The following is a 144,179-nucleotide window of genomic DNA, read 5'->3' on the forward strand; positions in this document are numbered from 1 at the left end:
TGAATTCTGAGATTTTAAAATCAGAATACTTAATTGGGTTTGAATGAGTATGGTTGTTTTGATTTCTATGAAAGAATGTATATTATTGTGAAAGTAGGAAGTATAATTGATAATTTGCTTAATTTGATTCGAAGAATGTAACATATTAATTGTGAATTTATATATATCTCTCGGGTATTACCTACCCGTTAAAAAAATTTTCACAATTAATATTTTGTACATAAGAATTTTATTACAGTCTTTATGAAAATATATATGTGTATATTCTCCTCAGATGTAACATAGATTTTAATGAGTTAATACTAAATTAAACTCATTCGATTTACGGTTGGAACTAGAATTGAATAATTCCTTGAAGGTTTAGAGGTTACATAAGTATTTCTTCAATAATATTGAAATTATGAATCAATACTTCGTTATTTGCTGAGATGTGATGTTGGTTTTCGTTAAATTCTTGTGAACTTCGCAAAGTACGAATGGTGTTATCTGAAAAGTTTCGGTTACATCAATGATGAAGTGTAAAATCAAATATATACTTGATTTATTAGGAATTGGAATTTGTTGAATTGAGACAGAGATTGTAGTTAACGATGGTTAAGTTGCGGGTGAGGGACGTACATTATTGCATATTTGTAATATGAATTAACTGAGTAGTTAAGATTCACACACAATAGCTTAGCACGGAAAGATTTATTTTTTATTTCAAAATATATATATATATATATATATATATATATATATATATATATATAAAATATATATATATAATTTCTTCAGAGGGAATGAGTTAATTCTTCATAACTTGTTGATACAATATACACGTTATTGATTCATAATGATGTCCACAGTGATTCTTGAACTGACGGAGTTTGTGATGTTATAGGTGTTGTTGATTCTGATGTTGACTGTACTGACGATGCTGGTGACGTTGACGGTACTGTTGATGCTGTTGGTAAAACAAGTTTAACTTGTTAATCACACACCATTTTTGTCAGGGTTTCTACTCTTTCTTCTATCATTTTGGTTCGCTTAACTGATTTATGGTTAGGGCTAGATTAGATAATCTCTAAGACTTTAGAGATTATATAATCGCCGCGGAATGTTTCTCCAATGAAGTTATGAATTAATACTTCATCAGTTATTGTTGTTGGTACTCCTTGGTATCTATGGTGCGTATGACGTTGATGCTCGTGGGACAGATTATGAAGTTGAGGTTTACAAAGCGGTTGTGGTTGGAGGTGGTAATGGTACTGTTGGCGTTGATGATGGTGGTACTGGTTATGCTGCTGGTGCTGCTGCTGGTGTTTGTAATCTCTGCACCATATTTTCCAAAGCCACTACCCGAGCGCGAAGTTCGTTGACTTCTTCTATTATTCCAGGATGATTGTCGGTCGGAACGAGTGGATAAATAAAATCTAGAATTTGATGTAGTATATAATCGTGACGAGATACCCTGGAAATGAGAGAGAAAATGGTGTCTCGAACAGGTTCGCCGGTAAGTGCTTCAGGTTCTTCGCCAAGAGGGCAATGTGGTGGATGGAAAGGATCGTCTTCTTCTTTTTTCCAATGATTGAGGAGGCTACGAACCCATCCCCAATTCATCCAGAATAGGTGATGACTGATTGGTTGATCCATTCCGGTCACACTGCTTTCGGAGCTTGAGTGAGATTCCATTTCGGAATCTGAGTGACTTGAACTGATGACAAATTTCATTTCGTACGATTGGATAAAGGATTTTCGATATAAAAATGATTTTTCGGCTATCGGGTGGTATTCTATTTACATAGGATATCTATATATAGAGATCAAAAGATTTCATAGATTATGGAGGAATTTGCGGGGTATGTCAGGTAAAGTTTAAAGTAACAGATACGATAAGATATGATTTAGCAGATACGCTAAGATATGAAGTTTGTCTATACACTACTCATGCAATTAATGTAGTAAGACGTGTCTAGACTAATAATGATAAGCAGGTAATTTCCTATGGATGATAAGCAGATGATTTCCGACTGGAAATGATAAGCAAAACTTTTGACATGCAAGCACGGTCGAAGTCCAGACTCACTAATGCATCCTAACGACTTATCAGTTAGACACACTAATGCAGACCTGGTTCGCTAAGACCACGACTCTGATACCAACTGAAAGGACCCGTTCATATATATTATAAACGATTCACAATAGTTGATTACATTGCGAGGTATTTGACCTCTATATGATACATTTTACAAACATTGCATTCGTTTTTAAAAGACAATCTTTCTTTACATCAAAAATTGACAGGCATGCATACCATTTCATAATATCCACTATCCAACTATAAATTGATTTAATAATAATCTTTGATGAACTCAATGACTCGAATGCAACGTTCTTCGAAATATGCTATGAAAGACTCCAAGTAATATCTTTAAAATGAGCAAATGCACAGCGGAAGATTTCTTTAACACCTGAGAATAAACATGCTTTAAAGTGTCAACCAAAAGGTTGGTGAGTTCATTAGTTTATCATAATCATTTATTTCCATCATTTTAATAGACCACAAGAATTTCATTTCCAGTTCTCATAAATATACGTCCCATGCATAGAGACAAAAAATAATCATTCATATGGTGAACACCTGGTAACCGACATTAACTAGATACATATAAGAATATCCCCTATCATTCCGGGATCCTCCTTCGGACATGATATAATTTCGAAGTACTAAAGCATCCGGTACTTTGGATGGGGTTTGTTAGGCCCAATAGATCTATCTTTAGGATTCGCGTCAATTAGGGTGTCTGTTCCCTAATTCTTAGATTACCAGACTTTAATAAAAAGGGGCATATTCAATTTCGATAATTCAACCATAGAATGTAGTTTCAATTACTTGTGTCTATTTCGTCAAACATTTATAAAAGCGCATGTATTCTCAGTCCCAAAAATATAAAGGGTAAAAAGGCAAATGAAACTCACCATACTGTATTTCGTAGTAAAAATACATATAACGTCATTGAACAAGTGCAAGGTTGGCCTCGGATTCACGAACCTAAATTAATTATATATATTTATGTGTTGGTCAATATTTGTCTAACAAATTAGGTCAAGTCATAGTGTACCACAATCCTAATGCTCGAGACTAATATGCAAAAGTCAACAAAAGTAAATTTGACTCAAAATAATTTCCAAAAATCTATACATGATTAATATATAGTTTAAATATCGTCGTTTTATATTTTTAAATATTTTTAAAAGATTTATTAGAGTAAATAATATAATTTATTTATTAATAAATAAAATTTTATATTAAATTTATATAATAAAATATACTTTTATATATATTAAGTAATAAAATTTATAGGGTTCATTTAATATCATAAAGATAATATGATACGTATTATTAAAGTAAGTTATTACACGTAGTAAAATATGTTTGTTTCACATATTTATTTGATAAAGTAATATCTATAATGATAGTAAGTAAAAGTTGTATTATTTTGTAATAATAATTATTATTATAAAAATATCAATATTTATAATTACTAAGATGACATTATGATAAAACGATAATTCTAATTATGATAACTTTAATATTTACGATAATTTTTAATATTATCTTTAATATAATAATTCTATTTAAAATAATAATAATAATGATATTTTATAGTAACAATGACATTTCTATTAAAATGATAATTTTTGTTAAAATGATAGTTTTAATACTAACGATAATTTTAATAATAATAGTAATGATAAAAATAATAAGAACGATAATTTTATCTAAATCAATATCTTATAATATTTTAATTTCATCATGATACTCTTACCTATTATTTCCTAATCGTTTCGTTTAATAGCTTTTAATCATCTTTTATATCGTGTTCGTAATAATGATAATAATAGTAATCAAAATAATTAGGTGTTACAAATATTTGTTTTAATTACACTAATATTAATAATGATAGTTACTATAACATTATTAACGATAATACTAATAATTATCTTAATGATAATATAGTAATAATAATAATAACAATAACAATAACCATTTTTAAATAATGATATATATATATTAATAATGATAATAACAATAATAATACCAATAATAATAATAATAATAATAATAATAATAATAATAATGATAATAATAATAATAATAATAATAATTGGATAATAATAATAATACTAATTATAACTTTAACGATAATAACGATAGTAATAATAAAAAAATAACAATTTTTAATGATAAATCCTTTTATTGATAAAGATAATAATAATAATAATAATAATAAGATAAAACTAGAACGACGATAATAACGACGATAATAATAATCATTTTTAATAATAATACAAAAATTCGATGGACTATAACTTCAAATCCGTTCATCGAAATCATTCGATATCTAAATGAAAAGTTCTTAATTTTTCGCTAGCTTTCCAACGACATGCATATCTTATACCTTATCTCAGTCACATATATAACTAATTCAGGATTCAACATAACCTAACTAAAGGCAATATCAAAAGTACAAACATGCATAATCCTATATACTCGAGCACTAGTCAGGGATACACTATTAGTATGTAAAAGTTAAATTATGAGTACTCGCGTATCAATATTGAGATTCAATATTGCAGGAAAGGTACGTAGACGCAACGGAGATGATAAACACTATATTGACCTCACGAGCATACCCATGAACCATACCAATCACCTCCATAGCTATAACCCATAATTTCCTTAATCCAATCCCACTCGAAAAAACAATTTCGCAATCACTCGGACGGCACTCTGACGTAATATTTTATGTATACTAATAATATCTTGAAATAATACGGAGTAAATATATATATGTAAATCGATTGAGAGAGTTTAGAGAAAAATATTTTCAAGTTTCTATGAAATAATGAAACCTATTGAATTCTATTTATAATAGATTTTTGAATTATTAAAGTGAATTATTAAAGTATAAATTATTAAAGTGAATTATTAAAGTATGAATTATTAAAGTGAATTATTAAAGTATGAATTATTAAAGTGAATTATTAAAGTATGAATTATTAAAGTGAATTATTAAAGTATGAATTATTAAAGTGAATTATTAAAGTTAAAGTAAAGTAAAAATAAAGTAAAGGTAAAGTTTAAGTATAGTAAAAGTATAAAACTATGTACGTATAATACGCATATAAATATATATAATATTAATTTAAATCGTTATATATATTTAATAAAATAAAATATAAATATCGTTATCTATATCATACTGGTTAAGTAATGAGTTGTCAAAAGTGGTTCTAGATATTTATAAAAGTTATATACGTTTTAATAATAAAGTTCTTTTTGAACTGAAAACGTTTTTGTACGTTTGAAACTAAATCAAATAAATATAATAATTTTGTTTTCCAAAACCAAATATATTTTTAAGAATCATTTTGTTTAAAGGTTAAAATAATGAAAATCGTTATATCATAAAATGTTTTAAAAAAGTAGAATCATATATATTCATAATAGGTTTCAAGTTTTTAAATTACAGTTTGTTGGTGAAGCATGGGATAAAGTTCAAAGGTTAAATAAACGTATGAAATCATCTTAATGAAAAATGTCGAGTTACTTAACTTGTCGATATCCAACATCTAAGTTATTTACACTTCACGTTCTTACTTATAAATCACTTTACCATTTTCCGAATGTTGTCAAAAAGAATAGATTTCTTAAATCACAGTGGACCTCATAACATAGACCCGTAATCATATCATAATGTATCTGATAAATCAACAATTTGATATTATCTTCTAATTCCATCGATAAACATATTGAAACAAATACGATCATGTAAAGTATTATACGTTTAATACTTTAATAATATTCTCAAGTTATAATATATATATATATACATATTTATTTATATATAACGGTTCGTGAATCGTCTGAATTTGGTCGAGGTTATAATGAATGTATGAACACAATTTAAAATTCTTGAGATTTAACTTAACAAACTTTGCTTATCGTGTCGGAATAATATAAAGATAAATTTTAAATTTGATTGGAAATTTCCGGGTTGTCACAAATATGAAGAAAGAGCTTTTATAAATAAGTTCATATTACGCTACGAAATACTATTGACTACTCTTGATATTCTATATGATTAACTCGTTTCATTTGACTATTTTGAAGGAAATGGCACCAACTACTCGACACACCTTGAATATGAGCGAAGAGGAATTTCGTGCATTTCTTGCTTCAAATATAGCCGCAGTACAGGCTGCGCTACATACCAACAATAACTCCGAATCTAGCAATGCAGCTAACAGCGCAAGAAATCGTGTAAGATGCACCTACAAAGAATTCACTGCCTGCAAACCTTTGGAATTTGATGGAACCGAAGGACCGATCGGATTGAAACGGTGGACCGAGAAGGTCGAATCGGTGTTTGCTATAAGTAAGTGTACTGAAGAGGACAAAGTGAAGTACGCTACGCATACCTTCACAGGTACTGCGTTAACATGGTGGAATACCTATCTAGAGCAAGTGGGACAAGATGATGCTTACGCACTACCGTGGTCAGCATTCAAGCACTTGATGAACGAGAAGTACCGTCCCAGAATCGAGGTCAATAAGCTCAAGACAGAACTTAGAGGGTTACGAACCCAAGGATTTGATATTACCACGTACGAAAGACGATTCACAGAATTGTGCCTATTGTGTCCGAGAGCGTTCAAAGATGAGGAAGAGAAGATCGACGCATTTGTGAAAGGATTACCGGAAAGAATCCAAGAAGATATAAGTTCACACGAGCCCGCCTTCATACAACAGGCATGTAGAATGGCTCACAAACTAGTGACCAGATTGAGGAAAGAATTAAAGAACAGGCGGCTGAAGAGGCCAATGTGAAGCAAGTCAAAAGAAAGTGGGAGGAAAACTGAAAGGACTCGTTCATATACATTATAAACGATTCACAATAGTTGATTACATCGCGAGGTATTTGACCTCTATATGATACATTTTACAAACATTGCATTCGTTTTTAAAAGATAAACTTTATTTACAACGAAAGTTGACGGCATGCACACCATTTCATAATACATCCAACTATAATTGGCTTAATAATAATCTTGATGAACTCAATGACTCGAATGCAACGTCTTTCAAAATATGCCATAAATGACTCCAAGTAATATCCTTAAAATGAGCTAATGCACAGCGGAAGATTTCTTTAATACCTGAGAATAAACATGCTTTAAAGTGTCAACCAAAAGGTTGGTGAGTTCATAGGTTTATCATAACAATCATCTCAATATATTAATAGACCACAAGATTTCCGTTTATAAATATATGTACACTCGCAAGTGTATAAAAGTATTCTATAAGTTGTAGGCACCCGGTAACAAGCCTTAACGTTCATGTTTTACCCTCTGAAGTACACCAGATCAGGTGTGTTTAAAATAACCTCGAAGTACTAAAGCATCCCATAGTCAGGATGGGGTTTGTCAGGCCCAATAGATCTATCTTTAGGATTCGCGCCTACCGTACATAGACAAGTAGTTTAATGTTACCAAGCTAAGGGTATATTTCTGGTTTAAACCCACGTAGAATTAGTTTTAGTACTTGTGCCTATTTCGTAAAACATTTATAAAAACAGCGCATGTATTCTCAGTCCCAAAAATATATATAAAAGGGAGCAAATGAAACTCACAATACTGTATTTAGTAGTAAAAATACATATAACGTCATTTAATAAGTGCAAGGTTAGCCTCGGATTCACGAACGTATCAATATTGAGATTCAATATTGCAGGAAAGTACGTAGACGCAACGGAGATGATAAACACTAGATTGACCTCACGAGCATACCCATGAACCATACCCATCACCTCCATAGCTATAACCCATAATTTCCTTAGCTTCGACTCATTCAAAAAAAATATTTTGAAATCACTCGGACAGCACTTCGTCGTAATATTTTATGTATACTAATAATATCTTGAAATAATACAGAGCAAATATATATATATATATATATATATATATATATATATATATATATATATATATATATATATATATATATATATATATATATATATATATATATATCAATTGAGAGAGTTTAGAGAAATATATTTTCAAGTTTCTATGAAATAATGAAACCTATTGAATTCTATTTATAATAGATTTTTGAATTAAAAAAAGTGAATTATTAAAGTATGAATTATTAAAGTATGAATTATTAAAGTGAATTATTAAAGTATGAATTATTAAAGTGAATTATTAAAGTTAAAGTAAAGTAAAAGTAAAGTAAAGGTAAAGTTAAAGTATAGTAAAAGTATAAAAAACTATGTATGTATAATACGCGTATAAATATATATAATATTAATTTAAATCGTTATATATATTTAATGAAATAAAATATAAATATCGTTATATTTATTATACTGGTTAAGTAATGAGTTGTCAAAAGTGATTCTAGATATCTATAAAAGTTATATACGTTTTAATAATAAAGTTCTTTTTAAACTGAAAACGTCTTTGTATGTTTGAAAATAGATTAATAGAATATTATGAAAACCAATTCTCCACTAACTTTTGTCTAACTTTCGTAAATGACACTTTTTGTTTTTATTTATAAATAGCTTTACAAATTATTCTGAATATCGTTAAGAGGAATAGATTTTCTCAAATCATAGTGGACCTCTCAACAGAGACTTGTAATCATAATTCAATGTTTCTGATAATTCAATCATTTAATATATTTTTTTCGTCGAAAATCATATTGAAACAAATACGTTCGTGTAAAGTATTATACGTTTAATACTTTGTTAATATTCTCAAGTTATAATATATATATATACATACATATACATATCTATTTATATATAACGGTTCGTGAATCGTCGGAATTTGGTCGAGGTTATAATGAATGTATGAACACAGTTTAAAATTCTTGAGATTTAACTTAACAAACTTTGCTTATCGTGTCGGAATAATATAAAGATTAAAGTTTAAATTTGGTCGGAAATTTCCGGGTCGTCACAGTACCTACCCGGTAAAGAAATTTCGTCCCCGAAATTTGATAGAGGTCGTCATGACTAACAATGAGAATGTTATTATAACGATTATAGAGTTTTATCATGTTCAAGAAGAATGGATAAAATAATTCGATTACTCGAAGCGTGTGAGTGAAGTTATCGTAAATGAATGAAATAAGATAATAGTGATTCGTCGTATCTTTTGACGTCATCACGATTGATCTCCGAAAAGAAAATCTTTGTAATCTATATTGGATTTGATTATTCGGCGATTAAGGAAATTATGATCCTCTTCGAATTAATGCGATAATCCATTTTGATTTCTCTATCGGATATTTCACTATAAATCCACCTCATTTGTTTTCTTACAACTCACACCTTCTCAACTCATATTTTAAAGTATTTGTCAATATGTTTCATCCAGTGCTGATTCTTGATATACTCCTCACTTTCATATCTGTCGCTCTTCTTTTTCATCTGCCTCCGGAAGAATCTATTTACTTCTAATATACTCTTGGTTTTATAGTGTTTTTAGTTCTCCCGTGTCTTTATATTGCTATATGCATTGATATATACGGTTTGTGATTTCTGGGTTGTTGTTGGGTTTTATATCTTCCCTTATATTTCAAAGTCCTTGCTTCTTCTATAATCATTGTCATCCACAGTTAATGCTCTCTTCTATTTGCTATGATTTATACTCCCATTTCTAGTTCGGAGCTTTGTCCTTTCGTTTCTTCTTCTTGCGATTAAGCACCGCTTGTAATGGTCCAGAATTCGTAGATATAAATTTCGGAATGTATTATACTAACTCATGCTTCAGCTCCCAACAATTCTTCAAGAATATTCCTATTTTAAACTCGAATATTTCAGAATTTAGAAACTAAAATAGTTTCTTTTATGATATAATATAGATAGCGCGAAGAGGTAAATGATTTTAGATAAGAATAATTATAAAAATATCTTCAGAAGTATGGATGATATTTGTAATGAAAGATACGATGATATCTTAGAATGTCTAATATCAGAGGATGATGAAGGATATTGTCCGCAGGGGTTTAGAGTCAGGAGCAAGGTATTCGTTAATGACTTCAGCAAGTACTGAATCATTTAGATTCTTTGAAGGCAGGTTCAGCCTTTGTGATTTGTCCACAGCCTCCTTCATACTTTGCCCAATCCGTTTTCCAGTTCCAAAGCTTCTCTTTTTCTGAGCTTTGCCAATATACTATCCTTTATCATCCAACTTTTTACTGTTAAGGTCGTTTACAGTTTTTGCTGCTTCATCAGCATTTTTCAAAATTTCGAGAACTGGTTCGCAGTTTAGGGTGTTTTTCAGAAATTTCTCATTCAAAGAATGTAAGTCTTGGAGGTAGACGTTGTGTGTATATGTAATTGTTGATGTAGACATGCTGCGAGGTTTCAAAATACTGATTGCTGATTCTCAATAATTGGTATGGCAATTCTTGTTATAAGGTACGAATGAGTATATGATAGGGTTTCGATAATTATAATGATTTTTTTTTTTTGGAAAGTTAAAGATCAATGAAGTTGTTGGTAAGTTTATTGCTAATGTGATGAATATAAACGATTCCCCGATAACGTTGGCTAAAGGGCAACGTATCTATCGAGGTTATAATAAGACTGTTTTGATTGAGAAGTTGAAGATGACTTGCTGGAGCTGTGACAAAACTGTCTATTTTGAAACGGAATTGAAAAGTTATTTTAGCTAGTAAATGCCAAAGGGTCTAACATGGATACGTGTCGAACTATGACTTGGGTTTTGAGAGTTTTTCAGGTGTATAACTGTGGGTAACATGTGGTTGGATCATCATCTCGATTGTTCCTTAGTTGAAGTGTCTTCAGGAATTTCGAAGGGTTTGAGCACATATTGTAATCGTTAATACATATGATGTTCTAACACAGTTTTGAAGTCAAAGTATAGCTTTAAAAGATATAGGAATCTAAGAGTGATGATACTGGTTATATTTCGAATTGAATTATGCGATTTCAAAATCAGAATATGTAATTGAATTTGAATGAGTATGATTGTTTTGATTTATATGAAAGAATGGATATTGTTGTGAAAGTAGGGATTATAGTTGATGATTGCTGAATCAGTTTCGAAAAATGTAATGTATTAATTATGAATTTATATATCTCTCGGGTATTACCTACCCGTTAAAAAAAATTTCACAATTAATATTTTGTACAAAAGAAGTTTATTACAATCTTTATGAAAATATATGTGTATATTTTCTTTAGATGTAATATAGATTTAATGAGTTAATATTAAATTAAACTCATTTGTTTTATGGTTGGAACTAGAATTGAGTAATCCCTAAAACTTTATAAATTGTATAAGTATTTCTTCAATAATATTGAAATTATGAATCATTACTTTGTTATTTGTTGGTTTTCGTGAAATTCTTGTGAACTTCGCAAGGTACGAATGATGTTATTTGAAAAGTTTCGAGTTCATCGATGATGAAAGTGTAAAATTAAACATATATTCGAATAATACACTTGATTTATTATGAATTGGATTTTTTATTGAATTGAGATAGAGATTGTAATTAACGATGGTTAAGTTGCGGACGAAGGACGTACATCATTGCATATTTGTAATATGAATTAACTGAGTAGTTAAGATTCACACATAATAGCTTAGTACGGGAAGATTTATTATGGTTTAAAAATTTATACATATAAAAATATACATATAAATCTTTCGATTGGAAATAAGTTAATACTTCATAACTCGTTGATACAATATATTTGTTGTTGATTCGTAATGATGTCCACAATGATTCTTGAACTGACAAAGTTTGTGATGTTACAGGTGCTGTTGATTCTGACGATACTGACGGCACTGACTGTGTTGATGATGCTACGGTCCTGTTGATGCTGTTGGTAAAACAATTCTAGCTTGTAAATCGTACACCATTTTTGATCAAAGTTTCTACTCTACCATCTCCGTTCACTCATCCGATTTACGGTCAGAATTAAATAATCTCTAAGATTTTGGAGATTACATAACTGCCGCAGAGATATCTCTTCAATGAAGTTTATGAATTAATACTTCATCGTTTGTTGTTGTTGATATTCCTGGATATTTACAGGGCGTATGACGTTGATGTTTGAGATACATATTGTGATGTTGCGGTGTGGGATGTGGATGTTGTTGTTGGTGGTGGTGATGGTACTGTTGGTGTTGCTGATGGTGGTACTGTTTATGCTGCTGCTGCTGGTGTTTGTAACCTTTGCACCATATTCTCCAAAGCCACTACCCGAGCGCGAAGCTCGTTGACTTCTTCTATTACACCGGGGTGATTGTCGGTTCAGACGAGCGGATAAATAAAATCTAGAATTTGGTGTAGTATGTAATCGTGATGAGATACTCTAGAAATAAGAGAGAAAATGGTGTTTCGGATAGGTTCGCCGGTAAGTGCTTCAGGTTCTTCGCCAAGAGGGCAATGTGGTGGATGGAAGGGATCACCTTCTTCTTGTCTCCAATGATTAAGGAGGCTATGAACCCATCCCCAATTCATCCAGAATAGATGATGACTAATTGGTTAATCCATTCCGGTCACACTACTTTCGGAACTTGAGTGGGATTCCATTTCGAAATCCGAGGGACTTGAACTAATGACGAATTCCATTTCGTACAATTGAATAAAAAATTTTTCGATATGAAATGATTTTCCGGCTATCGGGTGGTATTCTAATTATATAGAGCAAAAGGTTTCGTAGATTACGGAGGAATTTACGGAATATGTCAGGCAAAGTTTACAGTAACAGATGCGCTAAGATATGAATTAGCAGATACGCTAAGATATGAATTTTGTCTATACACTATTCATGCAATCAATGCAATAAGATGTGTCTAGACTAAGAATGATAAGCAGGTAATTTCCGAGCAAAACTTTTGAAATGCAGACACGGTCGAAGTCCAGACTCACTAATGCATCCTAATGACTATCAGTTAGACACACTAATGCAGACCTGGTTCGCTAAGCCCACCGCTCTGATACCAACTGAAAGGACCCGTTCATATACATTATAAACGATTCACAATAGTTGATTACATCTCGAGGTATTTGACCTCTATATGATACATTTTACAAACATTGCATTCGTTTTTAAAAGACAAACTTTCTTTACAACGAAAGTTGACAGCATGCACACCATTTCATAATACATCAAACTATAATTGGCTTAATAATAATCTTGATAACTCAATGACTCGAATGCAACGTCTTTCAAAATATGCCATAAATGATTCCAAGTAATATCCTTAAAATGAGCTAATGCACAGCGGAAGATTTCATTACTACCTGAGAATAAACATGCTTTAAAGTGTCAACCAAAAGGTTGGTGAGTTCATAGGTTTATCATAACAATCATTTCAATATATTAATAGACCACAAGATTTCCGTTTATAAATATATGTACACTCACAAGTGTATAAAAGTATTCTATAAGTTGTAGGCACCCGGTAACAAGCCTTAACGTTCATGTTTTACCCTCTGAAGTACACCAAATCAGGTGTGTTTAAAATAACCTCGAAGTACTAAAGCATCCCATAGTCAGGATGGGGTTTGTCAGGCCCAATAGATCTATCTTTAGGATTCGCACCTACCGTACATAGACAAGTAGTTTAATGTTACCAAGCTAAGGGTATATTTCTGGTTTAAACCCACGTAGAATTAGTTTTAGTACTTGTGCCTATTTCGTAAAACATTTATAAAAACAACGCATGTATTCTCAGTCCCAAAAATATATATAAAAGGGAGCAAATGAAACTCACAATACTGTATTTCGTAGTAAAAATACATATAACGTCATTTAATAAGTGCAAGGTTGGCCTCGGATTCACGAACGTATCAATATTGAGATTCAATATTGCAGGAAAGTACGTAGATGCAACGGAGATGATAAACACTAGATTGACCTCACGAGCATACCCATGAACCATACCCATCACCTCCATAGCTATAACCCATAATTTCCTTAGCTTCGACTCATTCAAAAAAACTATTTTGAAATCACTCGGACAGCACTCCGCCGTAATATTTTATGTATACTAATAATATCTTGAAATAATACAGAGCAAATATATATATATATATATATATGTATATATATATTTATATATATATATATATATATATATATATATATATATATATATATATATATATATATATATATATATATATAAATCAATTGAGAGAGTTTAGAGAAATATATTTTCAAGTTTCTATGAAATAATGAAACCTATTGAATTCTATTTATAATAGATTTTTGAATTAAAAAAATTAAATTATTAAAGTATGAATTATTAAAGTGAATTATTAAAGTATGAATTATTAAAGTATGAATTATTAAAGTGAATTATTAAAGTATGAATTATTAAAATGAATTATTAAAGTTAAAGTAAAGTAAAAGTAAAGTAAATGTAAAGTTAAAGTATAGTAAAAGTATAAAAAACTATGTATGTATAATATGCGTATAAATATATATAATATTAATTTAAATCGTTATATATATTTAATGAAATAAAATATAAATATCGTTATATTTATTATACTGGTTAAGTAATGAGTTATCAAAAGTGATTCTAGATATCTATAAAAGTTATATACGTTTTAATAATAAAGTTCTTTTTAAACTGAAAACGTCTTTGTACGTTTGAAAATAGATTAATAGAATATTATGGAAACCAATTCTCCACTAACTTTTGTCTAACTTTCGTAAATGACATTTTTTGTTTTTATTTATAAATAGCTTTACAAATTATTCTGAATATCGTTAAGAGGAATAGATTTTCTCAAATCATAGTGGACCTCTCAACAGAGACTTGTAATCATAATTCAATGTTTCTGATAATTCAATCATTTAATATATTTTTTTCGTCGAAAATCATATTGAAACAAATACGTTCGTGTAAAGTATTATACGTTTAATACTTTATTAATATTCTCAAGTTATAATATATATATACATACATATACATATCTATTTATATATAACGGTTCGTGAATCGTCAGAATTTGGTCGAGGTTATAATGAATGTATGAACACAGTTTAAAATTCTTGAGATTTAACTTAACAAACTTTGCTTATCGTGTCGGAATAATATAAAGATTAAAGTTTAAATTTGGTCGGAAATTTCCGGGTCGTCACAAAAACGGTGATAAGAATCACCAATACAACAACAATAGCAATTACAACAATAATCGCAACAACTATCCCAACAATCGCAACATCAATCGCAACTACAACAAACGGCCCAACAACAACAACAACATCAATAACAGCAACTACAACAATCATCCCAACAACAATAACAACCGCAACAACAATAACAATCAGAAGCAGCTATGCCAAAGGTGTGAAAAGTATCACTCGGGGTTCTGCACCAAATTTTGCAACAAGTGTAAAAGAAATGGTCATAGCGCGGTGAAGTGTGAGGTCTACGGATCAGGGGTTAACAGAACGAAAGGAACAAATGGTGTCAGAACGAGTAATGGCGGAGCAAGTAGTGTCAGAGCAAGTTATGCCAATGTAGTTTGTTATAAATGTGGAAAACCGGGCCACATTATTAGAAATTGCCCGAACCAGGAGAACACGAATGGACAAAGCCGCGGAAGAGTTTTCAATATTAATGCGGCAGAGGTACAGGAAGACCCGGAGCTTGTTACGGGTACGTTTCTTATTGACAATAAATCTGCTTACGTTTTATTTGATTCGGGTGCGGATAGAAGCTATATGAGTAGAGATTTTTGTGCTAAATTAAGTTGTCCATTGATGCCTTTGGATAGTAAATTTTTACTCGAATTAGCAAATGGTAAATTAATTTCAGCAGATAATATATGTCGGAATCGAGAAATTAAACTGGTTAGCAAAACATTTAAGATTGACTTGATACCAGTAGAGTTAGGGAGTTTTGATGTGATAATCGGTATGAACTGGTTGAAAGAAGTGAAAGCAGAGATCGTTTGTTACAAAAATGCAATTCGCATTATACGAGAAAAAGGAAAACCCTTAATGGTGTACGGAGAAAAGGGCAACACGAAGCTACATCTTATTAGTAATTTGAAGGCACAAAAACTAATAAGAAAAGGTTGCTATGCTGTTCTAGCACACGTTGAGAAAGTAAAAACTGAAGAAAAGAGCATCAATGATGTTCCCGTCGCAAAAGAATTTCCCGATGTATTTCCGAAAGAATTACCGGGATTACCCCCACATCGATCCGTTGAATTTCAAATAGATCTTGTACCAGGAGCTGCACCAATAGCTTGTGCTCCTTACAGACTCGCACCCAGCGAGATGAAAGAACTGCAATGCCAATTACAAGAACTTTTAGAATGTGGTTTCATTCGACCAAGCACATCACCATGGGGAGCTCCTGTTTTGTTTGTCAAAAAGAAAGATGGTACATTCAGGTTGTGTATCGACTACCGAGAGTTGAACAAACTTACCATCAAGAACCGCTACCCACTACTGAGAATCGACGACTTATTTGATCAACTACAAGGCTCATCTGTTTATTCAAAGATTGACTTACGTTCCGGGTATCATCAAATGCGGGTGAAAGAAGATGATATTCCAAAGACTGCTTTCAGAACACGTTACGGTCATTACGAGTTTATGGTCATGCCGTTTGGTTTAACTAATGCACCAGCTGTGTTCATGGACCTTATGAACCGAGTGTGTGGACCATACCTTGACAAGTTTGTCATTGTTTTCATTGATGACATACTTATTTACTCAAAGAATGACCAAGAACACAGTGAACATTTGAGAAAGGTGTTAGAAGTATTGAGGAAGGAAGAATTGTACGCTAAGTTTTTAAAGTGTGCATTTTGGTTGAAAGAAGTTCAATTTCTCGGTCACATAGTGAACAAAGAAGGTATTAAGGTGGATCCAGCAAAGATAGAAACTGTTGAAAAGTGGGAAACCCCGAAAACTCCGAAACACATACGCCAGTTTTTAGGACTAGCTGGTTACTACAGAAGGTTCATCCAAGACTTTTCCAGAATAGCAAAACCCTTGCCTGCATTAACGCATAAAGGGAAGAAATTTGAATGGAAGGATGAACAAGAAAAAGCGTTTCAGTTATTGAAGAAAAAGCTAACTACGGTACCTATATTGTCATTGCCTGAAGGGAATGATGATTTTGTGATTTATTGTGACGCATCAAAGCAAGGTCTCGGTTGTGTATTAATGCAACGAACGAAGGTGATTGCTTATGCGTCTAGACAATTGAAGATTCACGAACAAAATTATACGACGCATGATTTGGAATTAGGCGCGGTTGTTTTTGCATTAAAGACTTGGAGGCACTACTTATATGGGGTCAAAAGTATTATATATACCGACCACAAAAGTCTTCAACACATATTTAATCAGAAACAACTGAATATGAGGCAGCGTAGGTGGATTGAATTGTTGAATGATTACGACTTTGATATTCGTTACCACCCGGGGAAGGCAAATGTGGTAGCCGACGCCTTGAGCAGAAAGGACAGAGAACCCATTCGAGTAAAATCTATTAATATAATGATTTACACTAACCTTACTACTCAAATAAAGGAGGCGCAACAAGGAGTTTTAAAAGAGGGAAATTTAAAGGATGAAATACTTAAAGCATCGGAGAAGCATCTTAATATTCGGGAAGACGGAACTCGGTATAGGGATGAAAGAATTTGGGTACCAAAATTTGGAGATATGAGAGAAATGGTACTTAGAGAAGCTCATAAAACCAGATACTCAATACATCTTGGAACGGGGAAGATGTACAAGGATCTTAAGAAACATTTTTGGTGGCCAGGTATGAAAGCCGATATTGCTAAATATGTAGGAGAATGTTTGACGTGTTCTAAGGTCAAAGCGGAACATCAGAAACCATCAGGTCTACTACAACAACCTGAAATCCCAGAATGGAAATGGGAAAACATTACCATGGATTTCATTACTAAATTGCCAAGGACTGCAAGTGGTTATGATACTATTTGGGTAATAGTTGATCGTCTCACCAAGTCAGCACACTTCCTGCCAATAAGAGAAGATGACAAGATGAAGAAGTTAGCACGACTGTATTTGAAGGAAGTCGTCTCCAGACATGGAATACCAATCTCTATTATCTCTGATAGGGATGGCAGATTTATTTCAAGATTCTGGCAGACATTACAACAAGCATTAGGAACTCGTCTAGACATGAGTACTGCCTATCATCCACAAACTGATGGGCAGAGCAAAAGGACGATACAAACGCTTGAAGACATGCTACGAGCATGTGTTATTGATTTCGGAAACAGTTGGGATCGATATCTACCGTTAGCAGAATTTTCCTACAACAACAGCTACCATTCAAGCATTGAGATGTCGCCGTTTGAAACACTTTATGGTAGAAAGTGCAGGTCTCCGATTTGTTGAAGTGAAGTTGGGGATAGACAGATTACGGGTCCGGAGATAATACAAGACACTACCGAGAAGATCATCCAAATTCAACAACGGTTGAAACCGCCCAAAGTCGACAAAAGAGCTACGCCGACATTAAAAGAAAAGACATAGAATTTGAAATTGGAGAAATGGTCATGCTTAAGGTTGCACCTTGGAAAGGTGTTGTTCGATTTAGCAAACGGGGGAAATTAAATCCAAGGTATATTGGACCATTCAAGATTATTGATCGTGTCGGACCAGTAGCTTACCGACTTGAGTTACCTCAACAACTTGCGAATGTACATAACACTTTCCACGTCTCGAATTTGAAGAAATATTTTGCTAAAGAAGATCTCACTATTCCGTTGGACGAAATCCAAATCAATGAAAAACTTCAATTCATTGAAGAACCCGTCGAAATAATGGATCGTGAGGTTAAGAGACTTAAACAAAACAAGATACCGATTGTTAAGGTTCGATGGAATGCTTGTAGAGGACCCGAGTTCACCTGGGAGCGTGAAGATCAGATGAAGAAGAAATACCCGCATTTATTTCCAGAAGATACGTCAACACCTCCAACTGCTTAAAATTTCGGGACGAAATTTATTTAACGGGTAGGTACTGTAGTGACCCGAACTTTTCCATGTTTATATATATATTAAATGAAATTGTTATTTACATGATTAAGTGTTTACAACATGTTAATCGATCAAACTTGTTAAGACTTGATTAATTGAAATAGGTTTAATATAGACAATTGACCACCCAAGTTGACCGGCGATTCACGAACGTTAAAACTTGTAAAAACTATATGATGACATATATATGGATATATATATAGTTAACATGATATTATGATAAGTAAACATATCATTAATTATATTAGCAATGAACTACATATGTAAAAACAAGACTACTAACTTAATGATTTTTAAACGAGACATATATGTAACGATTATCGTTGTAACGACATTTAATGTATATATATCATATTAAGATATATTAATACATCATGATAATCTAATAATTTAACATATCATTTGATTTAATAAACAATGGATTAACAACATTTAATAAGATCGTTAACCTAAAGGTTTCAAAACAACACTTACATGTAACGACTAACGATGACTTAACGACTCAGTTAAAATGTATATACATGAAGTGTTTTAATATGTATTCATACACTTTTGAAAGACTTCAAGACACTTATCAAAATACTTCTACTTAACAAAAATGCTTACAATTACATCCTCGTTCAGTTTCATCAACAATTCTACTCGTATGCACCCGTATTCGTACTCGTACAATACACAGCTTTTAGATGTATGTACTATTGGTATATACACTCCAATGATCAGCTCTTAGCAGCCCATGTGAGTCACCTAACACATGTGGGAACCATCATTTGGCAACTAGCATAAAATATCTCATAAAATTACAAAAATATGAGTAATCATTCATGACTTATTTACATGTAAACAAAATTACACATCCTTTATATCTAATCCATATACCAACGATCAAAAATACCTACAAACAATTTCATTCTTCAATTTTCTTCATCTAATTAATCTCTCTCAAGTTCTATCTTCAAGTTCTAATTGTTCTTCATAAATTCTACAAGTTCTAGTTTCATAAAATCAAGAATACTTCCAAGTTTGCTAGCATACTTCCAATCTTGTAGAGTGATCATCCAACCTCAAGAAATCTTTCGTATTTACTGTAAGATATCTTTCTAATACAAGGTAATACTCATATTCAAACTTTGATTCAATTTCTATAACTATAACAATCTTATTTCGAGTGAAAATCTTACTTGAACTTGTTTTCGTGTCATGATTCTGCTTCAAGAACTTTCAAGCCATCCAAGGATCCTTTGAAGTTAGATCCATTTTTCTCATTTCCAGTAGCTTTATCCAGAAAACTTGAGGTGGTAATGATGTTCATAACATCATTCGATTCATACATATAAAGCTATCTTATTCGAAGGTTTAAACTTGTAATTACTAGAACATAGTTTAGTTAATTCTAAACATGTTCGCAAACAAAAGTTAATCCTTCTAACTTTACTTTTAAAATCAACTAAATACATGTTCTATATCTATATGATATGCTAACTTAATTATTTAAAACCTGGAAACACGAAGAACACTGTAAAACCGGACATACGCCGTCGTAGTAACACCGCGGGCTGTTTTGGGTTAGTTAATTAAAAACTATGATAAACTTTGATTTAAAAGTTGTTCTTCTGGGAAAATGATTTTTCTTATGAACATGAAACTATATCCAAAAATCATGGTTAAACTCAAAGTGGAAGTATGTTTTCTAAAATGGTCATCTAGACGTCGTTCTTTCGACTTAAATGACTACCTTTACAAAAACGACTTGTAACTTATATTTCTGACTATAAACCTATACTTTTTCTATTTAGATTCATAAAATAGAGTTCAATATGAAACCATAGCAATTTGATTCACTCAAAACGGATTTAAAATGAAGAATTATGGGTAAAACAAAATTTGATAATTTTTCTTGTTGTAGCAACGTGAAAATTGGTAACAAATCTATATTAATCATATCGTAGCTAACTTATATTGTATTATACATGTATTCTAATATATTATGTGTAGTGACCCGAACTTTTCCATGTTTATATATATTAATTGAGATTGATATTTACATGATTAAATGTTTCCAACATGTTAAGCAATCAAACTTGTTAAGACTTGATTAATTGAAATATGTTTCATATAGACAATTGACCACCCAAGTTGACCGGTGATTCACGAACGTTAAAACTTGTAAAAACTATATGATGACATATATATGGATATATATATATATATAGTTAACATGATACTATGATAAGTAAACATATCAATAAGTATATTAACAATAAACTACATATGTAAAAACAAGACTACTAACTTAATGATTTTTAAACGAGACATATATGTAACGATTATCGTTGCAAAGACATTTAATGTATATATATCATATTAAGAGATATTCATACATGATAATATCATGATAATATAATAATTTAAAATCTCATTTGATATTATAAACATTGGGTTAACAACATTTAACAAGATCGTTAACCTAAAGGTTTCAAAACAACACTTACATGTAACGACTAACGATGACTTAACGACTCAGTTAAAATGTATATACATGTAGTGTTTTAATATGTATTTATACACTTTTGAAAGACTTCAATACACTTATCAAAATACTTCTACTTAACAAAAATGCTTACAATTACATCCTCGTTCAGTTTCATCAACAATTCTACTCGTATGCACCCGTATTCGTACTCGTACAATACACAACTTTTAGATGTATGTACTATTGGTATATACACTCCAATGATCAGCTCTTAGCAGCCCATGTGAGTCACCTAACACATGTGGGAACCATCATTTGGCAACTAGCATGAAATATCTCATAAAATTACAAAAATATGAGTAATCATTCATGACTTATTTACATGAAAACAAAATTACATATCCTTTATATCTAATCCATACACCAACGACCAAAAACACCTACAAACACTTTCATTCTTCAATTTTCTTCATCTAATTGATCTCTCTCAAGTTCTATCTTCATGTTCTAAGTGTTCTTCATAAATTCTACAAGTTCTAGTTACATAAAATCAAGAATACTTTCAAGTTTGCTAGCTCACTTCCAATCTTGTAAGGTGATCATCCAACCTCAAGAAATCTTTGTTTCTTACAGTAGGTTATCATTCTAATACAAGGTAATAATCATATTCAAACTTTGGTTCAATTTCTATAACTATAACAATCTTATTTCAAGTGATGATCTTACTTGAACTTGTTTTCGTGTCATGATTCTGCTTCAAGAACTTCGAGCCATCCAAGGATCCGTTGAAGCTAGATCCATTTTTCTCTTTTCCAGTAGGTTTATCCAAGGAACTTAAGGTATTAATGATGTTCATAACATCATTCGATTCATACATATAAAGCTATCTTATTCGAAGGTTTAAACTTGTAATCACTAGAACATAGTTTAGTTAATTCTAAACTTGTTCGCAAATAAAAGTTAATCCTTCTAACTTGACTTTTAAAATCAACTAAACACATGTTCTATATCTATATGATATGCTAACTTAATGATTTAAAACCTGGAAACACGAAAAACACCGTAAAACCGGATTTACGCCGTCGTAGTAACACCGCGGGCTGTTTTGGGTTAGTTAATTAAAAACTATGATAAACTTTGATTTAAAAGTTATAATTCTGAGAAAATGATTTTTATTATGAACATGAAACTATATCCAAAAATTATGGTTAAACTCAAAGTGGAAGTATGTTTTCTAAAATGGTCATCTAGACGTCGTTCTTTCGACTGAAATGACTACCTTTACAAAAACGACTTGTAACTTATTTTTCCAACTATAAACCTATACTTTTCTGTTTAGATTCATAAAATAGAGTTCAATATGAAACCATAGCAATTTGATTCACTCAAAACGGATTTAAAATGAAGAAGTTATGGGTAAAACAAGATTGGATAATTTTTCTCATTTTAGCTACGTGAAAATTGGTAACAAATCTATTCCAACCATAACTTAATCAACTTGTATTGTATATTATGTAATCTTGAGATACCATAGACACGTATACAATGTTTCGACCTATCATGTCGACACATCTATATATATTTCGGAACAACCATAGACACTCTATATGTGAATGTTGGAGTTAGCTATACAGGGTTGAGGTTGATTCCAAAATATATATAGTTTGAGTTGTGATCAATACTGAGATACGTATACACTGGGTCGTGGATTGATTCAAGATAATATTTTTCGATTTATTTCTGTACATCTAACTGTGGACAACTAGTTATAGGTTACTAACGAGGACAGCTGACTTAATAAACTTAAAACATCAAAATATATTAAAAGTGTTGTAAATATATTTTGAACATACTTTAATATATATGTATATATTGTTATAGATTCGTGAATCAACAGTGGCCAAGTCTTACTTCCCGACGAAGTAAAAATCTGTGAAAGTGAGTTATAGTCCCACTTTTAAAATCTAATATTTTTGGGATGAGAATACATGCAGGTTTTATAAATGATTTACAAAATAGACACAAGTACGTGAAACTACATTCTATGGTTGAATTATCGAAATTGAATATGCCCCTTTTTATTAAGTCTGGTAATCTAAGAATTAGGGAACAGACACCCTAATTGACGCGAATCCTAAAGATAGATCTATTGGGCCTAACAAACCCCATCCAAAGTACCGGATGCTTTAGTACTTCGAAATTTATATCATATCCGAAGGGTGTCCCGGAATGATGGGGATATTCTTATATATGCATCTTGTTAATGTCGGTTACCAGGTGTTCACCATATGAATGATTTTTATCTCTATGTATGGGATGTGTATTGAAATATGAAATCTTGTGGTCTATTATTATGATTTGATATATATAGGTTAAACCTATAACTCACCAACATTTTTGTTGACGTTTTAAGCATGTTTATTCTCAGGTGATTATTAAGAGCTTCCGCTGTCGCATACTTAAATAACGACGAGATTTGGAGTCCATGCTTGTATGATATTGTGTAAAAACTGCATTCAAGAAACTTATTTTGTTGTAACATATTTGTATTGTAAACCATTATGTAATGGTCGTGTGTAAACAGGATAATTTAGATTATCATTATTTGATAATCTACGTAAAGCTTTTTAAACCTTTATTGATGAAATAAAGGTTATGGTTTGTTTTAAAATGAATGCAGTCTTTGAAAAACGTCTCATATAGAGGTCAAAACTGAAATGTCCCGTTCTTATTGATTAAAAACGTTCCATATTAATTGATTTCGTTGCGAGGTTTTGACCTCTATATGAGACGTTTTTCAAAGACTGCATTCATTTTAAAACAAACCATAACCTTTATTTCATCAATAAAGGTTTAAAAATCTTTACGTAGATTATCAAATAATGATAATCTAAAATATCTTGTTTACACACGACCATTACATAATGGTTTACAATACAAATATGTTACAACAAAATAAGTTTCTTGAATGCAGTTTTTACACAATATCATACAAGCATGGACTCCAAATCTCGTCCTTATTTAAGTATGCGACAGCGGAAGCTCTTAATAATCACCTGAGAATAAACATGCTTAAAACGTCAACAAAAATGTTGGTGAGTTATAGGTTTAACCTATATATATCAAATTAAAATAATAGACCACAAGATTTCATATTTCAATACACATCCCATACATAGAGATAAAAATCATTCATATGGTGAACACCTGGTAACCGACATTAACAAGATGCATATATAAGAATATCCCCATCATTCCGGGACACCCTTCGGATATGATATAAATTTCGAAGTACTAAAGCATCCGGTACTTTGGATGGGGTTTGTTAAGCCCAATAGATCTATCTTTAGGATTCGCGTCAATTAGGGTGTCTGTTCCCTAATTCTTAGATTACCAGACTTAATAAAAAGGGGCATATTCGATTTCGATAATTCAACCATAGAATGTAGTTTCACGTACTTGTGTCTATTTTGTAAATCATTTATAAAACCTGCATGTATTCTCATCCCAAAAATATTAGATTTTAAAAGTGGGACTATAACTCACTTTCACAGATTTTTACTTCGTCGGGAAGTAAGACTTGGCCACTGGTTGATTCACGAACCTATAACAATATATACATATATATCAAAGTATGTTCAAAATATATTTACAACACTTTTAATATATTTTGATGTTTTAAGTTTATTAAGTCAGCTGTCCTCGTTAGTAACCTACAACTAGTTGTCCACAGTTAGATGTACAGAAATAAATCGATAAATATTATCTTGAATCAATCCACGACCCAGTGTATACGTATCTCAGTATTGATCACAACTCAAACTATATATATTTTGGAATCAACCTCAACCCTGTATAGCTAACTCCAACATTCACATATAGAGTGTCTATGGTTGTTCCGAAATATATATAGATGTGTCGACATGATAGGTCGAAACATTGTATACGTGTCTATGGTATCTCAAGATTACATAATATATAATACAAGTTGATTAAGTTATGGTTGGAATAGATTTGTTACCAATTTTCACGTAGCTAAAATGAGAAAAATTATCCAATCTTGTTTTACCCATAACTTCTTCATTTTAAATCCGTTATGAGTGAATCAAATTGCTATGGTTTCATATTGAACTCTATTTTATGAATCTAAACAAAAAAAGTATAGGTTTCTAGTCGGAAAAATAAGTTACAAGTCGTTTTTGTAAAGGTAGTCATTTCAGTCGAAAGAACGACGTCTAGATGACCATTTTAGAAAACATACTTTCACTTTGAGTTTAACCATAATTTTTGGATATAGTTTCATGTTTATAATAAAAATCATTTTCTCAGAATAACAACTTTTAAATCAAAGTTTATCATAGTTTTTAATTAACTAACCCAAAACAGCCCGCGGTGTTACTACGACGGCGTAAATCCGGTTTTACGGTGTTTTTCGTGTTTCCAGGTTTTAAATCATTAAGTTAGCATATCATATAGATATAGAACATGTGTTTAGTTGATTTTAAAAGTCAAGTTAGAAGGATTAACTTTTGTTTGCGAACAAGTTTAGAATTAACTAAACTATGTTCTAGTGATTACAAGTTTAAACCTTCGAATAAGATAGCTTTATATGTATGAATCGAATGATGTTATGAACATCATTACTATCTTAAGTTCCTTGGATAAACCTACTGGAAAAGATAAAAATGGATCTAGCTTCAATGGATCCTTGGATGGCTCGAAGTTCTTGAAGCAGAATCATGACACGAAAACAAGTTCAAGTAAGATCATCACTTGAAATAAGATTGTTATAGTTATAGAAATTGAACCAAAGTTTGAATATGACTATTACCTTGTATTAGAATGATAACCTACTGTAAGAAACAAAGATTTCTTGAGGTTGGATGATCACCTTACAAGATTGGAAGTGAGCTAGCAAACTTGAAAGTATTCTTGATTTTATGAAACTAGAACTTTTAGAATTTATGAAGAACACTTAGAACTTGAAGATAGAACTTGAGAGAGATCAATTAGATGAAGAAAATTGAAGAATGAAAGTGTTTGTAGGTGTTTTTGGTCGTTGGTGTATGGATTAGATATAAAGGATATGTTATTTTGTTTTCATGTAAATAAGTCATGAATGATTACTCATATTTTTGTAATTTTATGAGATATTTCATGCTAGTTGCCAAATGATGGTTCCCACATGTGTTAGGTGACTCACATGGGCTGCTAAGAGCTGATCATTGGAGTGTATATACCAATAGTACATACATCTAAAAGCTGTGTATTGTACGAGTACGAATACGGGTGCATACGAGTAGAATTATTGATGAAACTGAACGAGGATCTAATTGTAAGCATTTTTGTTAAGTAGAAGTATTTTGATAAGTGTCTTGAAGTCTTTCAAAAGTGTATGAATACATATTAAAACACTACATGTATATACATTTTAACTGAGTCGTTAAGTCATCGTTAGTCGTTACATGTAAATGTTGTTTTGAAACCTTTAGGTTAACGATCTTGTTAAATGTTGTTAACCCAATGTTTATAATATCAAAAGAGATTTTAAATTATTATATTATCATGATATTATGATGTACGAATATCTCTTAATATGATATATATACATTAAATGTCGTTACAACGATAAACGTTACATATATGTCTCGTTTCAAAATCATTAAGTTAGTAGTCTTGTTTTTACATATGTAGTTCATTGTTAATATACTTAATGATATGTTTACTTATCATAATATAATGTTAACTATATATATAACCATATATATGTCATCATATAGTTTTTACAAGTTTTAACGTTCGTGAATCACCGGTCAACTTGGGTGGTCAATTGTCTATATGAAACCTATTTCAATTAATCAAGTCTTAACAAGTTTGATTGCTTAACATGTTGGAAACATTTAATCATGTAAATATCAATCTCAATTAATATATATAAACATGGAAAAGTTCGGGTCACTACAGTACCTACCCGTTAAATAAATTTCGTCCCGAAATTTTAAGCTGTTGAAGGTGTTGACGAATCTTCTGGAAATAGATGAGGGTATTTCTTCTTCATCTGATCTTCACGCTCCCAGGTGAACTCGGGTCCTCTACGAGCATTCCATCGAACCTTAACAATTGGTATCTTGTTTTGCTTAAGTCTTTTAACCTCACGATCCATTATTTCGACGGGTTCTTCGATGAATTGAAGTTTTTCGTTGATTTGGATTTCATCTAACGGAATAGTGAGATCTTCTTTAGCAAAACATTTCTTCAAATTCGAGACGTGGAAAGTGTTATGTACAGCCGCGAGTTGTTGAGGTAACTCAAGTCGGTAAGCTACTGGTCCGACACGATCAATAATCTTGAATGGTCCAATATACCTTGGATTTAATTTCCCTCGTTTACCAAATCGAACAACGCCTTTCCAAGGTGCAACTTTAAGCATGACCATCTCTCCAATTTCAAATTCTATATCTTTTCTTTTAATGTCAGCGTAGCTCTTTTGTCGACTTTGGGCGGTTTTCAACCGTTGTTGAATTTGGATGATCTTCTCGGTAGTTTCTTGTATAATCTCCGGACCCGTAATCTGTCTATCCCCCACTTCACTCCAACAAATCTGAGACATGCACTTTCTACCATAAAGTGCTTCAAACGGCGCCATCTCAATGCTTGAATGGTAGCTGTTGTTGTAGGAAAATTCTGCTAACGGTAGATGTCGATCCCAACTGTTTCTGAAATCAATAACACATGCTCGTAGCATGTCTTCAAGCGTTTGTATCATCCTTTCGCTCTGTCCATCAGTTTGTGGATGATAGGCAGTACTCATGTCTAGATGAGTTCCTAATGCTTGCTGTAATGTCTGCCAGAATCTTGAAATAAATCTGCCATCCCTATCAGAGATAATAGAGATTGGTATTCCATGTCTGGAGACGACTTACTTCAAATACAGTCGTGCTAACTTCTCCATCTTGTCATCTTCTCTTATTGGCAGGAAGTGTGCTGATTTGGTGAGACGGTCAACTATTACCCAAATAGTATCAAAACCACTTGCAGTCCTTAGCAATTTAGTGATGAAATCCATGGTAATGTTTTCCCATTTCCATTCCGGGATTTTGGGTTGTTGAAGTAGACCTGATGGTTTCTGATGCTCAGCTTTGACCTTAGAACACGTCAAACATTCTCCTATGTATTTAGCAACATCGGCTTTCATACCCGGCCACCAAAAATGTTTCTTGAGATCCTTGTACATCTTCCCCGTTCCAGGATGTATTGAGTATCTGGTTTTATGAGCTTCTCTAAGTACCATTTCTCTCATATCTCCAAATTTTGGTACCCAAATCCTTTCAGCCCTATACCGGGTTCCGTCTTCCCGAATATTAAGATGCTGCTCCGATCCTTTGGGTATTTCATCCTTTAAATTTCCCTCTTTTAAAACTCCTTGTTGCGCCTCCTTTATTTGAGTAGTAAGGTTATTATGAATCATTATATTCATAGATTTTACTCGAATGGGTTCTCTGTCCTTCCTGCTCAAGGCATCGGCTACCACATTTGCTTTCCCCGGGTGGTAACGAATCTCAAAGTCGTAATCATTTAATAATTCAATCCACCTACGCTGCCTCATATTCAGTTGTTTCTGATTAAATATGTGTTGAAGACTTTTGTGGTCGGTATATATAATACTTTTGACCCCATATAAGTAGTGCCTCCAAGTCTTTAATGCAAAAACAACCGCGCCTAATTCCAAATCATGCGTCGTATAATTTTGTTCGTGAATCTTCAATTGTCTAGACGCATAAGCAATCACCTTCGTTCGTTGCATTAATACACAACCGAGACCTTGCTTTGATGCGTCACAATAAATCACAAAATCATCATTCCCTTCAGGCAATGACAATATAGGTGCCGTAGTTAGCTTTTTCTTCAATAACTGAAACGCTTTCTCTTGTTCATCATTCCATTCAAATTTCTTCCCTTTATGCGTTAATGCAGTCAAGGGTTTTGCTATTCTGGAAAAGTCTTGGATGAACCTTCTGTAGTAACCAGCTAGTCCTAAAAACTGGCGTATGTGTTTCGGAGTTTTCGGGGTTTCCCACTTTTCAACAGTTTCTATCTTTGCCGGATCCACCTTAATACCTTCTTTGTTCACTATGTGACCGAGGAATTGAACTTCTTCCAACCAAAATGCACACTTTGAAAACTTACCGTACAATTTTTCCTTCCTCAATACTTCTAACACCTTTCTCAAATGTTCACCGTGTTCTTGGTCATTCTTTGAGTAAATAAGTATGTCATCAATGAAAACAATGACAAACTTGTCAAGGTATGGTCCACACACTCGGTTCATAAGGTCCATGAACACAGCTGGTGCATTAGTTAAACCAAACGGCATGACCATAAACTCATAATGACCGTAACGTGTTCTGAAAGCAGTCTTTGGAATATCATCTTCTTTCACCCGCATTTGATGATACCCGGAACGTAAGTCAATCTTTGAATAAACAGACGAGCCTTGTAGTTGATCAAATAAGTCGTCGATTCTCGGTAGTGGGTAGCGGTTCTTGATGGTAAGTTTGTTCAACTCTCGGTAGTCGATACACAACCTGAATGTACCATCTTTCTTCTTGACAAACAAAACAGGAGCTCCCCACGTGATGTGCTTGGTCGAATGAAACCACGCTCTAAAAGTTCTTGTAATTGGCTTTGCAGTTCTTTCATCTCGCTGGGTGCGAGTCTATAAGGAGCACGAGCTATTGGTGCAGCTCCTGGTACAAGATCTATTTGAAATTCAACTGATCGATGTGGGGGTAATCCCGGTAATTCTTTCGAAAATACATCGGAAAATTCTTTTGCAATGGGAACATCATTGATGCTCTTTTCTTCAGTTTGTACTTTCTCGACGTGTGCTAGAACAGCATAGCAACCTTTTCTTATTAGTTTTTGTGCCTTCAAATTACTAATAAGATGTAGCTTCGTGTTGCCCTTTTCTCCGTACACCATTAAGGGTTTTCCTTTTTCTCGTATAATGCGAATTGCATTTTTGTAACAAACGATCTCTGCTTTCACTTCTTTCAACCAGTCCATACCGATTATCACATCAAAACTCCCTAACTCTACTGGTATCAAATCAATCTTAAATGTTTCGCTAACCAGTTTAATTTCTCGATTCCGACATATATTATCTGCTGAAATTAATTTACCATTTGCTAATTCGAGTAAAAATTTACTATCCAAAGGCGTCAATGGACAACTTAATTTAGCACAAAAATCTCTACTCATATAGCTTCTATCCGCACCCGAATCAAATAAAACGTAAGCAGATTTATTGTCAATAAGAAACGTACCCGTAACAAGCTCCGGGTCTTCCTGTGCCTCTACCGCATTAATATTGAAAACTCTTCCGCGGCCTTGTCCATTCGTGTTCTCCTGGTTCGGGCAATTTATAATAATGTGTCCTGGTTTTCCACATTTATAACAAACTACATTGGCGTAACTTGCTCCGACACTACTTGCTCCGCCATTACTCGTTCCGACACCATTTGTTCCTTTCGTTCTATTAACCCCTGGTCCGTAAACCTCACACTTCGCCGCGCTATGACCATTTCTTTTACACTTGTTGCAAAATTTGGTGCAGAACCCCGAGTGATACTTTTCACACCTTTGGCATAGCTGCTTCTGATTGTTGTTGTTGTTGTTGCGGTTATTATTGTTGTTGGGATGATTGTTGTAGTTGCTGTTGTTGTTGTTGTTGTTGGGCCATTTGTTGTAGTTGCGATTGATGTTGCGATTGTTGGGATAATTGTTGCGATTATTGTTGTAATTGCTGTTGTTGTTGTATTGGTGATTCTTATCACCGTTTTCCTCCCACTTTCTTTTGAATTGCTTCACATTGGCCTCTTCAGCAGTCTGTTCTTTAATTCTTTCTTCAATCTGGTTCACTAGTTTGTGAGCCATTCTACATGCCTGTTGTATAGAGGCGGGCTCGTGTGAACTTATATCTTCTTGGATTCTTTCCGGTAATCCTTTCACAAACGCGTCGATCTTCTCTTCCTCATCTTCGAATGCTCCCGGACACAATAGGCACAATTCTGTGAATCGTCTTTCGTATGTGGTAATATCAAATCCTTGGATTCGTAACCCTCTAAGTTCTATCTTGAGCTTATTGACCTCGGTTCTGGGACGGTACTTTTCGTTCATCAAGTGCTTGAATGCTGACCACGGTAGTGCGTACGCATCGTCTTGTCCCACTTGCTCTAGATAGGTATTCCACCATGTTAACGCAGAACCTGTGAAGGTATGCGTAGCGTACTTCACTTTGTCCTCTTCAGTACACTTACTTATGGCAAACACCGATTCCACCTTCTCGGTCCACCGTTTCAATCCGATCGGTCCTTCGGTTCCATCAAATTCCAAAGGTTTGCAGGCAGTGAATTCTTTGTAGGTGCATCCTACACGATTTCCTGTACTGCTAGATCCAAGGTTATTGTTGGTATGTAGCGCAGCCTGTACTGCGGCTATGTTTGAAGCTAGAAAAGTACGGAATTCCTCTTCATTCATATTCACGGTGTGTCGAGTAGTCGGTGCCATTTCCTTCAAAATAGTCCAATGGAACAAGTTAATCATACAGAATATTAAGAGTAGTTAATAGTATTTCGTAGCATAATATGAACTCATTTATAAAAGCTTTTTCTTCATATTAGCGTTTTATAAGTTTAAATTCGGGTAGTACCTACCCGTTAAGTTCATACTTAGTAGCTAATATACAATTCAACTACTACAATTCTATATGAAAAACTTATTATAATAATATTTCGCTTTCAAACTTTTATACAATATTTTACAAACTTACAATACCGCTTATTTTACATAAAGCATGAAATATAGCACACAATAACTTTGATACAAGATAGTTGTGAAGATAATTCTAGCTAGTACACAAGTCGTTCAGCAAAGGCAATAAAGACACGTAATTCATACGTCCAGAAACAAGTCATGCATTCTGGTTTTACTAGGATTACTTCCCATCCTTGGTCTTGTGGAACATAACTGTTATGGCCGTTGATAAGACAGCGTGTTGTAACGTCGTCAAAAGGACGAGGGTTACGTAATGTCCAACAGTCCCGTAACAATCTAAAAACCTCATTTCTTACCCCAATTACCGACTCCGTCACTTGTGGAAACGTTTTGTTTAATAGTTGTAGCCCGATGTTCTTGTTCTCACTTTGGTGAGAAGCGAACATTACTAATCCGTAAGCATAACATGCTTCTTTATGTTGCATGTTAGCCGCTTTTTCTAAATCACGAAGTCCAATATTCGGATATATTGAGTCAAAATAATTTCTTAACCCATTGCGTAAAATAGCATTTGGGTTCCCCGCAATATATGCGTCAAAGTAAACACATCGTAACTTATGGGTTTCCCAATGTGATATCCCCCATCTTTCAAACGAAAGTCTCTTATAAACCAAGACATTCTTGGAATGTTCTTCGAATGTCTTACAAACTGATCTCGCCTTAAATAGTTGTGCCGAGGAATTCTGACCAACTCTAGACAAGATTTCATCAATCATGTCTCCGGGTAGGTCTCTTAAAATATTGGGTTGTCTATCCATTTTGTGTTTTTATACTGTAAAATAGACAAGAGTTAGATTCATAAAAAAATACTTATTAATACAAGAAATTTTTTTTTTACATATATCATAAAGCATAAGCACACTATATTACATATATTACACCACACGAATACAACTATCTTATTCCGACTCGCTCGTTTCTTCTTCTTCGGTTTTGGTTCGTTTTGCCAAGTTTCTAGGGATATATGATGTTCCCCTAATACGAGCCGTCGTTATCCACATTGGTTTAGAAAAACCTGGTGGTTTAGAGGTTCCCGGGTCATTGTTACAACTTAAGGACTTCGGGGGTTGACGATACATATAAAGTTCATCGGGGTTGGATTTAGATTTCTCTATTTTTATGCCCTTTCCCTTATTATTTTCTTTTGCCTTTTTAAATTCAGTTGGGGTAATTTCTATAACATCATCGGAATTCTCGTCGGAATCCGATTCATCGGAGAATTGGTAATCCTCCCAATATTTTGCTTCCTTGGCGGAAACACCATTGGCCATAATTAACCTTGGTCGGTTGGTTGAGGATTTTCTTTTACTTAACCGTTTTATTATTTCCCCCACCGGTTCTATTTCTTCATCCGGTTCCGATTCTTCTTCCGGTTCCGATTCTTCTTCCGGTTCTGACTCTTCTTCCGGTTCCTCTTCGGGAACTTGTGAATCAGTCCACGAATCATTCCAATTTACATTTGACTCTTCATTATTATTAGGTGAGTCAATGGGACTTGTTCTAGAGGTAGACATCTATCACATAATATCAAACACGATAAGAGATTAATATATCACATAATATTCATATGTTAAAAATATATAGTTTCCAACAAAAATGTTAAGCAATCATTTTTAAAGAAAACACGGTCGAAGTCCAGACTCACTAATGCATCCTAACAAACTCGATAAGACACACTAATGCAAATTTTCTGGTTCTCTAAGACCAACGCTCTGATACCAACTGAAATGTCCCGTTCTTATTGATTAAAAACGTTCCATATTAATTGATTTCGTTGCGAGGTTTTGACCTCTATATGAGACGTTTTTCAAAGACTGCATTCATTTTAAAACAAACCATAACCTTTATTTCATCAATAAAGGTTTAAAAAGCTTTACGTAGATTATCAAATAATGATAATCTAAAATATCTTGTTTACACACGACCATTACATAATGGTTTACAATACAAATATGTTACAACAAAATAAGTTTCTTGAATGCAGTTTTTACACAATATCATACAAGCATGGACTCCAAATCTCGTCCTTATTTAAGTATGCGACAGCGGAAGCTCTTAATAATCACCTGAGAATAAACATGCTTAAAACGTCAACAAAAATGTTGGTGAGTTATAGGTTTAACCTATATATATCAAATCATAATAATAGACCACAAGATTTCATATTTCAATACACATCCCATACATAGAGATAAAAATCATTCATATGGTGAACACCTGGTAACCGACATTAACAAGATGCATATATAAGAATATCCCCATCATTCCGGGACACCCTTCGGATATGATATAAATTTCGAAGTACTAAAGCATCCGGTACTTTGGATGGGGTTTGTTAAGCCCAATAGATCTATCTTTAGGATTCGCGTCAATTAGGGTGTCTGTTCCCTAATTCTTAGATTACCAGACTTAATAAAAAGGGGCATATTCGATTTCGATAATTCAACCATAGAATGTAGTTTCACGTACTTGTGTCTATTTTGTAAATCATTTATAAAACCTGCATGTATTCTCATCCCAAAAATATTAGATTTTAAAAGTGGGACTATAACTCACTTTCACAGATTTTTACTTCGTCGGGAAGTAAGACTTGGCCACTGGTTGATTCATGAACCTATAACAATATATACATATATATCAAAGTATGTTCAAAATATATTTACAACACTTTTAATATATTTTGATGTTTTAAGTTTATTAAGTCAGCTGTCCTTGTTAGTAACCTACAACTAGTTGTCCACAGTTAGATGTACAGAAATAAATCGATAAATATTATCTTGAATCAATCCACGACCCAGTGTATACGTATCTCAGTATTGATCACAACTCAAACTATATATATTTTGGAATCAACCTCAACCCTGTATAGCTAACTCCAACATTCACATATAGAGTGTCTATGGTTGTTCCGAAATATATATAGATGTGTCGACATGATAGGTCGAAACATTGTATACGTGTCTATGGTATCTCAAGATTACATATATATGATTAAGTTATGGTTGGAATAGATTTGTTACCAATTTTCACGTAGCTAAAATGAGAAAAATTATCCAATCTTGTTTTACCCATAACTTCTTCATTTTAAATCCGTTTTGAGTGAATCAAATTGCTATGGTTTCATATTGAACTATATTTTATGAATCTAAACAAAAAAAGTATAGGTTTCTAGTCGGAAAAATAAGTTACAAGTCGTTTTTGTAAAGGTAGTCATTTCAGTCGAAAGAACGACGTCTAGATGACCATTTTAGAAAACATACTTTCACTTTGAGTTTAACCATAATTTTTGGATATAGTTTCATGTTCATAATAAAAATCATTTTCTCAGAATAACAACTTTTAAATCAAAGTTTATCATAGTTTTTAATTAACTAACCCAAAACAGCCCGCGGTGTTACTACGACGGCGTAAATCCGGTTTTACGGTGTTTTTCGTGTTTCCAGGTTTTAAATCATTAAGTTAGCATATCATATAGATATAGAACATGTGTTTAGTTGATTTTAAAAGTCAAGTTAGAAGGATTAACTTTTGTTTGCGAACAAGATTAGAATTAACTAAACTATGTTCTAGTGATTATAAGTTTAAACCTTCGAATAAGATAGCTTTATATGTATGAATCGAATGATGTTATGAACATCATTACTATCTTAAGTTCCTTGGATAAACCTACTGGAAAATAGAAAAATGGATCTAGCTTCAATGGATCCTTGGATGGCTCGAAGTTCTTGAAGCAGAATCATGACACGAAAACAAGTTCAAGTAAGATCATCACTTGAAATAAGATTGTTATAGTTATAGAAATTGAACCAAAGTTTGAATATGATTATTACCTTGTATTAGAATGATAACCTACTGTAAGAAACAAAGATTTCTTGAGGTTGGATGATCACCTTACAAGATTGGAAGTGAGCTAGCAAACTTGAAAGTATTCTTGATTTTATGAAACTAGAACTTTTAGAATTTATGAAGAACACTTAGAACTTGAAGATAGAACTTGAGAGAGATCAATTAGATAAAGAAAATTGAAGAATGAAAGTGTTTGTAGGTGTTTTTGGTCGTTGGTGTATGGATTAGATATAAAGGATATGTTATTTTGTTTTCATGTAAATAAGTCATGAATGATTACTCATATTTTTGTAATTTTATGAGATATTTCATGCTAGTTGCCAAATGATGGTTCCCACATGTGTTAGGTGACTCACATGGGCTGCTAAGAGCTGATCATTGGAGTGTATATACCAATAGTACATACATCTAAAAGCTGTATATTGTACGAGTACGAATACGGGTGCATACGAGTAGAATTATTGATGAAACTGAACGAGGATCTAATTGTAAGAATTTTTGTTAAGTAGAAGTATTTTGATAAGTGTCTTGAAGTCTTTCAAAAGTGTATGAATACATATTAAAACACTACATGTATATACATTTTAACTGAGTCGTTAAGTCATCGTTAGTCGTTACATGTAAATGTTGTTTTGAAACCTTTAGGTTAACGATCTTGTTAAATGTTGTTAACCCAATGTTTATAATATCAAAAGAGATTTTAAATTATTATATTATCATGATATTATGATGTACGAATATCTCTTAATATGATATATATACATTAAATGTCGTTACAACGATAAACGTTACATATATGTCTCGTTTCAAAATCATTAAGTTAGTAGTCTTGTTTTTACATATGTAGTTCATTATTAATATACTTAATGATATGTTTACTTATCATAATATAATGTTAACTATATATATAACCATATATATGTCATCATATAGTTTTTACATGTTTTAACGTTCGTGAATCACCGGTCAACTTGGGTGGTCAATTGTCTATATGAAACCTATTTCAATTAATCAAGTCTTAACAAGTTTGATTGCTTAACATGTTGAAAACATTTAATCATGTAAATATCAATCTCAATTAATATATATAAACATGGAAAAGTTCGGGTCACTACAAAAACCTCGCAACGAAATCAATTAATATGGAACGTTTTTAATCAATAAGAACGGGACATTTCAGTTGGTATCCGAGCGTTGGTCTTAGAGAACCAGAATTTTGCATTAGTGTATCTTATCGAGTTTGTTAGGATGCATTAGTGAGTCTGGACTTTAACCGTGTTTACTTGAAAAATGATTGCTTAATAAATTTTGTTGGAAACTATATATTTTTAACATGTGAATATTATGTGATATATTAATCTCTTAACGCGTTTGATATTATGTGATAGATGTCTACCTCTAGAACAAGTCCTATTGACTCACCTAATAATAATGAAGAGTCAAATGTAAATTGGAATGATTCGTGGACTGATTCACAAGTTCCAGAAGAGGAACCGGAAGAAGAGTCGGAACCGGAAGAAGAATCGGAACCGGAAGAAGAATCGGAACCGGATGAAGAAGTAGAACCGGTGGGGGAAATAATAAAACGGTTAAGTAAAATAAAATCCTCAACCAACCGACCAAGGTTAATTATGGTCAATGGTGTTTCCGCCAAGGAAGCAAAATATTGGGAGGATTACCAATTCTCCGATGAATCGGATTCCGACGAGAATTCCGATGATGTTATAGAAATTACCCCAACTGAATTTAAAAAGGCAAAAGAAAATAATAAGGGAAAGGGCATAAAAATAGAGAAATCTAATTCCAACCCCGATGAACTTTATATGTATCGTCAACCCCCGAAGTCCTTAAGTTGTAACAATGACCCGGGAACCTCTAAACCACCAGGTTTTTCTAAACCGTTGTGGAAAACAACAGTTAGTATTAGGGGAACATCATATATCCCTAGAAACTTGGCAAAACTAACCAAAACCGAAGAAGAAGAAACGAGCGAGTCGGAATAAGATAGTTGTATTCGTGTGGTGTAATATATGTAATATAGTGTGCTTATGCTTTATGATATATGTAAAAATTGCTTGTATTAATAAGTATTTTTTTATGAATCTAACTCTTGTCTATTTTACAGTTTAAAAACACAAAATGGATAGACAACCCAATATTTTAAGAGACCTACCCGGAGACATGATTGATGAAATCTTGTCTAGAGTCGGTCAGAATTCCTCGACACAACTATTTAAGGCGAGATCAGTTTGTAAGACATTCGAAGAACGTTCCAAGAATGTCTTGGTTTATAAGAGACTTTCGTTTGAAAGATGGGGGATATCACATTGGGAAACCCATAAGTTACGATGTGTTTACTTTGACGCATATATTGCGGGGAACCCAAATGCTATTTTACGCAACGGGTTAAGAAATTATTTTGACTCAATATATCCGAATATTGGACTTCGTGATTTAGAAAAAGCGGCTAACATGCAACATAAAGAAGCATGTTATGATTACGGATTAGTAATGTTCGCTTCTCACCAAAGTGAGAACAAGAACATCGGGCTACAACTATTAAACAAAACGTTTCCACAAGTGACGGAGTCGGTAATTGGGGTAAGAAATGAGGTTTTTAGATTGTTACGGGACTGTTGGACATTACGTAACCCTCGTCCCTTTGACGACGTTACAACACGCTGTCTTATCAACGGCCATAACGGTTATGTTCCACAAGACCAAGGATGGGAAGTAGTCCTAGTAAAACCAGAATGCATGACTTGTTTCTGGACGTATGAATTACGTGTCTTTATTGCCTTTGCTGAACGACTTGTGTACTAGCTAGAATTATCTTCACAACTATCTTGTATCAAAGTTATTGTGTGCTATATTTCATGCTTTATGTAAAATAAGCGGTATTGTAAGTTTGTAAAATATTGTATAAAAGTTTGAACGCGAAATATTATTATAATCAGTTTTTCATATAGAATTGTAGTAGTTGAATTGTATATTAGCTACTAAGTATGAACTTAACGGGTAGGTACTACCCGAATTTAAACTTATAAAACGCTAATATGAAGAAAAAGCTTTTATAAATGAGTTCATATTATGCTACGAAATACTATTAACTACTCTTAATATTCTGTATGATTAACTTGTTCCATTTGACTATTTTGAAGGAAATGGCACCGACTACTCGACACACCGTGAATATGAATGAAGAGGAATTCCGTACTTTTCTAGCTTCAAACATAGCCGCAGTACAGGCTGCGCTACATACCAACAATAACCTTGGATCTAGCAGTACAGGAAATCGTGTAGGATGCACCTACAAAGAATTCACTGCCTGCAAACCTTTGGAATTTGATGGAACCGAAGGACCGATCGGATTGAAACGGTGGACCGAGAAGGTCGAATCGGTGTTTGCCATAAGTAAGTGTACAGAAGAGGACAAAGTGAAGTACGCTACGCATACCTTCACAGGTTATGCGTTAACATGGTGGAATACCTATCTAGAGCAAGTGGGACAAGACGATGCGTACGCACTACCGTGGTCAGCATTCAAGCACTTGATGAATGAGAAGTACCGTCCCAGAATCGAGGTCAATAAGCTCAAGACTGAACTTAGAGGGTTACGAACCCAAGGATTTGATATTACCACGTACGAAAGACGATTCACAGAATTGTGCCTATTGTGTCCGGGAGCATTCGAAGACGAGGAAGAGAAGATCGACGCGTTTGTGAAAGGATTACCGGAAAGAATCCAAGAATATATACGTTCACACGAGTCCGCCTCTATACAACAGGCATGTAGAATGGCTCACAAACTAGTGAACCAGATTGAAGAAAGAATTAAAGAACAGACTGCTGAAGAGGCCAATGTGAAGCAAGTCAAAAGAAAGTGGGAGGAAAACGGTGATAAGAATCACCAATACAACAACAACAGCAATTACAACAATAATCGCAACAATTATCCCAACAATCGCAACATCAATCGCAACTACAACAAACGGCCCAACAACAACAACAACAACAACAACAACAACAACAACAACAACAACAACAACAGCAACCACAACAATCATCTTAACAACAATAATAACCGCAACAACAACAACAACAACAATCAGAAGCAGCTATGCCAAAGGTGTGAAAAGTATCACTCGGGGTTCTGCACCAAATTTTGCAACAAATGTAAAAGAAATGGTCATAGCGCGGTGAAGTGTGATGTCTACGGACCAGGGGTTAACAGAACGAAAGGAACAAATGGTGTCGGAACGAGTAATGGCGGAGCAAGTAGTGTCGGAGCAAGTTATGCCAATGTAGTTTGTTATAAATGTGGAAAACCAGGCCACATTATTAGAAATTGCCCGAACCAGGAGAACACGAATGGATAAGGCCGCGGAAGAGTTTTCAATATTAATGCGGCAGAGGCACAGGAAGACCCGGAGCTTGTTACGGGTACGTTTCTTATTGACAATAAATCTGCTTACGTTTTATTTGATTCGGGTGCGGATAGAAGCTATACGAGTAGAGATTTTTGTGCTAAATTAAGTTGTCCATTGACGCCTTTGGATAGTAAATTTTTACTCGAATTAGCAAATGGTAAATTAATTTCAGCAGATAATATATGTCGGAATCGAGAAATTAAACTGGTTAGTGAAACATTTAAGATTGATTTGATACCAGTAGAGTTAGGGAGTTTTGATGTGATAATCGGTATGGACTGGTTGAAAGAAGTGAAAGCAGAGATTGTTTGTTACAAAAATGCAATTCGCATTATACGAGAAAAAGGAAAACCCTTAATGGTGTACGGAGAAAAGGGCAACACGAAGCTACATCTTATTAGTAATTTGAAGGCACAAAAACTAATAAGAAAAGGTTGCTATGCTGTTCTAGCACACGTCGAGAAAGTACAAACTAAAGAAAAGAGCATCAATGATGTTCCCATTGCAAAAGAATTTCCCGATGTATTTCCGAAAGAATTACCGGGATTACCCCCACATCGATCCGTTGAATTTCAAATAGATCTTATACCAGGAGCTGCACCAATAGCTCGTGCTCCTTACAGACTCGCACCCAGCGAGATGAAAGAACTACAAAGCCAATTACAAGAACTTTTAGAGCGTGGTTTCATTCGAACAAGCACATCACCGTGGGGAGCTCCTGTTTTGTTTGTCAAGAAGAAAGATGGTACATTCAGGTTGTGTATCGACTACCGAGAGTTGAACAAACTTACCATCAAGAACCGCTACCCACTACCGAGAATCGATGACTTATTTGATCAACTACAAGGCTCGTATGTTTATTCAAAGATTGACTTACGTTCCGGGTATCATCAAATGCGGGTGAAAGAAGATGATATTCCAAAGACTGCTTTCAGAACACGTTACGGTCATTACAAGTTTATGGTCATGCCGTTTGGTTTAACTAATGCACCAGCTGTGTTCATGGACCTTATGAACCGAGTGTGTGGACCATACCTTGACAAGTTTGTCATTGTTTTCATTGATGACATACTTATTTACTCAAAGAATGACCAAGAACACGGTGAACATTTGAGAAAGGTGTTAGAAGTATTGAGGAAGGAAGAATTGTACTCTAAGTTTTCAAAGTGTGCATTTTGGTTGGAAGAAGTTCAATTCCTCGGTCACATAGTGAACAAAGAAGGTATTAAGGTGGATCCGGCAAAGATAGAAACTGTTGAAAAGTGGGAAACCCCGAAAACTCCGAAACACATACGCCAGTTTTTAGGACTAGCTGGTTACTACAGAAGGTTCATCCAAGACTTTTCCAGAATAGCAAAACCCTTGACTGCATTAACGCATAAAGGGAAGAAATTTGAATGGAAGGATGAACAAGAGAAAGCGTTTCAGTTATTGAAGAAAAAGCTAACTACGGCACCTATATTGTCATTGCCTGAAGGGAATGATGATTTTGTGATTTATTGTGACGCATCAAAGCAAGGTCTCGGTTGTGTATTAATGCAACGAACGAAGGTGATTGCTTATGCCTCTAGACAATTGAAGATTCACGAGCAAAATTATACGACGCATGATTTGGAATTAGGCGCGGTTGTTTTTGCATTAAAGACTTGGAGGCACTACTTATATGGGGTCAAAAGTATTATATATACCGACCACAAAAGTCTTCAACACATATTTAATCAGAAACAACTGAATATGAGGCAGCGTAGGTGGATTGAATTGTTGAATGATTACGACTTTGAGATTCGTTACCACCCGGGGAAGGCAAATGTGGTAGCCGATGCCTTGAGCAGGAAGGACAGAGAACCCATTCGAGTAAAATCTATGAATATAATGATTCATAATAACCTTACTACTCTAATAAAGGAGGCACAACAAGGAGTTTTAAAAGAGGGAAATTTAAAGGATGAAATACACAAAGGATCGGAGAAGCATCTTAATATTCGGGAAGACGGAACCCGGTATAGGGCTGAAAGGATTTGGGTACCAAAATTTGGAGATATGAGAGAAATGGTACTTAGAGAAGCTCATAAAACCAGATACTCAATACATCCTGGAGAAGTTAGCACGACTGTATTTGAAGGAAGTCGTCTCCAGACATGGAATACCAATCTCTATTATCTCTGATAGGGATGGCAGATTTATTTCAAGATTCTGGCAGACATTACAGCAAGCATTAGGAACTCGTCTAGACATGAGTACTGCCTATCATCCACAAACTGATAGGCAGAGCGAAAGGATGATACAAACTCTTGAAGACATGCTATGAGCATGTGTTATTGATTTCGGAAACAGTTGGGATCGACATCTACCGTTAGCAGAATTTTCCTACAACAACAGCTACCATTCAAGCATTGAGATGGCACCGTTTGAAGCACTTTATGGTAGAAAGTGCAGGTCTCCGATTTGTTGGAGTGAAGTGGGGGATAGACAGAATACGGGTCCGGAGATTATACAAGAAACTACCGAGAAGATCATCCAAATTCAACAACGGTTGAAAACCGCCCAAAGTCGACAAAAGAGCTACGCTGACATTAAAAGAAAAGATATAGAATTTGAAATTGGAGAGATGGTCATGCTTAAAGTTGCACCTTGGAAAGGCGTTGTTCGATTTGGTAAACGAGGGAAATTAAATCCAAGGTATATTGAACCATTCAAGATTATTGATCGTGTCGGACCAGTAGCTTACCGACTTGAGTTATCTCAACAACTCGCGGCTGTACATAACACTTTCCACGTCTCGAACTTTTCCATGTTTATATATATTAATTGAGATTGATATTTACATGATTAAATGTTTCCAACATGTTAAGCAATCAAACTTGTTAAGACTTGATTAATTGAAATATGTTTCATATAGACAATTGACCACCCAAGTTGACCGGTGATTCACGAACGTTAAAACTTGTAAAAACTATATGATGACATATATATGGATATATATATAGTTAACATGATACTATGATAAGTAAACATATCATTAAGTATATTAACAATGAACTACATATGTAAAAACAAGACTACTAACTTAATGATTTTTAAACGAGACATATATGTAACGATTATCGTTGTAAAGACATTTAATGTATATATATCATATTAAGAGATATTCATACATGATAATATTATGATAATATAATAATTTAAAATCTCATTTGATATTATAAACATTGGGTTAACAACATTTAACAAGATCGTTAACCTAAAGGTTTCAAAACAACACTTACATGTAACGACTAACGATGACTTAACGACTCAGTTAAAATGTATATACATGTAGTGTTTTAATATGTATTTATACACTTTTGAAAGACTTCAATACACTTATCAAAATACTTCTACTTAACAAAAATGCTTACAATTACATCCTCGTTCAGTTTCATCAACAATTCTACTCGTATGCACCCGTATTCGTACTCGTACAATACACAGCTTTTAGATGTATGTACTATTGGTATATACACTCCAATGATCAGCTCTTAGCAGCCCATGTGAGTCACCTAACACATGTGGGAACCATCATTTGGCAACTAGCATGAAATATCTCATAAAATTACAAAAATATGAGTAATCATTCATGACTTATTTACATGAAAACAAAATTACATATCCTTTATATCTAATCCATACACCAACGACCAAAAACACCTACAAACACTTTCATTCTTCAATTTTCTTCATCTAATTGATCTCTCTCAAGTTCTATCTTCAAGTTCTAAGTGTTCTTCATAAATTCTACAAGTTCTAGTTACATAAAATCAAGAATACTTTCAAGTTTGCTAGCTCACTTCCAATCTTGTAAGGTGATCATCCAACCTCAATAAATCTTTGTTTCTTACAGTAGGTTATCATTCTAATACAAGGTAATAATCATATTCAAACTTTGGTTCAATTTCTATAACTATAACAATCTTATTTCAAGTGATGATCTTACTTGAACTTGTTTTCGTGTCATGATTCTGCTTCAAGAACTTCGAGCCATCCAAGGATCCGTTGAAGCTAGATCCATTTTTCTCTTTTCCAGTAGGTTTATCCAAGGAACTTAAGGTAGTAATGATGTTCATAACATCATTCGATTCATACATATAAAGCTATCTTATTAGAAGGTTTAAACTTGTAATCACTAGAACATAGTTTAGTTAATTCTAAACTTGTTCGCAAATAAAACTTAATCCTTCTAACTTGACTTTTAAAATCAACTAAACACATGTTCTATATCTATATGATATGCTAACTTAATGATTTAAAACCTGGAAACACGAAAAACACCGTAAAACCGGATTTACGCCGTCGTAGTAACACCGCGGGCTGTTTTGGGTTAGTTAATTAAAAACTATGATAAACTTTGATTTAAAAGTTGTAATTCTGAGAAAATGATTTTTATTATGAACATGAAACTATATCCAAAAATTATGGTTAAACTCAAAGTGGAAGTATGTTTTCTAAAATGGTCATCTAGACGTCGTTCTTTCGACTGAAATGACTACCTTTACAAAAACGACTTGTAACTTATTTTTCCAACTATAAACCTATACTTTTCTGTTTAGATTCATAAAATAGAGTTCAATATGAAACCATAGCAATTTGATTCACTCAAAACGGATTTAAAATGAAGAAGTTATGGGTAAAACAAGATTGGATAATTTTTCTCATTTTAGCTACGTGAAAATTGGTAACAAATCTATTCCAACCATAACTTAATCAACTTGTATTGTATATTATGTAATCTTGAGATACCATAGACACGTATACAATGTTTCGACCTATCATGTCGACACATCTATATATATTTCGGAACAACCATAGACACTCTATATGTGAATGTTGGAGTTAGCTATACAGGGCTGAGGTTGATTCCAAAATATATATAGTTTGAGTTGTGATCAATACTGAGATACGTATACACTGGGTCGTGGATTGATTCAAGATAATATTTATCGATTTATTTCTGTACATCTAATTGTGGACAACTAGTTATAGGTTACTAACGAGGACAGCTGACTTAATAAACTTAAAACATCAAAATATATTAAAAGTGTTGTAAATATATTTTGAACATACTTTAATATATATGTATATATTGTTATAGGTTCGTGAATCAACAGTGGCCAAGTCTTACTTCCCGACGAAGTAAAAATCTGTGAAAGTGAGTTATAGTCCCACTTTTAAAATCTAATATTTTTGGGATGAGAATACATGCAGGTTTTATAAATGATTTACAAAATAGACACAAGTACGTGAAACTACATTCTATGGTTGAATTATCGAAATCGAATATGCCCCTTTTTATTAAGTCTGGTAATCTAAGAATTAGGGAACAGACACCCTAATTGACGCGAATCCTAAAGATAGATCTATTGGGCCTAACAAACCCCATCCAAAGTACCGGATGCTTTAGTACTTCGAAATTTATATCATATCCGAAGGGTGTCCCGGAATGATGGGGATATTCTTATATATGCATCTTGTTAATGTCGGTTACCAGGTGTTCACCATATGAATGATTTTTATCTCTATGTATGGGATGTGTATTGAAATATGAAATCTTGTGGTCTATTATTATGATTTGATATATATAGGTTAAACCTATAACTCACCAACATTTTTGTTGACGTTTTAAGCATGTTTATTCTCAGGTGATTATTAAGAGCTTCCGCTGTCGCATACTTAAATAAGGACGAGATTTGGAGTCCATGCTTGTATGATATTGTGTAAAAACTGCATTCAAGAAACTTATTTTGTTGTAACATATTTGTATTGTAAACCATTATGTAATGGTCGTGTGTAAACAGGATATTTTAGATTATCATTATTTGATAATCTACGTAAAGCTTTTTAAACCTTTATTGATGAAATAAAGGTTATGGTTTGTTTTAAAATGAATGCAGTCTTTGAAAAACGTCTCATATAGAGGTCAAAACCTCGCAACGAAATCAATTAATATGGAACGTTTTTAATCAATAAGAACGGGACATTTCATTATGTAATCTTGGGATACCATAATCACGTATGCAAATGTTTTGACATATCATATCGACCCATGTGTATATATTATTTGGAACAACCATAGACACTCTATATGCAGTAATGTGGGAGTTAGCTATACAGGATTGAGGTTGATTCCAAAAATATATATACTTTGAGTTGTGATCTAGCCTGAGACGTGTATACACTGGGTCGTGGATTGATTCAAGATAATATATATCAATTTTTTTCTGTACATCTAACGTTGGACAACTAGTTGTAGGTTACTAACGAGGACAGCTGATTTAATAAACTTAAAACATCAAAATGTATTAAAAGTGTTGTAAATATATTTTGAACATACTTTGATATATATGTACATATTTGTTATAGGTTCGTGAATCGACCAGTGGCCAAGTCTTACTTCCCGACGAAGTAAAAATCTGTGAAAGTGAGTTATAGTCCCACTTTTAAATTCTAATATTTTTGGGATGAGAATACATGCAGGTTTTATAAATGATTTACAAAATAGACACAAGTACGTGAAACTACATTCTATGGTTAAATTATCGAAATCGAATATGCCCCTTTTTATTAAGTCTGGTCATCTAAGAATTAGGGAACAGACACCCTAATTGACGCGAATCCTAAAGATAGATCTATTGGGCCTAACAAACCCCATCCAAAGTACCGGATGCTTTACTACTTCGAAATTTATATCATATCCGAAGGGTGTCCCGGAATGATGGGGATATTCTTATATATGCATCTTGTTAATGTCGGTTACCAGGTGTTCACCATATAAATGATTTTTATCTCTACGTATGGGATGTATATTGAAATATGAAATCTTGTGGTCTATTGTTACGATTTGATATATATAGGTTAAACTATAACTCACCAACATTTTTGTTGACGTTTTAAGCATGTTTATTCTCAGGTGATTATTAAGAGCTTCCGCTGTCGCATACTTAAATAAGGACAAGATTTAGAGTCCATGCTTGTATGATATTGTGTAAAAACTGCATTCAAGAAACTGATTTCGATGTAACATATTTGTATTGTAAACCATTATGTAATGGTCGTGTGTAAACAGGATATTTTAGATTATCATTATTTGATAATCTACGTAAAGCTTTTTAAACCTTTATTGATGAAATAAAGGTTATGGTTTGTTTTAAAATGAATGCAGTCTTTGAAAAACGTCTCATATAGAGGTCAAAACCTCGCAACGAAATCAATTAATATGGAACGTTTTTAATCAATAAGAATGGGACATTTCAGCGGAGCAGTGCTCTGGAAGTGCTGAAATGGCTGTCCAAAATGACTTTGTGATTTCACGTTTTCACCTCCGCTTAACCGCAACTCCGATTAACATGAAAATTGGACAACATACTTATATATGGTATCTCGTTATGGAAAAATTTTCGGAAACCCGATCCGACCCCGTTGACTTTGACTTTGACTTTGACCAAGTTTGACTTTTAGTCAAACTTAACCAAATGCTTATGCAATCGTTCTAACATGCTTTTATACTTATATCTTGCATGAAACTTGACAATTTGACTCACATGCTATATTAATCGAGTTGTAACGAGCCATAGAACTAATTGAACAACTTTAACCGACTTCATACTTTACCGATATTGATAAAACCTATTGTTTAGGTCGAGACTAGCATTCGTTCTTGCACACGTTTACTTTGTGAAGTACATTTATATTCATTCACTCAAAGTGAGATCATAGTCCCATTTTTACTCTTTTATACTTATACTTGGGATGAGAAAACATAAACGTTTCGTTTTACAAAGTGAACACAATTACAAAAACAAACATTCTACGTACGAGTTAGAACAAAAATCCTCAAGTCCAATTATCATTAGTTACACTTGTAGGGTGTAAGCGAGAACTTATGTTGTGTGGCCATACGGGTTTGACGAACCCTCATTTGGATGAATGAAACGTATCTTCGGGATATAGTGTAGGTTCTAACACTATGATGCAGAGGTACTATTTAGTTAAGCCTTGGTAATTGGGTGCTCGTGATATAAACAACAACTTTTGGAATGTAAACGATTTGAATAATCACTTTATACTAAATCTTGTGGTTCAATACAATATACTTACTAAACCTATGATTTCACCAACGTTTTCATTGACAGATTTTCTATGTTTTTCTCAGGTCCTTGAATGCTAAGTGATACATGCTTCAGCACTCTATTTTGATACTTGCTTGGATGTCGAGTATACATGCATACATGGAGCGTCTTTTGACTTTACTTTAAATTGTAACATCCCGTTTCCCTATACATGGTTAAAAGGTACGTATTTTACCTTGTAAACGTTTAATATTAAACGCGAACGAGTGTGCATGGTTTAAATGTAGAAAACGTTGAAAAATGGTTTGATCAGACTATCTGTCATGTTTTAGTGTGTCCCATCGCGTTCGGGTTTGTCGCGAACCGCGACAAAGCTGTCTGGGACGCGACAGCTCCAGTGTAGTGACCCGAACTTTTCCATGTTTATATATATTAATTGAGATTGATATTTACATGATTAAATGTTTCCAACATGTTAAGCAATCAAACTTGTTAAGACTTGATTAATTGAAATATGTTTCATATAGACAATTGACCACCCAAGTTGACCGGCGATTCACGAACGTTAAAACTTGTAAAAACCACATGATGATATATATATGGATATACATATGGTTAACATGAGATTATGATAAGTAAGTATCTCCATAAGTATATTAACAATGAGTTATATACATATAAACAAGACTACTAACTTAAGGATTTTGAAACGAGACATATATGTAACGATTATAGTTGTAACGACAATTAAAATGTATATATATCATATTAAGATATATTAATATATCATAATATCATGATAATATAATAATTTAACATCTCATTAGATATAATAAACAATGGGTTAACAACATTAATTGAGATCGTTAACTTAAAGGTTTCAAATCAACACTTACATGTAACGACTAACGATGACTTAACGACTCAGTTAAAATGTATATACATGTAGTGTATTTAGATGTATTAAAATACTTTTGGAAGACTTCAAGACATATATCAAAACACTCATACTTAACGAAAATGGTTACAGTTACTTTCCCATTCTTTTCTTTCATCAAGAATTCTAGTCGTATTCTTACCCGTATTATACACAGCTTCAAAACGTACTTACTATAGGTATATACCAATAGGAACTAGCATGGGATTTCACTCTTGATTATGTCATGTATGACTAATCAATTTTAACTTCTACCATGAGCTAGTCAACTAACTAGAACTCCTTTTAACCCCACTCACCACTCACCAATTACCACTCATCATTCACTCCATTTCACTTCCAATTCTCTTTCTAATTCTCTCTCAACACACACACACTATTATGAACGTATTTTTCTAGTAGTTAATCATCATCTTCATCAAAAATCACTTCAAGAATCAAGCTATAATCATCATAGGAAGAACACTTCAAGAACACTTCAAAAATCCCTTCAAGTTTACTAATTTACTTCCAAGCTTTCTAATCCATTCCAAGTAATCATCTAAGATCAAGAAACCTTTGTTATATACAGTAGGTTATCTTTCTTATTCAAGGTAATATTCATATTCAAACTTTGATTCAATTTCTATAACTATAAACTATCTTAATTCGAGTAAAAATCTTACTTGAACTTGTTTTTGTGTCATGATCCTACTTCAAGAACTTTCAAGCCATCCAAGATCCTTTGAAGCTAGATCATTTCTTGTCACTTCCAGTAGGTTTACCTACTAAACTTGAGGTAGTAATGATGTTCATAACATCATTCGATTCATATATATAAAACTATCTTATTCGAAGGTTTAAACTCGTAATCACTAGAACATAGTTTAGTTAATTCTAAACTTGTTCGCAAACAAAAGTTAATCCTTCTAACTTGACTTTTAAAATTAACTAAACACATTTTCTATATCTATATGATATGCTAACTTAATGGTTTAAAACCTGGAAACACGAAAAACACCGTAAAACCGGATTTACGCCGTCGTAGTAACACCGCGGGCTGTTTTGGGTTAGTTAATTAAAAACTATGATAAACTTTGATTTAAAAGTTGCTATTCTGAGAAAATGATTTTTATTATGAACATGAAACTATATCCAAAAATTATGGTTAAACTCAAAGTGGAAGTATGTTTTCTAAAATGGTCATCTAGACGTCGTTCTTTCGACTGAAATGACTACCTTTACAAAAACGACTTGTAACTTATTTTCCCGACTATAAACATATACTTTTTCTATTTAGATTCATAAAATAGAGTTCAATATGAAACCATAGCAATTTGATTCACTCAAAACGGATTTAAAATGAAGAAGTTATGGGTAAAACAAGATTGGATAATTTTTCTCATTTTAGGTACGTGAAAATTGGTAACAAATCTATTCCAACCATAACTTAATCAACTTGTATTGTATATTATGTAATCTTGAGACACCATAGACACGTATACAATGTTTCGACCTATCATGTCGACACATCTTTATATATTTCGGAACAACCATAGACACTCTATATGTGAATGTTGGAGTTAGCTATACAGGGTTGAGGTTGATTCCAAAATATATATAGTTTGAGTTGTGATCAATACTGAGATACGTATACACTGGGTCGTGGATTGATTCAAGATAATATTTATCGATTTATTTCTGTACATCTAACTGTGGACAACTAGTTGTAGGTTACTAACGAGGACAGCTGACTTAATAAACTTAAAACATCAAAATATATTAAAAGTGTTGTAAATATATTTTGAACATACTTTAATATATATGTATATATTGTTATAGGTTCGTGAATCAACAGTGGCCAAGTCTTACTTCTCGACGAAGTAAAAATCTGTGAAAGTGAGTTATAGTCCCACTTTTAAAATCTAATATTTTTGGGATGAGAATACATGCAGGTTTTATAAATGATTTACAAAATAGACACAAGTACGTGAAACTACATTCTATGGTTGAATTATCGAAATCGAATATGCCCCTTTTTATTAAGTCTGGTAATCTAAGAATTAGGGAACAGACACCCTAATTGACGCGAATCCTAAAGATAGATCTATTGGGCCTAACAAACCCCATCCAAAGTACCGGATGCTTTAGTACTTCGAAATTTATATCATATCCGAAGGGTGTCCTGGAATGATGGGGATATTCTTATATATGCATCTTGTTAATGTCGGTTACCAGGTGTTCACCATATGAATGATTTTTATCTCTATGTATGGGATGTGTATTGAAATATGAAATCTTGTGGTCTATTGTTACGATTTGATATATATAGGTTAAACCTATAACTCACCAACATTTTTGTTGACGTTTAAAGCATGTTTATTCTCAGGTGAATATTAAGAGCTTCCGCTGTTGCATACTAAAATAAGGACAAGATTTGGAGTCCATGTTTGTATGATATTGTGTAAAAACTGCATTCAAGAAACTGATTTCGATGTAACATATTTGTATTGTAAACCATTATGTAATGGTCGTGTGTAAACAGGATATTTTAGATTATCATTATTTGATAATCTACGTAAAGCTTTTTAAACCTTTATTGATGAAATAAAGGTTATGGTTTGTTTTAAAATGAATGCAGTCTTTGAAAAACGTCTCATATAGAGGTTAAAACCTCGCAACGAAATCAATTAATATGGAACGTTTTTAATCAATAAGAACGGGACATTTCAGTTGGTATCCGAGCGTTGGTCTTAGAGAACCAGAATTTTGCATTAGTGTGTCTTATCGAGTTTGTTAGGATGCATTAGTGAGTCTGGACTTCGACCGTGTTTACTTAAAAAATGATTGCTTAACAAATTTTGTTGGAAACTATATATTTTTAACATGTGAATATTATGTGATATATTAATCTCTTAACGCGTTTGATATTATGTGATAGATGTCTACCTCTAGAACAAGTCCCATTGACTCACCTAATAATAACGAAGAGTCAAATGTAAATTGGAATGATTCGTGGACTGATTCATAAGTTCCCGAAGAGGAACCGGAAGAAGAGTCGGAACCAGAAGAAGAATCGGAACCCGAAGAAGAATCGGAACCGGATGAAGAAATAGAACCGGTGGGGGAAATAATAAAATGGTTAAGTAAAAGAAAATCCTCAACCAACCGACCAAGGTTAATTATGGTCAATGGTGTTTCCGCTAAGGAAGCAAAATATTGGGAGGATTACTAATTCTCCGATGAATCGGATTCTGACGAGAATTCCGATGATGTTATAGAAATTACCCCAACTGAATTTAAAAAGGCAAAAGAAAATAATAAGGGAAAGGGCATAAAAATAGAGAAATCTAATTCCAACCCCGATGAACTTTATATGTATCGTCAACCCCCGAAGTCCTTAAGTTGTAACAATGACCCGGGAACCTCTAAACCACCAGGTTTTTCTAAACCAATGTGGAAAACGACGGCTCGTATTAGGAGAACATCATATATCCCTAGAAACTTGGCAAAACGAACCAAAACCGAAGAAGAAGAAACAAGCGAGTCGGAATAAGATAGTTGTATTCGTGTGGTGTAATATATGTAATATAGTGTGCTTATGCTTTATGATATATGTAAAAATTGCTTGTATTAATAAGTATTTTTTTTTATGAATCTAACTCTTGTCTATTTTACAGTATAAAAACACAAAATGGATAGACAACCCAATATTTTAAGGGACCTACCCGGAGACATGATTGATGAAATCTTGTCAAGAGTCGGTCAGAATTCTTCGGCACAACTATTTAAGGCGAGATCAGTTTGTAAGACATTCAAAGAACGTTCCAAGAATGCCTTGGTTTATAAAAGGCTTTCGTTCGAAAGATGGGGGATATCACATTGGGAAATCCATAAGTTACGATGTGTTTACTTTGACGCATATATTGCGGGGAACCCAAATGCTATTTTACGCAATGGGTTAAGAAATTATTTTGACTCAATATATCCGAATATTGGACTTCGTGATTTAGAAAAAGCGGCTAACATGCAACATAAAGAAGCATGTTATGCTTACGGATTAGTAATGTTCGCTTCTCACCAAAGTGAGAACAAGAACATCGGCCTACAACTATTCAACAAAACGTTCCCACAAGTGACGGAGTCGGTAATTGGGGTAAGAAATGAGGTTTTTAGATTGTTACGGGACTGTTGGACATTACGTAACCCTCGTCCCTTTGACGACGTTACAACACACTGTCTTATCAACGGCAATAACGGTTATGTTCCACAAGACCAAGGATGGGAAGTAGTCCTAGTAAAACCAGAATGCATGACTTGTTTCTGGACGTATGAATTACGTGTCTTTATTGCCTTTGCTGAACGACTTGTGTACTAGCTAGAATTATCTTCACAACCATCTTGTATCAAAGTTATTGTGTGCTATATTTCATGCTATATGTAAAATAAGCGGTATTGTAAGTTTGTAAAATATTGTGTAAAAGTTTGAACGCGAAATATTATTATAATCAGTTTTTCATATAGAATTGTAGTAGTTGAATTGTATATTAGCTACTAAGTATGAACTTAAAGGATAGGTACTACCCGAATTTAAACTTATAAAACGCTAATATGAAGAAAAAGCTTTTATAAATGAGTTCATATTATGCTACGAAATACTATTAACTACTCTTAATATTCTGTATGATTAACTTGTTCCATTTGACTATTTTGAAGGAAATGGCACCGACTACTCGACACACTGTGAATATGAATGAAGAGGAATTCCGTACTTTTCTAGCTTCAAACATAGCCGCAGTAAAGGCTGCGCTACATACCAACAATAACCTTGGATCTAGCAGTACAGGAAATCGTGTAGGATGCACCTACAAAGAATTCACTGCCTGCAAACCTTTGGAATTTGATGGAACCGAAGGACCGATCGGATTGAAACGGTGGACCGAGAAGGTCGAATCGGTGTTTGCCATAAGTAAGTGTACTGAAGAGGACAAAGTAAAGTACGCTACGCATACCTTCACAGGTTCTGCGTTAACATGGTGGAATACCTATCTAGAGCAAGTGGGACAAGACGATGCGTACGCACTACCGTGGTCAGCATTCAAGCACTTGATGAATGAGAAGTACCTTCCCAGAACCGAGGTCAATAAGCTCAAGACAGAACTTAGAGGGTTACGAACCCAAGGATTTGATATTACCACGTACGAAAGACGATTCACAGAATTGTGCCTATTGTGTCCGGGAGCATTCGAAGATGAGGAAGAGAAGATCGACGCGTTTGTGAAAGGATTACCGGAAAGAATCCAAGAAGATATAAGTTCACACGAGCCCGCCTCCATACAACAGGCATGTAGAATGGCTCACAAACTAGTGAACCAGATTGAAGAAAGAATTAAAGAACAGACTGCTGAAGAGGCCAATGTGAAGCAAGTCAAAAGAAAGTGGGAGGAAAACGGTGATAAGAATCACCAATACAACAACAACAGCAATTACAACAATAATCGCAACAATTATCCCAACAATCGCAACATCAATCGCAACTACAACAAACGGCCCAACAATAACAACAACAACAACAACAACAACAACAGCAACTACAACAATCATCCCAACAACAGTAATAACCGCAACAACAACAACAATCAGAAGCAGCTATGCCAAAGGTGTGAAAAGTATCACTCGGGGTTCTGCACCAAATTTTGCAACAAGTGTAAAAGAAATGGTCATAGCGCGACGAAGTGTGAGGTCTACGGACCAGGGGTTAATAGAACGAAAGGAACAAATGGTGTCGGAACGAGTAATAGCAGAGCAAGTAGTGTCGGAGCAAGTTATGCCAATGTAGTTTGTTATAAATGTGAAAAACCGGGCCACATTATTAGAAATTGCCCGAACCAGGAGAACACGAATGGACAAGGCCACGGAAGAGTTTTCAATATTAATGCGGCAGAGGCACAGGAAGACCCAGAGCTTGTTACGGGTACGTTTCTTATTGAAAATAAATCTGCTTACGTTTTATTTGATTCGGGTGCGGATAGAAGCTATATGAGTAGAGATTTTTGTGCTAAATTAAGTTGTCCATTGACGCCTTTGGATAGTAAATTTTTACTCGAATTAGCAAATGGTAAATTAATTTCAGCAGATAATATATGTCGGAATCGAGAAATAAAACTGGTTAGCGAAACATTTAAGATTGACTTGATACCAGTAGAGTTAGGGAGTTTTGATGTGATAATCGGTATGGACTGGTTGAAAGAAGTGAAAGCAGAGATCGTTTGTTACAAAAATGCAATTCGCATTATACGAGAAAAAGGAAAACCCTTAATGGTGTACGGAGAAAAGGGCAACACGAAGCTACATCTTATTAGTAATTTGAAGGCACAAAAACTAATAAGAAAAGGTTGCTATGCTGTTCTAGCACACGTCGAGAAAGTACAAACTGAAGAAAAGAGCATCAATGATGTTCCCGTCGCAAAAGAATTTCCCGATGTATTTCCGAAAGAATTACCGGGATTACCCCCACATCGATCCGTTGAATTTCAAATAGATCTTGTACCAGGAGCTGCACCAATAGCTCGTGCTCCTTACAGACTCGCACCCAGCGAGATGAAAGAACTGCAAAGCCAATTGCAAGAACTTTTAGAGCATGGTTTCATTCGACCAAGCACATCACCGTGGGGAGCTCCTGTTTTGTTTGTCAAGAAGAAAGATGGTACATTCAGGTTGTGTATCGACTACCGAGAGTTGAACAAACTTACCATCAAGAACCGCTACCCACTACCGAGAATCGACGACTTATTTGATCAACTACAAGGCTCGTCTGTTTATTCAAAGATTGACTTACGTTCCGGGTATCATCAAATGCGGGTGAAAGAAGATGATATTCCAAAGACTGCTTTCAGAACACGTTACGGTCATTACGAGTTTATGGTCATGCCATTTGGTTTAACTAATGCACCAGCTGTGTTCATGGACCTTATGAACCGAGTGTGTGGACCATACCTTGACAAGTTTGTCATTGTTTTCATTGATGACATACTTATTTACTCAAAGAATGACCAAGAACACGGTGAACATTTGAGAAAGGTGTTAGAAGTATTGAGGAAGGAAGAATTGTACGCTAAATTTTCAAAGTGTGCATTTTGGTTGGAAGAAGTTCAATTCCTCGGTCACATAGTGAACAAAAAAGGTATTAAGGTGGATCCGGCAAAGATAGAAACTGTTGAAAAGTGGGAAACCCCGAAAACTCCGAAACACATACGCCAGTTTTTAGGACTAGCTGGTTACTACAGAAGGTTCATCCAAGACTTTTCCAGAATAGCAAAACCCTTGACTGCATTAACGCATAAAGGGAAGAAATTTGAATGGAAGGATGAACAAGAGAAAGCGTTTCAGTTATTGAAGAAAAAGCTAACTACGGCACCTATATTGTCATTGCCTGAAGGGAATGATGAAATTGTGATTTATTGTGATGCATCAAAGCAAGGTCTTGGTTGTGTATTAATGCAACGAACGAAGGTGATTGCTTATGCGTCTAGACAATTGAAGATTCACGAGCAAAATTATACGACGCATGATTTGGAATTAGGCGCGGTTGTTTTTGCATTAAAGACTTGGAGGCACTACTTATATGGGGTCAAAAGTATTATATATACCGACCACAAAAGTCTTCAACACATATTTAATCAGAAACAACTGAATATGAGGCAGCGTAGGTGGATTGAATTGTTGAATGATTACGACTTTGAGATTCGTTACCACCCGGGGAAGGCAAATGTGGTAGCCGATGCCTTGAGCAGGAAGGACAGAGAACCCATTCGAGTAAAATCTATGAATATAATGATTCATAATAACCTTACTACTCAAATAAAGGAGGCGCAACAAGGAGTTTTAAAAGAAGGAAATTTAAAGGATGAAATACCCAAAGAATCGGAGAAGCTTCTTAATATTCGGGAAGACGGAACCCGGTATAGGGCTGAAAGGATTTGGGTACCAAAATTTGGAGATATGAGAGAAATGGTACTTAGAGAAGCTCATAAAACCAGATAATCAATACATCCTGGAACGAGGAAGATGTACAAATCAGCACACTTCCTGCCAATAAGAGAAGATGACAAGATGGAGAAGTTAGCATGACTGTATTTGAAGGAAGTCATCTCCAGACATGGAATACCAATCTCTATTATCTCTGATAGGGATGGCAGATTTATTTCAAGATTCTGGCAGACATTACAGCAAGCATTAGGAACTCGTCTAGACATGAGTACTACCTATCATCCACAAACTGATGGGCAGAGCGAAAGGACGATACAAACGCTTGAAGACATGCTACGAGCATGTGTTATTGATTTCGGAAACAGTTGGGATCGACATCTACCGTTAGCAGAATTTTCCTACAACAACAGCTACCATTCAAGCATTGAGATGGTGCTGTTTGAAGCACTTTATGGTAGAAAGTGCCGGTCTCTGATTTGTTGGAGTGAAGTGGGGGATAGACAGATTACGGGTCCGGAGATTATACAAGAAACTACCGAGAAGATCATCCAAATTCAACAACGGTTGAAAACCGCCCAAAGTCGACAAAAGAGCTACCCTGACATTAAAAGAAAAGATATAGAATTTGAAATTGGAGAGATGGTCATGCTTAAAGTTGCACCTTGGAAAGGCGTTGTTCGATTTGGTAGACGAGGGTAATTAAATCCAAGGTATATTGGACCATTCAAGATTATTGATCGTGTCGGACCAGTAGCTTACCGACTTGAGTTACCTTAACAACTCGCGGCTGTACATAACACTTTCCACGTCTCGAATTTGAAGAAATGTTTTGCTAAAGAAGATCTCACTATTCCGTTAGATGAAATCCAAATCAACGAAAAACTCCAATTCACCGAAGAACCCGTCGAAATAATGGATCGTGAGGTTAAAAGACTTAAGCAAAACAAGATACCAATTGTTAAGGTTCGATGGAATGCTCGTAGAGGATCCGAGTTCACCTGGGAGCGTGAAGATCAAATGAAGAAGAAATACCCGCATCTATTTCCAGAAGATTCGTCAACACCTTCAACAGCTTAAAATTTCGGGACGAAATTTATTTAACGGGTAGGTACTGTAGTGACCCGAAATTTTCCATGTTTATATATATTAATTGAGATTGATATTTACATGATTAAATGTTTCCAACATGTTAAGCAATCAAACTTGTTAAGACTTGATTAATTGAAATATGTTTCATATAGACAATTGACCACCCAAGTTGACCGGCGATTCACGAACGTTAAAACTTGTAAAAACGACATGACGATATATATATGGATATACATATGGTTAACATGAGATTATTATAAGTAAGTATCTCCATAAGTATATTAACAATGAGTTATATACATATAAACAAGACTACTAACTTAAGGATTTCGAAACGAGACATATATGTAACGATTATAGTTGTAACGACATTTAAATGTATATATATCATATTAAGATATATTAATATATCATAATATCATGATAATATAATAATTTAACATCTCATTAGATATAATAAACAATGGGTTAACAACATTAATTGAGATCGTTAACTTAAAGGTTTCAAAACAACACTTACATGTAACGACTAACGATGACTTAACGACTCAGTTAAAATGTATATACATGTAGTGTATTTAGATGTATTAAAATACTTTTGGAAGACTTCAAGACATATATCAAATCCCTCATACTTAACGAAAATGGTTACAGTTACTTTCCCATTCTTTTCTTTCATCAAGAATTCTAGTCGTATTCTTACCCGTATTATACACAGCTTCAAAACGTACTTACTATGGGTATATACCAATAGGAACTAGCATGGAATTCCACTCTTGATTATGTCATGTATGACTAATCAATTTTAACTTCTACCATGAGCTAGTCAACTAGCTAGAACTCCTTTTAACCCCACTCACCACTCACCAATTACCACTCATCATTCACTCCATTTCACTTCCAATTCTCTTTCTAATTCTCACTCAACACACACACACACACTATTATGAACGTATTTTTCCAGTAGTTAATCATCATCTTCATCAAAAATCACTTCAAGAATCAAGCTATAATCATCATAGGAAGAACACTTCAAAAATCCCTTCAAGTTTACTAATTTACTTCCAAGCTTTCTAATCCATTCCAAGTAATCATCTAAGATCAAGAAACATTTGTTATATACAGTAGGTTATCTTTCTTATTCAAGTTAATATTCATATTCAAACTTTGATTCAATTTTTATAACTATAAACTATCTTAATTCGAGTAAAAATCTTACTTGAACTTGTTTTTGTGTCATGATCCTACTTCAAGAAATTTCAAGCCATCCAAGATCCTTTGAAGCTAGATCATTTCTTGTCACTTCCAGTAGGTTTACCTACTAAACTTGAGGTAGTAATGATGTTCATAACATCATTCGATTCATATATATAAAACTATCTTATTTGAAGGTTTAAACTCGTAATCACTAGAACATAGTTTAGTTAATTCTAAACTTGTTCGCAAACAAAAGTTAATCCTTCTAACTTGACTTTTAAAATTAACTAAACACATGTTCTATATCTATATGATATTCTAACTTAATGGTTTAAAACATGGAAACATGAAAAACACCGTAAAACCGGATTTACGCCGTCGTAGTAACACCGCGGGCTGTTTTGGGTTAGCTAATTAAAAACTATGATAAACTTTGATTTAAAAGTTGTTATTCTGAGAAAATGATTTTTATTATGAACATGAAACTATATCCAAAAATTATGGTTAAACTCAAAGTGGAAATATGTTTTCTAAAATGGTCATCTAGACGTCGTTCTTTCGACTGAAATGACTACCTTTACAAAAATGACTTGTAACTTATTTTTCCGACTATAAACCTATACTTTTTCTGTTTAGATTCATAAAATAGAGTTCAATATGAAACCATAGCAATTTGATTCACTCAAAATGGATTTAAAATGAAGAAGTTATGGGTAAAACAAGATTGGATAATTTTTCTCATTTTAGCTACGTGAAAATTGGTAACAAATCTATTCCAACCATAACTTAATCAACTTGTATTGTATATTATGTAATCTTGAGACACCATAGACACGTATACAATGTTTTGACCTATCATGTCGACACATCTATATATATTTCGGAACAACCATAGACACTCTATATGTGAATGTTGGAGTTAGCTATACAGGGTTGAGGTTGATTCCAAAATATATATATAGTTTGAGTTGTGATCAATACTGAGATACGTATACACTGGGTCGTGGATTGATTCAAGATAATATTTATCGATTTATTTCTGTACATCTAACTGTGGACAACTAGTTGTAGGTTACTAACGAGGACAGCTGACTTAATAAACTTAAAACATCAAAATATATTAAAAGTGTTGTAAATATATTTTGAACATACTTTAATATATATGTATATATTGTTATAGGTTCGTGAATCAACAGTGGCCAAGTCTTACTTCTCGACGAAGTAAAAATCTGTGAAAGTGAGTTATAGTCCCACTTTTAAAATCTAATATTTTTGGGATGAGAATACATGCAGGTTTTATAAATGATTTACAAAATAGACACAAGTACGTGAAACTACATTCTATGGTTGAATTATCGAAATCGAATATGCCCCTTTTTATTAAGTCTGGTAATCTAAGAATTAGGGAACAGACACTCTAATTGACGCGAATCCTAAAGATAGATCTATTGGGCCTAACAAACCCCATCCAAAGTACCGGATGCTTTAGTACTTCGAAATTTATATCATATCCGAAGGGTGTCCCGGAATGATGGGGATATTCTTATATATGCATCTTGTTAATGTCGGTTACCAGGTGTTCACCATATGAATGATTTTTATCTCTATGTATGGGATGTGTATTGAAATATGAAATCTTGTGGTCTATTGTTACGATTTGATATATATAGGTTAAACCTATAACTCACCAACATTTTTGTTGACGTTTAAAGCATGTTTATTCTCAGGTGAATATTAAGAGCTTCCGCTGTTGCATACTAAAATAAGGACAAGATTTGGAGTCCATGTTTGTATGATATTGTGTAAAAACTGCATTCAAGAAATTGATTTTGATGTAACATATTTGTATTGTAAACCATTATGTAATGATCGTGTGTAAACAGGATATTTTAGATTATCATTATTTGATAATCTACGTAAAGCTTTTTAAACCTTTATTGGTGAAATAAAGGTTATGGTTTGTTTTAAAATGAATGCAGTCTTTGAAAAATGTCTCATATAGAGGTCAAAACCTCGCAACGAAATCAATTAATATGGAACGTTTTTAATCAATAAGAACGGGACATTTCATCCAGAATCCCACTTCTGTCAAGGTTATCGCGTTTGAAACATATTTGTCGAGTTTGGTTGTCGCGGAACGCGACACTGTGTCGCGAAACGCGACAAATGTCGGTGAAATGACTTTTTAGCCATTTTAAATGGCATCTTTTAGGGGCATATTAGTCTTTTCACTTATGGCCGGTTTTGGAGAGTCTAAAACTGGTTCAACCTTATCCCATCCTCATTTATCACTTTCTCATCTACCTAAATTAATCTAGAGAGAGATAAGGTTTTAGAGTGAGAGAGCTCACTTTGGTGAAGAAGAAGGCCAAATCTCACCCGAACCCAAGCTTTAAAGTTGTTCCCTACGTCACTAGCTACGTTGTGGTTGTATTGGTAAGTCTTAACTCTATGTTTTGAGTTTTAATTGGTTTATGGTTAGGGTTTTGTTTACTTGAGTCTTGTATGACCCATTTGGGGGTTAAATGGGTGAATTTGGGTTATATTGATGAAAGGAAACCCAAATGGATATAATCTAGGGTTTGGTCATGAAAATTGAGATTTGTAAGTGTTAATTGTGTTGATTAGGCACTAATACACTTGTTAAATGTTGAAAGATTGTAAATGGGTTAAGTTTGACCAAATTTGTAAGTCTAAGTGTTAAAATGGGTTAAATGGGTAATGTTGACATAATTGGGTGAAATGGGTATAAAATACCCTAAGTTTGTGTTAGTTAGAGTTAGTAGACTTTAAACCACTAGCTTTAATGATTAAAGATGAGCCTTGGCCATTTATGGGTGGTTTTGGTGTAGTTGAGTTATTTAATGCAATTGGGTCATTAAATGCTCAAGTGTAAGTATTATGGTTGGTTCCACAAGTTGTGTATTGAATGTGTACTTAATGTATTAGGTACGTTGCTTTGAAGTTTTAGAAGTGCATAATCATCATCTTGGTGTTAAGGTGAGTGGAATAATTATGTGTGTACGTATATAATGTATTTATTTGTGTAGCGTGGAATGTGGAATTGTCGCGGTGTTTAAGACACCACATTCTATGTAACGAGTGGAATTGTCGCGGTGTTCAAGACACCACTCATTAGTTTGATTGACATGTGGAATTGTCGCGGTGTTCAAGACACCACATTGTCATGGGAGTGGAATTGTCGCGGTGTTTAAGACACCACTCATTGGTTGATTGACATGTGGAATTGTCGCGGTGTTCAAGACACCACATTGTCATGGGGTGAGTTAGTCTCGGTGTTCAAGACATCACCCGGGGATTAGTGAATACGTGGGGTAATGTACACTAATGGATGTTATGAACTCCGACGGTCTTTCAAGTACCGTTTCCTTGTTTGATTGGTTAACCATGGTTGTGTGAATTTGTATTTAGCATATTAAATTGTGAACCATATGCTATTGTTATTGCTAGCTTATTGTGAATCGCGAATATTGCTAGCTTGTATGCAGTATTGTGTTTGTGATTGCAAGTAAGTAGGTTATATATCCATGTGTATACTTATTGCACTCACTAAGCGTTAGCTTACCCCTCTCGTTGTTTATCTTTTTAGATGCAGGTGCGGAGAAGGGAAAGGGGGTTGTTGGATACTAGTTCCCCATGTTGGATTTGTGTTGAAGCTTTTGAAGCCGACCTAGCGTATTGGGTAGCTTAGCCCCAAACCATGCTCGGGTGTAGTTTGGATTAAAACTATCATTTTAAGTGGTTCGAACTTGTATTACATTTGATTAATGGCCTTCGTGCCTTTTGTAAACATTAAACTTGTGATATTGTTAAATGGGATATATATAACCGTTTAATTGGGCGCTAATGGTTTTTATTTTAAAAAAAAAAATTGTACTCGTGTTTAATACGGGTTGGGTTGTTTCAAGTGGTATCAGAGCATGGTCTAAGGGATTTAGGCGACTTGAGATAGGTGCCTAGACTTAGACTTTATTGTGTGTACGCTTTATGCAGGACTTGTAGGACTTCGGGTCGGATCGGGTTTGGTTAGTGCATAGGTTTATGTGAACTAACCTTGCGCTATTAGTTTTGTGTTGTATTTTAAATCCATCATGTGACGACCCGGAAATTTCCGATCAAATTTAAGCTTAATCTTAATATGAAATCGACACGATAAGCAAAGTTTGTAATATTGAGTCTCTAAAACTTGGAACAGTTTACATGAATGCATTTGCCCTTTGAATACTCTCGACGATTCACGAATAATTGTTTGTAATTAAATATGTGTGTGTGTGTATATATATATATATATATATATATATATATATATATATATATATATATATATATATATAAATGTAAATATATGTAGTAATTTGAATTTATAAAATATAATTTAAACATTGGAATTAAATATGTAAAATAAGATACAAAATAATTAAGCACAATATAAAAGGAATCCATATATAAAGACATATGAGATCTTTGTATAATAATATATAGGAACTTAACTAATAATGAATCAATAAGAGATATTATATATAAAATATTATATGGTTATTAAATATTACATAATAAATAATATATTATTAACAAATTAAAATATAGTTGTTATAATAAGACTATTATTATTAAAATCATTAATATTATAATTAGTAGTAAGAGTTATAATTTTTGGTTATTATGTTTATTATTAATATTATTAATTAAAATAATCATTATTGTCATCAATAACATCACTTCTTATAATTATTAATATCTTTACTATTATCTATTATCATTAATATTATCAACATTATATTTCTAATATTATTAGAACTCTTAATAAAAATTACTAATAGAATTAAACTAATAACTAATATTACGGAAATTTAATAAAATAGATATATATATATATATATATATATATATATATATATATATATATATATATATATATATATATATATATATACATACAAATAAAATACAACTATATAAAATACAACTTTATAAATAAATACCTAAATAGATATAAAAGAAAATTCAATTATTTATATATAATACAAATATATGTACGCGATAGTATTGGATTCTGTTCTTTATATTTTTTTTTCTTCTGTCTTCTGTTGTCCCGTGAACTGTGGTCGATTTCTCCTCATCTAAATCAATCGATCGACCCATAATTTGGCTAAAAACAGATTCCTTCCATTTTCCTTTATCCATATTAATCTTAACCATCTTCTACAATCTATTTTAATTAATTTAAAAGGCCAAGAAAACTGACCCGTTTATCTATTCGTGTCTGGTATGTTTAATGAATCAAATTCGTGTGAGTTTTCAAAATCTATTAATGTGATGATGTTATAAATCGTACATATAAACTCTCTGTAAAATTTCAAGCCTCAATTTATCAAATTGATTATTAATTTCGAGGTCAAACTTTCAAAAAAAAAAAGTCAAAAGAATTGTTCTTCGCGAAATTAGCTTTTGTTTTGATGTTTCAGATGCAATTAAGGATACAGATAGTTTTCAAAAGAGTTTTGCTACCAAATTTGTGTAGAAACCTTTGCCTAAAACTTTCACAAAATGGAAATCAATTTTTTTTTTCTCATATGTATCAGCGACAGCAGCAAGGCTGCTCTTCTTTATTTTTTTTATATTTTTTTTTGTGTTTTATTGTTTGATTTAAGTAATTTATCCAATTAAGGTTGTTTATAAACTTATTTCAAATCCTAATTTTAATTGGTAATTCGTGTTAAGTATTATTCATGGGTGTTGGTCGATTAGATGTTTAGGAAGAAGAAGAACAAGGATAAACAGAAAAGGGTTTATAAATAAATGGGTACGGTTAAAAACAGAAAAATGGGCCACAGCCCCATGGTTCAAGGTGTTAGCGGGTTTGCGGGAGGTCGCGGGTTCGAGTCTTGGCTTGGGCAGTTTACTATTTTTTTTGAGCAGTTAAAGGAAGTACACTTATTAACTTATTGTTATTATTATTTATTATTATTATTATTATTATTATTATTATTATTATTATTATTATTATTATTATTATTATTATTATTATTATTATTATTATTATCATTGTTATTATTATTATTACAATTATAATTGTTATAATTAGTATTATAATTAATATTATTATTAACATCATTAATAATAAAAGTTACCATTTGTTACTACTAACACAAGTAAAAAGTACAATTATAACTACAATTATTATTAACATTATTATTAATATTATTATCATTATTAGCAGTATTATTAAGAAATATTATTATTGATATTATCAATAGTATTACTATAAGGAATACCAATATTATAAAATCTTGCCATTTGAGTATTATTATCAATATTATGATTATGACTGATATTCTTGTTATGTTACTAGTATTATTAGTAATTGTTATTATTATTACTAGTATTATAATTATTATTAATAATACAATTATCATTATAGTTATCATAATCATTATTATTATAATTATCATTATAAGTATGATTATTTATTATAATGAGTGTTATTAATATGTAACAACCAAAATCGTTATTATAAGTATTAATAATCGAAAAATTAACATTTTCCAGTCATTATTATAAATATCATTAGAAATATCATTGATATAATTATTAACAATAATACCTTATTTAATAATATAAATTATTATGATTATTGTCATTTTTATCAAAATTAATATAATCGTAGTATTACTAAAATTACTATTTTTTAACAAACAAATGATATATACATATATAAAAATATATTTAATAACAAAACGAAAAGTAATACTTTATATAACAAAATAAATATATGAAATATATATATAATTAACATAAAAAGTATATAACTAATAAATTTATATATATTGTTCGATTACAACCATGTATATTAATAAATATACACATGATATAGGTTCGTGAATTCGAGGCCAACCCTGCATTGTTCAGTTTGTCTAATGTCGTCATATGTATTTTTACTACAAAATACATTAGGTGAGTTTCATTTGCCTTTTTACCCTTTATATTATTGGGCTGAGAATACATGCGCTGCTTTTATAAATGTTTTACGAAATAGACACGAGTAAATGAAACTACATTCTATGGCTGGATTATTAAACCGAATATGCCCCTTTTTAGTCTAGTAATCTAAGAATTAGGGAACAGACACCCTAATTGACGCGAATCCTAAAGATAGATCTATCGGGCCCAACAAGCCCCATCCAAAGTACCGGATGCTTTAGTACTTCGAAATTTATATCATGTCCGAAGGAGGATCCCGGAATGATGGGGATATTCTTATATGCATATTGTGAATGTCGGTTACCAGGTGTTCAATCCATATGAATGATATTTTATCTCTATGTATGGGATGTGTATTGAAATATGAAAATCTTGTGGTCTATTAAAATGATGGAAATGATTATTTATGTTAAAATAATGAACTCACCAACCTTTTGGTTGACACTTTAAAGCATGTTTATTCTCAGGTACGAAAGAAATCTTCCGCTGTGCAATTACTCATTTTAAAGATATTATTTGGAGTCATTCATGACATATTTCAAAAGACGTTGCATTCGAGTCGTTGAATTCTTCAAGATTATTGTTAAGTCAAATATAGTTAGATATATTATGAAATGGTATGCTTGTCATCAACTTTCGATGTAATGAAAGATTGACTTTTCAAAAACGAATGCAATGTTTGTAAAATGTATCATATAGAGGTCAAGTACCTCGCAATGTAATCAACTGTTGTGAAACATTTATAATCGATATGGACTTCCTCCGAATGGATTAAGACGGGTCTCTACAGTTGGCATCAGAGCGGTGGTCTTAGCGAACCAGGTCTGCATTAGTGTGTATAATTGATAAGTCGTTAGGATACATTAGTGAGTCTGGACTTCGACCGTGTCTGAATGTCAAAAGTTTTGCTTATCATTTCATGTCGGAAATCATCTGCTTATCATCCTTAGGAAATTACCTACTTATAATTCTTAGTCTAGACACGTCTTACTGCCTCTATTGCATAGACAGTGTATATATAAATTCATATCTTAGCGTATCTGTTATTGTTACCTTTGCCTGATAGTTTCCGTAGATTCCTCCGTAAATTATGGGATTTTAGTATTATATATGCATATGTAAATTATGTATTGCAGGGTACTAATCTACATTCTATAATCTATTTCTTATCGAAAATCCTTCATTTGATCATACGAGATGAATCCTCCAACCAATTCAAATCCCTCAGATTTCGATAGCTATTCCGATAGTTATTTCGACAATTATTCCGACATGGATATTCACCTAAGCTCCGAAAGCAGTGTCACCAGAATGAATCAACCAATCGTCCATCCCCAAATCATCTGATGAGTCCGTAGTTGACTTATTCAACGGAAAAGAGAAGAAGACAATTCCTTTTCACCAATCAAATGTCCCTCTAGGCGAAGAACCTGAAACACTTACCGACGAATCAGTCCGAAACACCATTTTCACCCTCATTTTCAGGATATCTCGTAACTATTATATATTATCCACAATTCTAAATCTTATTCATCTGCTCGTTTCGACCGACAATCATCCTGAAATAATAGAAGAAGTCAACGAACTTCGCTCTCGAGTAATCAATTTGGAGAATATGGTGTAAAACTTACCAGCTTCAGCAACAACATCAATACCATTACCACCAACAACCCAAGTTTCAACATCACACGCCTCAACGTCTCATTCGGTACCTCGAATATAATCATCGTTCTACGAATCGTTCTACATAAACTATCTTCGTCCTTCATGGTAATTATGTGAAGACCCATCCTAATCCATCCGGACGAAGTCCACATCGATTATAAATGATTCACAACAATCGATTACATCGCGAGGTTCTTGACCTCTATATGATACATTTTACAAACATTGCATTCGTTTTTAAAAGACAAACTTTCATTTACATTGAAAGTTGACGACATGCATACCATTTCATAATATATCTAACTATAATTGACTTAATAATAATCTTGATGAACTCGACGACTCGAATGCAACGTCTTTTGAAAAATGTCATGAATGACTCCAAGTAATGTTTCTAAAATGAGCAAATGCACATCGGAAGATTTCTTTCGTACCTGAGAATAAACATGCTTTCAAGTGTCAACCAAAAGGTTGGTGAGTTCATTAGTTTAATATAAATAATCGTTTCATAATTTTAATAGACCACAAGATTTCATATTTCCATTTCTCATAAACATACGTCCCATGCATAGAGACAAAAATATCATTCATATGGATTGAACACCTGGTAACCGACATTCACAATATGCATATAAGAATATCCCCATCATTCCGGGATCCTCCTTCGGACATGATATAAATTTCGAAGTACTAAAGCATCCGGTACTTTGGATGGGGCTTATTGGGCCCGATAGATCTATCTTTAGGATTCGCGTCAATTAGGGTGTCTGTTCCCTAATTCTTAGATTACCAGACTAAAAAGGGGCATATTCGGTTTAATAATCCAGCCATAGAATGTAGTTTCGATCACTTGTGTCTATTTCGTAAAGCATTTATAAAAGCAGCGCATGTATTCTCAGTCCCAAAAATATATATTGCAAAGGCATTTAAAAAAGGAATAATGAAACTCACGCATATATTTATTGTAAAACAATTAATAAAGCATTTGCATGTATTCTCAGCCCAAAAACATAAAGAGTAAAAGGGGAGCAAATGAAACTCACCTAATGTATTTTGTAGTAAAAATACATAGAACGACATTGAACAAGTATAGGGTTGGCCTTCGATTCACGAACCTATATCATTCGTATATATATATATATATTAAAACATATACTTGTAATCGAATAATTATAACTTTATGTAATTAATTTGTATATATATTTGATAATGATTTTTTTATCTATTTAGTTATATATATATATATATATATATATATATATATATATATATATATATATATATATATATATATATATTTACATATATTAAAAATACTTAATTTATTATATATGGATATTTATTTAAAGGTTGTTAATCTAATTAATTTACACATATATGTAATGTATTTTTAAGTATATTTTTACATAGATAATAACGTTTGATATATATAAAAAATTGTATTTAATTATATTGATAATAACATTACTACTAATGATATTCATATTAATAATATTTTTGTTAATAATAATGATAATAATATTAATGATTTTATTGATAATAGTATTATGATAGTTTTAAATGGTAAATCTTATAATAATGATAATAATAGTAGTTTTTAATAAAATGAAAAATTTAGTATTAATGATAATGAAAATACTCATTTTGATAATAACACTTAATATTAAATAATCATCTTATTACTAATGATAAACTTAATAATAATACTCTTGTTAATACTAATAAGTCTAAAATTGATACGAATACTAATAATAACGTTATTAATACGTATTGGTGTTACTTAATAACAAAATGATAATAATATTATTCATAGTACTTATGTTTACATAATAATAATGGCAATACATATATTAACCGCTAATATTTATAATAATAATAATAATAATAATAGTAATAACAATATTCTTAATTATAACTATAATCATACTAATATTAGTGATAATATCAATAATACTTGATAATGTAATAAATGATAACTTTTATTAATACACATGTATTAGTAATAATAATAATAATAAAAATACTAGTTGTATTAACAATAATAAGAATTCCTTTTCTATTATTACAAGTAACAATAATTAATGATATCAATAATAATAATAATAATAATAATAATAATAATAATAATAATAATAATAATAATAATAATAATAATAATAATAATAATAATAATAATAATAATAATAATAATAATAATAATAATAATAATACTCTTGGTGTTGAAAACTACCTCTTATAGCTTTAAAAAAAAATAACCCGCCAGAGCAAGGACTCGAACCCGCGACCACCCGCTCACCCAAACACCTCTTAACCATTCGACCAGTTGAGTTTTTCTGAGATAATAAACCCCGCATTCTTTATAACCCGATTCCCTTTTGATTTATTTATCATCTTCTTCAACCCAATCATACAACCCAACTCCATTTAATTTTGATAACAATCACCATTTGTTTTTAGAGTTAAACGTCCCACACATAAACGATTAAATTGAGATTAATTGGATAAAAAAATAAAATTAAGAGGAAACAGCAGGTACCTGTTCGTCGCTACTTTTAAAAAAAAATTTGATTTTGCAATTAAGATCGTTTTAGGTAGCGATTAAAACATGAAAAAGATCCTAAATCGTTCCCTGAAACTTTTCATAACATCAATTTAACTGTAAACCTCAAAACGATTTCAAATTTTGCGATGAACACAAGCTTTGACTTTTTTTGGATAAAAACTTTGACTCAGAAATTAACATCCAATAAGATGAATTGAACTTTGAAATTTTACAGAAAGTTTGAACAAAAGGTTCCTAGCAAGACTGCATTCATACTTTTCAAAATTAAATTCATATTCAAGGTTTTTGAAAAATGAAACAGGTACAGAGTCGACACCCTCTTTTATTTTCTATTTTTCTATTTTTAATTACTCAATTGAAGTAGATGATAGATATAAGGAACGATTTCTGTTTTTAAATGTAATTGAGAGAGACTTGTAACAACTGGAGACAGTCAGAATCTTTCCACGAAGAAACAGATAAAAGAAAGAATACAAGGGAGATAAAGACCCCTAACTGAATTTGTAAATTGTCTGTTTAGTGGGATTGCACAGATAATAAAGGGATCAAATAACACGCTGCATATATCAGTTTTTATATTTTATATTTATGTATTTATGTTTACGTATATATATATATATATATATATATATATATATATATATATATCAGTTATTTATATTTATATACCTATATTATATTAAATTCTGTCATATTAATTAATATTATAATTCTATTAATAAAATCTGTTAATATTATTAATTTCTAATAAGAATACTAGTATTAATAATAATAAAATTAATAATAATATTAATAATAACTTATCAAAATTATACTAATATTAATAAGAATAAAAGTAATAAAAATGATAATAATAATAATATTATTAATGATAACCATATTAAATTGTATTATTTTTATTATAATAATGTTGATAACTATAATAATGATGATGATGATAATAACATTTTTAATGATTCTAATAATAATACTAATTACAATAATATCATTAATAATATAACAATTTATTAATAATACTAATATAGATGTTAATATTGAAAATAATAATATTATTACTATAACAATTATAGTTTAACTTATAATTAAATTTTATTATATTAGATATTAACATTACATGTTATTAATTATATATATATTTATAAATGTATATATATTTATATATTTATATATAATAATAATAATAATAATAATAATAATAATAATAATAATAATAATAATAATAATACTAGTAATTCTTAATGACAATACTTAATAATAATTTTTAAATCAAATGATTAAATTTTATTATTTCCAATTATTATATTTATTTACATTTATATATGTATACACTTGTACATATTTTAGAAACACAAATTTGTTCGTGAATCGTCGGGAATAGTCAAAGGTTACTGAATCCAAAAATTTTGAGACTCAAATATATATACTTTTCTTATCGTGTCGGAAACATATAAAGATTAATGTTTAAATTTGATCGGAAATTTCCGGGTCATCACAGTACCTACCCGTTAAAGAAATTTCGTCGCGAAATTTGAGTGTGGTTGTCATGGTTAACAATAAGAATGTCTTCATGACGAATATGAGTTGATAAAATAGAATTTTATTACCATAGAGTAATGTGGATAATATGATTCGATTGCTTGAAGCGGGTGAGTGAAGTTATCACAAAAGAGTGAAATGAGAAAGACAAGTTTCGTTATAACTTTTGACTAGTCATAGTTGAATTCCGGAATTCAAGGGATTTAAAAGAAAATCTTGGAAATCTATAAGATCTGATTCTTTGGCGAATAAGGAAATTAAGATCTCTCTAATTAAATACGGTGATCTGCTTCGATTACTCTGTCTGATATTTCCATTATAAATTAAACTCTTCCGTTCCATTATTCTTACCATTCCTGTACTTTCCTTCTTGTTTCATACATCCATAAGATTCTGAAAATGCTTAATCCAGTTCTAATCCTGGTCCTTATCCTTACTATTGCAACAATCATTCTCCTTTTCCAACTTCCACCAGAGGAATCTGCTTTCTTCTACTTCGCCCTTGGGATTATAATGTTTTTAATTCTCCCATGTCTTTATGTTGCGATAAACACTGATATACACGGTTTGTAATTTATGTGTTGTTATCGGGCTTTATATTCTCCCTTATATTTCAAAGCTCTATACTTTTGTTTTCTCTTCCCGACTTCAAGTCAAGCGAATAATGGTCCAGAATTTGTAGATATAGTGTTTCGAATGATTATAATGTTCTAAGCAGGAACGAACATGATAGCACGATTTGATTTTCAAATTTATCAACATTACGGGAGATAGAACCATCAAGAATACATTTTCTTGATTTGTTTAGGGGTTAAGTAGAATGAAAGAGTTATGTAACAGGCACATGATGATGTTATGATCTGTGAATCATCACGTCCCATTAGAAGCTCATCATGACTTACTGTAATATAATCACGTTGATCAAGTGTCATTATATTATACTAACTCATGCATCAGTTCCCATCATTACTTCAATAACATTCATATTTTAAGCTCGAAAGTTTACAGAATATAGAAACTAACAGTTTCTATATGATGTAACACTGATAGCACGGAGAGATTAATGATCCTATGAATATTTATGAAAATATCTTTAGAAATATGGAGGATATTTATAATGAAAGATACGATGATATCTTGGAATTTCTAATATCAAAGGATGGTGAAGAAAATTTGTCCGCAAGAGTTTGGAGTAAGGAGCAAGATATTCGCTAAAGACTTCAGCAGACATTGAATCTTTTGGATTCTTTGAAGTCAAACTTGTTCTTTGTGATTTGTCCACGGTTTCCTTTATAGTTCCGCATAATCCGCCTTTCGGTACTAAATTTTTCTATTGAGTGTTTCCAATACTCCATTCTTTTTCATCAAACTTTCGACGGTTAAGGTCGTTTACGGTTGTCTACAGTTTCTGCTGCTTCATTCAGCTTTTTCAACATTCATAGTATTGATTTGTAGACTGAGTGCTGTTCAGAATTTTTGGAATAAAAGACCATAATTCTAAAAGATAAATGTTATACATATAACTGTTGATGTAGATATGATGTGCATTTTCAAAGTACTGATTGCTGATTCCCGATAATTGGTATGGCAGTTCTCGTTACAAGATGCGGATGAGTATATGATAGGGTTTCAATGAATAAATATAATGATTTATTAGAGAGGTATAAGCCAAGAAGCAACGAGGTTGCTGGTACGTCTGCTGGTAATATAGTGAAATATAAAAGAATTCTCCGGTATCAAAATGGTAATCGTATATATCAGGATTATAGTAAGGCTACTTTGAATGAAAAGTTGAAGTTGACTTGCTGAAGCTGTGACAAAATTGGCTACTTTGAAAAGGGATCGCAAGGTTATTTTTTTTTTATTTTTTTTTTATTTTTATTTTTTTGCTAATAAATGCTAAAGGATCTGACGCGGCTACGTGTTAACTTTTACTCAGTTGCCGAGAGTTTCTCAGGTGCATAACTATATGCATAAATATTTCCTTCCGTAGATGAAGTTCGGTAGATTTATCCTCTCGATTGAGGTGTTTTCAAGAATCATGAAAGGTTTGAACGCAGATTGTAATCTTCAAGATACAAATGAGGTTTAGGATGAAATCAAGTAGCAAACTTGAAGAATTGTTTAGTTTCATACGTTATAATCAATATTTTAATTCATTTTAATTGTCCACTGTTGGTAGTCCTCAGTTGATTAGTCCACAGTTAGCTGGGAACAGTTAGCTAGGATTTTGTTAGCGTGGATTCTTAACAAAATTTCTCATAGTTAATTTGTTTGTTTCTAACAAATTTTATTCCGTCAAAAGTTTTCTTCATTATGCCACTTGTTGGATTCTGATAGGTTAAAATCCAAATATAAAAATTTGAATGAAAATGGTTATTCTGTGGTGAACGGATTCATTTATCTGTGGATGTAAGTAGGATAGGAAATGACTGTTGAATCTGAATTGAAGAATGTACAGTATAACATATTAATGTGAAATCTAAATATTTCTCGGGTACTACCTACCCGTTAAAATATTTTCACCATTAACAGTTTGTACAAAAGAATTTTTAATTACAATCTTTATGAAAATATAGTTACATATATATTTTCTTCAGATGTAATCATGGATTTAATGAGTCAATATGATATTAAACTCCTTTGATTTATCGTTAGAACAATAATATATAATCTCTAAAACATTAGAGATTACATAATCGCTATGTCAAACGAGGATAATTGATGTAGAACGTCATGTAGAACGATGATTATGCTCGAGGTATAGATTGTGGTGTTGAGGCATGGATTGTTGATGGTACTGGTGCTGTTATTGATGGTACTGTTGGTGTCGGTGATGTTGCTGAAGCTGGTAAATTTTGCACCATATTTTCCAAATTTATTTTTCGAGCGCGAAGTTTGTTGACTTCTTCTATTATTCCGGGGTGATTGTCGGTTGGAACGAGCGAATGAATAAAGTTTAGAATTTTAGATAGAATATAATCATGGCGAGATATTCAGGAAATGAGGGTGAAAAGGGTGTTTCGAATTGGTTCGCCGGTGAGTGCTTCAGGTTCATCACCAAGAGAAATTTGGTTGATGTAAAGTATCGCCTTCTTCTCGTCTCCATTGATTAAATCGACTAGAACTCATCAAATGAATTGGGGATGGCTGTTTGATTGATTCATTCTGGTGACACCGCTTTCGGAGCTTAGGTGAATATCTATGTCGGAATAGCTGTTGGAATAACTATCGGAATAGCTATCGAAATCTGAGGGACTCGAACTGGTTGAGGGATTCATCCCGTACAATCAGATGGAGGATTTTCGATAAGAAATAGATTATAGGATATAGATTAGTACCCTATAATACATAATTTATATATGCATATATAATACTAAAATCCCATAAGTTACGGAGGAACCTACGAAATCTGTCAGGCAAAGGTAATAATAACAGATACGCTAAGATACGAAATTTTTTCTATACATTAATCATCCAATCCAGGCAGTAAGATATGTCTAGATTAAGAATGCTAAGAAATAAATTTCTTAAGGATGATAAGCAGATGATTTTCGACACGAAATGATAAGCAAAACTTTTGACATGCAGACACGGTCGAAGTCCAGACTCACTAATGCATCCTAACGACTATCAATTAGACACACTCATGCAGACCTAGTTCGCTAAGACCACCGCTCTGATACCAACTGTGAAGACCCGTCCTAATCCATCCGGACGAAGTCCACATCGATTATAAACGATTCACAACAATTGATTACATCACGAGGTTCTTGACCTCTATATGATACATTTTACAAACACTGCATTCGTTTTTAAAAGACAAACTTTCATTTACATTGAAAGTTGACGACATGCATACCATTGACGTTAAGTTGGTCGATTTTTGTTGTGTTCTATTCTATATCAAGCGTGTCACTAATAGCTTCTTTCAAACCATTTTCTTTAAGACTATTATATATATATATATATATATATATATATATATATATATATATATATATATATATATATATATATATATATATATATATATATATATATATACATATATTAAAAATACTTAATTTATTATATATGGATATTTATTTAAAGGTTGTTAATCTAATTAATTTACACATATATGTAATGTATTTTTAAGTATATTTTTTACATAGATAATAACGTTTGATATATATAAAAAATTGTATTTAATTATATTGATAATAACATTACTACTAATGATATTCATATTAATAATATTTTTGTTAATAATAATGATAATAATATTAATGATTTTATTGATAATAGTATTATGATAGTTTTAAATGGTAAATCTTATAATAATGATAATAACAGTAGTTTTTAATAAAATGAAAAATTTAGTATTAATGATAATGAAAATACTCATTTTGATAATAACACTTATTATTAAATAATCATCTTATTACTAATGATAAACTTAATAATAATACTCTTGTTAATACTAATAAGTCTAAAATTGATACGAATACTAATAATAACGTTATTAATACTTAATGGTGTTACTTAATAACAAAATGATAATAATATTATTCATAGTACTTATGTTTACATAATAATAATGGCAAAACATATATTAGCCGCTAATATTAATAATAATAATAATAATAATAATAATAATAATAATAATAATAATAATAATAATAATAATAATAATAATAATAATAATAATAATAATAATAATAATAATAAAAATATTCTTAATTATAACTATAATCATACTAATATTAGTGATAATATCAATAATACTTGATAATGTAATAAATGATAACTTTTATTAATACACATGTTCTAGTAATAATAATAATAATAACAATACTAGTTGTATTTACAATAATAAGAATTCCTTTTCTATTATTACAAGTAACAATAATTAATGATATCAATAATAATAATAATAATAATAATAATAATAATAATAATAATAATAATAATAATAATAATAATAATAATAATAATAATAATACTCTTGGTGTTGAAAACTACCTCTTATAGCTTTAAAAAAAATAACCCGCCAGAGCAAGGACTCGAACCCGCGACCACCCGCTCACCCAAACACCTCTTAACCATTCGACCAGTTGAGTTTTTCTGAGATAATAAACCCCGCATTCTTTATAACCCGATTCCCTTTTGATTTATTTATCATCTTCTTCAACCCAATCATTTAACCCAACTCCATTTAATTTTGATAACGATCACCATTTGTTTTTAGAGTTAAACGTCCCACACATAAACGATTAAATAGAGATTAATTGGATAAAAAAAATAAAATTAAGAGGAAACAGCAGGTACCTGTTCGTCGCTACTTTAAAAAAAAAAAATTGATTTTGCAATTAAGATCGTTTTAGGTAGCGATTAAAACATGAAAAAGATCCTAAATCGTTCCCTGAAACTTTTCATAACATCAATTTAACTGTAAACCTCAAAACGATTTCAAATTTTGCGATGAACACAAGCTTTGACTTTTTTTGGATAAAAACTTTGACTCAGAAATTAACATCCAATAAGATGAATTGAACTTTGAAATTTTACAGAAAGTTTGAACAAAAGGTTCCTAGCAAGACTGCATTCATACTTTTCGAAATTAAATTCAGATTCAAGGTTTTTGAAAAATGAAACAGGTACAGAGTCGACACCCTCTTTTATTTTCTATTTTTCTGTTTTTAATTACTCAATTGAAGTAGATGGTAGATATAAGGAACGATTTCTGTTTTTAAATGTAATTGAGAGAGACTTGTAACAACTGGAGACAGTCAGAATCTTTCCACGAAGAAACAGATAAAAGAAAGAATACAAGGGAGATAAAGACCCCTAACTGAATTTGTAAATTGTCTGTTTAGTGGGATTGCACAGATAATAAAGGGATCAAATAACACGCTGCATATATCAGTTTTTATATTTTATATTTATGTATTTATGTTTACGTATATATATATATATATATATCAGTTATTTATATTTATATACCTATATTATATTAAATTCTGTCATATTAATTAATATTATAATTCTATTAATAAAATCTGTTAATATTATTAATTTCTAATAAGAATACTAGTATTAATAATAATAATATTAATAATAATATTAATAATAACTTATCAAAATTATACTAATATTAATAAGAATAAAAGTAATAAAAATGATAATAATAATAATATTATTAATGATAGCCATATTAAATTGTATTATTTTTATTCTAATAATGTTGATAACTATAATAATGATGATGATGATAATAACATTTTTAATGATTCTAATAATAATACTAATTACAATAATATCATTAATAATATAACAATTTATTAATAATACTAATATAGATGTTAATATTGAAAATAATAATATTATTACTATAACAATTATAGTTTAACTTATAATTAAATTTTATTATATTAGATATTAACATTACATGTTATTAATTATATATATATATTTATATATGTATATATATTTATATATTTATATATAATAATAATAATAATACTAGTAATTCTTAATGACAATACTTAATAATAATTTTTAAATCAAATGATTAAATTTTATTATTTCCAATTATTATATTTATTTACATTTATATATGTATACACTTGTACATATTTTAGAAACAAAAATTTGTTCATGAATCGTCGGGAATAGTCAAAGGTTGCTGAATCCAAAAATTTTGACACTCAAATATATATACTTTGCTTATCGTGTCGGAAACACATAAAGATTAATGTTTAAATTTGATCGGAAATTTCCGGGTCATCACAAATTATGTGATCTTTAATGTTTTAGAGATTATGTACTCTAGTTTTAGCCGTAAATCTGATGAGTTTAATATCACATTGACTCATTAAATCCATGATGACGTCTGAAGAAAATATATATGTATATATGTTTTCATAAAGATTGTAATTAAAAATTCTTTTGTACAAACTGTTAATGGTGAAAATATTTTAACGGGTAGGTAATACCCGAGGAATATTTAGATTTCACATTAATAAGTTTGATGTTTCGCGAGGTGTATACGAAATAGCTATTAAATTTTTCAGGAAATACTATTAAATACGATACAATTTTACACAAGATATTTATTTATTTAGAGAATGGATATACTTAAACCTTGCTACAACACTTATAGGCAGTGTACCTAATCGTACAGTAGTGTAGTTTTTAGTAAGTCCGGTTCGTTCCACAGGGAATCTTTTTAAACAAAGCTTAACGCTATATTAGTTTACTTTTATAAAAATACAAATATATATATAAGTAATATTATTATTATAAAAGGGGGGTTTTTACCGTTTAATGACCGGTTTGTCGATTTTAAAACTTTAGTCGCAGTTAAAACTAAATGTAAAATATTAAAAATAAATACAAGACTTAAATTAAAGCATAAAGTAAATAACGATAATGAAATTGCGAATAATAAAAATGCGATAAAATAAACTTGCGATAATTAAAAAGTACGATAATTAAAAGTGCAATTAAATACAATAACAATAAATAAAAATGCGATAATTAGAAGTGCAATTAAATATAAAATAAAGGAAATTAAATATGAAATAAAAGAATTATGCTTATTTAAACTTCCGTAATCATGATGTTTGACGTGTTGATTTTAGTTTTATGCCCATGGGTCAATTGTCCTTTGTCCTGGATTATTTAATATGTCCATACGGATTTTGTCCATAACAGTCCATCAGTCATAAATATAAAGAGCGAAAGCCTTCGTCAAATTATTCTTATTCCCGAAGTCAAATATTCCAACTAATTGGGGATTCGAATTGTAACAAAGTTTTAATACTTTGTTTAATGAATACACCAGGTTATCGACTGCGTGTAAACCAAGGTTTTACTACTTTGTTAACAATTACACCAATTACCCTTGAATGTAATTCACCCCTGTTTCGACAAGTCTATTAACTATTAATCCAGTTCCGTATCCGGTAAAATGAATAATTATTGGTATTTATAGATATCCCGCCTGAAATGTCCCGTTCTTATTGATTAAAAACGTTCCATATTAATTGATTTCGTTGCGAGGTTTTGACCTCTATATGAGACGTTTTTCAAAGACTGCATTCATTTTAAAACAAACCTTAACCTTTATTTCATCAATAAAGGTTTAAAAAAAAACTTTACGTAGATTATCAAATAATGATAATCTAAAATATCCTGTTTACACACGACCATTACATAATGGTTTACAATACAAATATGTTACAACAAAATAAGTTTCTTGAATGCAGTTTTTACACAATATCATACAAGCATGGACTCCAAATCTTGTCCTTATTTAAGTATGCGACAGCGGAAGCTCTTAATAATCACCTGAGAATAAACATGCTTAAAACGTCAACAAAAATGTTGGTGAGTTATAGGTTTAACCTATATATATCAAATCATAATAATAGACCACAAGATTTCTTATTTCAATACACATCCCATACATAGAGATAAAAATCATTCATATGGTGAACACCTGGTAACCGACATTAACAAGATGCATATATATAAGAATATCCCCATCATTCCGGGACACCCTTCGGATATGATATAAATTTTGAAGTACTAAAGCATCCGGTACTTTGGATGGGGTTTGTTAGGCCCAATAGATCTATCTTTAGGATTCGCATCAATTAGGGTGTCTGTTCCCTAATTCTTAGATTACCAGACTTAATAAAAAGGGGCATATTCGATTTCGATAATTCAACCATAGAATGTAGTTTCACGTACTTGTGTCTATTTTGTAAATCATTTATAAAACCTGCATGTATTCTCATCCCAAAAATATTAGATTTTAAAAGTGGGACTATAACTCACTTTCACAGATTTTTACTTCGTCGGGAAGTAAGACTTGGCCACTGGTTGATTCACGAACCTATAACAATATATACATATATATCAAAGTATGTTCAAAATATATTTACAACACTTTTAATATATTTTGATGTTTTAAGTTTATTAAGTCAGCTGTCCTCGTTAGTAACCTACAACTAGTTGTCCACAGTTAGATGTACAGAAATAAATCGATAAATATTATCTTGAATCAATCCACGACCCAGTGTATACGTATCTCAGTATTGATCACAACTCAAACTATATATATTTTGGAATCAACCTCAACCCTGTATAGCTAACTCCAACATTCACATATAGAGTGTCTATGGTTGTTCTGAAATATATATAGATGTGTCGACATGATAGGTCGAAACATTGTATACGTGTCTATGGTATCTCAAGATTACATAATATACAATACAAGTTGATTAAGTTATGGTTGGAATAGATTTGTTACCAATTTTCACGTAGCTAAAATGAGAAAAATTATCCAATTTTGTTTTACCCATAACTTCTTCATTTTAAATCCGTTTTGAGTGAATCAAATTGCTATGGTTTCATATTGAACTCTATTTTATGAATCTAAACAGAAAAATATAGGTTTATAGTCGGAAAAATAAGTTACAAGTCGTTTTTGTAAAGGTAGTCATTTCAGTCGAAAGAACGACGTCTAGATGACCATTTTAGAAAACATACTTCCACTTTGAGTTTAACCATAATTTTTGGATATAGTTTCATGTTCATAATAAAAATCATTTTCTCAGAATAACAACTTTTAAATCAAAGTTTATCATAGTTTTTAATTAACTAACCCAAAACAGCCCGCGGTGTTACTACGACGGCGTAAATCCGGTTTTACGGTGTTTTTCGTGTTTCCAGGTTTTAAATCATTAAGTTACCATATCATATAGATATAGAACATGTGTTTAGTTGATTTTAAAAGTCAAGTTAGAAGGATTAACTTTTGTTTGCGAACAAGTTTAGAATTAACTAAACTATGTTCTAGTGATTACAAGTTTAAACCCTCGAATAAGATAGCTTTATATGTATGAATCGAATGATGTTATGAACATCATTACTACCTTAATTTCCTTGGATAAACCTACTGGAAAAGAGAAAAATGGATCTAGCTTCAATGGATCCTTGGATGGCTCGAAGTTCTTGAAGCAGAATCATGACACGAAAACAAGTTCAAGTAAGATCATCACTTGAAATAAGATTGTTATAGTTATAGAAATTGAACCAAAGTTTGAATATGATTATTACCTTGTATTAGAATGATAACCTACTGTAAGAAACAAAGATTTCTTGAGGTTGGATGATCACCTTACAAGATTGGAAGTGAGCTAGCAAACTTGAAAGTATTCTTGATTTTATGAAACTAGAACTTTTGGAATTTATGAAGAACACTTAGAACTTGAAGATAGAACTTGAGAGAGATCAATTAGATGAAGAAAATTGAAGAATGAAAGTGTTTGTAGGTGTTTTTGGTCGTTGGTGTATGGATTAGATATAAAGGATATGTAATTTTGTTTTCATGTAAATAAGTCATGAATGATTACTCATATTTTTGTAATTTTATGAGATATTTCATGCTAGTTGCCAAATGATGGTTCCCACATGTGTTAGGTGACTCACATGGGCTGCTAAGAGCTGATCATTGGAGTGTATATACCAATAGTACATACATCTAAAAGCTGTGTATTGTACGAGTACGAATACGGGTGCATACGAGTAGAATTGTTGATGAAACTGAACGAGGATGTAATTGTAAGCATTTTTGTTAAGTAGAAGTATTTTGATAAGTGTATTGAAGTCTTTCAAAAGTGTATAAATACATATTAAAACACTACATGTATATACATTTTAACTGAGTCGTTAAGTCATCGTTAGTCGTTACATGTAAGTGTTGTTTTGAAACCTTTAGGTTAACGATCTTGTTAAATGTTGTTAACCCAATGTTTATAATATCAAATGAGATTTTAAATTATTATATTATCATGATATTATCATGTATGAATATCTCTTAATATGATATATATACATTAAATGTCTTTACAACGATAATCGTTACATATATGTCTCGTTTAAAAATCATTAAGTTAGTAGTCTTGTTTTTACATATGTAGTTCATTGTTAATATACTTTATGATATGTTTTCTTATCATAGTATCATGTTAACTATATATATATATATCCATATATATGTCATCATATAGTTTTTACAAGTTTTAACGTTCGTGAATCACCGATCAACTTGGGTGGTCAATTGTCTATATGAAACATATTTCAATTAATCAAGTCTTAACAAGTTTGATTGCTTAACATGTTGGAAACATTTAATCATGTAAATATCAATCTCAATTAATATATATAAACATGGAAAAGTTCGGGTCACTACAGTACCTACCCGTTAAATAAATTTCGTCCCGAAATTTTAAGCTGTTGAAGGTGTTGACGAATCTTCTGGAAATAGATGCGGGTATTTCTTCTTCATCTGATCTTCACGCTCCCAGGTGAACTCGGGTCCTCTACGAGCATTCCATCGAACCTTAACAATTGGTATCTTGTTTTGCTTAAGTCTTTTAACCTCACGATCCATTATTTCGACGGGTTCTTCGATGAATTGAAGTTTTTCGTTGATTTGGATTTCATCTAACGGAATAGTGAGATCTTCTTTAGCAAAACATTTCTTCAAATTCGAGACGTGGAAAGTGTTATGTACAGCCGCGAGTTGTTGAGGTAACTCAAGTCGGTAAGCTACTGGTCCGACACGATCAATAATCTTGAATGGTCCAATATACCTTGGATTTAATTTCCCTCGTTTACCAAATCGAACAACGCCTTTCCAAGGTGCAACTTTAAGCATGACCATCTCTCCAATTTCAAATTCTATATCTTTTCTTTTAATGTCCGCGTAGCTCTTTTGTCGACTTTGGGCGGTTTTCAACCGTTGTTGAATTTGGATGATCTTCTCTGTAGTTTCTTGTATAATCTCCGGACCCGTAATCTGTCTATCCCCCACTTCACTCCAACAAATCGGAGACCTGCACTTTCTACCATAAAGTGCTTCAAACGGCGCCATCTCAATGCTTGAATGGTAGCTGTTGTTGTAGGAAAATTCTGCTAATGGTAGATGTCGATCCCAACTGTTTTCGAAATCAATAACACATGCTCGTAGCATGTCTTCAAGCGTTTGTATCGTCCTTTCGCTATGCCCATCAGTTTGTGGATGATAGGCAGTACTCATGTCTAGACGAGTTCCTAATGCTTGCTGTAATGTCTGCCAGAATCTTGAAATAAATCTGCCATCCCCATCAGAGATAATAGAGATTGGTATTCCATGTCTGGAGACGACTTCCTTCAAATACAATCGTGCTAACTTCTCCATCTTGTCATCTTCTCTTATTGGTAGGAAGTGTGCTGATTTAGTGAGACGATCAACTATTGCCCAAATAGTATCAAAACCACTTGCAGTCCTTGGCAATTTAGTGATAAAATCCATGGTAATGTTTTCCCATTTCCATTCCGGGATTTCGGGTTGTTGAAGTAGACCTGATGGTTTCTGATGCTCAGCTTTGACCTTAGAACACGTCAAACATTCTCCCACGTATTTAGCAACATCGGCTTTCATACCCGGCCACCAAAAATGTTTCTTGAGATCCTTGTACATCTTCCCCGTTCCAGGATGTATTGAGTATCTGGTTTTATGAGCTTCTCTAAGTATCATTTCTCTCATATCTCCAAATTTTGGTACCCAAATCCTCTCTGCCCTATACCGGGTTCCGTCTTCCCGAATATTAAGATGCTTCTCCGATCCTTTGGGTATTTCATCCTTTAAATTTCCCTCTTTTAAAACTCCTTGTTGCGCCTCCTTTATTTGAGTAGTAATGTTATTATGAATCATTATATTCATAGATTTTACTCGAATGGGTTCTCTGTCCTTCCTGCTCAAGGCATCGGCTACCACATTTGCCTTCCCCGGGTGGTAACGAATCTCAAAGTCGTAATCATTCAATAATTCAATCCACCTACGCTGCCTCATATTCAGTTGTTTCTGATTAAATATGTGTTGAAGACTTTTGTGGTCAGTATATATAATACTTTTGACCCCATATAAGTAGTGCCTCCAAGTCTTTAATGCAAAAACAACCGCGCCTAATTCCAAATCATGCGTCGTATAATTTTGTTCGTGAATCTTCAATTGTCTAGACGCATAAGCAATCACCTTCGTTCGTTGCATTAATACACAACCGAGACCTTGCTTTGATGCGTCACAATAAATCACAAAATCATCATTCCCTTCAGGCAATGACAATATAGGTGCCGTAGTTAGCTTTTTCTTCAATAACTGAAACGCTTTCTCTTGTTCATCATTCCATTCAAATTTCTTCCCTTTATGCGTTAATGCAGTCAAGGGTTTTGCTATTCTGGAAAAGTCTTAGATGAACCTTCTGTAGTAACCAGCTAGTCCTAAAAACTGGCGTATGTGTTTCGGAGTTTTTGGGGTTTCCCACTTTTCAACAGTTTCTATCTTTGCCGGATCCACCTTAATACCTTCTTTGTTCACTATGTGACCGAGGAATTGAACTTCTTCCAACCAAAATGCACACTTTGAAAACTTAGCGTACAATTCTTCCTTCCTCAATACTTCTAACACCTTTCTCAAATGTTCACCGTGTTCTTGGTCATTCTTTGAGTAAATAAGTATGTCATCAATGAAAACAATGACAAACTTGTCAAGGTATGGTCCACACACTCGGTTCATAAGGTCCATGAACACAGCTGGTGCATTAGTTAAACCAAACGGCATGACCATAAACTCGTAATGACCGTAACGTGTTCTGAAAGTAGTTTTTGGAATATCATCTTCTTTCACCCGCATTTGATGATACCCGGAACGTAAGTCAATCTTTGAATAAACAGATGAGCCTTGTAGTTGATCAAATAAGTCGTCGATTCTCGGTAGTGGGTAGCGGTTCTTGATGGTAAGTTTGTTCAACTCTCGGTAGTCGATACACAACCTGAATGTACCATCTTTCTTCTTGACAAACAAAACAGGAGCTCCCCACGGTGATGTGCTTGGTCGAAAGAAACCACGCTCTAAAAGTTCTTGTAATTAGCTTTGCAGTTCTTTCATCTCGCTGGGTGCGAGTCTGTAAGGAGCACGAGCTATTGGTGCAGCTCCTGGTACAAGATCTATTTGAAATTCAACGGATCGATGTGGGGGTAATCCAGGTAATTCTTTCGGAAATACATCGGGAAATTCCTTTGCAATGGGAACATCATTGATGCTCTTTTCTTCAGTTTGTACTTTCTCGACGTGTGCTAGAACAGCATAGCAACCTTTTCTTATTAGTTTTTGTGCCTTCAAATTACTAATAAGATGTAGCTTCGTGTTGCCCTTTTCTCCGTACACCATTAAGGGTTTTCCTTTTTCTCGTATAATGCGAATTGCATTTTTGTAACAAACGATCTCTGCTTTCACTTCTTTCAACCAGTCCATACCGATTATCACATCAAAACTCCCTAACTCTACTGGTATCAAATCAATCTTAAATGTTTCGCTAACCAGTTTAATTTCTCGATTCCGACATATATTATCTGCTGAAATTAATTTACCATTTACTAATTCGAGTAAAAATTTACTATCCAAAGGCGTCAATGGACAACTTAATTTAGCACAAAAATCTCTACTCATATAGCTTCTATCCGCACCCGAATCAAATAAAACGTAAGCAGATTTATTGTCAATAAGAAACGTACCCGTAACAAGCTCCGGGTCTTCCTGTGCCTCTGCCGCATTAATATTGAAAACTCTTCCGCGACCTTGTCCATTCGTGTTCTCCTGGTTCGGGCAATTTCTAATAATGTGGCCCGGTTTTCCACATTTATAACAAACTACATTGCCATAACTTGCTCCGACACTACTTGCTCCGCCATTACTCGTTCCGACACCATTTGTTCCTTTCGTTCTATTAACCCCTGGTCTGTAGACCTCACACTTCGCCGCGCTATGACCATTTCTTTTACACTTGTTGCAAAATTTGGTGCAGAACCCCGAGTGATACTTTTCACACCTTTGGCATAGCTGCTTCTGATTGTTGTTGTTGTTGCGGTTATTATTATTGTTGGGATGATTGTTGTAGTTGCTGTTGTTGTTGTTGTTGTTGTTGTTGTTGGGCCTTTTGTTGTAGTTGCGATTGATGTTGCGATTGTTGGGATAATTGTTGCGATTATTGTTGTAATTGCTGTTGTTGTATTGGTGATTCTTATCACCGTTTTCCTTCCACTTTCTTTTAACTTGCTTCACATTGACCTCTTCAGCAGTCTGTTCTTTAATTCTTTCTTCAATCTGGTTCACTAGTTTGTGAGCCATTCTACATGCCTGTTGTATAGAGGCGGGCTCGTGTGAACTTATATCTTCTTGGATTCTTTCCGGTAATCCTTTCACAAACGCGTCGATCTTCTCTTCCTCATCTTCGAACGCTCCCGGACACAATAGGCACAATTCTGTGAATCGTCTTTCGTACGTGGTAATATCAAATCCTTGGGTTCGTAACCCTCTAAGTTCTGTCTTGAGCTTATTGACCTCGGTTCTGGGACGGTACTTCTCGTTCATCAAGTGCTTGAATGCTGACCACGGTAGTGCGTACGCATCGTCTTGTCCCACTTGTTCTAGATAGGTATTCCACCATGTTAACGCAGAACCTGTGAAGGTATGCGTAGCGTACTTCACTTTATCCTCTTCAGTACACTTACTTATGGCAAACACCGATTCGACCTTCTCGGTCCACCGTTTCAATCCGATCGGTCCTTCGGTTCCATCAAATTCCAACGGTTTGCAGGCAGTGAATTCTTTGTAGGTGCATCCTACACGATTTCCTGTACTGCTAGATCCAAGGTTATTGTTGGTATGTAACGCAGCCTGTACTGCGGCTATGTTTGAAGCTAGAAAAGTACGGAATTCCTCTTCATTCATATTCACGGTGTGTCGAGTAGTCGGTGCCATTTCCTTCAAAATAGTCAAATGAAAAAGTTAATCATACAGAATATTAAGAGTAGTTAATAGTATTTCGTAGCATAATATGAACTCATTTATAAAAGCTTTTTCTTCATATTAGCGTTTTATAAGTTTAAATTCGGGTAGTACCTACCCGTTAAGTTCATACTTAGTAGCTAATATACAATTCAACTACTACAATTCTATATGAAAAACTGATTATAATAATATTTCGCGTTCAAACTTTTATACAATATTTTACAAACTTACAATACCGCTTATTTTACATAAAGCATGAAATATAGCACACAATAACTTTGATACAAGATAGTTGTGAAGATAATTCTAGCTAGTACACAAGTCGTTCAGCAAAGGCAATAAAGACACGTAATTCATACGTCCAGAAACAAGTCATGCATTCTGGTTTTACTAGGACTACTTCCCATCCTTGGTCTTGTGGAACATAACCGTTATGGCCGTTGATAAGACAGCGTGTTGTAACGTCGTCAAAGGGACGAGGGTTACGTAATGTCCAACAGTCCCGTAACAATCTAAAAACCTCATTTCTTACCCCAATTACCGACTCCGTCACTTGTGGAAACGTTTTGTTTAATAGTTGTAGCCCGATGTTCTTGTTCTCACTTTGGTGAGAAGCGAACATTACTAATCCGTAAGCATAACATGCTTCTTTATGTTGCATGTTAGCCTCTTTTTCTAAATCACGAAGTCCAATATTCGGGTATATTGAGTCAAAATAATTTCTTAACCCGTTGCGTAAAATAGCATTTGGGTTCCCCGCAATATATGCGTCAAAGTAAACACATCGTAACTTATGGGTTTCCCAATGTGATATCCCCCATCTTTCAAACGAAAGTCTCTTATAAACCAAGACATTCTTGGAACGTTCTTCGAATGTCTTACAAACTGATCTCGCCTTAAATAGTTGTGCCGAAGAATTCTGGCCGACTCTAGACAAGATTTCATCAATCATGTCTCCGGGTAGGTCTCTTAAAATATTGGGTTGTCTATCCATTTTGTGTTTTTAAACTGTAAAATAGACAAGAGTTAGATTCATAAAAAAATACTTATTAATACAAGCAATTTTTACATATATCATAAAGCATAAGAACACTATATTACATATATTACACCACACGAATACAACTATCTTATTCCGACTCGCTCGTTTCTTCTTCTTTGGTTTTGGTTCGTTTTGCCAAGTTTCTAGGGATATATGATGTTCCCCTAATACGAGCCGTCGTTGTCCACATTGGTTTAGAAAAACCTGGTGGTTTAGAGGTTCCCGGGTCATTGTTACAACTTAAGGACTTCGGGGGTTGACGATACATATAAAGTTCATCGGGGTTGGAATTAGATTTCTCTATTTTTATGCCCTTTCCCTTATTATTTTCTTTTGCCTTTTTAAATTCAGTTGGGGTAATTTCTATAACATCATCGGAATTCTCGTCGGAATCCGATTCATCGGAGAATTGGTAATCCTCCCAATATTTTGCTTCCTTGGCAGAAACACCATTGACCATAATTAACTTTGGTCGGTTGGTTGAGGATTTTCTTTTACTTAACCGTTTTATTATTTCCCCCACCGGTTCTATTTCTTTATCCAGTTCCGATTCTTCTTCCGGTTCCGATTCTTCTTCCGGTTCCGACTCTTCTTCCGGTTCCTCTTCGGGAACTTGTGAATCAGTCCACAAATCATTCCAATTTACATTTGACTCTTCATTATTATTAGGTGAGTCAATGGGACTTGTTCTAGAGGTAGACATCTATCACATAATATCAAACACGTTAAGAGATTAATATATCACATAATATTCATATGTTAAAAATATATAGTTTCCAACAAAAATGTTAAGCAATCATTTTTAAAGAAAACACGGTCGAAGTCCAGACTCACTAATGCATCCTAACAAACTCGATAAGACACACTAATGCAAATTTTCTGGTTCTCTAAGACCAACGCTCGGATACCAACTGAAATGTCCCGTTCTTATTGATTAAAAACGTTCCATATTAATTGATTTCGTTGCGAGGTTTTGACCTCTATATGAGACGTTTTTCAAAGACTGCATTCATTTTAAAACAAACCTTAACCTTTATTTCATCAATAAAGGTTTAAAAAAAAACTTTACGTAGATTATCAAATAATGATAATCTAAAATATCCTGTTTACACACGACCATTACATAATGGTTTACAATACAAATATGTTACAACAAAATAAGTTTCTTGAATGCAGTTTTTACACAATATCATACAAGCATGGACTCCAAATCTTGTCCTTATTTAAGTATGCGACAGCGGAAGCTCTTAATAATCACCTGAGAATAAACATGCTTAAAACGTCAACAAAAATGTTGGTGAGTTATAGGTTTAACCTATATATATCAAATCATAATAATAGACCACAAGATTTCTTATTTCAATACACATCCCATACATAGAGATAAAAATCATTCATATGGTGAACACCTGGTAACCGACATTAACAAGATGCATATATATAAGAATATCCCCATCATTCCGGGACACCCTTCGGATATGATATAAATTTTGAAGTACTAAAGCATCCGGTACTTTGGATGGGGTTTGTTAGGCCCAATAGATCTATCTTTAGGATTCGCGTCAATTAGGGTGTCTGTTCCCTAATTCTTAGATTACCAGACTTAATAAAAAGGGGCATATTCGATTTCGATAATTCAACCATAGAATGTAGTTTCACGTACTTGTGTCTATTTTGTAAATCATTTATAAAACCTGCATGTATTCTCATCCCAAAAATATTAGATTTTAAAAGTGGGACTATAACTCACTTTCACAGATTTTTACTTCGTCGGGAAGTAAGACTTGGCCACTGGTTGATTCACGAACCTATAACAATATATACATATATATCAAAGTATGTTCAAAATATATTTACAACACTTTTAATATATTTTGATGTTTTAAGTTTATTAAGTCAGCTGTCCTCGTTAGTAACCTACAACTAGTTGTCCACAGTTAGATGTACAGAAATAAATCGATAAATATTATCTTGAATCAATCCACGACCCAGTGTATACGTATCTCAGTATTGATCACAACTCAAACTATATATATTTTGGAATCAACCTCAACCCTGTATAGCTAACTCCAACATTCACATATAGAGTGTCTATGGTTGTTCCGAAATATATATAGATGTGTCGACATGATAGGTCGAAACATTGTATACGTGTCTATGGTATCTCAAGATTACATAATATACAATACAAGTTGATTAAGTTATGGTTGGAATAGATTTGTTACCAATTTTCACGTAGCTAAAATGAGAAAAATTATCCAATTTTGTTTTACCCATAACTTCTTCATTTTAAATCCGTTTTGAGTGAATCAAATTGCTATGGTTTCATATTGAACTCTATTTTATGAATCTAAACAGAAAAATATAGGTTTATAGTCGGAAAAATAAGTTACAAGTCGTTTTTGTAAAGGTAGTCATTTCAGTCGAAAGAACGACGTCTAGATGACCATTTTAGAAAACATACTTCCACTTTGAGTTTAACCATAATTTTTGGATATAGTTTCATGTTCATAATAAAAATCATTTTCTCAGAATAACAACTTTTAAATCAAAGTTTATCATAGTTTTTAATTAACTAACCCAAAACAGCCCGCGGTGTTACTACGACGGCGTAAATCCGGTTTTACGGTGTTTTTCGTGTTTCCAGGTTTTAAATCATTAAGTTACCATATCATATAGATATAGAACATGTGTTTAGTTGATTTTAAAAGTCAAGTTAGAAGGATTAACTTTTGTTTGCGAACAAGTTTAGAATTAACTAAACTATGTTCTAGTGATTACAAGTTTAAACCCTCGAATAAGATAGCTTTATATGTATGAATCGAATGATGTTATGAACATCATTACTACCTTAATTTCCTTGGATAAACCTACTGGAAAAGAGAAAAATGGATCTAGCTTCAATGGATCCTTGGATGGCTCGAAGTTCTTGAAGCAGAATCATGACACGAAAACAAGTTCAAGTAAGATCATCACTTGAAATAAGATTGTTATAGTTATAGAAATTGAACCAAAGTTTGAATATGATTATTACCTTGTATTAGAATGATAACCTACTGTAAGAAACAAAGATTTCTTGAGGTTGGATGATCACCTTACAAGATTGGAAGTGAGCTAGCAAACTTGAAAGTATTCTTGATTTTATGAAACTAGAACTTTTGGAATTTATGAAGAACACTTAGAACTTGAAGATAGAACTTGAGAGAGATCAATTAGATGAAGAAAATTGAAGAATGAAAGTGTTTGTAGGTGTTTTTGGTCGTTGGTGTATGGATTAGATATAAAGGATATGTAATTTTGTTTTCATGTAAATAAGTCATGAATGATTACTCATATTTTTGTAATTTTATGAGATATTTCATGCTAGTTGCCAAATGATGGTTCCCACATGTGTTAGGTGACTCACATGGGCTGCTAAGAGCTGATCATTGGAGTGTATATACCAATAGTACATACATCTAAAAGCTGTGTATTGTACGAGTACGAATACGGGTGCATACGAGTAGAATTGTTGATGAAACTGAACGAGGATGTAATTGTAAGCATTTTTGTTAAGTAGAAGTATTTTGATAAGTGTATTGAAGTCTTTCAAAAGTGTATAAATACATATTAAAACACTACATGTATATACATTTTAACTGAGTCGTTAAGTCATCGTTAGTCGTTACATGTAAGTGTTGTTTTGAAACCTTTAGGTTAACGATCTTGTTAAATGTTGTTAACCCAATGTTTATAATATCAAATGAGATTTTAAATTATTATATTATCATGATATTATCATGTATGAATATCTCTTAATATGATATATATACATTAAATGTCTTTACAACGATAATCGTTACATATATGTCTCGTTTAAAAATCATTAAGTTAGTAGTCTTGTTTTTACATATGTAGTTCATTGTTAATATACTTTATGATATGTTTTCTTATCATAGTATCATGTTAACTATATATATATATATCCATATATATGTCATCATATAGTTTTTACAAGTTTTAACGTTCGTGAATCACCGATCAACTTGGGTGGTCAATTGTCTATATGAAACATATTTCAATTAATCAAGTCTTAACAAGTTTGATTGCTTAACATGTTGGAAACATTTAATCATGTAAATATCAATCTCAATTAATATATATAAACATGGAAAAGTTCGGGTCACTACACCGCCCACCGTACCCAGTAAAGCGTATGTGGTTATATATAAATACGTCGAATTATAATTTTGTATATTAAATTAACAAGGTATTGTTTAGTTAATATAAAACCCATTAATAGCCCATAGTCTAATTTCCGCAAGTGTCGTTCTTTTATCCAAACCCCAATTATGGTACAAAGCCCAATTACCCAATTTTAGTAATTAGCCCAACATCATGATTACTTCGGATTAAATAAGCATAATAATAACTTAGCTACGAGACATTAATGTAAAAAGGTTGAACATAACTTACAATGATTAAAAATAGCGTAGCGTTACACGGACAGAATTTCGACTTACACCCTTACAATATTCGCTAACATACCCTTATTATTAGGATTAAAATTAAAATTAAAATTAAAATATAAATTATATATATATATTACGTATATATTGAGAGAAGAAGGAAAAAAAAGATGATTAAAATGATCAGAATTCGGTTGGCTTTATAGGCAGTTTCTCATTTTGAGGCTCCGCGACTCGCGGCATTTTTGGCCTTCAAACTCCGCGAGTCACGGAATTTGAAATTACAGCTCACCCATTTTGGAGTCTCTCTTGCCGACGGTTTTTATTTATTTATATAATATATAAATAATTATAAGAATTATTTAAATATTATATTATATTTATGTGCATAGTTGCCTTGTAATTTTTAGTCCGTTGCGTCGAGCGTTGAGAGTTGACTCTGGTCTCGGTTCCGGATTTTCGAACGTCCTTGCGTACAATTTTATATTTTGTACTTTGCGTTTTGAATCTTGTACTCTTGTAATTTCGAGACGTTTCTTATCAATAATTGGAACCTCTTTGATTGTATTTTGTACTTTTGAGCTTTTTGGTCGTTTGCGTCTTCAATTCGTCGAATCTGTCTTTTGTCTTCACCTTTTATTATTTAAACGAATATCACTTGTAAATAGAACAATTGCAACTAAAAGCTTGTCTTTCTTGAGGAATAATGCTATGAAATATATGTTTGTTTTTAGCATTATCAAATATTCCCACACTTGAGCGTTGCTTGTCCTCAAGCAATATCGTCTTGCAATACTAGAATCACTTCTTTATTCTTCACACTTTGTACATCAGTGATTTCTATACGGCGGTATAAACAATGATAGTAACGATATGGTTTACAGTCCCACATGACTATAAAAATTTAGATCCATTAAGGAAATTGGATCTTTATGAAAACATTTGATCTTTTGAAAATTAAATCTAGTTTTTACCCTAGATAAGTTTTCCGGAATAACCCTTCACCGGTGTTTGCAAAATATTTTTGTGGGTTTGGTGGGTTTCAGATTTGAAAATTTTAGCTCAAAACTTGTGTCACCCACTTGCTAACCTTGTATTTGGAAAGCAACACGTCCAGTTTACTTGTCCCGTATATTACCTTTCGGTAAACTACCGTCCAGTTGTAAAGGAAAGCGTTGAACAAGCAACTGTTAAGGCAATGTCCCCTGACATGCTTTTAATTATGGTCTATAACGTGTCGGACGCAATTACTATCCTTGGTAGGAGCAATAGTAAAGCTCACCCTTATGATTTTTCGGTCTGGCACAAGGTCCTGTCTTTGACCATGCTATGCAACCACCGTTCTTACGGTTGACACCCGATTTAGTTCAGGTGACCTAATGAATTCCAGGTGAATTCCTAGGATTTCACGTTCAATGGTAATGAACGCATTGAAAATGGGTTTTCAGAAAACAAATCGGTTTATAGTTTTGATCAAAATATTTTCTCGTTCAAGCTCGAGTTTAGATATCATTGAATTCCATGAGTTTGTAATTCTCAATCTTTAAGGTCAATCTCAAGGATTGAGTAATATCAGGCTTAAAAGCTGATTTTTTATCTTTTAAGGAGATTATCCTTTCTGGGGATCTGATTCATTAGTCTTATCCAGCTAATTTGCATGGTGCCCCCCATTGTACGAGATAAATCCTTCTCATGGTTAGGATAAATCTGACCACTTGGCGACCCTGTTTAATGCTGAGGTCCGTGGATTTCCTGCTGATTTTAGTGATGACTTTTCTAGATTTTTCGTCAACCTACAGCTGGTCTGGACGACAACTTCATGACCTAAATCAAGAAGCGCGTGTCTTTTTCGGAAGACTTTACTTCCTTTTAATGATGGAATTGATTCATCGTGTAGATCCATTTTTTCTTTTCTTTCATCGGGTAAAACAGTTTAGTTTAGTCTAAAGCAAAAGTATTTTCAGTTATTTGTTACAGATATATGTGACATATGTTTAAGATAACTTGGTAAATTTTCCCACACTTGGCTTTTATTTTCCTTTTTATCGTCCTCTATTCCATTTTAAATGAATTTTAACATTTTGGTTTGTTTCTCAATTTATGTCCTTTCCGAGGAAACAATAATTTCGGTGTTAAAACCTAGTTTTATTGTTCATAAATATGTATAAACATGATTTTGAGTTCATTTAATTGAAAATTTTTAAAAATTTTACTAGAATTGGGTAGTCAGTATATAAGACTAGGGCTGTTTTTTATTATCAGAGAGCACTAGATTCTAATACAACTACTGCTTTACTAGTATTTTTAATGGTAACCAAGTGTTTAAGATAAAAATTTTAAAATCCGAAAGAATTTAACCCCTTCCCACACTTAAGATCTTGCAATGCCCTCATTTGCAAGAAATCAGTAACAATTTAAATTATTGAGGGTGATTTGTGTGAAAATGATTAAATTTTACCAAAGTTTTCAAACATATTTGCGTTTGTTTACTGAATGATAAATGGTGCACATCATTTGTTCATTCCGTCTCGTTGTTATTTCACATATATTTTGCATCTTGTCGTCAAAATTAGTTGCTTTTGCTGAACTTAATGCCAGTCTTTGAAAATGCGTTATTTTACCCTATTGTGTACATAAGATAAACTGCAAACATATATACATATTTTTGAAGTTTGGTATATTACCCCACATTCAAAAATTATTAAAATCTAAGAATAAAAGTTAGAAAATTATAAAAACTATTACAATATTAACATAAGTATTAAACATATCAACATTACAAATTACAAAATAAATAAAACTAAGTAGACTAGGGATGATACTGGTACCAATAGGGGTTCCAGGCATAACCATAGGTGCTATAGAATGCTTCGGCAGGGTTATACGTTGGATACGGTGGTTGCATCTCTATAGACCAGGGAGGGAAGATGGGTTTCGGTGTAGGAATATAGTTTCTACCTATATGTTGGCAATGAGCTATGATTTGGTTCTGATGAACTTGCCAATCTTCAAATGCTCTCTGTCTAGCATTTTCGTACTCCTGTGAAGCTATAAACCTTTGCATTTCTTGCATCTCATTTCCCCCTCCTACATTACCTTGCTGTTGGTTTCTCTCAACCTGTGGATGTCTACCATGGTATTGTACTGCGGCGTTATTTTGCCTCTTCAAAACCTTCGCACCATGGTATACATTTAAACCTATAGTATCGCGGGGTTCTGGTTCTTCGACTAATAATCCCCCCCGACTTATATCCACACCGAGATATTCAGCAATAAAAGTAATAAAAATACCACCTCCTATTATGCTATGCGGTCTCATTCCCCTGACCATAGCTGATAAATAATAACCCACACAATAAGGTATACTTACAGCGCTTTGTGGGTCTCGAATACACATATGGTAAAATAAATCCTGTTCATTTACCTTTTCCTTGTTCTTACCCCTTTGTGAATTAGCTAAAAACCTATGAATCACTCTTAATTCTGCTCTATCTATATCCAAATAAGAGTAATTTCCCCCTTTGAAACGGTGATGGCTTGTCATTTGACTCCATACACCGTGTGTATCAAAATTTTCATCTATCTTTCTACCATTTAATATCAACCCTCTACAATCGGCAGATGCTAACTCCTCAGGAGTATATATACGTAAAGCCTGAGCCATGTCCAGTAAAGACATGTGGCGCATCGAACCGCCTAACAAAAATCTAATAAAAGATCGATCGGTTAAACTAGTTACTCGATCATTCAACTCTATACTACACAACAATTCTTCACACCATACTTTATATACAGGTCTACGCATGGTGAATAAACGTACCCAGTCATTAAAAGTAGAATTACCATACCTCTGTACAAGTAATTCCCTAATTGGCCCGGCCAATTCTACAGCTTCTAAGGGTCCCCATTCTATGACCCTCGGTACCTCAACAACCTTAGAATGAAGAGTATGCAAACCCCTTTGGTATTTTGAATAATCTATCCAAAGTCTGTCAAATCTCAGGTTCGGGTGCAACTTTTCCAAGTGCATATCAGAAAAGGTCATGACTGGATGAGGTATATCCTGCTTGTAGTAGTTATCCACCTCCTGTTGTTCCACATTCTCAGCAGGAGCATTGCGAGCTTGGGATGAAGATTCACCCCTTTCAGTCTGCAAAACACATCAAACACAATTTTTGTGCATCCAAATATGCATTAGTGTCAGCAAAATCATCAATCAAAATAATTACAATGACATGATCAATTTATATCAAACTTAAGCTCATTTTCACATTTTTATCAAATCTACACTTTTTCAAATAAGCATATACGAAAATGTTCGCCAAGTTCATAATCATTCAATTCAAATAATATGTCAAAATAATCATTACTAGCAATTAAACAAGTTTCAAATGGCATTATCTTTCAAAAATCAAGTTCATGAATTTTTAGACTTGAAAAAGTCCACTTTAATTCTCAAAATCATGTTTAGGCTCAAAGTTTGGATCATTTAACTACCTAAACATGTTACACTACTTAATTTAGCAACAATTCATGACAAAAATCGGCCATAACCTGTTTATATCAAAAAGCCCCAAATTTGCTCAAGAACACAAACCCTAGATTACTCAAAATTTGAAGTTTAAGGCTTCTAATCATGTTAAACAGCATCAATCTAGGTTATACAAGCATAATACATAAACAATTTAAGCCTAATTACACTAAAAAGCATCAAAATCAAATTGGGGAAAAAATTGCTCAAGAACACTAATTTCGGATTAAATGGTGTTTAGGTGTAGAAATTTACCGTTTTTCTTGAGTAATTCCTTGATAGCATCCTTCTCAACATGATTTTAGTAAAAGATTTGATGATTAACGGTTAAAAATTGTGATTTTGGGGTGTATTTTTCGGTTTTTTTGTGCAGTTTTTCGCTGTATTTTTTTCTGTTTTGGGTTGTGTGGACTGAGACTGATCGTTCAGCTCTTTTTATTTTTTTCTGATTTTCGGTCCTCCCGCGACTCGCGGTGTTTGGACCCTTCAAACTCCGCGAGTCGCGGAGTTTGGTATATATTTTTTTTTTTATAACTTATACTAATTAAAACAATTAAGTAATTAATTTTAAAATTTTGTTTCCCTTGTTATTTAGGACGAGGTCGTTTCGGATAGATGTCCTAGTCCGTCCTTCGACAAAATTTTAAAATTTGTCTTTTTGTAGCGATTGTTTTAAAAGCTAAGATTTTTTTTTTTTAATGTTTTTGGCATATTTTAATTTAATAAGATTAAAAATAATGATAATAAAAGTTCTCGTCCCTCCCTCGGGTAAAGCAATTTCGGTTCAAAGACCTAGTCTTCAACTTACGACGAATTTTAAAAATCATATTTTTAACTTAATGAGATAAAGTAAATTTTTGTTTTTAAATTCACACAACTTAAATATGAAATTCAAAATTAATATTAAAAATTCACACCAAACTTAAAATTTAAAATGCATAAAATTAAAAATTCATATTTTAAAAATAAAAAATTCACACCAATCTTAATTTAAAAATTCATATTATAAATTCACACCAAACTTATATTAATTTTTCAAATATTTACAATTTTAAATATATTGTTTTTACAAAGTTTACAATATTAATTTAAGATTTAAATATTAATTTTAAAAACATGGTAAAAATAAAATTAAAAATCTTTTTGGCTTTTTATCCCACTTTAATCAATCAAATATTATCAAAAATATGCGCCCCTCTTTTCGGTAAAGTAATTTCGGTTCCAAGACCTAATTTAACTCATGACGAATTTTTGAAATATTTTAGGTTGATTGTTTAAAGATATTTATACCTTAAGAATAAACGTTAAATTTCGCAGTGATATAATAAATTTTTAAATGATATCAATAATTTCGGTCGCCAAACCTAATTTTATTCAATACCAATTTAATACTTTATAGCGAACAAATTAGCGTTTATTATCAAAAGGTTAAAAATACAAAAAAATAAAATAAAAACTGTACAGACTTACCTGTGAAATAGATTTCTTAGTTATATGATCTATCCCATTCATAAGATAGTCGGTTTAATTGGTTTTCCATGGCTACATAGGCGTAACCTCGAGCATTCAGTGTCTTTTCTTCTAAACATACGAACGGTCCGTCTCTGCATAAAGTAACAAATTCGGTATTTGAATAGGTTTGATTATTTGAACATTTACCTCCATGTGACCATTTTCCGCATTTGTGACATCTTTCTAGGTGTCGTGCTCTTCTTTTCGCTGCGGATTTTGATTTTCCTTTACCAAATTGTAACTTATTATCTTCGCATCTGGATTCTTTTCTAACTCCGTCCATTCTTTCTCTGATTACTGATACTATTTCACTCGGTAGTATGTCATTATTACGTTTAGTGATCAAAGCGTGTAGCATTAGACCATGGTTTAGTTCACAGGCAGTCTTCATTTCCTAAAAAAAATAAAAATTCAGAATGGGGGGAGAAGACTAGTTCTTTAGGGTCTGCTAGGGAAAGACCATTCGGGTTCCATTTTCGAGAACTACACGAAAACAGACAATCTAACTCTAACAGAAATACATATTATCCTTTAAAGACTTGATTCTCCCCACACTTAGTTAGCTGTGGTGTCGAAATTATGATTAACTTCGTTGTCAACTTCCATCGGATCATGTATGTAATGTTTAACTCTGTGACCATTAACTTTAAATTCAATCCCATTTGAATTTATCAATTCTACTGTTCCGTATGGGAAAACTCTTTTGACTATGAATGGTCCAGACCATCTTGATTTCAATTTTCCAGGAAATAGCTTGAATCGTGAATTGAAAAGAAGAACTCTGTCTCCTTCCTTAAATTCTTTTGAACTTCTGATTCTTTTATCATGCCATTTTTTCGTTCTTTCTTTATAGATTAACGAATTTTCGTATGCTTCATGCCTTAATTCTTCTAATTCGTTTAGTTGACTTAATCGTAGACGTCCGGCTTCATGTAAATCAAGATTACATGTTTTCAAAGCCCAAAATGCTTTGTGTTCAATTTCTACTGGAAGATGACATGCTTTTCCATAAACAAGTCTAAAAGGTGTGGTTCCAATTGGAGTTTTGTAGGCTGTTCTAAAAGCCCAAAGTGCATCCTCCAATTTAATGGACCATTCCTTTGGATTTGATCCTACGGTTTTCTCTAGAATACGTTTTAAAGCTAGGTTGGTATTTTCAAGTTGTCCACTTGTTTGTGGATGATATGCGGTGGAGATTTTATGAGTTACTCCATATCTTTTAAGAACTTTCTCAAGTTGATTATTACAGAAATGAGTACCCCGATCACTTATTAAAGCTTTCGGTGTTCCAAACCTTGCAAAAAGACGTTTTAAAAAATTGACTACAACTCGTGCATCGTTAGTTGGGAGAGCTTGTGCTTCCGCCCATTTAGACACATAATCAATGGCTACGAGTATATATAGATTATTATGAGATTTTGGAAATGGACCCATAAAGTCAATACCCTAAATGTCAAATACTTCACATACTTGGATGACATTTTGTGGCATTTCATCACGTTGACTTATTTTTCCGGCCCTTTGACAAGCATCATAGGATTTGCAAAGAAGGTGTGCGTCTTTGTAAATTGTAGGCCAATAGAATCCAGCATCATAAACTTTTCTTGCTGCTAGTTGAGGCCCATAATGCCCTCCTGTTGGTCCTGTGTGACAATGGTTTAATATTTTACTGGCTTCATTTCCAAATACACATCGGCGTATTATTCCATCGGGACAACTTTTAAACAGATGTGGATCTTCCCAAAAATAGTGTTTTATATCACTGAAGAATTTCTTTCGTCTTTGGTACGATAATCCTTTTTCAAGGAATCCACAAACTAAGTAGTTTGCATAGTCTGCAAACCATGGAATTTCTTTATAATCTATCTTCAATAGATATTCATCAGGAAAGTTGTCTTGTATGGCCGATTCATTTAGAACTTCTAATTCGGGATTTTCAAGACGAGAAAGATGATCAGCGGCGAGATTTTCTGCTCCTCTTTTATCTCGGATTTCAATATCAAACTCTTGTAAGAGTAAGATCCAACGGATTAATCTTGGTTTAGCATCTTGTTTTGAAAATAGGTATCTAAGAGCAGAATGGTCGGTATAGACCACCGTTTTTGCTAGAACGAGATATGAACGAAATTTGTCAAAAGCAAAGACAATAGCAAGGAGTTCTTTTTCAGTAGTTGTATAGTTCGTTTGTGCTCCTTGTAACGTCTTACTAGCATAATATATAGGTTGAAATCGTTTTTCAATCCTTTGTCCTAAAACGGCTCCCATTGCAAAATCACTTGCATCGCACATTAGTTCAAATGGTAGATTCCAATTTGGTGTTATCATGATCAGCGCATTAGTGAGTTTTTCTTTAAGAATATTAAAAGATTTGATACACTCATCTGAAAAGATGAATGGCGCATCCTTTTCTAGGAGTTTATTCATAGGAGTGGCAATTTTAGAAAAATCTTTTATGAAACGTCGGTAAAAACCGGCATGCCCTAGAAAACTCCTAACTCCTCTAACATTGGTGGGATGTGGAAGTTTAGCAATTACATCTACTTTAGCTCTATCCACTTCAATTCCTTCTTTTGAAATTTTATGTCCAAGAACGATGCCTTCTTTAACCATGAAATGGCATTTCTCCCAATTAAGAACTAGATTTGATTGTTCGCATCTAATAAGCATTCGTTCAAGATTAACTAGACATGATTCAAATGTATCACCGAAGACTGAAAAGTCTTCCATGCATTCTTCTATCATGTCATGAAAAATCGCCATCATACACCTTTGAAAGGTTGCTGGGGCGTTGCAAAGTCTAAATGGCATGCGTTTGTAAGCAAAAGTACCATAAGGGCACGTGAATGTGGTTTTCTCTTGATCTTCGGGTGCTATTGGAATTTGAAAATATCCGGAAAATCCATCTAGAAAACAATAGTAACTATTTCCGGCTAATCTTTGCAACATTTGATCAATGAAAGGTAAGGGAAAGTGATCTTTTCTGGTGGCGTCATTTAATTTTCTATAATCAATACATACACGCCATCCTGTTACAGTCCTAGTAGGAATAAGCTCATTTTTCTCATTTGTAATGACAGTCATGCCACCCTTCTTAGGCACGCATTGAACTGGGCTTACCCATGGACTATCAGAGATTAAATAAATTAAACCTGCATCTAGCAGTTTAATAATCTCTTTCTTAACTACATCTTGCATATTAGGATTTAGTCTTCGTTGGCGTTGCACATACATTTTATGACCTTCTTCCATAAGGATTTTATGTGTGCAATACGAAGGACTTATTCCTTTAATATCATGAATCTTCCATGCAATGGCTGGTTTATGGGCTTTCAACACAGAAATGAGTTGTGATTTCTCATTTTTAGTAAGAGAAGACGATATTATTATAGGTAATTCAGATTCACCATGTAAATAAGCGTATTCCAAATGGTTTGGAAGTGGCTTTAACTCTAATTTCGGAGGTTCTTCTATCGATGATTTATATCGATATCTGTCTTCTTCTTTTAGCATTTGAATTTCTTCTGTTGTTGGTTCATATCCATTAGCTATAAGTGTAGCTAACATTTCAGCTTCATCAATTGGTTCATTACCTTCTTCTAAAGAACATTCTCCTGTTCCTTGTAATTCTGGAAATTCTTCTAATAATTCTGCATGTGCATCTATAGTTTGAATATAATAACATGTATCATCTGCAGGTTGTGGTTGTTGCATTGCTCTATCAACTGAAAAGGTAACACTCTCATCCTCTATACTTAGGGTCAATTTCTTACCGAACACGTCTATCATTGCTTTAGCCGTGTTTAAAAATGGTCTTCCTAATATGAGAGGAACTTGAGAATCTTCTTCCATGTCCAAAACAACAAAATCTACTGGAAATACTAAAGTACCAACTTTAACTAGCATGTTCTCCATTATCCCTCTACGATATTTTATTGATCTATCGGCTAGTTGTATGCTTATTCTGGTTGGTTTCAATTCTCCAAGGTCTAGTTTAGCGTATAGTGAATACGGCATTAGATTTATACTAGCACCTAAGTCTGCCAATGCTTCTATTGAACTAAGACTACCCAGAAAACATGGAATTGTGAAACTTCCTGGATCAGATAGTTTTTCTGGTATCTTATTCAACAGCACTGCTGAACAATTAGCATTCATAGTAACAGCCGAGAGTTCTTCCATTTTCTTTCTATTTGAGATTAGATCTTTCAAGAATTTAGCATATCTAGGCATTCCTGAAATCACATCAATGAAAGGAAGATTTACATTTATCTGTTTAAACATATCCAAGAATTTGGATTGCTCGGCTTCAAGTTTCTCTTTCTTCATTTTACTTGGGTAAGGAAGTGGTGGTTGGTATGGTTTAACATAAGGTTTAGCCTTAACTGTGTTATCTTCATTAACCTTTTCAACTACCGGTTCTTTTTCCTTATCTTGATCAGGTTGTGGTTCTTGTGGAGTAGGAATAGCTTCATCAGAAGTTAAAGGTATTTCAGGTGGTTTAAGTGTTGTACCACTTCTTGTGGTAATGGCGTTAGCTGTTTCATTCCGGGGGTTAGCATTTGTATCACTAGGTAGACTTCCCGGTTTTCTTTCACCTATTAACCTTGCTAGGTTACTTACTTCTTGTTCCAGATTTTGAATAGAAGCTTGTTGATTTCTAAATGCTTGAGCATTTTGTTCATTAGTTTGTTTCTGAGATGTGAAAAACTGCGTTTGAGTTTCAACTAGCTTCGTCATCATATCTTCTAAATTCGGCTTTTTATCATCGGTTTGTTGTGGTGGTTTGTTTTGAAAATTAGGTCTTTGCTGATTGTAAGTATTATTGGATACTTGTTGATTGCTAGGACCTTGTTGGTTGTTGTATGGAATATTTCGGTTATAATTCTGGTTTTGATTGTAAATCGGTCTTGGCGGTTGATAATTATTCTGATAATTATTTCCAGGCCTTTGGTTTATGTATGAAATATTCTCTCTTTGTTCCATTGTTAATTCAATACTGAGACAATATTTTGTCAAATGTGGTCCTCCACACTGCTCACAACTAATTCGTATTGAGTGAATATCTTTAGTCATCTTTTCCATTCGTCTCTCGACAACATCTATCTTTGCGGAAATGGAATCTAAGTCATGGCTAGAATCGGCTCTAGCTGCTTTAGATGATCTAACGATATCTTTTCTTGGTGCCACTCATGTGAGTGGGAAGCAGTGTTATCAATAATTTTGTAAGCATCAATTTCGGTTTTCTTCATAATAGAACCACCAGCTGCTATATCTATGTCTTTCCTTGTAGTGATGTCGCATCCTTGGTAGAATATTTGTACTATTTGACAGGTTTCTAAACCATGTTGCGGACATCCTCTTAATAACTTTCCATATCTAGTCCACGCCTCATATAGAGTTTCATTCGGCTTCTGTGTAAACGTAACAATTTCTGCTTGAAGTCTTACGGCTTTAGATGCAGGAAAGAATTGTTTAAGAAAATTTTCAACTAAAACATCCCATGTATCAATCGCCCCTTCAGGTAACGATTCCAACCAATCTTTGGCTTCTCCCTTTAAAGTCCAGGGAAATAACATGAGATATATCTGTTCATCCTCCACTTCTCGAATTTTAAATAGTGTGCAGATCCTATTAAAGGTACGTAGATGTTCATTTGGATCTTCCTTCGGCACACCACTAAATTGGCATTGATTAGTCACCATGTGTAGAATTTGTCCTTTGATTTCATAATCTGGCGCATTAATGTCTGGATGAGTAATTGCGTGACCTTGGCCAGTGCGTTTAGCTCTCATTCGGTCTTCCATACTTAAAGGTTCCAGATTCTCCATAATTGAATTTGTTGAATCGGAATCACTAGAGGATTCTGATTTAATGGTTCGTTCCTCAACAATCTCTGTTTGAATGATTGGTGGTTCCGGAGGAAAGTTTAGTGGTTCAGGATCTACGAATCGTTCCTGAATATTCTCCGGATTCTCAATTGTGAGGTCGGGTTTAAAAAATGGATTATCGGAAATTTGAACTGAAGTACTTGGTCGACTGGATGACGATTCTTGAAATGTCCCGTTCTTATTGACTAAAAACGTTCCATATTAATTGATTTCGTTGCGAGGTTTTGACCTCTATATGAGACGTTTTTCAAAGACTGCATTCATTTTTAAAACAAACATAACCTTTATTTCATAGATAAAGGTTTTAAAAAGCTTTACGTAGATTATCAAATAATGATAATCTAAAATATCCTGTTTACACACGACCATTACATAATGGTTTACAATACAAATATGTTACAACAAAATAAGTTTCTTGAATGCAGTTTTTACACAATATCATACAAGCATGGACTCCAAATCTCGTCCTTATTTAAGTATGCGACAGCGGAAGCTCTTAATAATCACCTGAGAATAAACATGCTTAAAACGTCAACAAAAATGTTGGTGAGTTATAGGTTTAACCTATATATATCAAATCATAATAATAGACCACAAGATTTCATATTTCAATACACATCCCATACATAGAGATAAAAATCATTCATATGGTGAACACCTGGTAACCGACATTAACAAGATGCATATATAAGAATATCCCCATCATTCCGGGACACCCTTCGGATATGATATAAATTTCGAAGTACTAAAGCATCCAGTACTTTGGATGGGGTTTGTTAGGCCCAATAGATCTATCTTTAGGATTCGCGTCAATTAGGGTGTCTGTTCCCTAATTCATAGATTACCAGACTTAATAAAAAGGGGCATATTCGATTTCGATAATTCAACCATAGAATGTAGTTTCACGTACTTGTGTCTATTTTGTAAATCATTTATAAAACCTGCATGTATTCTCATCCCAAAAATATTAGATTTTAAAAGTGGGACTATAACTCACTTTCACAGATTTTTACTTCGTCGGGAAGTAAGACTTGGCCACTGGTTGATTCACGAACCTATAACAATATATACATATATATCAAAGTATGTTCAAAATATATTTACAACACTTTTAATATATTTTGATGTTTTAAGTTTATTAAGTCAGCTGTCCTCGTTAGTAACCTACAACTAGTTGTCCATAGTTAGATGTACAGAAATAAATCGATAAATATTATCTTGAATCAATCCACGACCCAGTGTATACGTATCTCAGTATTGATCACAACTCAAACTATATATATTTTGGAATCAACCTCAACCCTGTATAGCTAACTCCAACATTCACATATAGAGTGTCTATGGTTGTTCCGAAATATATATAGATGTGTCGACATGATAGGTCGAAACATTGTATACGTGTCTATGGTATCTCAAGATTACATAATATACAATACAAGTTGATTAAGTTATGGTTGGAATAGATTTGTTACCAATTTTCACGTAGCTAAAATGAGAAAAATTATCCAATCTTTTACCCATAACTTCTTCATTTTAAATCCGTTTTGAGTGAATCAAATTGCTATGGTTTCATATTGAACTCTATTTTATGAATATAAACAGAAAAGTATAGGTTTATAGTCGGAAAAATAAGTTACAAGTCGTTTTTGTAAAGGTAGTCATTTCAGTCGAAAGAACGACGTCTAGATGACCATTTTAGAAAACATACTTCCACTTTGAGTTTAACCATAATTTTTGGATATAGTTTCATGTTCATAATAAAAATCATTTTCCCAGAATAACAACTTTTAAATCAAAGTTTATCATAGTTTTTAATTAACTAACCCAAAACAGCCCGCGGTGTTACTACGACGGCGTAAATCCGGTTTTACGGTGTTTTTCGTGTTTCCAGGTTTTAAATCATTAAGTTAGCATATCATATAGATATAGAACATGTGTTTAGTTGATTTTAAAAGTCAAGTTAGAAGGATTAACTTTTATTTGCGAACAAGTTTAGAATTAACTAAACTATGTTCTAGTGATTACAAGTTTAAACCTTCGAATAAGATAGCTTTATATGTATGAATCGAATGATGTTATGAACATCATTACTACCTTAAGTTCCTTGGATAAACCTACTGGAAAAGAGAAAAGTGGATCTAGCTTCAATGGATCCTTGGATGGCTCGAAGTTCTTGAAGCAGAATCATGACACGAAAACAAGTTCAAGTAAGATCATCACTTGAAATAAGATTGTTATAGTTATAGAAATTGAACCAAAGTTTGAATATGATTATTACCTTGTATTAGAATGATAACCTACTGTAAGAAACAAAGATTTCTTGAGGTTGGATGATCACCTTACAAGATTGGAAGTGAGCTAGCAAACTTGAAAGTATTCTTGATTTTATGTAACTAGAACTTTTGGAATTTATGAAGAACACTTAGAACTTGAAGATAGAACTTGAGAGAGATCAATTAGATGAAGAAAATTGAAGAATGAAAGTGTTTGTAGGTGTTTTTGGTCGTTGGTGTATGGATTAGATATAAAGGATATGTAATTTTGTTTTCATGTAAATAAGTCATGAATGATTACTCATATTTTTGTAATTTTATGAGATATTTCATGCTAGTTGCCAAATGATGGTTCCCACATGTGTTAGGTGACTCACATGGGCTGCTAAGAGCTAATCATTGGAGTGTATATACCAATAGTACATACATCTAAAAGCTGTGTATTGTACGAGTACGAATACGGGTGCATACGAGTAGAATTGTTGATGAAACTGAACGAGGATGTAATTGTAAGCATTTTTGTTAAGTAGAAGTATTTTGATAAGTGTCTTGAAGTCTTTCAAAAGTGTATGAATACATATTAAAACACTACATGTATATACATTTTAACTGAGTCGTTAAGTCATCGTTAGTCGTTACATGTAAATGTTGTTTTGAAACCTTTAGGTTAACGATCTTGTTGAATGTTGTTAACCCATTGTTTATTATAACAAATGAGATATTAAATTGTTATATTATCATGATATTATGATATATAATATATCTCAGTATGATGTATATACAGTTAAATGTCGTTACAACGATAATCGTTACATATATGTCTCGTTTCGAAATCATTAAGTTAGTAGTCTTATTTTTACATATGTATTTCATTGTTAATACACTTAATAATATATTTACTTATCATTTAACATAATTAACCAAGTGTATCAATATCTTAATATGATTCATATGTACCTAGTAAGACGTTGTTATAACGATAATCGTTATATATATCGTTTTCGAGTTTCTTAAATTAATAGTCTCATTTTTATGTATATAACTCATTGTTAAAATACCTAATGAGATACATACTTATAATAAAAACATGTTAACTATATATATAACCATATATATTTCATCGTATAGTTTTTACAAGTTTTAACGTTCGTGAATCACCGGTCAACTTGGGTGGTCAATTGTCTATATGAAACATATTTCAATTAATCAAGTCTTAACAAGTTTGATTGCTTAACATGTTGGAACATTTAATCATGTAAATATCAATCTCAATTAATATATATAAACATGGAAAAGTTCGGGTCACTACAGTACCTACCCGTTAAATAAATTTCGTCCCGAAATTTTAAGCTGTTGAAGGTGTTGACGAATCTTCTGGAAATAGATGCGGGTATTTCTTCTTCATCTGATCTTCACGCTCCCAGGTGAACTCGGGTCCTCTACGAGCATTCCATCGAACCTTAACAATTGGTATCTTGTTTTGCTTAAGTCTTTTAATCTCACGATCCATTATTTCGACGGGTTCTTCGATGAATTGAAGTTTTTCGTTGATTTGGATTTCATCTAAAGGAATAGTGAGATCTTCTTTAGCAAAACATTTCTTCAAATTCGAGACGTGGAAAGTGTTATGTACAGTCGCGAGTTGTTGAGGTAACTCAAGTCTGTAAGCTACTGGTCCGACACGATCAATAATCTTGAATGGTCCAATATACCTTGGATTTAATTTCCCTCGTTTACCAAATCGAACAACGCCTTTCCAAGGTGCAACTTTAAGCATGACCATCTCTCCAATTTCAAATTCTATATCTTTTCTTTTAATGTCAGCGTAGCTCTTTTGTCGACTTTGGGCGGTTTTCAACCGTTGTTGAATTTGGATGATCTTCTCGGTAGTTTCTTGTATAATCTCCGGACCCGTAATCTGTCTATCCCCCACTTCACTCCAACAAATCGGAGACCTGCACTTTCTACCATAAAGTGCTTCAAACGGCGCCATCTCAATGCTTGAATGGTAGCTGTTGTTGTAGGAAAATTCTGCTAACGGTAGATGTCGATCCCAACTGTTTCCGAAATCAATAACACATGCTCGTAGCATGTCTTCAAGCGTTTGTATCGTCCTTTCGCTCTGCCCATCAGTTTGTGGATGATAGGCAGTACTCATGTCTAGACGAGTTCCTAATGCTTGCTGTAATGTCTGCCAGAATCTTGAAATAAATCTGCCATCCCTATCAGAGATAATAGAGATTGGTATTCCATGTCTGGAGACGACTTCCTTCAAATACAGTCGTGCTAACTTCTCCATTTTGTCATCTTCTCTTATTGGCAGGAAGTGTGCTGATTTGGTGAGACGATCAACTATTACCCAAATAGTATCAAAACCACTTGCAGTCCTTGGCAATTTAGTGATGAAATCCATGGTAATGTTTTCCCATTTCCATTCCGGGATTTCGGGTTGTTGAAGTAGACCTGATGGTTTCTGATGCTCAGCTTTGACCTTAGAACACGTCAAACATTCTCCTACGTATTTAGCAACATCGGCTTTCATACCCGGCCACCAAAAATGTTTCTTGAGATCCTTGTACATCTTCCCCGTTCCAGGATGTATTGAGTATCTGGTTTTATGAGCTTCTCTAAGTACCATTTCTCTCATATCTCCAAATTTTGGTACCCAAATCTTTTCAGCCCTATACCGGGTTCCGTCTTCCCGAATATTAAGATGCTTCTCCGATCCTTTGGGTATTTCATCCTTTAAATTTCCCTCTTTTAAAACTCCTTGTTGCGCCTCCTTTATTTGAGTAGTAAGGTTATTATGAATCATTATATTCATAGATTTTACTCGAATGGGTTCTCTGTCCTTCCTGCTCAAGGCATCGGCTACCACATTTGCCTTCCCCGGGTGGTAACGAATCTCAAAGTCGTAATCATTCAATAATTCAATCCACCTACGCTGCCTCATATTTAGTTGTTTCTGATTAAATATGTGTTGAAGACTTTTGTGGTCGGTATATATAATACTTTTGACCCCATATAAGTAGTGCCTCCAAGTCTTTAATGCAAAAACAACCGCGCCTAATTCCAAATCATGCGTCGTATAATTTTGTTCGTGAATCTTCAATTGTCTAGACGCATAAGCAATCACCTTCGTTCGTTGCATTAATACACAACCGAGACCTTGCTTTGATGCATCACAATAAATCACAAAATCATCATTCCCTTCAGGCAATGACAATATAGGTGCCGTAGTTAGCTTTTTCTTCAATAACTGAAACGCTTTCTCTTGTTCATCATTCCATTCAAATTTCTTCCCTTTATGCGTTAATGCAGTCAAGGGTTTTGCTATTCTGGAGAAGTCTTGGATGAACCTTCTGTAGTAACCAGCTAGTCCTAAAAACTGGCGTATGTGTTTCGGAGTTTTCGGGGTTTCCCACTTTTCAACAGTTTCTATCTTTGCCGGATCCACCTTAATACCTTCTTTGTTCACTATGTGACCGAGGAATTGAACTTCTTCCAACCAAAATGCACACTTTGAAAACTTAGCGTACAATTCTTCCTTCCTCAATACTTCTAACACCTTTCTTAAATGTTCACCGTGTTCTTGGTCATTCTTTGAGTAAATAAGTATGTCATCAATGAAAACAATGACAAACTTGTCAAGGTATGGTCCACACACTCGGTTCATAAGGTCCATGAACACAGCTGGTGCATTAGTTAAACCAAACGGCATGACCATAAACTCGTAATGACCGTAACGTGTTCTGAAAGCAGTCTTTGGAATATCATCTTCTTTCACCCGCATTTGATGATACCCGGAACGTAAGTCAATCTTTGAATAAACAGACGAGCCTTGTAGTTGATCAAATAAGTCATCGATTCTCGGTAGTGGGTAGCGGTTCTTGATGGTAAGTTTGTTCAACTCTCGGTAGTCGATACACAACCTGAATGTACCATCTTTCTTCTTGACAAACAAAACAGGAGCTCCCCACGGTGATGTGCTTGGTCGAATGAAACCACGCTCTAAAAGTTCTTGTAATTGGCTTTGTAGTTCTTTCATCTCGCTGGGTGCGAGTCTGTAAGGAGCACGAGCTATTGGTGCAGCTCCTGGTACAAGATCTATTTGAAATTCAACGGATCGATGTGGGGGTAATCCCGGTAATTCTTTCGGAAATACATCAGGAAATTCTTTTGCGACGGGAACATCATTGATGCTCTTTTCTTCAGTTTGTACTTTCTCGACGTGTGCTAGAACAGCATAGCAACCTTTTCTTATTAGTTTTTGTGCTTTCAAATTACTAATAAGATGTAGCTTCGTGTTGCCCTTTTCTCCGTACACCATTAAGGGTTTTCCTTTTTCTCGTATAATGCGAATTGCATTTTTGTAACAAACGATCTCCGCTTTCACTTCTTTCAACCAGTCCATACCGATTATCACATCAAAACTCCCTAACTCTACTGGTATCAAATCAATCTTAAATGTTTCGCTAACCAGTTTAATTTCTCGATTCCGACATATATTATCTGCTGAAATTAATTTACCATTTGCTAATTCGAGTAAAAATTTACTATCCAAAGGCGTCAATGGACAACTTAATTTAGCACAAAAATCTCTACTCATATAGCTTCTATCCGCACCCGAATCAAATAAAACGTAAGCAGATTTATTGTCAATAAGAAACGTACCCGTAACAAGCTCCGGGTCTTCCTGTGCCTCTACCGCATTAATATTGAAAACTCTTCCACGGCCTTGTCCATTCGTGTTCTCCTGGTTCGGGCAATTTCTAATAATGTGGCCCGGTTTTCCACATTTATAACAAACTACATTGGCATAACTTGCTCCGACACTACTTGCTCCGCCATTACTCGTTCCGACACCATTTGTTCCTTTCGTTCTATTAACCCCTGGTCCGTAGACCTCACACTTCGCCGCGCTATGACCATTTCTTTTACACTTGTTGCAAAATTTGGTGCAGAACCCCGAGTGATTCTTTTCACACCTTTGGCATAGCTGCTTCTGATTGTTGTTGTTGTTGCGGTTATTGTTGTTGTTGGGATGATTGTTGTAGTTGCTGTTATTGTTGTTGTTGTTGTTGTTGGGCCGTTTGTTGTAGTTGCGATTGATGTTGCGATTGTTGGGATAATTGTTGCGATTATTTTTGTAATTGCTGTTGTTGTTGTATTGGTGATTCTTATCACCGTTTTCCTCCCACTTTCTTTTGACTTGCTTCACATTGGCCTCTTCAGCAGTCTGTTCTTTAATTCTTTCTTCAATTTGGTTCACGAGTTTGTGAGCCATTCTACATGCCTGTTGTATGGAGGCGGGCTCGTGTGAACTTATATCTTCTTGGATTCTTTCCGGTAATCCTTTCACAAACGCGTCGATCTTCTCTTCCTCATCTTCGAATGCTCCCGGACACAATAGGCACAATTCTGTGAATCGTCTTTCGTACGTGGTAATATCAAATCCTTGGGTTCGTAACCCTCTAAGTTCTGTCTTGAGCTTATTGACCTCGGTTCTGGGACGGTACTTCTCGTTCATCAAGTGCTTGAATGCTGACCACGGTAGTGCGTACGCATCGTCTTGTCCCACTTGCTCTAGATAGGTATTCCACCATGTTAACGCAGAACCTGTGAAGGTATGCGTAGCGTACTTTACTTTGTCCTCTTCAGTACACTTACTTATGGCAAACACCGATTCGACCTTCTCGGTCCACCGTTTCAATCCGATCGGTCCTTCGGTTCCATCAAATTCCAAAGGTTTGCAGGCAGTGAATTCTTTGTAGGTGCATCCTACACGATTTCCTGTACTGCTAGATCCAAGGTTATTGTTGGTATGTAGCGCAGCCTGTACTGCGGCTATGTTTGAAGCTAGAAAAGTACGGAATTCCTCTTCATTCATATTCACGGTGTGTCGAGTAGTCGGTGCCATTTCCTTCAAAATAGTTAAATGGAACAAGTTAATCATACAGAATATTAAGAGTAGTTAATAGTATTTCGTAGCATAATATGAACTCATTTATAAAAGCTTTTTCTTCATATTAGCGTTTTATAAGTTTGAATTCGGGTAGTACCTACCCGTTAAGTTCATACTTAGTAGCTAATATACAATTCAACTACTACAATTCTATATGAAAAACTGATTATAATAATATTTCGCGTTCAAACTTTTATTCAATATTTTACAAACTTACAATACCGTTTATTTTACATAAAGCATGAAATATAGCACACAATAACTTTGATACAATATAGTTGTGAAGATAATTCTAGCTAGTACACAAGTCGTTCAGCAAAGGCAATAAAGACACGTAATTCATACGTCCAGAAACAAGTCATGCATTCTGGTTTTACTAGGACTACTTCCCATCCTTGGTCTTGTGCAACATAACCGTTATGGCCGTTGATAAGACAGCGTGTTGTAGCGTCGTCAAAGGGACGAGGGTTACGTAATGTCCAACAGTCCCGTAATAATCTAAAAACCTCATTTCTTACCCCAATTACCGACTTCGTCACTTGTGGAAACGTTTTGTTTAATAGTTGTAGCCCGATGTTCTTGTTCTCACTTTGGTGAGAAGCGAACATTACTAATCCGTAAGCATAACATGCTTCTTTATGTTGCATGTTAGCCGCTTTTTCTAAATCACGAAGTCCAATATTCGGATATATTGAGTCAAAATAATTTCTTAACCCGTTGCGTAAAATAGCATTTGGGTTCCCCGCAATATATGCGTCAAAGTAAACACATCGTAACTTATGGGTTTCCCAATGTGATATCCCCCATCTTTCAAACGAAAGTCTCTTATAAACCAAGACATTCTTGGAACGTTCTTCGAATGTCTTACAAACTGATCTCGCCTTAAATAGTTGTGCCGAGGAATTCTGGCCGACTCTAGACAAGATTTCATCAATCATGTCTCCGGGTAGGTCTCTTAAAATATTGGGTTGTCTATCCATTTTGTGTTTTTAAACTGTAAAATAGACAAGAGTTAGATTCATAAAAAAAATACTTATTAATACAAGCAATTTTTACATATATCATAAAGCATACGAACACTATATTACATATATTACACCACACGAATACAACTATCTTATTCCGACTCGCTCGTTTCTTCTTCTTCGGTTTTGGTTCGTTTTGCCAAGTTTCTAGGGATATATGATGTTCCCCTAATACGAGCCGTCGTGATCCACATTGGTTTAGAAAAACCTGGTGGTTTAGAGGTTCCCGGGTCATTGTTACAACTTAAGGACTTCGGGGGTTGACGATACATATAAAGTTCATCGGGGTTGGAATTAGATTTCTCTATTTTTATGTCCTTTCCCTTATTATTTTCTTTTGCCTTTTTAAATTCAGTTGGGGTAATTTCTATAACATCATCGGAATTCTCTTCGGAATCCGATTCATCGGAGAATTGGTAATCCTCCCAATATTTTGCTTCCTTGGCGGAAACACCATTGACCATAATTAACCTTGGTCGGTTGGTTGAGGATTTTCTTTTACTTAACCGTTTTATTATTTCCCCCACCGGTTCTATTTCTTCATCCGGTTCCGATTCTTCTTCCGGTTCCGATTCTTCTTCCGGTTCCGACTCTTCTTCCGGTTCCTCTTCGGGAACTTGTGAATCAGTCCACGAATCATTCCAATTTACATTTGACTCTTCATTATTATTAGGTGAGTCAATGGGACTTGTTCTAGAGGTAGACATCTATCACATAATATCAAACGCGTTAAGAGATTAATATATCACATAATATTCACATGTTAAAAATATATAGTTTCCAACAAAATTTGTTAAGCAATCATTTTTCAAGTAAACACGGTCGAAGTCCAGACTCACTAATGCATCCTAACAAACTTGATAAGACACACTAATGCAAAATTCTGGTTCTCTAAGACCAACGCTCGGATACCAACTGAAATGTCCCGTTCTTATTGACTAAAAACGTTCCATATTAATTGATTTCGTTGCGAGGTTTTGACCTCTATATGAGACGTTTTTCAAAGACTGCATTCATTTTTAAAACAAACATAACCTTTATTTCATAGATAAAGGTTTTAAAAAGCTTTACGTAGATTATCAAATAATGATAATCTAAAATATCCTGTTTACACACGACCATTACATAATGGTTTACAATACAAATATGTTACAACAAAATAAGTTTCTTGAATGCAGTTTTTACACAATATCATACAAGCATGGACTCCAAATCTCGTCCTTATTTAAGTATGCGACAGCGGAAGCTCTTAATAATCACCTGAGAATAAACATGCTTAAAACGTCAACAAAAATGTTGGTGAGTTATAGGTTTAACCTATATATATCAAATCATAATAATAGACCACAAGATTTCATATTTCAATACACATCCCATACATAGAGATAAAAATCATTCATATGGTGAACACCTGGTAACCGACATTAACAAGATGCATATATAAGAATATCCCCATCATTCCGGGACACCCTTCGGATATGATATAAATTTCGAAGTACTAAAGCATCCAGTACTTTGGATGGGGTTTGTTAGGCCCAATAGATCTATCTTTAGGATTCGCGTCAATTAGGGTGTCTGTTCCCTAATTCATAGATTACCAGACTTAATAAAAAGGGGCATATTCGATTTCGATAATTCAACCATAGAATGTAGTTTCACGTACTTGTGTCTATTTTGTAAATCATTTATAAAACCTGCATGTATTCTCATCCCAAAAATATTAGATTTTAAAAGTGGGACTATAACTCACTTTCACAGATTTTTACTTCGTCGGGAAGTAAGACTTGGCCACTGGTTGATTCACGAACCTATAACAATATATACATATATATCAAAGTATGTTCAAAATATATTTACAACACTTTTAATATATTTTGATGTTTTAAGTTTATTAAGTCAGCTGTCCTCGTTAGTAACCTACAACTAGTTGTCCATAGTTAGATGTACAGAAATAAATCGATAAATATTATCTTGAATCAATCCACGACCCAGTGTATACGTATCTCAGTATTGATCACAACTCAAACTATATATATTTTGGAATCAACCTCAACCCTGTATAGCTAACTCCAACATTCACATATAGAGTGTCTATGGTTGTTCCGAAATATATATAGATGTGTCGACATGATAGGTCGAAACATTGTATACGTGTCTATGGTATCTCAAGATTACATAATATACAATACAAGTTGATTAAGTTATGGTTGGAATAGATTTGTTACCAATTTTCACGTAGCTAAAATGAGAAAAATTATCCAATCTTGTTTTACCCATAACTTCTTCATTTTAAATCCGTTTTGAGTGAATCAAATTGCTATGGTTTCATATTGAACTCTATTTTATGAATATAAACAGAAAAGTATAGGTTTATAGTCGGAAAAATAAGTTACAAGTCGTTTTTGTAAAGGTAGTCATTTCAGTCGAAAGAACGACGTCTAGATGACCATTTTAGAAAACATACTTCCACTTTGAGTTTAACCATAATTTTTGGATATAGTTTCATGTTCATAATAAAAATCATTTTCCCAGAATAACAACTTTTAAATCAAAGTTTATCATAGTTTTTAATTAACTAACCCAAAACAGCCCGCGGTGTTACTACGACGGCGTAAATCCGGTTTTACGGTGTTTTTCGTGTTTCCAGGTTTTAAATCATTAAGTTAGCATATCATATAGATATAGAACATGTGTTTAGTTGATTTTAAAAGTCAAGTTAGAAGGATTAACTTTTATTTGCGAACAAGTTTAGAATTAACTAAACTATGTTCTAGTGATTACAAGTTTAAACCTTCGAATAAGATAGCTTTATATGTATGAATCGAATGATGTTATGAACATCATTACTACCTTAAGTTCCTTGGATAAACCTACTGGAAAAGAGAAAAGTGGATCTAGCTTCAATGGATCCTTGGATGGCTCGAAGTTCTTGAAGCAGAATCATGACACGAAAACAAGTTCAAGTAAGATCATCACTTGAAATAAGATTGTTATAGTTATAGAAATTGAACCAAAGTTTGAATATGATTATTACCTTGTATTAGAATGATAACCTACTGTAAGAAACAAAGATTTCTTGAGGTTGGATGATCACCTTACAAGATTGGAAGTGAGCTAGCAAACTTGAAAGTATTCTTGATTTTATGTAACTAGAACTTTTGGAATTTATGAAGAACACTTAGAACTTGAAGATAGAACTTGAGAGAGATCAATTAGATGAAGAAAATTGAAGAATGAAAGTGTTTGTAGGTCATGAATGATTACTCATATTTTTTGTAATTTTATGAGATATTTCATGCTAGTTGCCAAATGATGGTTCCCACATGTGTTAGGTGACTCACATGGGCTGCTAAGAGCTGATCATTGGAGTGTATATACCAATAGTACATACATCTAAAAGCTGTGTATTGTACGAGTACGAATACGGGTGCATACGAGTAGAATTATTGATGAAACTGAACGAGGATGTAATTGTAAGCATTTTTGTTAAGTAGAAGTATTTTGGTAAGTGTATTGAAGTCTTTCAAAAGTGTATAAATACATATTAAAACACTACATGTATATACATTTTAACTGAGTCGTTAAGTCATCGTTAGTCGTTACATGTAAGTGTTGTTTTGAAACCTTTAGGTTAACGATCTTGTTAAATGTTGTTAACCCAATGTTTATAATATCAAATGAGATTTTAAATTATTATATTATCATGATATTATCATGTATGAATATCTCTTAATATGATATATATACATTAAATGTATTTACAACGATAATCGTTACATATATGTCTCGTTTAAAAATCATTAAGTTCTATCTTATCCATTATATCTAATCCATACACCAACGACCAAAAACACCTACAAACACTTTCATTCTTCAATTTTCTTCATCTAATTGATCTCTCTCAAGTTCTATCTTCAAGTTCTAAGTGTTCTTCATAAATTCCAAAAGTTCTAGTTTCATAAAATCAAGAATACTTTCAAGTTTGCTAGCTCACTTCCAATCTTGTAAGGTGATCATCCAACCTCAAGAAATCTTTGTTTCTTACAGTAGGTTATCATTCTAATACAAGGTAATAATCATATTCAAACTTTGGTTCAATTTCTATAACTATAACAATCTTATTTCAAGTGATGATCTTACTTGAACTTGTTTTCGTGTCATGATTCTGCTTCAAGAACTTCGAGCCATCCAAGGATCCATTGAAGCTAGATCCATTTTTCTCTTTTCCAGTAGGTTTATCCAAGGAAATTAAGGTAGTAATGATGTTCATAACATCATTCGATTCATAGATATAAAGCTATCTTATTCGAAGGTTTAAACTTGTAATCACTAGAACATAGTTTAGTTAATTCTAAACTTGTTCGCAAACAAAAGTTAATCCTTCTAACTTGACTTTTAAAATCAACTAAACACATGTTCTATATCTATATGATATGCTAACTTAATGATTTAAAACCTGGAAACACGAAAAACACCGTAAAACCGGATTTACGCCGTCGTAGTAACACCGCGGGCTGTTTTGGGTTAGTTAATTAAAAACTATGATAAACTTTGATTTAAAAGTTGTTATTCTGAGAAAATGATTTTTATTATGAACATGAAACTATATCCAAAAATTATGGTTAAACTCAAAGTGGAAGTATGTTTTCTAAAATGGTCATCTAGACGTCGTTCTTTCGACTAAAATGACTACCTTTACAAAAACGACTTGTAACTTATTTTTCCGACTATAAACCTATACTTTTTCTGTTTAGATTCATAAAATAGAGTTCAATATGAAACCATAGCAATTTGATTCACTCAAAACGGATTTAAAATGAAGAAGTTATGGGTAAAACAAGATTGGATAATTTTTCTCATTTTAGCTACGTGAAAATTGGTAACAAATCTATTCCAACCATAACTTAATCAACTTGTATTGTATATTATGTAATCTTGAGATACCATAGACACGTATACAATATTTCGACCTATCATGTCGACACATCTATATATATTTCGGAACAACCATAGACACTCTATATGTGAATGTTGGAGTTAGCTATACAGGGTTGAGGTTGATTCCAAAATATATATAGTTTGAGTTGTGATCAATACTGAGATACGTATACACTGGGTCGTGGATTGATTCAAGATAATATTTATCGATTTATTTCTGTACATCTAACTGTGGACAACTAGTTATAGGTTACTAATGAGGACAGCTGACTTAATAAACTTAAAACATCAAAATATATTAAAAGTGTTGTAAATATATTTTGAACATACTTTAATATATATGTATATATTGTTATAGGTTCGTGAATCAACAGTGGCCAAGTCTTACTTCCCGACGAAGTAAAAATCTGTGAAAGTGAGTTATAGTCCCACTTTTAAAATCTAATATTTTTGGGATGAGAATACATGCAGGTTTTATAAATGATTTACAAAATAGACACAGGTACGTGAAACTACATTCTATGGTTGAATTATCGAAATCGAATATGCCCCTTTTTATTAAGTCTGGTAATCTAAGAATTAGGGAACAGACACCCTAATTGACGCGAATCCTAAAGATAGATCTATTGGGCCTAACAAACCCCATCCAAAGTACCGGATGCTTTAGTACTTCGAAATTTATATCATATCCGAAGGGTGTCCCGGAATGATGGGGATATTCTTATATATGCATCTTGTTATTGTCGGTTACCAGGTGTTCACCATATGAATGATTTTTATCTCTATGTATGGGATGTGTATTGAAATATGAAATCTTGTGGTCTATTGTTACGATTTGATATATATAGGTTAAACCTATAACTCACCAACATTTTTGTTGACGTTTAAAGCATGTTTATTCTCAGGTGAATATTAAGAGCTTCCGCTGTTGCATACTAAAATAAGGACAAGATTTGGAGTCCATGTTTATATGATATTGTGTAAAAACTGCATTCAAGAAACTGATTTCGATGTAACATATTTGTATTGTAAACCATTATGTAATGGTCGTGTGTAAACAGGATATTTTAGATTATCATTATTTGATAATCTACGTAAAGCTTTTTAAACCTTTATTTATGAAATAAAGGTTATGGTTTGTTTTAAAAATGAATGCAGTCTTTGAAAAACGTCTCATATAGAGGTCAAAACCTCGCAACGAAATCAATTAATATGGAACGTTTTTAATCAATAAGAACGGGACATTTCAGTTGGTATCCGAGCGTTGGTCTTAGAGAACCAGAAAATTTGCATTAGTGTGTCTTATCGAGTTTGTTAGGATGCATTAGTGAGTCTGGACTTCGACCGTGTTTTCTTTAAAAATGATTGCTTAACATTTTTGTTGGAAACTATATATTTTTAACATATGAATATTATGTGATATATTAATCTCTTAACGTGTTTGATATTATGTGATAGATGTCTACCTCTAGAACAAGTCCCATTGACTCACCTAATAATAATGAAGAGTCAATTGTAAATTGGAATGATTTGTGGACTGATTCACAAGTTCCCGAAGAGGAACCGGAAGAAGAGTCGGAACCGGAAGAAGAATCGGAACCGGAAGAAGAATCGGAACCGGATGAAGAAATAGAACCGGTGGGGGAAATAATTAAACGGTTAAGTAAAAGAAAATCCTCAACCAACCGACCAAAGTTAATTATGGTCAATGGTGTTTCCGCCAAGGAAGCAAAATATTGGGAGGATTACCAATTCTCCGATGAATCGGATTCCGACGAGAATTCCGATGATGTTATAGAAATTACCCCAACTGAATTTAAAAAGGCAAAAGAAAATAATAAGGGAAAGGGCATAAAAATAGAGAAATCTAATTCCAACCCCGATGAACTTTATATGTATCGTCAACCCCCGAAGTCCTTAAGTTGTAACAATGACCCGGGAACCTCTAAACCACCAGGTTTTTCTAAACCAATGTGGACAACGATGGCTCGTATTAGGGGAACATCATATATCCCTAGAAACTTGGCAAAACGAACCAAAACCGAAGAAGAAGAAACGAGCGAGTCGGAATAAGATAGTTGTATTCGTGTGGTGTAATATATGTAATATAGTGTTCTTATGCTTTATGATATATGTAAAAATTGCTTGTATTAATAAGTATTTTTTTATGAATCTAACTCTTGTCTATTTTACAGTTTAAAAACACAAAATGGATAGACAACCCAATATTTTAAGAGACCTACCCGGAGACATGATTGATGAAATCTTGTCTAGAGTCGGCCAGAATTCTTCGGCACAACTATTTAAGGCGAGATCAGTTTGTAAGACATTCGAAGAACGTTCCAAGAATGTCTTGGTTTATAAGAGACTTTCGTTTGAAAGATGGGGGATATCACATTGGGAAACCCATAAGTTACGATGTGTTTACTTTGACGCATATATTGCGGGGAACCCAAATGCTATTTTACGCAACGGGTTAAGAAATTATTTTGACTCAATATATCCGAATATTGGACTTCGTGATTTAGAAAAAGCGGCTAACATGCAACATAAAGAAGCATGTTATGCTTACGGATTAGTAATGTTCGCTTCTCACCAAAGTGAGAACAAGAACATTGGGCTACAACTATTAAACAAAACGTTTCCACAAGTGACGGAGTCGGTAATTGGGGTAAGAAATGAGGTTTTTAGATTATTACGGGACTGTTGGACATTATGTAACCCTCGTCCCTTTGATGACGTTACAACACGCTGTCTTATCAACGGCCATAACAGTTATGTTGCACAAGACCAAGGATGGGAAGTAGTCCTAGTAAAACCAGAATGCATGACTTGTTTCTGGACGTATGAATTACGTGTCTTTATTGCCTTTGCTGAACGACTTGTGTACTAGCTAGAATTGTCTTCACAACTATCTTGTATCAAAGTTATTGTGTGCTATATTTCATGCTTTATGTAAAATAAGCGGTATTGTAAGTTTGTAAAATATTGTATAAAAGTTTGAACGCGAAATATTATTATAATCAGTTTTTCATATAGAATTGTAGTAGTTGAATTGTATATTAGCTACTAAGTATGAACTTAACGGGTAGGTACTACCCGAATTTAAACTTATAAAACGCTAATATGAAGAAAAAGCTTTTATAAATGAGTTCATATTATGCTACGAAATACTATTAACTACTCTTAATATTCTATATGATTAACTTGTTCCATTTAACTATTTTGAAGGAAATGGCACCGACTACTCGACACACCGTAAATATAAATGAAGAGGAATTCCGTACTTTTCTAGCTTCAAATATAGCCGCAGTACAGGCTGCGCTACATACCAACAATAACCTTGGATCTAGCAGTACAGGAAATCGTGTAGGATGCACCTACAAAGAATTCACTGCCTGCAAACCTTTGGAATTTGATGGAACCGAAGGACCGATCGGATTGAAACGGTGGACCGAGAAGGTTGAATCGGTGTTTGCCATAAGTAAGTGTACTGAAGAGGACAAAGTGAAGTACGCTACGCATACCTTCACAGGTTCTGCGTTAACATGGTGGAATACCTATCTAGAGCAAGTGGGACAAGATGATGCGTACGCACTACCGTGGTCAGCATTCAAGCACTTGATGAACGAGAAGTACCGTCCCAGAACCGAGGTCAATAAGCTCAAGACAGAACTTAGAGGGTTACGAACCCAAGGATTTGATATTACCACGTACGAAAGACGATTCACAGAATTGTGCCTATTGTGTCCGGGAGCATTCGAAGATGAGGAAGAGAAGATCGACGCGTTTGTGAAAGGATTACCGGAAAGAATCCAAGAAGATATAAGTTCACACGAGCCCGCCTCCATACAACAGGCATGTAGAATGGCTCACAAACTAGTGAACCAGATTGAAGAAAGAATTAAAGAATAGACTGCTGAAGAGGCCAATGTGAAGCAAGTCAAAAGAAAGTGGGAGGAAAACGGTGATAAGAATCACCAATACAACAACAACAGCAATTACAACAATAATCGCAACAATTATCCCAACAATCGCAACATCAATCGCAACTACAACAAACGGCCCAACAACAACAACAACAACAGCAACTACAACAATCATCCCAACAACAATAATAACTGCAACAACAACAACAATCAGAAGCAGCTATGCCAAAGGTGTGAAAAGAATCACTCGGGGTTCTGCACCAAATTTTGCAACAAGTGTAAAAGAAATGGTCATAGCGCGGCGAAGTGTGAGGTCTACGGACCAGGGGTTAATAGAACGAAAGGAACAAATGGTGTCGGAACGAGTAATGGCAGAGCAAGTAGTGTCGGAGCAAGTTATGCCAATGTAGTTTGTTATAAATGTGGAAAACCAGGCCACATTATTAGAAATTGCCCGAACCAGGAGAACACGAATGGACAAGGCCGTGGAAGAGTTTTCAATATTAATGCGTTAGAGGCACAGGAAGACCCGGAGCTTGTTACGGGTACGTTTCTTATTGACAATAAATCTGCTTACGTTTTATTTGATTCGGGTGCGGATAGAAGCTATATGAGTAGAGATTTTTGTGCTAAATTAAGTTGTCCATTGACGCCTTTGGATAGTAAATTTTTACTCGAATTAGCAAATGGTAAATTAATTTCAGCAGATAATATATGTCGGAATCGAGAAATTAAACTGGTTAGCGAAACATTTAAGATTGATTTGATACCAGTAGAGTTAGGGAGTTTTGATGTGATAATCGGTATGGACTGGTTGAAAGAAGTGAAAGCGGAGATCGCTTGTTACAAAAATGCAATTCGCATTATACGAGAAAAAGGAAAACCCTTAATGGTGTACGGAGAAAAGGGCAACACGAAGCTACATCTTATTAGTAATTTGAAGGCACAAAAACTAATAAGAAAAGGTTGCTATGCTGTTCTAGCACACGTCGAGAAAGTACAAACTGAAGAAAAGAGCATCAATGATGTTCCCATTGCAAAAGAATTTCCCGATGTATTTTCGAAAGAATTACCGGGATTACCCCCATATCGATCCGTTGAATTTCAAATAGATCTTGTACCAGGAGCTGCACCAATAGCTCGTGCTCCTTACAGACTCGCACCCAGCGAGATGAAAGAACTGCAAAGCCAATTACAAGAACTTTTAGAGCGTGGTTTCATTCGACCAAGCACATCACCGTGGGGAGCTCCTGTTTTGTTTGTCAAGAAGAAAGATGGTACATTCAGGTTGTGTATCGACTACCGAGAGTTGAACAAACTTACCATCAAGAACCGCTACCCACTACCGAGAATCGACGACTTATTTGATCAACTACAAGGCTCGTCTATTTATTCAAAGATTGACTTACGTTCCGGGTATCATCAAATGCGGGTGAAAGAAGATGATATTCCAAAGACTGCTTTCAGAACACGTTACGGTCATTACGAGTTTATGGTCATGCCGTTTGGTTTAACTAATGCACCAGCTGTGTTCATGGACCTTATGAACCGAGTGTGTGGACCATACCTTGACAAGTTTGTCATTGTTTTCATTGATGACATACTTATTTACTCAAAGAATGACCAAGAACACGGTGAACATTTGAGAAAGGTGTTAGAAGTATTGAGGAAGGAAGAATTGTACGCTAGGTTTTCAAAGTGTGCATTTTGGTTGGAAGAAGTTCAATTCCTCGGTCACATAGTGAACAAAGAAGGTATTAAGGTGGATCCGGCAAAGATAGAAACTGTTGAAAAGTGGGAAACCCCGAAAACTCCGAAACACATACGCCAGTTTTTAGGACTAGCTGGTTACTACAGAAGGTTCATCCAAGACTTTTCCAGAATAGCAAAACCCTTGACTGCATTAACGCATAAAGGGAAGAAATTTGAATGGAATGATGAACAAGAGAAAGCGTTTCAGTTATTGAAGAAAAAGCTAACTACGGCACCTATATTGTCATTGCCTGAAGGGAATGATGATTTTGTGATTTATTGTGATGCATCAAAGCAAGGTCTCGGTTGTGTATTAATGCAACGAACGAAGGTGATTGCTTATGCGTCTAGACAATTGAAGATTCACGAACAAAATTATACGATGCATGATTTGGAATTAGGCGCGGTTGTTTTTGCATTAAAGACTTGGAGGCACTACTTATATGGGGTCAAAAGTATTATATATACCGACCACAAAAGTCTTCAACACATATTTAATCAGAAACAACTGAATATGAGGCAGCGTAGGTGGATTGAATTATTGAATGATTACGACTTTGAGATTCGTTACCACCCGGGGAAGGCAAATGTGGTAGCCGATGCCTTGAGCAGGAAGGACAGAGAACCCATTCGAGTAAAATCTATGAATATAATGATTCATAATAACATTACTACTCAAATAAAGGAGGCGCAACAAGGAGTTTTAAAAGAGGGAAATTTAAAGGATGAAATACCCAAAGGATCGGAGAAGCATCTTAATATTCGGGAAGACGGAACCCGGTATAGGGCTGAAAGGATTTGGGTACCAAAATTTGGAGATATGAGAGAAATGGTACTTAGAGAAGCTCATAAAACCAGATACTCAATACATCCTGGAACGGGGAAGATGTACAAGGATCTCAAGAAACATTTTTGGTGGCCGGGTATGAAAGCCGATGTTGCTAAATACGTAGGAGAATGTTTGACGTGTTCTAAGGTCAAAGCTGAGCATCAGAAACCATCAGGTCTACTTCAACAACCCGAAATCCCGGAATGGAAATGGGAAAACATTACCATGGATTTCATCACTAAATTGCCAAGGACTGCAAGTGGTTTTGATACTATTTGGGTAATAGTTGATCGTCTCACCAAATCAGCACACTTCCTACCAATAAGAGAAGATGACAAGATGGAGAAGTTAGCACGACTGTATTTGAAGGAAGTCGTCTCCAGACATGGAATACCAATCTCTATTATCTCTGATAGAGATGGCAGATTTATTTCAAGATTCTGGCAGACATTACAGCAAGCATTAGGAACTCGTCTAGACATGAGTACTGCCTATCATCCACAAACTGATGGGCAGAGCGAAAGGACGATACAAACGCTTGAAGACATGCTACGAGCATGTGTTATTGATTTCGGAAACAGTTGGGATCGACATCTACCGTTAGCAGAATTTTCCTACAACAACAGCTACCATTCAAGCATTGAGAGGGCGCCGTTTGAAGCACTTTATGGTAGAAAGTGCAGGTCTCCGATTTGTTGGAGTGAAGTGGGGGATAGACAGATTACGGGTCCGGAGATTATACAAGAAACTACCGAGAAGATCATCCAAATTCAACAACGGTTGAAAACCGCCCAAAGTCGACAAAAGAGCTACGCTGACATTAAAAGAAAAGATATAGAATTTGAAATTGGAGAGATGGTCATGCTTAAAGTTGCACCTTGGAAAGGCGTTGTTCGATTTGGTAAATGAGGGAAATTAAATCCAAGGTATATTGGACCATTCAAGATTATTGATCGTGTCGGACCAGTAGCTTACCGACTAGAGTTACCTCAACAACTCGCGGCTGTACATAACACTTTCCACGTCTCGAATTTAAAGAAATGTTTTGCTAAAGAAGATCTCACTATTCCGTTAGATGAAATCCAAATCAACGAAAAACTTCAATTCATCGAAGAACCAGTCGAAATAATGGATCGTGAGGTTAAAAGACTTAAGCAAAACAAGATACCAATTGTTAAGGTTTGATGGAATGCTCGTAGAGGACCCGAGTTCACCTGGGAGCGTGAAGATCAGATGAAGAAGAAATACCCGCATCTATTTCCAGAAGATTCGTCAACACCTTCAACAGCTTAAAATTTCGGGACGAAATTTATTTAACGGGTAGGTACTGTAGTGACCCGAACTTTTCCATGTTTATATATATTAATTGAGATTGATATTTAAATGATTAAATGTTTCCAACATGTTAAGCAATCAAACTTGTTAAGACTTGATTAATTGAAATATGTTTCATATAGACAATTGACCACCCAAGTTGATCGGTGATTCACGAACGTTAAAACTTGTAAAAACTATATGATGACATATATATGGATATATATATATATAGTTAACATGATACTATGATAAGAAAACATATCATAAAGTGTATTAACAATGAACTACATATGTAAAAACAAGACTACTAACTTAATGATTTTTAAACGAGACATATATGTAACGATTATCGTTGTAAAGACATTTAATGTATATATATCATATTAAGAGATATTCATACATGATAATATCATGATAATATAATAATTTAAAATCTCATTTGATATTATAAACATTGGGTTAACAACATTTAACAAGATCGTTAACCTAAAGGTTTCAAAATAACACTTACATGTAACGACTAACGATGACTTAACGACTCAGTTAAAATGTATATACATGTAGTGTTTTAATATGTATTTATACACTTTTTAAAGACTTCAATACACTTATCAAAATACTTCTACTTAACAAAAATGCTTACAATTACATCCTCGTTCAGTTTCATCAACAATTCTACTCGTATGCACCCGTATTCGTACTCGTACAATACACAGCTTTTAGATGTATGTACTATTGGTATATACACTCCAATGATCAGCTCTTAGCAGCCCATGTGAGTCACCTAACACATGTGGGAACCATCATTTGGCAACTAGCATGAAATATCTCATAAAATTACAAAAAATATGAGTAATCATTCATGACTTATTTACATGAAAACAAAATTACATATCCTTTATATCTAATCCATACACCAACGACCAAAAACACCTACAAACACTTTCATTCTTCAATTTTCTTCATCTAATTGATCTCTCTCAAGTTCTATCTTCAAGTTCTAAGTGTTCTTCATAAATTCCAAAAGTTCTAGTTTCATAAAATCAAGAATACTTTCAAGTTTGCTAGCTCACTTCCAATCTTGTAAGGTGATCATCCAACCTCAAGAAATCTTTGTTTCTTACAGTAGGTTATCATTCTAATACAAGGTAATAATCATATTCAAACTTTGGTTCAATTTCTATAACTATAATAATCTTATTTCAAGTGATGATCTTACTTGAACTTGTTTTCGTGTCATGATTCTGCTTCAAGAACTTCGAGCCATCCAAGGATCCATTGAAGCTAGATCCATTTTTCTCTTTTCCAGTAGGTTTATCCAAGGAAATTAAGGTAGTAATGATGTTCATAACATCATTCGATTCATAGATATAAAGCTATCTTATTCGAAGGTTTAAACTTGTAATCACTAGAACATAGTTTAGTTAATTCTAAACTTGTTCGCAAACAAAAGTTAATCCTTCTAACTTGACTTTTAAAATCAACTAAACACATGTTCTATATCTATATGATATGCTAACTTAATGATTTAAAACCTGGAAACACGAAAAACACCGTAAAACCGGATTTACGCCGTCGTAGTAACACCGCGGGCTGTTTTGGGTTAGTTAATTAAAAACTATGATAAACTTTGATTTAAAAGTTGTTATTCTGAGAAAATGATTTTTATTATGAACATGAAACTATATCCAAAAATTATGGTTAAACTCAAAGTGGAAGTATGTTTTCTAAAATGGTCATCTAGACGTCGTTCTTTCGACTAAAATGACTACCTTTACAAAAACGACTTGTAACTTATTTTTCCGACAATAAACCTATACTTTTTCTGTTTAGATTCATAAAATAGAGTTCAATATGAAACCATAGCAATTTGATTCACTCAAAACGGATTTAAAATGAAGAAGTTATGGGTAAAACAAGATTGGATAATTTTTCTCATTTTAGCTACGTGAAAATTGGTAACAAATATATTCCAACCATAACTTAATCAACTTGTATTGTATATTATGTAATCTTGAGATACCATAGACACGTATACAATGTTTCGACCTATCATATCGACACATCTATATATATTTCGGAACAACCATAGACACTCTATATGTGAATGTTGGAGTTAGCTATACAGGGTTGAGGTTGATTCCAAAATATATATAGTTTGAGTTGTGATCAATACTGAGATACGTATACACTGGGTCGTGGATTGATTCAAGATAATATTTATCGATTTATTTCTGTACATCTAACTGTGGACAACTAGTTATAGGTTACTAATGAGGACAGCTGACTTAATAAACTTAAAACATCAAAATATATTAAAAGTGTTGTAAATATATTTTGAACATACTTTAATATATATGTATATATTGTTATAGGTTCGTGAATCAACAGTGGCCAAGTCTTACTTCCCGACGAAGTAAAAATCTGTGAAAGTGAGTTATAGTCCCACTTTTAAAATCTAATATTTTTGGGATGAGAATACATGCAGGTTTTATAAATGATTTACAAAATAGACACAAGTACGTGAAACTACATTCTATGGTTGAATTATCGAAATCGAATATGCCCCTTTTTATTAAGTCTGGTAATCTAAGAATTAGGGAACAGACACCCTAATTGACGCGAATCCTAAAGATAGATCTATTGGGCCTAACAAACCCCATCCAAAGTACCGGATGCTTTAGTACTTCGAAATTTATATCATATCCGAAGGGTGTCCCGGAATGATGGGGATATTCTTATATATGCATCTTGTTATTATCGGTTACCAGGTGTTCACCATATGAATGATTTTTATCTCTATGTATGGGATGTGTATTGAAATATGAAATCTTGTGGTCTATTGTTACGATTTGATATATATATGTTAAACCTATAACTCACCAACATTTTTGTTGACGTTTAAAGCATGTTTATTCTCAGGTGAATATTAAGAGCTTCCGCTGTTGCATACTAAAATAAGGACAAGATTTGGAGTCCATGTTTATATGATATTGTGTAAAAACTGCATTCAAGAAACTGATTTCGATGTAACATATTTGTATTGTAAACCATTATGTAATGGTCGTGTGTAAACAGGATATTTTAGATTATCATTATTTGATAATCTACGTAAAGCTTTTTAAACCTTTATTTATGAAATAAAGGTTATGGTTTGTTTTAAAAATGAATGCAGTCTTTGAAAAACGTCTCATATAGAGGTCAAAACCTCGCAACGAAATCAATTAATATGGAACGTTTTTAATCAATAAGAACGGGACATTTCAAACATCATGATTACTTCGGATTAAATAAGCATAATAATAACTTAGCTACGAGACATTAATGTAAAAAGGTTGAACATAACTTACAATGATTAAAAATAGCGTAGCGTTACACGGACAGAATTTCGACTTACACCCTTACAATATTCGCTAACATACCCTTATTATTAGGATTAAAATTAAAATTAAAATTAAAATATAAATTATATATATATATTACGTATATATTGAGAGAAGAAGGAAAAAAAGATGATTAAAATGATCAGAATTCGGTTAGCTTTATAGGCAGTTTCTCATTTTGGGGCTCCGCGACTCGCGGTATTTTTGGCCTTCAAACTCCGCGAGTCGCGGAGTTTGAAATTACAGCTCACCCATTTTGGAGTCTCTCTTGCCGACGGTTTTTATTTATTTATATAATATATAAATAATTATAAGAATTATTTAAATATTATATTATATTTATGTGCATAGTTGCCTTGTAATTTTTAGTCCGTTGCGTCGAGCGTTGAGAGTTGACTCTGGTCCCGGTTCTGGATTTTCGAACGTCCTTGCGTACAATTTTATATTTTGTACTTTGCGTTTTGAATCTTGTACTCTTGTAATTTCGAGACGTTTCTTATCAATAATTGGAACCTCTTTGATTGTATTTTGTACTTTTGAGCTTTTTGGTCGTTTGCGTCTTCAATTCGTCGAATCTGTCTTTTATCTTCACCTTTTATTATTTAAACGAATATCACTTGTAAATAGAACAATTGCAACTAAAAGCTTGTCTTTCTTGAGGAATAATGCTATGAAATATATGTTTGTTTTTAGCATTATCAAAGTTACACTGTACATTCTTTCAAATCTGATTCAACAGTCATTTACTATCCTTCTTACATCTACAGATATACGTATCCATTCACTGCAGAATAATCATTTTCATTCAATTTCATATTTGGTTTTGACCTATCAGAATCCAACAAGTGACATAATTTAGAAAATATTTGACAGAATAAAATTTGTTAGAAACAAACGAATTAACTATATAAAATTCTGTTAAGAATCCACGCTAACAAAATCCTAGCTAACTGTTCCTAGCTAACTGATTACATTTTATTTATCGCAATTTAATTATCACAATTTTATTTATTGTCATTTAATTTCTGTATTTATTTTTACTCACTTTAAATATCGGGACACGTATACAAGGTTTTGACATATCATATCGACGCATATATATATATATATATATATATATATATATATATATATATATATATATATATATATATATATATATATATATATATATATATATATATATATATATATATATATATATATATTATTTGGAATAACCATAGACACTCTATATGCAGTAATGATCGAGTTCTCTATACAGGGTTGAGGTTGATTCTACAATAATATATATACTTTGAGTTGTGATCAAGTCTGAGACATGTACACGGGTCACGATACGTATTAATTCGAATATTATATATATAATTATATCTGAATTATTGAATTGCTAACTGTGGACTATCAACTGAGGACTATCAACATTAGACAATTAAAATGAATTAAAATATTAATTATAACATTTGAAACTAAATAATTCTTCAAGTTTGCCACTTGATTTCATCTTAAACCTCACTTGTATCTTGACGATTACAATTTGCGTTCAAACTTTTCATGATTCTTGAAAACGCCTCAATCGAAAGGATGAACCAACCGCATTTCATCTACAGAAGGGAAAGATTTATGCATATAGTGACGCACCTGAAAAACTCGAGGAACCTGAGTATACATTTAACACGTATTTGTGCTAGCTTCTTTGGCGTTATTATTACCGAAAATAACTTTGCAATTCCTTTTCAAATTAGCCAATTTTGTCACAGCTCCAGCAGATCAACTTCAACTTTTTGTTCGAAAACAACCTTATTATAACCTAGATTTATACGATTGCCTTTTCATCATCATTACCGGGGAAGTTTTTGTGTTCTACCTCATCAGCAGTAAACGTACCGGCAACTTCAGTATCCTTGGATTAAAACTCTCCGATAAATCAATATATTTATCTATTGAAGTCTTATCTTATACTTATCCGCATCTTGTAACGAGAATTGCCATATCAATTACCGAGAATCAGCAATCAGTATTTTGAAATCTCGCAGCATGTCTACATCAAGAGTTATATGAATACATATAACATTCATCTCTTAGAAGTATAATCTTTCATCCTAAAATTTTGAAAAGCATCCAGTCTACAAATCAATACTTCAAATTCTGAAAAAAACTGAATACAGCAGCAAAAACTGTACACAACTTTAACAGTGAGAAGTTTGATGATAAAGAATAGTATGTTGGCAAAGCTCAGAAAAGTTGAAACTGGAAAACGGATTGAGCAAACCATGAAGGAGACTCTGAACCAATCACAAGAATTAAACTTGTACATAAAGAATTCTGATGATTCTGTTTCTGGTAAAATCTTTAACGAATATCTTGCTCCTTAATCGCTCTAAATTATTGTGAATGGATTTCTCCATCACAATTTGATTATGAAATTATAAGATATTATCGTATCTTTCCTTATTAATATCCTCAATATTTCTGAAGATATCTTCATAAATATTCTCGTTCGATATTAATTATCTTTCCGCGTTATCCGTATTATATCACAAAAGGAAACTGTTTTAGTTTCTATATTCAGTGAACCTTTAAATTTAAAATATGAATGTTTTTGAAGTAGTGTTGGGGATTGATGCATGAGTTAGTATAATATAATGACACTTGATCAACGTGATTATATTACAGTAAGTCATGCTGAGTTTCTAATGGAATGTGATGATTCACAGATTATAATGTTATCATGTACCATGTTATACGACTCTTACATTTGACCTAATCTCCAAACATATCGAGAACATATCATTTTGATAGTTCTATCTTTTCTCTTGAATTTTGGTAATTTAACAAATCAAGATCGTGCCATTATAACTTTCTTCCTGGAACATTAAACATGTTCATTCCGAAATTCATATCTACGAATTCTGGACCATATTTTGCTTGACTTAAAGTCAGGAAGAGAAAACAAAAGCATGAAGCTTCAAAATATCAATGGGAGTATAAATCGCAGCAAATAGGAGGAAGTATTAACTGTGGATGACAATGATTATAGAAGACAGAAGCATAGACTTTGAAATATAAGGGAAGATATAAAGCCCGACGATAAACCAGAAATTATAAACCATATATATCGATGCATATAGCAATATAAAGACACGGGAGAACTAGAAACACTAATAAACCCAAGAGTATAGTAGAAGTAAATAGATTCTTCTGGCGGTAGATGAAAAAGAAGAATGACCGATATGAAGTTAGAAGTATATCGAGAATCAGAACTGGATGGAGCATATTAATGAATACTTTAAAATACGAGTTGAGGGAGAAAGAATAGAAGGTGATGAAACGTGACTAGGAACTTAGAAATCAACATATTTAACTCACACAATGACGGAATAAGTGAATAAAACCCTCTAGTGAACCGGTTAAGCTTTTTGGGATTAATTTAGTCATACCATAACTAAATCAAGTGTGATTAGATCAACACCGAGGGCTATTATTCACCACCTGGGTGATTTGGGCTGAGAGAGAATCAGAGGAGCTCACCAGATCTGAGTGTGTGTAACAAATGAGAGGCTTAACCTAAACTGAAGAACATAAGACTTTATATACCCCTGCTGTTGACTCACCCATATTATTCATCCATCACGCGTACGAGTTGGCTTCATCAGCCGTACGGGTGATCACTCACTCGTGTCTTCTCATTTAGGTTGTAATTGTGAATTAGCTCAGCATCAACCGTGCTTATGAGCCTGTTAGCCGTACGAGTAAGGCTTCACTCGGACATCTAACTAAGTCTAACATAGTCAAACATCCAAATCTCGTTCCTGCAGTTCCTGTAACCACATGCAAACACGAATAGGATTATAACGAACGATCATGATGGCCTGTAAACTGGTGTACCTGCAATGGGCATAGGTAGATGTCTAGGGACTTGCATAAAATGCATCAACAGAAGGTGTGAGTTGTAAGGAAACGAAGGAGGTGAATTTATAAGAAAATCTCCGACAGAACAATTAAAATGGACGATCGCATTTAAATCGGATCCTAATTCCCTTGGTTACCGGAGAATCAAATCTTATTTCGAAGATTTTCTTCACATCCCTTGAATTCAGGAATTCAGCCAGGACTACTCAAAAGTTATGATGAAACTTGTCCTTCTCGTTTCACTATTTAGTGATAACTTCACTCGTACTCTTCGAATAATCGAATTATTTTATCCTTATTACTCAATGGTGATAAAAACTCTATTTATTAACTCATATTCGTGATAAAAACATTTTTATTGTTAGCCATGACAACCTCACTCAAATTTCGGGACGAAATTTCTTTAACGGGTAGGTACTGTGACAACCCGGAAATTTCCGATCAAATTTAAGCTTAATCTTAATATGAAATCGACACGATAAGCAAAGTTTGTAATGTTGAGTCTCTAAAACTTGGAACAGTTTACATGAATGAATTTGCCCTTTGACTACTCTCGACGATTCACGAATAATTGTTTGTAATTAAATATGTATATATATATAAATGTAAATATATGTAGTAATTTGAATTTATAAAATATAATTTAAACATTGGAATTAAATATGTAAAATAAGATACAAAATAATTAAGCACAATATAAAAGGAATCCATATATAAAGACATATGAGATCTATGTATAATAATATATAGGAACTTAACTAATAATGAATCAATAAGAGATACTATATATAAAATATTATATGGTTATTAAATATTACATAATAAATAATATATTATTAACAAATTAAAATATAGTTGTTATAATAAGACTATTATTATTAAAATCATTAATATTATAATTAGTAGTAAGAGTTATAATTTTTGTTTATTATTAATATTATTACTAAAAATAATCATTATTGTCATCAATAACATTACTTCTTATAATTATTAATATCTTTACTATTATCTATTATCATTAATATTATCAACATTATATTTCTAATATTATTAGAACTCTTAATAAAAATTACTAATAGAATTAAACTAATAACTAATATTACGGAAATTTAATAAAATATATATATATATATATATATATATATATATATATATATATATATATATATATATATATATATATATATATATATATATATATATATATATATATATATATATATATATATATATATATAAATAGATATATATATACATACAAATAAAATACAACTATATAAAATACAACGTTATAAATAAATACCTAAATAGATATAAAAGAAAATTTAATTATTTATATATAATACAAATATATGTACGCGATAGTATTGGATTCTGTTCTTTATATTATTTTTTTTCTTCTGTCTTCTGTTGTCCCGTGAACTGTGGTCGATTTCTCCTCATCTAAATCAATTGATCGACTCATAATTTGGCTAAAAAAAGATTCCTTCCATTTTCCTATATCCATATTAATCTTAACCATCTTCTACAATCCGTTTTAATTAATTTAAAAGGCCAAGAAAACTGACCCGTTTATCTGTTCGTGTCTGGTATGTTCAATGAATCAAATTCGTGTGAGTTTTCAAAATCTATTAATGTGATGATGTTATAAATCGTACATATAAACTCTCTGTAAAATTTCAAGCCTCAATTTATCAAGTTGATTATTAATTTCGAGGTCAAACTTTCAAAATAAAAAGTCAAAAGAATTGTTCTTCGCAAAATTAGCTTTTGTTTTGATGTTTCAGATGCAATTAAGGATACAGATAGTTTTCAAAAGAGTTTTGCTACTAAATTTGTGTAGAAACCTTTGCCTAAAACTTTCACAAAATGGAAATCAATTTTTTTTTCTCATATGTATCAGCGACAGCAGCAAGGCTGCTCTTCTTTATTTTTTTATATATTTTTTTTGTGTTTTATTGTTTGATTTAAGTAATTTATCCAATTAAGGTTGTTTATAAACTTATTTCAAATCCTAATTTTAATTGGTAATTCGTGTTAAGTATTATTCATGGGTGTTGGTCGATTAGATGTTTAGGAAGAAGAAGAACAAGGATAAACAGAAAAGGGTTTATAAATAAATGGGTACGGTTAAAAACAGAAAAATGGGCCACAGCCCCATGGTTCAAGGTGTTAGCGAGTTTGCGGGAGGTCGCGGGTTCGAGTCTCGGCTTGGGCAGTTTACTATTTTTTTTGAGCAGTTAAAGGTAGTACACATATTAACTTATTGTTATTATTATTTTATTATTATTATTATTATTATTATTATTATTATTATTATTATTATTATTATTATTATTATTATTATTATTATTATTATTATTATTATTATCATTGTTATTATTATGATTACAATTATAATTATTATAATTAGTATTATAATTAATATTATTATTAACATCATTAATAATAAAAGTTACCATTTGTTACTACTAACACAAGTAAAAAGTACAATTATAACTACAATTATTATTAACATTATTATTAATATTATTATCATTATTAACAGTTTTATTAAGAAATATTATTATTAATATTATAAATAGTATTACTATAAGGAATACTAATATTATAAAATCTTGCCATTTGAGTATTATTATCAATATTATGATTATGACTGATATTCTTGTTATGTTACTAGTATTATTAGTAATTGTTATTATTATTACTAGTATTATAATTATTATTAATAATACAATTATCATTATAGTTATCATAATCATTATTATTATAATTATCATTATAAGTTTGATTATTTATTATAATGAGTGTTATTAATATGTAACTACCAAAATCGTTATTATAAGTATCAATAATCGAAAAATTAACATTTTCCAGTCATTATTATAAATATCATCAGAAATATCATTGATATAATTATTAACAATAATACCTTATTTAATAATATAAAGTATTATGATTATTATCATTTTTATCAAAATTAATATAATCGTAGTATTACTAAAATTACTATTTTTAACAAACAAATGATATATACATATATAAAAATATATTTAATAACAAAACAAAAAGTAATACTTTATATAACAAAATAAATATATGAAATATATATATAATTAACATAAAAAGTATATAACTAATAAATTTATATATATTGTTCGATTACAACCATGTATATTAATAAATATACACATGATATAGGTTCGTGAATCCGAGGCCAACCCTGCATTGTTCAATTTGTCTAATGTCGTCATATGTATTTTTACTACAAAATACATTAGGTGAGTTTCATTTGCCTTTTTACCCTTTATATTTTTGGGCTGAGAATACATGCGCTGCTTTTATAATTGTTTTACGAAATAGACATGAGTAAATGAAACTACATTCTATGGCTGGATTATTAAACCGAATATGCCCCTTTTTAGTCTGGTAATCTAAGAATTAGGGAACAGACACCCTAATTGACGCGAATCCTAAAGATAGATCTATCGGTCCCAACAATCCCCATTCAAAGTACCGGATGCTTAAGTACTTCCAAATTTATATCATGTCCGAAGGAGGATCCCGGAATGATGGGGATATTCTTATATGCATATTGTGAATGTCGGTTACCAGGTGTTCAATCCATATGAATGATATTTTATCTCTATGTATGGGATGTGTATTGAAATATGAAAATCTTGTGGTCTATTAAAATGATGGAAATGATTGAAATGTCCCGTTCTTATTGATTAAAAACGTTCCATATTAATTGATTTCGTTGCGAGGTTTTGACCTCTATATGAGACATTTTTCAAAGACTGCATTCATTTTTAAAACAAACCATAACCTTTATTTCATGAATAAAGGTTTAAAAAGTTTTACGTAGATTATCAAATAATGATAATCTAAAATATCCTGTTTACACACGACCATTACATAATGGTTTACAATACAAATATGTTACATCGAAATCAGTTTCTTGAATGTAGTTTTTACACAATATCATCAAACATGGACTCCAAATCTTGTCCTTATTTTAGTATGCAACAGTGGAAGTTCTTAGTATTCACCTGAGAATAAACATGCTTTAAACGTCAACAAAAATGTTGGTGAGTTATAGGTTTAACCTATATATATCAAATCGTAACAATAGACCACAAGATTTCATATTTCAATGCACATCCCATAAATAGAGATAAAAATCATTCATATGGTGAACACCTGGTAATCAACATTAACAAGATGCATATATAAGAATATCCCCATCATTCCGGGACACCCTTCGGATATGATATAAATTTCGAAGTACTAAAGCATCCGGTACTTTGGATGGGGTTTGTTAGGCCCAATAGATCTATCTTTAGGATTCGCGTCAATTAGGGTGTCTGTTCCCTAATTCTTAGATTACCAGACTTAATAAAAAGGGGCATATTCGATTTCGATAATTCAACCATAGAATGTAGTTTCATGTACTTGTGTCTATTTTGTAAATCATTTATAAAACCTGCATGTATTCTTATCCCAAAAATATTAGATTTTAAAAGTGGGACTATAACTCACTTTCACAGATTTTTACTTCGTCGGGAAGTAAGACTTGGCCACTGGTCGATTCACGAACCTATAACAAATATGTACATATATATCAAAGTATGTTCAAAATATATTTACAACACTTTTAATACATTTTGATGTTTTAAGTTTATTAAGTCAGCTGTCCTCGTTAGTAACGTACAACTAGTTGTCCACAGTTAGATGTACAGAAATAAATCGATAAATATTATCTTGAATCAATCCACGACCTAGTGTATACGTATCTCAGTATTGATCACAACTCAAACTATATATATTTTGGAATCAACCTCAACCCTGTATAGCTAACTCCAACATTCACATATAGAGTGTCTATGGTTGTTCCGAAATATATATAGATGTGTCGACATGATAGGTCAAAACATTGTATACGTGTCTATGGTATCTCAAGATTACATAATATACAATACAAGTTGATTAAGTTATGGTTGGAATAGATTTGTTACCAATTTTCACGTAGCTAAAATGAAAAAAAATTATCCAATCTTGTTTTACCCATAACTTCTTCATTTTAAATCCGTTTTGAGTGAATCAAATTGCTATGGTTTCATATTGAACTCTATTTTATTAATATAAACAGAAAAAGTATAGGTTTATTGTCGGAAAAATAAGTTACAAGTCATTTTTGTAAAGGTAGTCATTTCAATCGAAAGAACGACGTCTAGATGACCATTTTAGAAAACATACTTCCACTTTGAGTTTAACCATAATTTTTGGATATAGTTTCATGTTCATAATAAAAATCATTTTCCCAGAATAACAACTTTTAAATCAAAGTTTATCATAGTTTTTAATTAACTAACCCAAAACAGCCCGCTGTGTTACTACGACGGCGTAAATCCGGTTTTACGGTGTTTTTCGTGTTTCCAGGTTTTAAATCATTAAGTTAGCATATCATATAGATATAGAACATGTGTTTAGTTGATTTTAAAAGTCAAGTTAGAAGGATTAACTTTTATTTGCGAACAAGTTTAGAATTAACTAAACTATGTTCTAGTGATTACAAGTTTAAACCTTCGAATAAGATAGCTTTATATGTATGAATCGAATGATGTTATGAACATAATTACTACCTCAAGTTCCTTGGATAAACCTACTGGAAATGAGAAAAATAGATCTAGCTTCAAAGGATCCTTGGATGGCTTGAAAGTTCTTGAAGCAGAATCATGACACGAAAACAATTTCAAGTAAGATTTCCACTCGAAATAAGATTGTTATAGTTAGAAATTGAATTAAAGTTTGAATATGATTATTACCTTGTATTACAAAGATAACCTAATGTAAGTAACAAAGGTTTCTTGATCTTGGATGATTACTTGGAATGGATTTAGAAAACTTGAAAGTAAACTTGCAATCTTGGAAGTATTCTTGATTTTATGAAACTACAACTTTTGGAATTTATGAAGAACACTTAGAACTTGAAGATAGAACTTGAGAGAGATCAATTAGATGAAGAAAATTGAAGAATGAAAGTGTTTGTAGGTGTTTTTGGTTGTTGGTGTATGGATTAGATATAAAGGATATGTAATTTTGTTTTCATGTAAATAAGTCATGAATGATTACTCATATTTTTGTAATTTTATGACATATTTCATGCTAGTTGCCAAATTATGGTTCCCACATGTGTTAGGTGACTCACATGGGCTGCTAAGAGCTGATCATTGGAGTGTATATACCAATAGTACATACATCTAAAAGTTGTGTATTGTACGAGTACGAATACGGGTGCATACGAGTAGAATTGTTGATGAAACTGAACGAGGATGTAATTGTAAGCATTTTTGTTAAGTAGAAGTATTTTGATAAGTGTCTTGAAGTCTTTCAAAAGTGTATGAATACATATTAAAACACTACATGTATATACATTTTAACTGAGTCGTTAAGTCATCGTTAGTCGTTACATGTAAATGTTGTTTTGAAACCTTTAGGTTAACGATCTTGTTGAATGTTGTTAACCCATTGTTTATTATAACAAATGAGATATTAAATTGTTATATTATCATGATATTATGATATATAATATATCTTAGTATGATATATATACAGTTAAATGTCGTTACAACGATAATCGTTACATATATGTCTCGTTTCGAAATCATTAAGTTAGTAGTCTTATTTTTACATATGTATTTCATTGTTAATACACTTAATAATATATTTACTTATCATTTAACATAATTAACCAAGTGTATCAATATCTTAATATGATTTATATGTACCTAGTAAGACGTTGTTATAACGATAAGCGTTATATATATCGTTTTCGAGTTTCTTAAATTAATAGTCTCATTTTTATGTATATAACTCATTGTTAAAATACCTAATGAGATACATACTTATAATAAAATCATGTTAACTATATATATAACCATATATATGTCATCGTATAGTTTTTACAAGTTTTAACGTTCGTGAATCACTGGTCAACTTGGGTGGTCAATTGTCTATATGAAACCTATTTCAATTAATAAAGTCTTAACAAGTTTGATTGCTTAACATGTTGGAAACACTTAATCATGTAAATAACAATTTCATTTAATATATATATAAACATGGAAAAGTTCGGGTCACTACAGTACATACCCGTTAAATAAATTTTGTCCCGAAATTTTAAGCAGTTGGAGGTGTTGACGTATCTTCTGGAAATAAATGCGGGTATTTCTTCTTCATCTGATCTTCACGCTCCCAGGTGAACTCGGGTCCTCTACGAGAATTCCATCGAACCTTAACAATCAGTATCTTGTTTTGTTTAAGTCTCTTAACCTCACAATCCATTATTTCGACGGGTTCTTCAATGAATTGAAGTTTTTCATTGATTTGGATTTTGTCCAACGGAATAGTGAGATCTTCTTTAGCAAAACATTTCTTCAAATTTGAGACGTGGAAAGTGTTATGTACAGCCGCGAGTTGTTGAGGTAGCTCTAGTTGGTAAGCTACTGGTCCGACACGATCTATAATCTTGAATGGTCCAATGTACCTTGGATTTAGTTTCCCCCGTTTACCAAATCGAACAACGCCTTTCCAAGGTGAAACCTTAAGCATGACCATTTCTCCAATTTCAAACTGTATATCTTTTCTTTTACTGTCCGCGTAGCTCTTTTGTCGACTCTGGGCGGTTTTCAATCTTTGTTGAATTTGGATGATTTTCTCGGTAGTTTCTTGTATTATCTCCGGACCTGTAATCTGTCTATCCCCCACTTCACTCCAACAAATCGGAGACCTGAACTTTCTACCATAAAGTGCTTCAAACGGCGCCATCTCAATGCTTGAATGGTAGCTGTTGTTGTAGGAAAATTCTGCTAACGGTAGATGTCGATCCCAACTGTTTCCGAAATCAATAACACAAGCTCGTAGCATGTCTTCAAGCATTTGTATCGTCCTTTCACTCTGCCCATCAGTTTGTGGATGATAGGCAGTACTCATGTCTAGACGAGTTCCCAATGCTTGCTGTAATGTCTGCCAGAATCTTGAAATAAATCTGTCATCCCTATCAGAGATAATAGAGATTGGTATTCCATGTCTGGAGACGACTTCTTTCAAATACAGTCTTGCTAACTTCTCCATTTTGTCATCTTCTCTTATTGGCAGGAAGTGTGCTAACTTGGTGAGACGATCAACTATTACCCAAATAGTATCATAACCACTTGCAGTCCTTGGCAATTTAGTAATGAAATCCATGGTAATGTTTTCCCATTTCCATTCCGGGATTTCAGGTTGTTGTAGTAGACCTGATGGTTTCTGATGTTCAGCTTTGACCTTAGAACACGTCAAACATTCTCCTACATATTTAGCAATATCGGATTTCATACCTGGCCACCAAAAATGTTTCTTAAGATCCTTGTACATCTTCTCCGTTCCAGGATGTATTGAGTATCTGGTTTTATGAGCTTCTCTAAGTACCATTTCTCTCATATCTCCAAATTTTGGTACCCAAATTCTTTCAGCCCTATACCGGGTTCCGTCTTCCCGAATATTAAGATGCTTCTCCGATCCTTTGGGTATTTCATCCTTTAAATTTCCCTCTTTTAAAACTCCTTGTTGCACCTCCTTTATTTGAGTAGTAAGGTTAGTGTGAATCATTATATTCATAGATTTTACTCGAATGGGTTCTCTTTCCTTTCTGCTCAAGGCGTCGGCTACCACATTTGCCTTCCCCGGGTGGTAACTAATCTCAAAGTCGTAATCATTCAACAATTCAATCCACCTATGCTGCCTCATATTCAGTTGTTTCTAATTA

Source organism: Rutidosis leptorrhynchoides, chromosome 8, assembly GCF_046630445.1.
Source record: "Rutidosis leptorrhynchoides isolate AG116_Rl617_1_P2 chromosome 8, CSIRO_AGI_Rlap_v1, whole genome shotgun sequence".
Lineage (NCBI taxonomy): Eukaryota > Viridiplantae > Streptophyta > Magnoliopsida > Asterales > Asteraceae > Rutidosis > Rutidosis leptorrhynchoides.